Source organism: Peromyscus maniculatus, chromosome 22 (genome assembly GCF_049852395.1).
Source record: "Peromyscus maniculatus bairdii isolate BWxNUB_F1_BW_parent chromosome 22, HU_Pman_BW_mat_3.1, whole genome shotgun sequence".
Taxonomy (NCBI): Eukaryota; Metazoa; Chordata; class Mammalia; order Rodentia; family Cricetidae; genus Peromyscus; species Peromyscus maniculatus.
This window is the reverse complement of record NC_134873.1, coordinates 29,974,663-30,118,841: the sequence shown is the minus strand read 5'-3', so window position 1 is coordinate 30,118,841 and position 144,179 is coordinate 29,974,663. Positions and strand designations below refer to the sequence as shown.

At 44.1% G+C, this 144,179-nt stretch overlaps 2 long non-coding RNA genes across 3 annotated transcripts; both read left to right on the top strand.

The window, feature by feature from the left end:
* The first annotated feature begins 55,235 nt into the window (after positions 1–55,235).
* Positions 55,236–87,624, top strand: LOC143270123 (uncharacterized). The gene is made up of 3 exons (XR_013047080.1): positions 55,236–55,298; positions 63,039–63,242; positions 86,210–87,624. It is a non-coding gene; the product is annotated as an uncharacterized LOC143270123 (long non-coding RNA).
* A 6,631-nt stretch (positions 87,625–94,255) lies between these two features.
* Positions 94,256–106,743, top strand: LOC121825084 (uncharacterized). 2 transcript variants are annotated; one of them, XR_013047056.1, is made up of 3 exons: positions 94,256–94,798; positions 104,565–104,687; positions 106,146–106,743. It is a non-coding gene; the product is annotated as an uncharacterized LOC121825084 (long non-coding RNA). The 2 variants fall into 2 exon arrangements; XR_013047057.1 differs by lacking the exons at positions 104,565–104,687; positions 106,146–106,743 and adding an exon at positions 100,609–100,943.
* Positions 106,744–144,179: the final 37,436 nt, after the last annotated feature.

The window sequence follows — 144,179 nt, the reverse complement described above, 5'->3', positions numbered from 1 at the left end:
CAGAGAGGAACAATTTGAGAATGGGTCTCTTTTTTTTCTGTTAATTCTTTTTCTGGATCCATGACTACATAGACCGGAGCAATTGAAACAGGAGAAGGTCCATTCGTGGGAAGGAAGTCGGGAGATGGAGTCCAGTTTTGGAAATTCTGAGTTTGAGATGCTGTGGACAGCCAAAATGGGTATGTTCACTGTGTGCAATTTGATGTGTGGGTTTGGACCTTTAGTGAAAGTCCAGATCCAAGCCTCCCAGCACATACGTGGCAGTCCCTAGAATATTATTCCTGTGGGCTGCGTCAGGCTGGTGGGGCCCGGTGGAGAGGTCAGTGGAGGGTAGCCTGGAAACCTGTGTGATTAAGCTGGAGCTTGAGGGAAACAGAGGCTGTGTGGTGAACCCAGCTCAGCAATCTAGGCTTGATTGCATCTGAGATAATAGGTGTCTGAATCCAGAGGGCATAAGTGTGGCTGCAGCAACTATGAGAACCTTCTGGAGTATGAAAGCCATCACCAAGTGCTGGGACTTTGCATGTCATCTTGGCTCATATCACTCTGATCATGAATGAAAACACATGCAATCAGCAAAGCATGGTTTCCCACTGGTATTGCTCCCACCTTGCACTGTAGCTCGGGTTCTGATGCCACAGAATTGGTGGCAGGGAAGAGCCGGTTCCCCAGTGTTTTAATGTAGATCAAAGTCAGGTAGAATCAGGATTAAAGCAATGGAGGGATCAGGGCTTTGGAAGCAAAGACAGGGAAACATCATAAAGCTCCAGCGATCTGTTCAGCCCTGGCAAATCTTAAATTATTTCCTCTTCTTGTTACTCTCTAGCTCTTCCTTCTGGCATTCCACTTGGCTGCTTCTCTCCTCCAGATCCACCAGGGACAGCCTAGCTTCCATCATCTGCAGCATTTAAAATACTCCTTTGGACCTTGGACTTATCGGTTATTTACAGAGCAATGGCAGAGCCCACATGCCGAGTCTTCAGATGCAGAAGTGTGCCCTGTTTCCTGTGTGCTCTGTTATTCATGCCGTAACAGCCTTGCTTCCCCCGAAGTTCCTCCTGGAGTCTTCCAGTTCCTGACCTCTAGCAGATACCCATGGCGGATGCTCATTTGAAGGGAACCATAGCTCCTAGCCCTCACTCTGGCTGAGCTCACATCAGATCCAGATCCCGAGCCTTTCTGCTAACATGGTGAGAAAGAGAGAGAGAAGTCATCCCCCACGAGTCTTCCTCACAGGTGCTCAGAAGCCAGAGGAGATGCTAGTGTGAGGGTGATTTTAGTGGTGTACTGGGCAGCTGGCAAAAGCAGAAGATGTGGGAAATAAGGCGGGAGTTGCTGCACAGAGTAAGCATGTTAAGTTCCAAGTATCTCAGACAACGATTCAGGTTTCGTCAGAAGTGATGCTTATAGAATATTAGGGAGGCATATTAAGCCAACCTAACACTTATCAAAATGAACTAATGATTAAAGTGAATGTGCATTTAGAATAAGAAAGTTGTTTGACCGAAGATAACCGTGTCTTGGAGATTCTGGTCCTCTCCTGAGATTCCCGTGAGTGACTTGCGTTCGTAGCCAGGCATCCCGAGAGTTCCCTGGAATCCCTTCTCCACCAGAGTATCCTGAACCACCCATCCACAAGCAGCACTGCTCAGAGGAACCTCACACAGGCCAGAGCCCTGAAAGAGAGCTTGCTAGGCTCTCGTGAAAGCTAGGAGTTGTTTGTGGTGTGTATATGTGTGGGTATGTGTGGGCAAGATTAATATAGCAATATAGTGTGGCTTTGTAATTGGATATTTAAACCCTTTCCATTTAATTATTATTGGAATAGTTGGATGTGTACCACCTGCTACATGTTTCCTCTCTCTTATTCCTTTATCCCTCTTTTTCTGCCTGCCTTTGAATTTGATTGGTTTTTATTCTATTTTATCCCCATACTTGTCTTGGCAACTATAACTCAGTCTTAGTTTATAAGTGGTTATCATGTTGTTTAATATATTAAATTTCTTACTATATGATTTTACATAGCATAGTACCACTCCAGGTATGACATACTAATTTTATTTTTATTTTACTGATTTTAAAATCAACTTTAAACTACGTGTCTGTATGTATGTGTTAGCAATGGGTGGCTTTATACACATGACTTTATTCCCTATGGATTCCAGAAGAGGATGACTGATATTCAAGCCCCTGGAGGTGTAGTGACAGACAATTGTGACCCACCTGATGTAGGTGCTGAGAACCGAAGTTGGATCCGCTGCAAGAGCAGTACATGCTCTTAACTGCTGGGCCATCTCTCCATCCCCTGCTGTGAGAATATGAGTGCCCTGTGTTTAATTTATCTGCCCTGTCATTTACAGCCTTGCTATGTAAATTTACCTCTGCTTGTGTATAACAGATCACTGCAATTTTTATTCTAGACAGGAAGTTATTTTTAAATAATATAAGTTAAGGAAAAATGTTTCCTTAGTTTGCTTTATTGCTGCAATTTATAGCGGTTTTCATTTCCTCCTGTATATTATACAATTTTGACAGAATAGACTTCCTCATATTTTTCTTGTATCCTGGCGATGTAAGGATTTATGAGCCAAGAAAGAAGGAAGGGGTTTGGGGGAGGGAAGAAGGTCGGCTGGCTCTACATAATGCTTTGCATATATGAAATGAGCGATACTTTGCATTGCTAACCAAGTTGTATCGACGTCTTAGGTGAGGGTCTTTATGACCCTAGGTCCTGCCTCTCTTAATATGCATACACATTCTCGTCCAATTACTGGATTAATCTCATGGCATGCAGTTTTTGTTACATTTGCACAGCTGTGGCCAGAATGCCGGTGGAACCTGAAATGGGAGAACTTGGCCCACAGTTTCAGAGGATTTGACCCATATTCCTGCTCTTGAGATTGTATAGCAGGAGGGCTACTTGGTTTTCTGGTAGATAGGAAGAGCAGAGAAAGTTAGGAAGGACCCAGCCAGGAACAAGACACCCTGATGGAAGGATCTTTCCCCAGTGACCTTCTTCCAGTTACGTCATAGTCATAAAGGTCCTCAAACCTTCGAAAAGAGTGCCGTCCCATGAGGACTAAGCTCTACAGCACATGAGCCTCTTGGGAACATTCTTAAAATCCAAACTGTGACATGTGTATAATAAGTGTTATTCATTTTGCAGATCTTGAGGCTTGGTCTCCAGATTCTCGTTCTAGAATATTCAGCTAGGCATTCATCAGTGTTCTTAAGTTTGTCCGTAAGATGACGCACTGAGGATGGGCATTGCTTCATTGTGCTGGCGAGGAAGCTTAGGTTTAGGAAACCAGTGCTACAAGGTCACACATGAGGACGCAGACCATGGAAATAGTTGGATGATGAGTGTTTTTTTTGTTTTGTTTTGTTTTTTCGAGACAGGGTTTTTCTCCGTAGCTTTGCGCCTTTCCTGGAGCTCACTTGGTAGCCCAGGCTGGCCTTGAACTCACAGAGATCCGCCTGGCTCTGCCTCCCGAGTGCTGGGATTAAAGGCGTGTGCCACCACTGCCCAGCCAAGATGATGAGTGTTTTTAATGTTGAGTTTCGTGCGGGTTTGTCCGGTGGCTCCAGGTAGAGTCCGTGTGTCACCTTCTCTAGATTCTCCATGGCATTTTATACAACACCTAACTCAGAACGGAGCAAATAAATGCTTAGTGAATAATGATGAAGGATGAGAGGAGAGCATGCCTCATGGAAGGACAGAAGCAAGCGATAGATCGGGGAGTTATACGGACGAGACTGACAGGGAGACGGGAAGTCCGCATTTATATGGTATTTTTGGAAGAAAAATGAGTTTCCTTCTCCATGCTGCCAGGACACGGGTTTTAATTTGTGGGACTCATATGCTGCAGATGTTGCTGTTCCTTCTCTGGTCAGATCACCATGACAAAGGCCCTGCCTGCTCTATAAATAGAGAGTCAGATTGATTTCACATCCTGCTCTGGTTCTCCGACCGCTTGCCTGGTGCAACATCAAGATCGATGAGTGATTCCATCCACCCCTCATACACAGACACCCACCCCCCCTCTCCTGGAAGATGACAATCAAGCTCATTAAATTCAGCACAGAGGAGCTTCAAAGATTTTGTCCTATCAGAGAAATTGAACCAGAGCCCGTTACCTGGGCATCAAAGGGAATGGATTTAACCAGCCCTCAGCCCACACCTATTGTTAGGAAGACAATTTGGGATTTTTGTTAGAAAGACAATTTGGGATTTTTGTTTAGAAGACAACTTGGGATTTTTCTTCGCCCGCCAGGATTCAGCTCTGTGGCACTTTAGCCGGAGCTGTTATTAGGGAAATTCAAGTATGAGAAGGCTTGCTGCCCACTTACAGGTTTCAATATGCATGGTCGAGTTATGTATCTGAAACTCCTGGAACCCTAGCCTGAAGTGCTGAACCTGGGTCCTGCCATTGAATTCTTTAAAACAAGTTTGCTTTTTAGATTAAATTATATCAATTTCCCTGCTTCCTTTTCCTCCCCCTGGACTCTCTATGGCCTGTTTTTCTTTAGTTGATATATATATATATATATATATATATAGTCCTGAAATAGATAAATACAACCTGCTCAACCCATTTAGTGTTCCTTGTATGTTTCTGTTTTCAGGGCTTGATCACCAACTGGTATGCTCTCCTCTGGGGAGGCCTAGTTCTCCTGCTCTTGGCTTTCCTTGGCAGCCTATAATTCTTTGTCTATGAGCAGGGGTGGGGAGTCCCATGAGTCCACCCCCCCTTTCCATGTTAGTATGTCTATTCCACCACTGAATTCTTGACCACGGACAAGTCTCTGGGTGATTCTGAAGCTCAGCTCTCACATTTTCTGGGGGTGTTGGAGACGAGTCAGAGCCCCAGCTCAGTGACCCTGTAACCTTTGTTCACATTCCCCAAGCCTGGGTTTGCTCTCCTCCAAACAGTCGGTAGCACCATGTATCTCTCATGTATCTCTCAGGTTGTTGTGAGCACCTGATCCGTGGATCCATGTAGCAATACATAGATTAATGGAAATGAGTTCATTTAAATGCAAGAGTTAGCTAGTAACAAGCCTGAGCTATCAACCGAGCATTTGTAATTTATATAAGCCTCTGAGTGATTATTTGGGACTGGGCGGTTGGGACAGGAAATGTCTGTTTATACTTCTGGCCTGCACAAGTGTCCATATACCATAGTGACACATACACAAACACATACATACAAATAAAGCATTTAAAAATAACATTATATGAACATTCCATAGCTTTCTTTTTTCACCAGTCATCTGTTAATAGACATTTGGGTTGCTAATAAACATTGGGTTTTGGTTCCTTTCTTGTTGCTGTGATAAAATAACCTGACAAAGCAACTTCTAGGACAAAGGTGTTTATTTGGACTTACAGTTCCAGAGGGATACAGTCCACCATAGTGGGGCAGACACAGTAGCAGGGGCAAGAGGCTGGCTGATAAATTATATCAATGCTCAGGAAGCGAGGCAGAGCTAAAAAGCCTCAAGGCTAAGCCTTAGTGACCCACTTCATCCAGCAAGGCTCCACTGTACCCACTAAAGGTCACACAACCTTCCCAAACAGCGCCACCATCTGTGCAGGAGGTGTTCAGACATGTGAGTCTACGGGAGACATTTCATACCTGAACTTTGCCACCAGGTTTTGATGACTATTAGTTAAAGTGTGTTCATGTAGAAATCTTTGCATGAAGATATGATTTCATTTTTTTTTTCTTAGATAAAACCCTACAAGTCGAATTCCTGATTTATGTGATGGGTGGATTTTTAATTTTATAAAAAGCTGTCAAACATTTTCCCTGAGCATGTATGCCAATTTGTACTTCCACCAGCAATGTATGAGAGTTCCAGGTGCACCGTGTCCTCATCAACACTGAAGACTGCCAGTCCTTTCTTTCTGAGCCAATGTGATTGACACATTACTTAACGGTAACAAAACAGCAGCCACTGAGTCACTACTGTTCAGCCTCAGACATATAAATCTAGTGTTACCACAAGCGCGCCTGGCAAACAGTAACTCGTAGTATCAACGTGGAATTGAGAACACTCTGCTTCTTTTAAACTTAGTTTTTCTTCTGGAAAGAGTTAGAGTTCTAGATCTCGGTCTTGCCTCTGTCACTTCCAGCTCCATGTGTGTCCTGGATCGAGTTAGTGAGCTTCTCTCTGGGCCTCAGTGTTCCCACCATCAAAACAGGCCAAGGAGTTTACGACAGCACATCGCTAAGATCAATTTAGATAATAGATGGGAATTGAAGGATGTGTGTTAGGGATTCGACTTATGAGAGAAGTAATAATTATTGTGATCATTTCAATGGCCCAAAGAGATCATTCTTTGTGACTGGGGGCACAGCTCAGTGATGGAGCATGTATCTGGCATACTGAAGGCCAGCATGAAGAGTGAGAAGGAGAGGAAGAGGAGCAGAGGGAGGAGGAGACATGTTTCTTGCAGGCACCTTGGATGCTACATGGAAACGCCGATAAGCAGACTGGCCACTTGGGGGCGCTGTCCATAAGTACACTCTTCCTAAGTCAGTCCTGTCATGGGGCAGGCATGGGTGCTTGATATGCTTCCCAGAAGATCATGGCCAAGCCTGGCGTCTAAGAATGAGTGCCATTCCATTGTTACAGGATTTGGAGGACCAGACTTCAATCCCTGTAGACTCTTTCCAGGGAGTGAGACTCTGAGAAGGAGACTCAGATTCTTGTGGAATTGGTTTTCTTTATTAATGGTGCCTAATGGCCTGTAATTAAGGCCCAACTTGTTAGCTAAACCAACAATTACCATTTGTTTGAAGTGCAGAGGGAGGGTAATGAATGACCCAATTCAGCAGTTTTCCTTTCTTCAGTGGTATGAGCAAGTAGTGGCTAAGTTTCAGTGCCCACCCTCTCGCTCTCTCCTCCCTTCTCTTTCTCCTCTTTGATTTCCGGTTATCCCATCTTTCTTCTCCTCTGTCCATGACACCTCCCCGTGCTTACACACACACACACACACACACACACACACACTAAATCGAATCTTCAATCTGCATGGGATCATCTCATTTTACGAAACATTTAGAGATGTCAGTCCTGCATTTGAACCTGCCTCAGAGCTTTCAACACCACTCACCTTTACCACAGCTTCAGGATCCGCATCAAAATGAATTCATGACTGGAGGTAGATGAAGGCAGGGGAACAGGACTGCAAATCCCAGGGGGCAGGACTTGGCTTGATGACGAAACACTGAAGAAATGAGGCTGTCTGAAGAGTGTCCCTCAGCTTGGTATCAGGTGGATTGTATGTTGGCAAGAGCCACTTTTTTTTTTTTGGTTTTTTGAGATGAAGTTTCTCTGTGTAACAGTCTGGCTGTCGTGGAACTCGCTCCGTAGACCAGGCTGGCCTCGAACTCACAGAGATCCACCTGCCTCTGCCTCCCGAGTGCTGGGGTTAAAGGCGTGCACCACCGCCTGGCTGAGCCACTCATTACATAAAGGGTGAGTAGGCAGACATGAGCAGGAAGGGTCCGGGGGATGACGAGTTCGAGGCAAACAAGGACACAGAGGGGAGACTGCCTCGCAAGGACTTGGCCATCAGTGGCCGAGTTTGATAGGCACACCTGGCTTCATAGCTGTCACCTTCTGCAAAAGTACAGGCAAAGGGACAGGACATCTTGTGTGTGTGTGTGTGTGTGTGTGTGTGTGTGTGTGTGTGTGTGTGTGTTTGTGTGTGTGTGTGTGTGTTGGGGGGGGTGCAGTTCACAGGTTGCCAAACTTCTCTGAGCTCTGTGGTCTCTGCGTTGCTACAGAGGAGGCATTTTTGTCCCAGGCAAGTACTTACAGTAGGTGATGGGCTGCCCCTACACTCTGGGCATGGTGCCGATAGGAAAGAATGACCAAAGGAACAGATATTTTGAGTGTTGAGGGGGGAGAAGGCTAGAATTTCTCTGTATCGTCTTCTACAAGAAGAAAATCATCACTGTTTACACACCATGAGAAGTGGGCAGGCTACTGTTGAACCCAAGAAGTGGATAGAGAGAAAAAAACCATATACCTGGGCAAAGCATGGATGGATGCTTCTCACCCTCACCATGGTGGTCTTTTTTTTTCTTCTTCTGATACTTCTTAACGATCTCATCCATGCTCTGTCACTAATCAGCTGGCCCTTAGTAGGAGAATCAATGATGAACTTGAACGTTTGGAAGGGAGTGTGTGTAACTGCTGATGGAGTCGTAGGCAGCCCCGCCATATGTGCTCAGTGTGAGTTCTTTTTCAGTGTCGCTGAAATTCCAAGTTGAGATAAGTCTTCCTAGAGTGTGTATAGCTTGTGAGAAAAAGAGAGAAAGGAGAAAGGTAGAGAGAGGGAGGTGAATCAAAGGAAGAAAAACCAAGCTTTGATTGGAGTTCAGATCTTGGATCTGTCAGATATTGATTCACAGGGGTAAGTTTTCAGTCCCTCTAATTTTATTTTTTGCTTGCCTATGGAATGAGTGCATAAGCATTCATTTTTGTATACAGAGAGGGCTTTATAGGTATCTAGTGTAATAGGCTTTATAGGTATCCAATGTGATAGTGTAAACTCTATGCATGCTACAATCAGTAGCCCATAATTGCTGCTTGGCTTTTTTGTTTTGTTGTTTTTGGATTGAACTGTTACCCATCACCCTTACTTGGAATATTGAAGCAGTCAGACCATGGCAGATCACATCTTCAAGGTTCATATCAGGCTTCTCTGATGGAGTCTTACGCAGTACAACAGAATGCAACACAATCCCATAACACAGTCATAATATAATTTAATCATAGCGACCACTGCTTCACCTTTGCTGCATTTTACTGACTGCAGTCAGTCACAAGCCCCGCCTACATGCAAAAACAAGACATTTGCAAGGCTGTGGCTCACCAGGGGCCATCCCAGAATTCTGCCTCCCACTGTAGGTAAGGAGAGATTTCTCCCAAAATATCTCCAGAGGAAGACTGAAATTGTACCCCTGTCAGTGTGTATACACTCTCAAGTAATTCTTCATTCCCCTTTGGAAAGGCACAAAGGAAGCCATGACTGAACTAAAGGATGAAGGGTCAAGTTCAGAGGCAGAAGGGTGAGGTTAAAGATAATAGTAATTTTGTAAAACCGTAAAATTCATGTGAGATAAAGTCAGCTCCGCATAGCTCTCGAAACAGACAGATCAGTGGTATATAGAACAGAGGACCCAGAACTAAGCTGACAAAGTTATAGCTACCTAATTTTGACAAAAAAAGAGCAAAAATACACGGTGGAAAAAGAAAGATAACCCACTCAACAAATGGTGTCAGCAAAATTGGGCACCCACCTGCAGGAGGATGGAATTAGACCCATATCCTCCACCTTGCATGAAGTGAACTAAAATGTACCCAAAACCATAATTTAAATCCATAAATGCTGCAACTAGGAAGATATCAAGAACATTCTCCAAGACACTGAGGTAAGTAAGACCTTTCTGAACAGAATGTCAACAGCACAAAAACAGGCCCCACGAATCAACAGGAGGGATGACGTGAGATCAAAATGTTTCTGCACCGTGAAGGAAACTGTCAGCAGAGGAAGGAGTCTGCAGAAAGGGAGGGACTCTTTACCAGCCCGACCTCAGACAGGGGGCCAATATCCAGAATTTGCAAAGAATTGTAGGAGTTAAATACCAAGGAAATAAAGCTGCCACCTTCAAATAGGCTAATGAATTAAATAGCTTTAAAAAAATTAAAGGCAAATGATCAGTAACTACTTTTAAAAGTGGTCAACATCCTTGGTCAGCAGGGAAATGTAAATTAAAACTACTTTCAGATAGCACCTCACCCCAGTCAAATGGCTGTGATCGAGATACAGGACAACAGATGTTGGACGGGACGTAGACAGAGACAGAGCCTTATCTAAGGGGGTGCAAATTAATACAGCCACTGTGGAAATTAGTTTGGAGGTTTCTCAAAAGTTAAAAATAGAACTACCATGTGACCCAGATGTTTTCTCCTAGGTATATACCGAGATATCCACATCCCACATAGGGATATTTGCATCCCTGTGTTTAATGTTGCTCAGTTTATGATCATAAGGAAATGAGACCCACCTAGACATCATCAGATGAGTGGACAGTGAAAATGTGGTATAGATTCAAAGTGGAATATTATCTGCCTGTAATTAAAACAAATCGTAATATTTGTAAGAAGTGGATGGACTTAGAATGTACAGTACTAAGTGAGGTAACATAAACTCAGACTGAAAATAACTACTCACTGTCCTTCATTTGTGGATCCTAGCCAGCAATGTACACGTGCGTGTATATATGCTACAGGTATAAGGGTAGGTGTCGTATGAACTTTAGGAAGGAAACCAAGAGAGGGTGCAATTAGGTGATAGGAGGCTGGCAATAGACTCATCATGATATGTGAATCAAGATATAAAGCTATTTTCCCCTGGTTTCAAGTCCATCATACCTTTTCTTTGTATGGTAAGTAAGTGAATAAAAAGGTCACTGATAGTCAAGTGTGAGCACCGTTGCTTCAGAACGGTCCTTCTCACTACTGAGTTGCACTGTTTGTGGTTGGGCAAAAGTTGGCCGAGGTGGGGGCGGGGCGGGGGTGGGGCCGGCTTCCTTAAAGTAGCTGTGTCACGTTTTCATTTGTGAGTCAATTAGAATGGAGTGATTCTATTCTTTTTTTTTAAAGACACATTCAAAAATAGCAGTGGTGTTAGAATGGGCATATTTAGAGGAGAATCCAAAAGCTTTGAGTATGGCTGGAAGGCGTATGTGCCCTAAAAGCTGACCTTACACATTCAGGCAATCCATTGGAAGGTTCTAGTGGTTGTAGCTGGAGTTTTCTCCAGTCCTGCCCAGCCCCACGGACCCCACAACCACTTATAAAATAATCACTCAGAAGCCCATATTTATTAAACTTCTCATCCACTAGCTCAGGCCTACCACTGTCTAGCTCTTACACTTAAACTCAGCCCATTTGTATTAATCTATACCTTGCCACGTGGCTCATGGCTTACATCTTGCTACTCATCGTGGCGGCTGGCAGCGTCTCCTCTCTCAGCCTTCTTCCCTCTACCATTCTCCTCTCTCCTTGTCCCGCCTACACTATCCCTCCTGCCTGGCTACTGGCCAATCAGCGCTTTTATTTATCAATCAATCATAGCAACATATATTCACAGCATACAGGACATCCCACAGCAAGTGGTTGTTTTCTTTTCTTTCTTTTTACCCGACTCTCCCAATTAGCACAAAGAGACTTATGAAGATGCATCTCCATGGGGAAGGTTTAACTGGACAGAGCAATCATTTCACATCAAGGGTTTATCAACAACAGCCAAGTTGTTATCAGCGCTTTGTAGCCCAGGACCCGTGACTTCAAAGCCGGTTCCTGGTCTTCACTCTAGCATCCTTTTTCCTAACCATTCGGCGCCGCCCCTGTTTCTTAGATCTGTATCCAGTGGTCCAGGGTATCCATCCTTCTTTTTCATTTCTCCTCATCAGCGCTCTCAGTAGGAACGCTCTCGGCATTTCAGTAGGGGACCACATGTCAGAAAATAACCGTGAAGCCACACAAACCAACCTGCCTTGGGCTGGTGGAATGGGAAGGGACTGGCTGGAGGGCAGAGATGGAACAAGACTAGACTCTTCAGAACGAGGCACTCACACTGAGTGCAAAAATCTAAGGAGGCATTGAAAGAAGTCAGCTATCTCTGTTAATGCTGCCTTTATTCCAAAGCAGCGAACGAAAAGTATAAGAATAAAACAGTCACAACTTGACGACAGAGTGTGACCCTACCTCACCTTGCTTGCCTCACCCTGCTTGCCTATTATCCAAAGAAAGAAAAAGAGAGCTGATGTAGCAGACAGGGAGGGCCATGGGGCTTTCCCTTCTCCCTTCCCCCTAGGCTTCTGAGAACAGCCACGAGAAGTAAGGGCCTCCCGATCCACAGATGGGATCTGGGGGCCTGACTGGGAGCTCTGGCAAATGTTTTCTCCATCAACTCTTAACCCTGTTTTACCCGGAAAGCAAAGGACTCAGTAGATCTGTGCTGTCTCCTGGGCTGTAGCTGGGACTTGATAGGTGGTCAAGGGCCAGCCCCTCGCTTTGGGGCTCAGTGTTCTTATTTGCAAAGAGAAGTTGTGGAAGATATGCTTTTGGGGGGATGTTTTTTGAGGTTTTCCCACTTCAGCCATTCTTCAAGACTGCACCAGCAGTTCCTGGGAAGTATACTTCATCCTTTATTTCACAAGGAATGTTGAATTCCAAATAAAACTTGTGCATGCATCAAATGTGGGTATGTGCTTGTCCATTAGACTCCCTGGTCCTCTTTCCATTCTCCCAGTGACCAGTGGCCCCAAGGAAAGGGACTTAGTTGTCCCCACTGGTCCCAGATGTCAGGACCCATAGAGGATTGGCAGAAATTTTTTCATGGGAGCATCACATTGCCACCTACCTCTTGCAGTAAAGACAGTATCTGATCAAGGATCTGTGGTTATGTGATATTCCTGAAAGGCAGTGTATGGGTAGTGTTTTAGGGTTTCTATTGTTGTGAAGAAACTCCATGACCACAGCAACTCTTGTAAGGGAAAACTTTTAATTGTAGATGGCATACAGTTCAGAGGTTTAGTCCATTATCCTTATGGTGGGAAACATGGTGGCATGCAGGCAAAACATGATCTTAGAGAGGTAGCCGAGAGTCCTTATGTCCTGATCGGCAGGCAGCAGGAAAAGACTGCCACATTGGGCCTGGCTTGAGAATCTGAGACCTCAGAGCTCACCCCTCAGTGACACACTTCCTCCAGCAAGGCCATATCTCCTAATAGGGCCGCTCCCTATGGTCCTACGGTGCCATTTTCATTTCAACCACCACCGGTCATAGACTTCTCCTCAGAGATGATCACGTTGGAGTTTGCACCATCCCGAAGACAGCACCACACTGTCATCCCTGAAGCTGCCATTAAAGAACGCAACCTCGCTAACACAGTAACCAAATAGGTAAGAAATCTCCAAGGTCCCACAGAGGAAGCAGGTGTAGAGGGCATCACCAGTCCACCACAGTGAGGGGATAAAGCGAAACATTTACAGTGACGAAGTCTTCACACTCTCGGAGAGCATCCTTTGGAGCTCAAAGACCTCTGAGAACAGGGCTGGTTGATGCTGTGCTTCAGTGGGGGTGGAGGAGATGGGGTACAGGGGAGTCTGCAGTGCATGTGGTAGGAAACCTTCACAACAGACTCAGCTCTTGCATTGGAGGAGGTGTGGCTTCTGTCTGGGAGGACATGTGACACAGAGAAAAGCAAGTGGCTGGAAGCAGAGCAGGAGACAAAGAGGAGGGGATAGAACCCCCAGCTTGGCGGAACGAGGAGAAATGGAGTTTAGACAGCCATTCCTAACCCAGCCTCAAAAGGCAGACTATGGACAAAGGGTGTGGAGCCGAGAGTCTATAACTCAGTAACAGGCACATTAGCTATTTGACCTTGAAACAATCCCTTGACCTTCCCAGGTTCCCTCGGCCCCAGCTGTAGGCCATGGAACTCTCTGCACAGGGCTGCTATAGAGATGTAATTAGTGAAGACAACAGCAATGAAGCCCCTAAAGCGGTGCTTGGAATGGCATGATTGCTCAGTCAAGCTTACGTGCATGCTGCTGATTTCACATGCTCCTTGAATGTGCTAAGAGAGGCACAAAAAGTTGGTACAACAATATTTCTAAGTGGGTCTCGTCGCTAGGGAGACTCAGCAGAGAAGATTGTCCTCAGGAATATGTGTGTGTGTGTGTGTGTGTGTGTGTGTGTGTGTGTGTTGTTTTCGGCAATGTGGCATGTATATGGGTGTATGTACATGAGTGTGTGTGCCTGTGTATGTATGCATGAGTATGCATGTACATGAGTGTGTGTATGTGTGTGTGTGTGTGTGTGTGTGTTTCTGTTTCTCTGGAGACCATCAATTATACAATCTATTGTTATTTATATACAAATGGAGAAAACAAATTCATACTTGTGCCTGTCTCACCGGAAGCACTGGGTTGACACTCTCCTTCCATCGTGTGGCTTACTTTCCACGGTGGTTGAATAGTGGATGCCCTCTTCCTAATGATCTTCTACAGATGAGTGAGGTTTGGAGAGTTGAGTTATTTGTGGGTGGCACTAGGGTAGAAGGACCCCGCCCAGCAGAATTTCAAGCCTTGATGTGTTCTATTATAAAGAGCCGCCCTGCTACAGCACCACGCTGCTTTCCATGGGTCAAAAACACCAGTAACAAATCATTCTTATTAGCAACTCATGAAAGGGTGGTATGTTTTTCTCTCCTTAAGTCTGAGTAAGGCCTGTGTACTTAGAGAAAAACTCTTGCTTGTATTATCTGATGAAACTATTGTTAAAAAAAATAGAACTCAACCACATGGGCAAAGTCATGCAAAAGAAAACAGAGACTATCACAAAGTCTCCCATGGTAAGCATGTTGCTTGCGACATACATGTTTCTATAAAGTACTGGAAATGTGCCATAGCAACCATGAGTATTTCAGAAGTAAAGGGGCTACAGCATTCAAAAGCTTTACCAACCAGTAACCCATGTTAAAATAACAAAAACAATAATAGAATTATACAAATGTGAGTAAGATACCCACGTGCACCGGAATAAGTAAAGTGCTTTATCCCACAAAGACTTGGAGTTTGTCTGGGGTGTAGGTGCCAGAAGTGTACAACTTGTGAGTTGCTGTTATTGGAGGAAGGAGATTTAAAAAAAAAATCAGATGTCCATGAGTGTGGCCTATAATACACAGAACAGGGGTAGCTGATGGATGTAAGGTGTCACGTGCAAGTGATTTGCATGTTCCTGGTGAGCTGTATGCATGCAAATGTATATTTATCAATGCTGCTATAAGAAATCCCCATTTTCAAAACAAATATAGTAAAATTAATTATAACTAGGCACAAAACTTAGCCCAAAGATACAAAATGGAAAAAGCCTGTACTAACAGCAGCAGCATGGATTAGGGGATTGCCTGTATCCCCTGGGCTGAAACAGTGTGATAGCAGAGTCCAGGGTTTATGTACGGGCCAGTTTGCACTAAGAAAAAGCACCGTTAGATAAAGCAGGAAAGAAAACACAGCATGTCTCCTTGGAGGTTTCAGGTGAGGGAGAATGTTAGCTGATTCATCACACAGGGAACATCTTTCCTGGGCTGACCAAAGTCAGCGATGTCCCTGGAGGAAATCCCAGTCTGAGGAGAACATTGGCCACAGAAAGCATGTATGGTGTCTTAAGGTGACAAATCCATTGCTTCCAGGATTTACCTGGAAAATATCTGGGGTGGCTTTTAACGTGTCTGCTGAGAGATGGATCGTGGGGGCTGCCCTGAGGCTACCAGGAAAGGACATTGACTCCTGGTCCCCAGGACTTTTCCTAGACAAGGCTGCTTCCACTTCAGATGGAATAAAACACGTCTGTACTGACCTGGTCACTGGTTTCCAAAACTAAACCCTGCTTTAAGTAATAACAGAGCAGAATCAATGGGCAGGGGAACATTCCATTGGTCAGAGCACTGTCCTGTCCCTGTGTAGGTACTTCCAGCTAGAATCACAATATCTGTCAGAAACTGTCACTCAAACGAGGCATGTTTTCTAAGTCTTCAAGTCCCCACTACCTTGGTACTGCTGTGCAGATGTGTTCCCACCTTGGACTGTGCAGAGTTTCATTCGACACATCTGCCCTTGTCGTGGGAGCACCTAGCTCTCTCCCACTGTGGCCGAGTGTTGCTGTGGTGCAGATGTTGGGCGAGATTCATCTAAACATCACAAAGACCTAGCATAGGGTATTTTACCCTTGGGCAGAGAGATACACAAGACATCAACTCACGGAAAACAAGAGTCCAAGGCCTTGTGCTCGCCCTGGGGTCTAGGCCATGTCCTAGAAATGGGAGTTCAGATTGTTGACTGAAAGCATGGTCATTCAGTAAAAGCTATTTTCCTTGTGTCAGTTAATTAGAGAAAAGCATGCCCCAAATTATATGGTCAATGAAAAATAGAAATTATAAGGGCTCTTTAATGGCAGAGAGAAATAAATAAGAGTATAATGTCAAAACCAAAAAACAGAGCGTAGGCTATGAACACAGCGATTCAGTATGAACCCATTGTGTCAAAGAAATGGCCTCGGGTTTACAACAGTTGTTTCTGGGTTCTGAGATTGGGGTGACTTTTGTTCTCATGATTACACCTTTAGGTCATTTTCCAAATTATCTGAAATAACCCCATGGTCCTGTAAACACAGGGAAGGACTCACTTGGAGGACAAGTCATTTCATCTGGTGTCTTTGCTGGTGTGTTTATTCAGTTGGGGACAGGATAACTCTGGATAAAGGGAATCTAACTGTTGTTTTCTTTCCCTCGCCTGAAGAGGGCCAAGCTTGCCTTTGCTGTGGGACTCTGGGAATTCTCACAGCGAGAACCTGGTGCCTGAGGGGGAACATCTTTATTCCTGGGTTCCTATTACAGACCAGAGGAGTCCCAGAACACCTCTCCACCCCTCCCTCTAGCCTGAATTTATTTTACTTTATTTTCCTTAATTGTAGGGTTTAGTCCTAAATGGTGCCTAGAGGGGGCACAAAATTAATGCACTCCAGTAGTAAGTAAGTCAAGAGTTACTTCCAGTGGGTTCTGCAGGCCTCTGCAGCCTGTGAAATAGATTTTATTTTTTAAAACCACCTTTATAAATATCTTTTTTACATAGATATAATCAGCATAAAATTCTGGAAGTCAGACTCTGGCTCATGGCCTGTGAGATGACTATAATTCACATTTTCAGTTGATTAAAAACAGAGAGAAGAATTTTGCTTCAAAATACAAGAGATTTACCTGAAATACAAAGTCTAGTGTTTCAATAAAGTTTTATTGGGACATAACTAGGCTTATTCGTTTGTATATTGTCTATGGCAGCCTTTGCTTTGCATCGTATGGTCTCTATCTGCTTTAGAGACCAAACTGCCAGCAAACCTGAACTGTTCTCTGCCCTAGCCCTGTGTGATCTGATATGGCACAGTTGGTGCTTATAAAATACCTCGTGTATTTCTTACTCTTTAGCTGGGAATGGAGTTATTATCTCACAGTTCACTGCCAATGATCTGTAAGTACCCATGACTATGACTCCTGCCACTCCTGAGATAGCTCAGGATAGCTAGGAATCACATTACTTCTCCATCTGTATTTTAATGTCTAAACCTGTTGGACACTGGTTTAGAATGTCCTAGCTAGGGGATGGCAGCAGTTCACGGTCTTTCAATGGCCATGGGGAATGTCAATCTTCACCTTGCCATAGTTCAGATGTGTACATGAGACTGAAAGAGAAAGCATGTGTAGTGGAAATATGAAATGTTAGGGTTTATTAGTCATAGAGAGTGGCGTTGTCTGTCTGGAAAATGTATCTGACCTTCATTCATCTGGAGTGTATTATTTGGTTGATGAAAGAGTTGGGTGTGTGCTTGGAGGATTGGTTCACTCAACAGCAGCAACTGTATCTTGGCTAGTTTGTAGTATGCCAGGTAGCAGGATACATACACCAGCCCTGGCTCCCAACCTTGAGGCATTCAGCTGGGTCACCTCCCCCCATAGTTTTTCCTTTACACATCCGAGTCCATGAGACCAACATGTCAGTCATCCTGAACTATGTGTATGACCCTGGACTCACTGGAAACTACCTTCCCTTTGACTGCTCTGTTTCTCTTGTGTAAGATGGAGAAATCACAGAAGCTGGACAACGGACAGCCTCATGCAAACACACTGTGATATTTCCCATTGTTCTGAAGCTGTAAATTTATTTTGGAAGAAAGGGAGTACATGACCTTGCAGGGTCAGCCTTGTCCTAACTGTCATCGAGGATGACTGTGGGAAGAGAAAATGTCCCGTAAGTCATGGGGCCTCTGTTTATTCACTCGGTTAAACACCCAGGAGTTAAGAAAGACAGGCCGGAGAATTCCTGTCCACATTGACGGTGTTGTTCAGCACCCCCCTGTCGGCTCGGACAGTCACTGGCCACATGTGACCAGTGAACAATTAAAGCAGGGCTAATGGAGTAGCAGAGGAGTTAATTCAGAGCTTTCGTCACTTTCAATTAGCTTCCCCTTGAACAGCCACATGTGACGGGTGGCCCCATCATTCCCAGTGTGGCTCTAGGGGATGTTTAGATCTACTTGTTTAAATGTTTTTGTCACCATAACCAAGATATAATGTGTTTAAGAAGATGACCGTTAAGCACATTTACAGATAACACAAAACACTGTCACTAGGATTATACTAGGGTTTAACTTTCTCCAGTTTTACTTCCCTTCTGTAAGCTTTTTCTTATGGGAGGCCTTTCATTCTTATACAGTGTTAAGCCCTAACTTAGGCTGGGTGTCCAAAATCTAAGGTCATGGTACCTCTGCTATGATACGGCCTCTCAAAACAACAGATTAACGAATTCTATTGGAAATACTCAAACAAATATATTAAAAAAACACTCCATATTCTTTAAAAAAAAAGATATCAAAATCTTGATATATGGCAGGCATAATTAGTCTAGGTACTGGGAATACATTGGTGAGAAAATTGGAGCCGAGGGAATCCGAGGCACATTGAGGGCTTCCCCATCCACAGAGCATGTTAGAGTGTCGATGCACTAATGAACTGAGCAGGAAGTGATCTTGGAAGTGTGGATTGTCCTAAAATGATGGTGGTACTTTATACTGAATAACTCCAATCCCCCCCCACCCCCCCCCACCCCCCGCCACCACCCAGCCCATTCATGTCTTAGCAAAGAGTGTCGGTTATGTAAGGAAACAAAATCGTGCTGGTTGTCTGGAGTCCTAACCCACTCCTCCTGTGAGTACAAGCTTCCAGCTAAGTTTTCATGTGCCTTCTGTCTCAGTCTCTCCTTCATCTTCAAACGGGTTCCCCCTGTGTACGTGTCCCCAAGTTCCATTTTACACAAGGACCTAAGTCTTATTGGAGTAGATGACCACTTGACTCTACTATGACCTCATCATCATTTAGCGAGTTACCTCTACAATGAGAAGAATAGAAAGCTCACATTCTGAGGTTCGGGGATTGGGGGGCTTTTGTCTGTGCCTGGAGGGTGTAAAAGCAAGCATGAAAAACCAGTTCCCGAGTAGTCATGGCTCCTCTTTGCACAGACATGAGCAACATCAGGGCTAGCATTTCCCCATAAGTACCTCCCTCTGAGGGGTGCCCAAACATTTGACATTGAAACAGGGCACTGCCATCAGCAAAGTTCACACTTGGCTGGAAACAGTCGGCTGCGTTAACTAATCAGAGGTTGATGGGTGGGGAGGTGACTCCGTTGGTTAAGAAGTCGCTGGGCAAGCATCAGAGTGTTTGGGTCTGCAGAACTGACGTCAAAAGCCGTGTGTGGCGGTGCACACCTGTAACCCCACTGATGGAGACATTGGAGACAGAGAAAGGTGGATTTGGGGGGAGCTTGAGAGCCATCTAGCCTTGTCCGCATGGTGAAGAGAATAGTAGGAGACTTTGTCCCTAAACAGGATGGAAGGGACTGAGGACTGGCACCCGAGGGTGTCCTCTGGCCTCCACATGACCCTGTGCACGGAGTATGTGTATATGAATGGCACATAAACACACCACACAAAGATACACACACACACACACACACAATTCTTATAATGATCCAAGTAGTTTACAGTGTTTCGTTGGGCAGCGTTGAGAGCTCTCTCAGGCGGCATGGAGCCCGTATTTGAGGGCCTCTGTCATTAGGTGGTCATTACAAACTGTCGCCTTAACCAACAGCTGCAGGAATCACCCTGACACCAACGACAGATATTATCACGATTTTTAATGTAAAAGCTAAAAAAAAAAAAAAAAAAAAAAAGAGTCGTATTTGGATGTCTCTTCTCCTCAAAATGGATATCTATTTTCAAAATATTGCGCTGGCAGCTTCAGCAGAAGCCATCTCTTGCCTGGAAAGGAAGAGCCGGGCCAACATATGCGCGCGCGGATATCAATACAAGCCTGGAGTTATACATAAGCAGAGGGAGCTCTGACGGGAAGCCGGGCAGCATGCCACGCAAGGAGCTCCCTTCGTCGGGCGCTTCCCTTCGGAATGTCTCCCTGGCTGTGCTCTGTGTACACAGCAAGGGGAGCAAAAGCCTTCTCTGGTCGATTCTGAGAGCAGCTTGCCATGGCAGAGTCAGCTACGCCCCTGGTTTCAGAATCGATCCACATGGCGCGGTCTTCCTCTGAAATAGGAACGCAGCGTTCTAGATTCTCTTTTATTGATCAGTCGATAGACGGAGGACCAACATGACGAAGTCCACAGAACAGCTTTGGAGAGGAGAGAGCGAGGATTGTGTGTCAACACCCCAGTGGAACTACACGGTCTGTGTTTCCATGCTCTGTGCTGCTTCTAACCCTGGAAAGTGTTTGAAATCTAAAAGTCAGGAAGAAAAGTAAAAAAAAAAAGATTTTATATATATATATATATATATATATATATATTTAAGAAAGGCAAAACAAAACAACTGGAACACCCTCTTCCAAAAAACAAAAACAAAAACAAAAACAAACTTGAAGCAAAAGTGAGAAAGCTCCCTTTGAAGAGGTGATTGACAGCTGGATTAAGGAGACCAGAGGGGTTGGCATCTGGCTAAGACTCTGCCAATCTCTCTTATCTTCTCCACTTCTTGGGATGGTTACTTGTTGCACTGAGCCGGGGTGGTTGAGGATGTGATTAGGAAGCCCCCATGCCTGCTGGGATGTGGCTAAGCAGAACCAACCCCCAGCACAGGTGTGTGCAGACGGATCTCAGCAGCCCTTATTCCCGACCATTGCCGGCTCTGGTGCTGTTTGGTTTTGTTTTTTCTTCTTCATGGATCTTCAAAGAAAGCTGGTAGCAGCCACCCATCAGGACCCTTGTCAAGCCCTTGGCCCTCCCTTCCGGGCCTGCCTTCCTCACCCTTACTAGAGGCTGGGCTCCTGCTGTTCTTTGTGATTCTGGCATGTGGGTGGGCGGGAAAATCTTCTCTAAGCTTCACTGCCTTGCTGTATACGTCTCATATTTTATTTGCATGTGCATCCATGTGTTTGTAGGCAATGTCTGTGTTCCCCTGTGTGTGGACGAGCTTCCATGTGTCCTTCTCTGGGAGGCATTCACCTTTTTTTTTTTTTTTTTTGTGAGAGGGTCTCTCAGTGGGACCTGAGGGTCTGCCTAGGCTGCTGCTAATGAATCTCATGGGTCTGCCTCTCTCTGCTCCCCCACTCTTGGAACTGCAAGTGTGAACCACAGTATCCAGCTTTTTATGTGGGTGCACCAGATCAGATTCGGGTACTCATGCTTGCTTGGCATGCCAAGCATTATACTAATGGTGCCACCCCCATCTCCTGCTGTAGATACAGTTCTTTAATTACTCAGCGACAATCAAGAGATGGTCTCTTTCTATGTCCCACCTCTGAGCAACCAGCATCAGTTGACCTAGCTGTGCTGGGCATCTCTCCATCTCCACATTCTTAACGGGTAGGTAGATGGCCTGATGGGGCAGCGGAGATACCAGGTGGTAGGGACCTGTAACTCTTTCATCTCCCTGGCAGGCTCTGGGTGTACAGTGTCTCCTCTTGGAGTTAGAATCCACAGTCCCCAAAGCTGACAGACATGATTAAGGAAGGACTTGGATGAATGCTTTTTATGGTTTGGTGCTGTCCGTGGTCTATACCCATTTAAAGCATGGAGCCAGGGATAAGTTACCCCCTTTAAACCTCCGCCCAAGTGATCGTGATCCACTTCCTCCAGTGAGGTCCCACCTCCCCCACCAGTCTGATCTCATCAATAGGTCAGCCCATTGATAGCGCCGGCATGATCCAACCATCTCCTGCAAATATTGTCAACTGGGGGCCAAGCTTCCACACCAGAGCCTGTGAGGGACTCAAGCGTAATAACACTGACCTTCGGGACAGAGCCATAGTTGAGTTAGTCTGGAAATAGCTCGTGTCCATGACGGCATTCCTCCTTAACTCTGCGTGTGGTCTGAGACATATCACAGTCCTCTGTGCTTGCTTCCTTACGCTTGGAGTGTCCACTTCAATATTTGCTTTAGGAAACTTTTAGGATTTTGCAGGAACATCAAAATAGATTTCTAAAGTGGATAAAAGAATCAAAACATTAGATATCAGGTCCATTTTTCTATTGACTTATTCTGGGGTTATTGATCATATCACATGGGGGTAGGAGTGTGCTGAATGCTCACCTCCTCAAGGACTTGTAGTTTCAGGACATGAACAAGAAGCTGTACAAAGTCCTGTGCTTTATAATACCTCAAAGTAAGAGCTGCATCATTCCATAGCCTCTCTGGGATCATTTGCAAAACAGGAGTGTTAGGTGTATAGTATTCCCTTTCTACGTCCAATAGAAGAGACGCAGTCCTAGCAAAAAGAAATCGTTTTCTGAGTCTGTAAGGGGCAGAGTCTAGATTTGAGCCTAAGCTTTGCTTTGCTGTTGCTTTTACTGTGTTATGTGTGCACAGGTGCATTTGCATGTAGGTATGTGTGCACATGGATGTGTGTGTGTGTGTGTGTGTGTGTGTGTGTGTGTGTGTGTGTGTGGAGTCCTGGGGACCTCAGCTGCAGTTCCTCACATGCTGGCCACCTTGTTTTCTGAGACAGACTCTCCTAATGTCCTAAACTCTAGTTCGTGAGGCTTGTAAACCCTGGGGATCTACCCGTTTCTGCCTCCCCAGGCCTGATATTCCAAGGGTAGGCCACCGTTCCTAGCTTTTTAAAACAAAGGTTCTGGGAATGAAATTCAGGCCCGTAAGCTGACGCAGCCAGCATTCCCTAACTGAGCAATCTCCCCATCCTACTTTAAAATACTGTCTTTTTATTGTTGCTGTCGCTCCTATTTCTTTTGCTTACCTCGTGTCTCAGACCATCTGGCTGTATTTCCTCCCACGCCACTAAAAACAATGGCAATGCCACATTTCCAAGAAGACCCTGGGATGGTCTGCGACATTTTCTCTTTCTATACTTTTGACTTCATGTTCCGGCATTTTGGAGCTGATGGTAATTTCTTCTAAAAGACACTTGGTGCCTTTTTGAGCACACGCGCGACTTGCTGGTTTATTACCACGTCTTCATGTGTTTGGAGGCCTTTTAAAGGTGGTGAAACCCAACGTGGGTAGTGCGGTTGGAGTTTGCTCCAGCCAGGCTCGCACAGCAGGGTAGAGCTAAGAAAGATGCCTAATTATCCGAAGCAGTGCCGCGTGCCCAGCTCCACGCCGCAGGTACAACCTCAGCTGCGCTGTAACTGCTTAGCCCCCGGCGGGCAGCTTTGGAAGGCACATTCTGCTGTGCCAAACGCTCTATTCTGTAAAATGTGTGATCGTCAATGTAGGAGCCTGTTCTAGCCTTGTTCCCGTTAGATGAGAACACCCTAACAAAAAAAAAAAAAAAAAAAAAAAAGGAACACAGGGGAGAAGAGGGTTTTTTTCAGCTTCCAATTTCTGGCCACCTCCCATCACTGAGAAAAGTCAAGGCAGGAACCTCAAGGCAAGCTGGCTTGCCATTTTACACAGAATTATCTCTGACCAAGGAACTTCATCATGGCCAAAGAAATATGGAGGAAACCACAGAGGAATCTGCTTGCTAGTGGGCGGGCAGGATTATGAGCAGCTAGCTTTCTTAGTCAGTCAGGACCACTTGTCCAGGGAATGGCACCACCCACAGTGGGCTGGGCCCTCCCACATCCATCAGTAATCAAGATAGTTGTTCTATTGTGCCCATAGGCCAATATGATCTAGGCCAGCGTTTCTCAACCTGTGGGTTGCAATCATTGGAAAACACGTATTTCTGATGGCCTTAGAAACTGAAACACTATTCAGTAGCGAAATTACAGTTATGAAGTAGCAGTGAAAACAAATTTATGCTTGGGGGTTCCGAAGACCACTGGAAATATGTATTTCCTGATGGTCACAACTCACAGGTTGAGAAACGTGAACCTGAGCAGTTCTTTAATTGAGAATCTCTTCCCAAATAATTCTAGATTGCTTCAACCTGACAGTTCACATTGACCAGGGGGGAGGTATTGACGTTTTATATGAGAATCTTGCTGGTTCTGCCTAGCCCTAATATCCCTCAAAAGCTGATTCTCACATTGTACTCTTGGCACCTCGGATACTAAGACAAAAGAACGGGATGCTAATGGTATTAGGATCCTACAGGATGGCAGGCATAGGTTATTAGCATGAGAAAGTAACTGACAGGTTTTAGGAAAGGGAAGATTTGTTTCTTTTGCTCATAGTTTCAGAGGTAAGAGGGCAGAGAACAAGAGCTCTTTTATGGTGGACAGGAAGGCAGAGAGAAAGGGAATACAGGAAGTGATCAGGGAAAGAGAGAACCCCCAACTGCCTACTTGACCCAACTGTGCCCCTCCACTCGTCTTTTCCCAGAACCCAACAATGCCTTCATATAGATGCAGCAAGGGATTAATCCACTCATTATAGTGCTGCCCTCAGGATCTAATTGTCTCTGGAAAATACCATATAGACACACCCAGAGGTGTGCCATGGAATCTGTACAGCACTCCAATATACAATCCAATCAAGTTGGAAATTAAGAGCAGCCTTTGTACTTATTGCTACAGAGGCTGTGTGGTGATCACTACAATAGGTCACGGGCAGCCAGCACTTTCCTCACTCACAAAGTATTTTAAAAACCATAGCGTCTACACTTAACTAACCTAAGACTCATAAAGAAATAAAAGCACATGGGTACTCCTGGGGTGTTTAAAGGTGCAATGATTCAATAATTTTGTAAGGTCAAGGATTTCGTTGATATCAAACAGAAAGTGAAATATGTAGCTTGGTCAAGTCAGCTCACGCTTTGGACCACTGCTAGTGTCATACTTAGTGGACACTAAGTCAGTAGTATTTGCTAAGTTATTTGGAGAAAGGGAAGAAAGGAAGGGAGAGCGGGAGGCGAGGAAGCAGGGAAGGGTTGCAGAGAAGGAGAAAACAGAAGGAAGCGTAGAAGAAAGCATGCTGTCAGCGCTGACCGTGTGAGGTAGTTGGGTTAGAACCGGGATGTGGTTATGAAGCCAGTGTGTGCTCATGACTCTGATGTGTTTGGAGAGTGACAGGGCTTGTAGGGAACCTATTGCTCCTGAAGACAGAATCAACTAGGTTAGAATTCCCACCCCAGAAACTACTCCAGATGACACTTACCTGCAGAGGCTCATGGGAAAACAAGAGATTCTGCATGTGATATATTTATCAAAAAGTGCCACAAGTCTAGGTATGCAGTACATAAAACTTCTAATTATTTGTGAAGAAGGAACACCACAGCACATACGGATCTTCGCAGGGTTTTTATGCCAGTATAGAACCATTGTTGGCAGTGAAGTGAGTTGTGTTTCCTATAAAGTAGACAAACCCCAGAGGAACCTTCATGCAGGACAGAGTGGGAACTCGGGGGCCGAGCCCTTCATGACATGAACTGCTAATGCAGAGTGAGAACTTCCCAGTCTAAACCAGCAGCTCCAGTCCCAGGCTTGGGGGCTAGGGGCCTGAGGGGTCACCAGTCACGGCATCTATGATGAGGACAGGGAAATGCCATGTCAGCCATCCCCTCGCAGAGATACTGGGTTCCGTAGGGCATCCACATGGAGTCTAGAAATTGACTTTCGGGCACAGAGAGCAATGTGTCCTGATGCTGAACACGGCTTGTTAGAGCTGAAGAGACCTTGGGGACAACCTGGTCATCAGCTTGCTTATGGATGGATGCGGACAGTAAATAGGACTCTGGAACACAGCCTAAGCGCCTACCCTGAGCCGGGTGGTACCATAACCAATTTCCATCTCCAACCTCCACTCCTTCAGCTGCCCATCAACAGGGGCTTCCTCTGCTACACCCCCCTCTAGAAAACTGCCATTCAGAGAAGTGGAGTTGACCTCATTCTCCACTCTGGCATCCTCCTCCTGCCTGACCGTGGTGCCACTGGCCGGTGCCCGACACACAGTGTGATGAGGAGCGAGTGTCTCCGTGAGCCGGAAGGGAGAGGGGCAGGCTGAGGAGGTCCCTGATCTGGACCTGCCGCTTGAGGACTGGGACTTGGGTGAGCACTTCTGAGTTTTCAAAGAAACAGGGCCCACTCTGTCCCTGGTACAGGAAGGAAAGGTCATGTGGGACTTGAAAGGGAGGCATGGAGTCCTTGTTGCTCCGGGGTGCTGCAATTTCATTCATCACCAAGTTTTACAGTCACTGCATAGACCCTTACCGTGGCTTCTGCTCTTTAGGGCATTTGCAGGTATGTACCGTTTTATCCTTCTAGATCATTTCCTCTCAAAATAGCACATACAGAAGTTATTATTTGGCTGTGATAGAAATGACAGGGTATTACTAGAAGCTTTCTCTTATAGGAGCCTCCAAGCTCTTCAGTCAGCACCCCTGACTCTCCATGTTCTTCTGCATTCATCTGACCAGGAGCCGGACTTGACTTGCTCTCTGTAGATGTTCTTTGTAACCTTGAATTCCTAGATGGTTGCTGCAGGCCGCAGGAATATATCACAAGAACTCAGCTGGTTGTGGCAAAGTCACTACCTGGAGGGATCAGGGAATTCCTCCAGAGGAAGCCAAATCCCAAGGAGTTTTTGGTGTTACTTGGCTTGTTATATATCAGCTGTATTCTGTTATGAAAATCATGTGTGCCTTCATAGTTTTCCCAATTGACTTTTCCCTAAGAAGGGCTAACAGTATGGACTCATCACTCTCTGGACATACACATTCCAGGTATTTGGAGAACAGCCTCAGGAAAGGCTTTCTCTGGAATCAGATTATCTCCCTTAGCCACTTTGAAGGACTACAGGAAACACCACCCAGGTGGGCGCCCAACTTCCGAGGATAACAATGATAACAGCCCACCTGCAAGTCTCCCGACTTAAATTCCACAAGGAGACACCGCCCAGGGGGGCGCCCAACTTCTGAGGACTAACTGATAGCAGCCCACAGGCAAGTCTTTTGACTTAAGGTAAATTCCACAAGGAGACACTGTCTAGGAGAGGTGGACGTTAAGTGATAGCTTTACACAATTTAGCTCGGACCCTCCCTTTATATACCGGGACTTCTAGGGCACAAAGGACAGAGAAGAGAAAAGAGTATGGAAGAACTAGATGGGTAAGAACTTGCGAGGAACAAACTTGAGATGGGGAAGAACTAGATTGAAGGGCTAGAAGAGAGTACTAGAGGATTGAGATGGAAGATGAGGAAGAGCCAGATGGGGAAGTACTAGCTGGGTAGGAACAAGCTGAAAAGGACCTAGATGAGGCAGAACTAAGGCGAGAGAATTAAGATAGAACTTAGAGGGAGCAATAGATGAGTATAGAGAGAAATCAGGCAAGAAAGGAGCTAGACATGAGAACAGAACTGAAGCTGTGTATATAGGATGTTATGCCAGAGGAATTAGAGCAAGTGGACTACAGAGCTTGGTGTGCTAAGGATTCTATTTCCTGAAAATAGTCCTCGCCGTTAGTAGTTCAGTCTCCTGAGCCCCTGGGATATATAATATTAGGGCTGGTCTCTCTAATATTATACAAGAGATGGTCTTAATAAAATACCCAGAGCCAGATATTAGGGTAAATGCTGAAAGACCAGAGAGACAAAGGAACAAGCTACCTCTTACCTCTAGGACTCCTCAGCCTGAAAAGCCCCAGACAAAAGGACTTCAGCTGAAAAGGCTTCAGTTCCTGTCTCCTCACACCTTATGTACCTTTCTCTGCCCAGCCATTAAAGATGTGTGCTTCTCAAGTACTGGGATTAAAGGTGTGTGCCACCACTGCCTGGCTCTGTTTCTCTCCTAGACTGAATCAATGTCATGTAGTCCAGGGTGGCTTTGAACTCACAGAGATCCAGATGGATCTCTGCCTCCCAAGTGCTAGGATTAAAGGTGTGTGTGCCACCACTGCCTGGCCTCTATGTTTAACCCTGCGGCTTCTGTACTCTGATCTTCAGGTAAATTTTATTGGGGTACACACTATATCACCACAGGTGTTCATTCTCCCTCATTGACTTCCCTAAAAGTGATGCTTTGGTAGACATCAGCAGCAAGGTCCATGCTGTGAGCGGCCTGGCGAAACCACCCACAGATGGGTAGCCTGATTTAGGACTGTCCTTGTGCTAGGCCACACTGGCCAGGGCTTCCTGGAGGGAGGCCTCCAGCTGCTGGATGTGCCTGGCTATCAGAAACACTTTTGCTTCATGATGTTCTCTCTGTTGGCTCTTGGGGGGATTCTGAGCACAGTTTTTTAACAGTGTTCGAAATGTGGAAGTCACCTTCCTTGATCCTTTTCTCTCTGTGCAAACTCCTTCTGCATTGTGCCTTATTAGTCCTATGAAACGATGACAGAAGACCCTCTAAATATTGCACAGCGCATCAACCAAATGATAGGGGAAAATGTAAGGAGGCTGAACTGAGGCTCGAGTGTAAGATGGAGGGCGTATGTCAATGATGTGACTTTTTTTTTTTCCAACAAGAAACAATCAACTGTCACAGACGGGCACGTGGCATGTTGGTTTTGGAACTCAGAGTTCTAATTTCTGTATACCTGTTTTCTTTGCTACCTCCCTGCCTGTCCCCTACAGAGTCCAAGGGTTCCTCCACCTAACCTCACTTCAAGAGGCCTGTCTCAGCCCGGGGGGCCCTCAGGGAAGAGGAGACTAGTCTGTCTCAGCTAGGCCTCTGAAAGCCAAACAGCTAGCTCCTGTCTCCCGGTTTAACAAGGAAGCCCCAAGTCAGGACGGCTGGTGCCAAGGTTTTATGGAGGCTGTGGGCCAAGGGGCCTCACCAGGAATTCAACCAGCCCTGCCTCTCTCCCCTGAGATCTGCAAAAGGCAAACGACTCTGGTAAAACCAGAGAACAATTTCCCAAGCAGGAGACTGGGAGCTTTTAACGAGCCAAGTGAGCCGGCCTGGTCCTCTCCAGGTCCTGCAGCCCAGCTAATTAGATCGCTGGTGTAAGGAGACTTGATGGGCACAAGACCGAGCAAAGTACGGTGGCTCAGAGGGCCAGCCCTGCCAGATTGAACAGGAGTGAAAAGACTGATGCCCACTGGGGTTGGAGGTATTCTGGAAAGTTCTTCTTCCTTTTCACCCTCCTCCTCTTCTTCCCTACATGGAGTCATGCCCCTGATCATGCTCAGTGCACAGCTTTTAATTATTTAGAGACAGGCCAGGCATACAAAGCCTGCAAGTGTTACTGAGGAAGGATAGAACATAATCTCCATTATGTCACGCATCATTTAGTCTTGCCTCTTTTTTTTTTTTTTTTTATGGTAGTGTTTTCCTTGACTATGTCAGGCTAGACTTCAAAATACAAAATGATCTTGTTGGATACTTATGAGAGCTAATCCAGGAATTATCAAATAAGCTGGAAGTAATGAGTGCATCTTTGAAGATCCACTGTTCTAGCTAAGGAGGAAAAGGCTGGGGGTGGGGGGTGGGGGGAGAATGGAGAGGAGAATCATGCTGGCCTGGCTTTTATGAAAACAAATTACATTTTATTACAAATCAAAATACAGGAAGGTGAGAATTACTAAAGGACGGTGGGTTATTTTGCTGAGTCGGAAGGCTCTGCGCCGCCAGTGCCAGTGCTTGAAAGATCTGCCCACATCTACCCATGTTTCAGAGCTGTGGATACAGGAATTCTGACCTAAAGGTCCTCTTCAAGCCAGGGAGAGAGACTTTATTAGAAGCCCACTTTGATCTCAGAATCTAACCTTCCAGAATTGTGAGAGGGAGTATTTGTTGTTTGAACCAATAAATCTATGTCTATTTATTTTATTTCATGATTTTTGTTATAGCAACCTTCACAGACTAATACAGGGTCCCAGAGAATGCTGACATGATTTTACTGTGACGTTTGCTCCCAGGGAAATCCTTCACTTTCTGTCTACGAGGTTCTGAAACTCATGCCATGGATGCTCAACATCTCAGGGCTTTCCTTCAAGTCGACTACATCTCCACCCCAGTCGTAGATTCCTGCTGGCAGAGAATTCTTTCCTCCTGATATTAGGCATGGTTGGGTGACACGAGATGACTAATCCATTAGGAGGAGGTTAAGTACTGCTGGCTTTGTATGGGATCAAAGGCTTTCAGAGCCATTGCCTGCCCCTAACTCGTCTCTTCTACTTCTACTGTGACCGTAATGTGTTCCAGATGTGGGCTCTGCTGTGGTCCAAATCCCAGAACGAGGAAGACACGTGGAACCAAGTGAGACTGCCATGGCCAGCACACACTGAAAACAGTTGCTCTCAACTGTGACAGACGCATGAACCTGTGCCGTTGATGAGGTGTTGGTTATGACCGTCAGGGCAAACCAGGGCTCCAGCGACACACATCCACACAGCTGCCTTTTCTACTCTTGGTCCTCAGTGTTCATTCTGTCAGCCTTCCCCCATCTCACCGCCATTTTTACTTTTTCATCGGGATGTGATTTTCTCCTTCTCTCAACTTTCGATGCTTAACTCAGATAGAGGTTTTGCAGGGTGTCTTCCACCAGGCCCTTAGGTTTGGTCCACCGCTGACATCTCCGATCTCTGGTACATACCTTCATCACTGTATTCACCAGCAGGAACAGCATCTGTACATGTCTCTCCAGACAGATGTTGGAGAGCAAAGCATCATGTATCACTCACTGTTCTCCAATGCTGGCCTCAAAGCAGCATTGTGTATGGACAGGGCAAATCATCTGGCCCCGACTCCAGCACAGGAGACCTCACATCAGACACATCAGTGGGGAGGACGAACATTCCATGGGAGGCTCCTCAATAGGCACAAAGGATGCTACCAGCAACTGCCTGGTCCTTCTCTGTCTCCAGTGCTCCCCCATCATCTCCAGTGCAGAAACACATGGCCCCAACAGAAGGTCAGGCACTCCCCTCCTGGCAAAGAAGGACCAGGGACTGGCTGGCTGGCAGGTTGTGTCTGGAATCCATGAGCCGCCTCTGTCCCAGGTCACATACATCCACAGCCACTCATCACAATGAAAAGACCGAGTGGAGGGAAATGCCACACTCTCAACTGCCACCACCATCAGAGGTGGTTAAAAGATGCTCCGGCAGTGCAAAGCGTATGCTCGGCAGGTACTGTCTTATGATTGAGGTTGGATTTCTATTTGGCAATAATAATGCAGCTAGCTAGATGATGACATTTTTGGAAGACGTGAGAACTGGATGGGAATTCACATGAAAACAATTCATGGGCTTCCACTTTGCTTGTGACCAGGCAAGATGGTGAGAAAAGAGACACCAGGGGTTCCTTCCAGCTTTGAGTGCCTCAGAGTGATCGGGATTCAACCGTTTGTTACCATGGGAGTGCAGAGAGGGGATGATCAATTCCCACTTCTCCATCCAAGAGAGAGTGGAAAGAGCCCACGGGCGGTGCAATTGTGGAGAGGGGAATAGAGCTCAGTGGAGAACACCCCCCAACATACATGTAAATACCCTTCTATACACAATACATGCATACATATCCACACATATGCATACACACTTATATACACAGGTATATACACGTAATACACACATGTACAAACATACATATAAGCATATACATATATTATACATGTACACACACACACATGCACAGACACACCCACACAGATTTAGCTGAGTTGTGGGAATGCACAGAACTGTATTTTTCACAGAAGAGCATCTATGAACAAATGAATTTCTCTGAGCATGTGGACAGATTACGCCAGAGAAAATATTTGGTAGGGAATATTTGATTTGATGTCGCTGGTTCATTAGAGAGAATCCAGTGACCTCTTCCAAGTTCACAGTCTTTGTTCGTTTAAAATCTCTCTGGGACTTGAAGATCAGTGGGCAAAGATGGCGTCTGTGTATCAAGATGGGGCAGTAACTTCCCAGGTGTTTCCGGGTCAGTGACTGGACTAAGATCTGCTTTCTGAGCAGGGTCCACAGGTTCTCAATGGAGTGAAAGACCGAGCCTGTGAATGTGGGTGTGTGGGTAGGGAGTATTTCGTTTTCTGCCAATGGTGTGTTATTGTACAAATATCTGAGGCCCAGTCTCCCAGCTGTGAGGGGGAGGGGGGGATACAATGTCAGCCAGGGGACGGACAGATCACAGGATGCGCTGGGCACCCCCATCCCCACGTTAGTAAGCCTGGGAGACATCAAATCTAAAACTTAGGTGAAAATTGGCTATTGACAGGCTCACATTAGCTTAAGCTCTGGCAGCGAATTCAAACTAAATGGTTTTCACGTCAAAACAGCCCCTCCCAGGATGTCCTCTTGATTTCATCTTTGTCGCGTCTCTACTGCAGATCGAAAGGGGACAAGTTTTGAGGAGCTTAGAAGTGAGAACTCTCCTTTCTTCTCTGTGCTCTGAAATAATGTGTTTTGTAGACAAAGCCAAAAAAAAGAAAAAAAAAAAGAAAAACATATGAAATGTTTCCTAGGTTGGTGAGAACCTTAAGTTTCAGAATCCACACGTGGCATCCTTGCTCTCCATTTTCCCAGGTGGAAAATGACAGGACAAGGTCAAAGCATTCAGTCACTAGGCTTCCACAGCCCAGTACCAGATTTGTTCTTGTCTGCACTCTGAGATCATGTCACGCTGTGCTCTCTTCTTTTCAAGTCTGCCACGCTCCCCCATGCTTCTCTCTATCTGTCCATCATGGTTGGTCCTTCCTGTCTGACGGTTCCGAGCAGGGTCCGCAGGTTCTCAATGGCGTGATAGACAGAACCTGGGAAGGTGGGTGGGGAGTGTTTCTTTTTGTTCTCGTGTACCAACTGAAATGTGTCATTTCCGGCTGTTCTGGGTTCAGTGAGCCTCCCAGATCAGCAGTGTTAGCGGTCACTAGGAACCTGTCAGTAAGGGAGATCAGAGATTAGCCTTGGTGTTACACTACGATTCCACACATCTTGAAATGCTGTCTCTGCCAAGCAAGGCTCACAAGGCATGGGCTTGTAGAAAGCTATCAGGATAACACTTGTAATAAGGTATATGGGGCTGCGAATGTGGCTCACTGGTAGAGTACTTACCCATGTGTATGAGGTCTTGGGTCCTAGCCCCTGTGAGCACGTAGTACACACACACACACACACACACACACAGACACACACACACACACACACACACACACACACAGAGAGAGAGACAGAGACAGAGACAGAGACAGAGATGGAGAGATATTATCTTAAAAGGAAGGAAGATCTATGGAGGAGAGAGGGTCCATCAGGGAAGGAAGGATGATAGGTTGATGGACCTTCAACCTCAGTTTAAAAAGGAAAAAAGGCAGCAAGAGGGCTGGAGAGATGGCTCAGCATTTAAGAATGCTGCTCTCCGCCCTTGCAGAAGGCCCAGATTCAGTTCCCAACATCTATAGTGGGTGGTTCACAACCTCCTTCAACTCCAGCTTCAGGGAACCTGATACGGTCTTCCAGCCTCCTCTGACACCTCCACTCATGTGCACATACCCACGCACAGACATATACTCCTACACATAACTAAAAATAAAATGTGTGTTTTTTAAAAAGGAATTAGCTTATTCTAATTTTAATATGTTATATTAATGTATATTACAACACATCATATACCTTAATGTACATATAATGAATTATAATGTATATGCAGTGTTTAAATAGTGTATGTATTGTGTATATACATTACACTAATATGTAATGATATTAATATAACATTTCAAAACTGTATGGGTTTACTTTGTGTGTTTGGTCTTACACATTTATAAATGCTGCATCATGGGGCTGGAGAGATGGCTCAGAGGTTAAGAGTACCGACTGCTCTTCCAGAGGTCCTGAGTTCAATTTCCAGCATCCACATGGTGGCTCACAACCATCTGTAATGAGATCTGGCACCCTCTTCTGTATAGATAATAAATAAATAAAAATAAATAAATGCTGCATCATGTTTTCATGCCTACAAAATCACTCCTCTGAGAAGGAGTTTAGAGATTTTGCTAGAGTGTTGGGGAGCTTTAGCTATCACCTGGCACCGGGTAATTAATAAATATTTATAGAAGCACTCAGAAGGAGAGTACTTCTGTTTAGAATGTAAGATGTCATTCCATGAAGTATCTCCTGTTGTGAGTTCTAGGAAAATGCCTGTCATCTTTCATGCCCTCTGGGCACTCCTCTGTAGACCATCCCTACTGCCCGCAAAGCCTGGCACATCCTGAGCACCAGCCTTTGCTTCTGGAGGTTGCTCTGGTGGCCTTCCTGCCTCCCTGACTGTGTGTGAAGAATCTTTCCATTGGCTGAATACGCCTGAATTTTCTGAGCTCAACCTCCACGCTCGCTTCCTATGATTGCATGGTAGTTGTGCTGTACTGGGAACATGTTCCACTTGCCTTCTCCTGTGAGTCGGAATCACCCATCTTGAACCTGTCTGCTTTGTTCAGTGTGATTTACTTATAGGCCATAAATCTTCTGCCCCATACCAAATACGCCATTAATTTTTAGAAGAAAACAGCTGCGTGTTTTACATCTTTACATCATATACCAGGCTCATGTTAGAAATGCTGAATAACCTGATTTTTGGTTAAAAAAAAAAAAAGAACTGAGCTGTTTAAACCTTCATCTCACTGAGGTAGGTAAGTGGAAACCAGAGATCTCTTGCATCGCCATAGGCAAACAAAGCTACTACTAGAAGTAGTAGTGGACATGCGGGACGATGGGTGGATGTTGGCATTGACCTCATTGTGGTCCATGAGGAAGAAAGCTAGAAATATGATGGAGTTTGGGAAGCCTTGTTGCCTGCAGAAATTAAGATAAATGTCTACAGAGCAATGAATATACTTTGTGTTTGATGGAGCATGGCCAGCATTACCAGAATAAGATTGTTGCTGAAGCAGGAAAGATAGGAAGGGGAATCACTGAGGAAGCCGTGATTAATAAATAGGACACGAGTTCACACACATATACATGTTGATGAGCCAGGGACTGAGCAGTATGGTGAGCTTGTACTTCTGTCTTCGTTTTACCTGCATAAGAAGAGATGGCCCATGTCCAAAAAGCCAAACAGAAACCAGCCTGGGAGGCATGGAGTGTTTGCGCCCCGCCCCTACCCTTCCAGCTGGGGCCAATGCTGCCTCCTCTCTGAGCATGACGTGGTTCTCTGTTTTCATATTATGGGGGGGGGTGTCTGTTTTGTGAACTTAAAATCTTCTTTGTACCTCTTTCACTACCTTTCTTCCTCATGGGCCACATTTGAGGAACAATGCCCATGTCAGTATACTCCCTGTTTCCTCCATGACACTGGATCAGCAGGAAATAGACTGTAAATATTTATTTGTTGACGGGTTAAAAAGTAAGCAATTTGCAATAGACTTGGTAATAGAACTCATCCATCTTCACCAAGGTGGTCCTGATGAGGAGTCTCCCCTTTGTCTTCTCTGTCTGTCTGTCTGTCTCTGTCTGTCTGTCTGTCTGTCTGTCTCTCTCTCTCTCTCTCTCTCTCTCTCTCTCTCTCTCTCTCTCTCACACACACACACACACACACACACACACCCAGAATCACAAGAATCAGAGTGAGGTGTTGGTGGGCATTTCACACAAGGCACACTCCAGGCACACACAGAAAGTCCCCGTCTCTATTTTCCTCTCTCACTTGACCACTTCCCAAGCAGGACTCCTTGAAGATATTTCTGTCTGAAGGCCATCTCTTTAGATGTCAAGGTGGCCTAGCAGCTTCAGCTCTGCCCTGCTTGTGGAAGATAAGTTATCAAGGAATTCAAAGGCAGTTGGGTTGCCCAGCGCAAAGCTTTGTCTGTGGTAAATGTATTTGCCTTCACTCTTTAATCTGAGTATACTTATCAGGATAACAGAAACAGCAGCCTTAGGGTTGGAGCCTTGGCTGATTAACAATGGTTTTACAAAAGGGTGTGTTAAGTTTATGTCCTTTTAGTAACCGAAATCTCCTTAACTGCTACAAACCATCTCCCAACCTTGAGACCATTTAATCCTGCCTTCTTAAAGCTACAGGACTTGAGATGAGTTAAACAGCTCATCAGTATTTAATGCATCCGTTAGGCCTGGGGACATTATATTTTAAAAAAAATAAAAAAGGAACCCTGCTACATCTGCACATGGCATTTATTTCAAATGTGTAGTTATGCTTTTCCCGTCTATTTAAAGAAAGATGTCTAGCAATTATAATAACTTGACTCAAGAATCAAATATTTAGGGCAGCAAACAGTGTCTATTTCAGGCATTGCAGCTGACGTACATTCTTGGGACCTACAGGATAAACACAGTATTTCATTTCATGTTCCTAAAAAGGGAAATAGCCATGAGCAAAATGAAAAGGCTTTGTTTCCACACATGTGTGCTGCTAGCTGGAGTCTGGGAAGCAGAGCCAGGCTGTTAATACAGGTCTGACACAGCCTATGATTGAAGACATTTAAGAGGTTAACGTATTTCAGTTTCACACAGTGACTGAAAGAAGTATATGTCTATATAGTCATCGTACATTAGCAGAGCCTGTAATTATTATCCTAATGGATCTTATCAAAACCAGCAAGAGCAAGGCAAGAAATGGATAATTACAGGGTGATCACAGGGAGATGTGTTTTCTCTCCCCAAAAGCTTTCCATCAGCATAATGACCGAAGTATCTGGGACCCATTTGGAGGTGCATTAACCAGATGATGTGACTGCTAAGTCACTTATTTAATTAGCTCTGTCCACCAAAGATGAGTGTGATCCAGATTCCCGCTCCCCCACCTCTCCTGCCCCTCATGGAAACTGTTCTCCCTTCTGCTGACAGCCACTCCTCCTTTTAGATTAACCTTTGAAAAGTCATCATTTCAAAGACAGTTTGTATAACTTTCTCAAATGAGTATATAATATTTCATCCATCCATCCATCCATCCATCCATCCATCCATCCATCCATCCATTCACCCACTCTTCATCCATTCATCCAACTATATCCATCCATTCATGCATCCATCCATCTGTCCATCCACTCATCCATCCAGTCTTCATCCATCCATCCAACCACAGTCATCCATCTGTCTAACAATCCATTCATCTCTAGACCTAATTTCCTATGTATTTTCAAAATGTATCTAAGATATCTGTCAAATAAACAGTTAAATACAATTAGGAATTTTTAAAAAATCAAATGAAGAAAAACATAAAGCAAGAGAGAGGAACAATGTTTATGAGAGAAAGACAGACAGACACAGTAGAGTACACATGAAAGAAAGTACCCGGGCCTGTAGGGTTATTTGAGGGGGTCCTTGACTTAGTTTCTTTTCTGGATATACATCCAAAAAAAAGAAAAAAAATATACATTTAATATGTGTATTATATATATTTTTCTACATACAAACATATATAATCACTTTCAAATTACTCTATCATTAAGGCAAAAAGTAAACCACTGACTAAGCAAAAATACAACTTTTATTTTCTGAATCAAATATTATTCACTCGAGGTCTTCATAAAGGGGCCACTGGCATGATGTAGATGTCACTGTCCATTGCCATCTCACCCTGACACAAGGGCACATATCCTGTGGCTGCTTCTTCTAATTCTCCTTGGTGAAGCCTGCAGCCGAACACCCAGGTGAAAGTGAACCGAGGCAATCAGATTGAACACCTACATGAACATCTCTCAACACTTTGGGCTATTATTACAGCTTAAGCGGAAATCGTGAGTTTTATATAACTAGCTTGTTTTCTACCGTGATATTAAAGTCAGTTATCGGAGACAGTAAAAGCAGTTGAGTCACCTTGTGAATCCATGGAGATGAACGCCTGACAGTTTAATGTTTCTCAAACAAATTAATCCATGTGTTGCAAAAGCAGTCCTTCTCTCCGGCTCCCCTCTTGGTTGTTTAGACATTGCGTGTTCTCAGAGTAACCAGCGGTCTAGACACTGGGTGAAAATACTCCATGGAGAGGCACTGGAGAGGTAGCTGGGCCCCGGCACTTGCTTACAGGCCTGCCGCTTGCTTACAGGGCCTACTTGCGCAAGAGTACTGTGATGGTTGATTTTATGTCAGCTTGTCATGGCATCCAGATACGTCACTGACAGTTACTCTGAATTATTCTGAAACATGTGCGACTTGGTTCAGGGTGGGATTTGTCTTGGAATCAACGGACTCCAACTAGAGCTGATGGTTCTCCAGATATAAGTGGGCTTCATACCGTTAAGTAGAAAGAAAGTCTTGAGCTCCCTTTTCCCAGCAAAAGGAGTCATCAGCAGACTGCTTCAGACTTTGACCACAGCTGCCCTCAGCTTTTCACATGCTGGCCTCCCCACCTGCTTTGAACTCATTAGGTCTCTACAACCACCACAACCAATTCCTTGAAATAAACTCACATCACAGATACTGGTTCTGTCCCACCCCAGAATACCACGATGAACACAAATGTGTCTCTACTCATTGGTCACCTGGATCACGGCTATACTTCTCAGAGTCACTCAGGTGGTCATCCTAGCCCTGACCCATTTAGAATTGCACCCCAGTCACCACAGTAGCTGCCACTACCTACATGGTCTGTGGTTTCCTGAAAGCCTCCCTTGGGAACGTGGCAGGTCTGCTGGAAGCGTGGACCCCCCTGAGGAGGGAGCTTGGTCCTGGAAAGCCCAGCTGTGGAGACCCTGTGAGCCAGTTCATCTGGTCCTGTTCCGGTTTTCTTGCTCTGAAGAGAGCTATGGTGGCTAAAGCAAGGCAGACCTGAGCAGGCTTTTTATAAGGATCCAGAGGAACCTCTCAGAAGAAATTAAGTAGGGCATGGAAGGGTAGGGGGGCAATCCAGGGGATGTTTAACAGATGGAGAGTAAACACTGGAGGGCCATATGGCTCTTCCCCCGCCCCACCACCACCACCAAGATAATGGGTACTAGTTAAGAATGTGAAACACAAACAACCCTCTGGAATTTTCCAGGGCACACGGATATCAAGTCCTCTTTGATTGGAATTAGATTTTATATCTAGCAAAATGTAGACCGTCTCTCTGTCTGCTTACAGAAAACAGCCACAGCCTTGAATCTATTTTTTTTTTTTGGTAGGCTGAAATTTATATTTGCTGCCAAGTTTAGTGTCTCAGAGTACATGGCGACATGGCTACTGTGGGTAGATTACTTCTATAAAATATTAATTGAAAAGAGCACAATGCAGTAAGATGCTTGGGTGTGGTGGCAAATGCAGAACATAGCTGGCGGACAATAGGAAAGCCACGAGGATTTAGTGTCATACAGACTGGAGTTCAGCTCCAGGTGTGGGACCTGTGCAGGGGAACTCTAGACAGGTTGGAAAACTGCCTTCTTTGTAAAGTGGGAGGAGTCTACTGACTGATCCAGGAGGCTTTCTAGAGAAGTCATTTTTTTTAATTTTACTTTTATTTTATGTGGGTATATGTGTGCTCAGGTGCCTGGGAAGGTCAGAAGAAGGCATCAGATTTCTCTGGAACTGGAGTTCAGGATCTGTGAGCAGCCCCACGGGTGCTGGGAACCAAACTTGGGTCAGCTTTAAGAGTAACACATGCTCTTCACGGCTGAGCCTTCTCTCCAGCCCCTTAGAAATCAACTCAGCCATGAACTCAGAGATCTAATTTCTAACCAGAGGGTGCCTCCCTCAGCTTCATTCTGTCTCACAGGTTAAATCACTCACCACTGAGAAGGAGGGCTGGAAGGGAACAGCCAAGGACAAAAACACTCTTGTTGGGCGGTGACACTGGACAACATGAATTCTTCACTCTCCCCCACTTTCTGTGAGGTGGCCTCATTTTATTCAGCAGAAAAAAATCCAGGTTGGAAAGTCATCCACACCCTTTAGCAGGCTCAGCAAAAGTAAAGAGGGGAAGTGCCAGAGGTATTTGGTTCCGGTCTCTGGAGTCCCCGCTGCTAACTCTGCTCAGAGAGAAAGGAGTTCCATGTTGCTACTCTTTCTTCTCTGTTAATCTCAGCCTGCCCAAACCATTTCAACATCACAAAAGCCTCCTGCTTTCCTACACTCTGACTGAGTATCTTTCCGGCAAGAGCATTTCTTTTTTCCTGTAACAGATCTGCAAGGTTGCTAGGCACACAAGGATAAAGAGAGATTCTAATTACCCAATACTTGTTTTGCTTAGTCTGTTTAGAAAAAAGAAAAAAAAATTGCATCATATCCCATTTGATCATTGTGCAATGCAGGGTGGATACCTACGTTGGAAGTTAAGTAAGTCTGAGCTCTAGGCACCTTTACAACTGAGACATCTATTTATACTCGAGTGGGAAATACTCAGTTGTTCTTGATTAAGAAAGAAAAAAAGGTAGAAAGCCAGGAGAAACAGACACGGCTATTCTTTGCATATAGAGAATGCACACTGGAAAATTTCCATTCTCCTCTGCTCAGGTGAGGAAAATGAAGGGTGGGTCTTTGAGAATCTAGAGTCCCAAGAGCATTGTTAATCACCCAGGCTCCTCTACTGGTACAAAAATCACCAGTAATGAAATTGCTTAGCGTGGGTTCAAATCTCCATTCTGATATGCGCTGGTTATATGAATTGGAGGAAATGACTTAATGTGATTTCCTTCATCTTTATGATGGGATCTAGGCTCCTGGTGTTGGGAACTCTGAGAGAAGAGCTGTATGGGGCAGAGGCCTGAGCTGCACATGTGATAGGTGATCTGTATACACTGGTTCCTTTCCTCTTCTCCCTCTGAAATGGATTTCTTACCTCATGCTTGTGTACTGAACCCTGTTCCAGCCCAGCACCCTCAGCAGACCTGGGATGGAAGCTGCATGCATCCTGCAGAATGCTCAAAGCATACAGGCAGGGAAGGAGCTGACGACAGTGAAGGAACAGATTCTGGTGGACATGGGTTGGGGGATGTTCATGGTGTCCTCAAGAGTGGGGAGCATGGAGAAGAGATGGAAGGTGGAGCTCTTCAAAACGTGGAGATCCCAGCAGTCACACTTCAACCAGGCTTCCAATGTAATGACACATGGTGGTCCCTGTCCCTGACAATGAAGCTACCAGCACAGTCGGTTCATACACATGTTTATCCACTTAGTACTCGTCTCAGTTAGGGTTTCTAGTGCTGTGAAGAGACACCAGGACCACAGCAACTCTTATAAAGGAAAACATTTCACTGAGGCTGGCTTCTAGTTCAGAGGTTTAATCCATTATCACCATGGCGGGATATGTATGGTGGCGTGCAGGCAGACATGGTGCTGGAGAAGGAGCGGAGAGTTCTACATCTTGACCCGCAGGTAGCAGGAGCACTGAGACACACTGGCCAGACTTGAGCTTGTAAGACCTCAAAGCCCGCCCCCACAGTGACATACTTCCTCCAGAAATGCCACACCTACTCCAACAAGGCCACACTTCCTAGTAGTGCCACTCCTTACTGGCCAAGCATTCAAACACACGGGTCTATGGGGGCCAATCCTGTTCACACCACCACAAGGTGGAGCATCATTGGCTCCTTGTAAGCCTTCATTTTCTCAGCCTACAAAATGTGACTGACATTCCACGATCCTTGATCTTGTGTTCCTGTTCTGAGGGACAGATGGGCAGTGTCAGGAACAGTGTGGGGCCATGGAAGCCGATTCAAGTACAGTTTGTCATGCATGAAATCCTATGTAGATGTGAGGCTGTTCAGCTGCATCATCACGTGCTCAGCCTAGGAGAAATAGGTTTGAATCAAAGGATTCCATGTGCCGTGCAGACTCCATATGGGCTCTGTGAATAAAACGGAAGCCGATTTTTGTTTTGCATGTGGAAAAGACAAATAGATGAAAAACTGATGTCCATTCTGGGTGTCCCTGTGGGTATCCAGAGCACATGGCTCAGCTGAAAACGCCCCCCTCACACGGAACTGGGCCTGTCACACTCTCAGCTGTCTTTGGCACAGGAAGTACACTCACATTTCTCAAAGGGCTAGAGTACAAACATCGCACTTTCTACAATCAAGGAGGTAAGGATGAAGTTGAATTTACCATGTAAATCCAAGTTAAGAGCATTGCTACAAGCTGGTCCTCTTTTCTTTTTCCTTTTTGTTTTCTTATTCATTCTCTCTCTCTCTCTCTCTCCCTCCCTCCCTCCCTCCCTCCCTCCCTCCCTTCCTTCCTTCCTTCCTTTTCTTTCTTTCTTTCATGCTAGCTCAGAGACAGATGCAAATTTTAACATTGCTGTCACAGACCAAAAGAGACCTGGGAGGAAGCCTTCATCAAAATAATCCCGATGTCTAGAAATGTGATTCTCTGGCAGCCCTCCAGCACTGGGTGGCATGGAAACACAGCGTGAATCCAGTAACTGTGTTTCCAGGAACAAGTGTGGACTAGTGAGCTCACCAGGATCCACTGGATAGGCCCATGCCCATGGTCAGACAGACATCCCTGGTGAAACTCAATGGGCCATAAAACAAAACCAAAAGGTGTGACTACAGGAAGGAGACCCTAAGGAAGAAGGAGGCAGACCAGGCTGGGAGAGATGGGGGGAGGGGTGGAGTAATCAGAAGGCATCGTACCTGTATATAAAATTGTCAAATAGCAAATCTTATAGAGTGAGAACAGAACAAATGTCTGGCATTGAAAAACGCAACCTGCATATTTATGGCATGATTTTTAGATCAAAGAAGGTTCTGATCAGAGTACTGATCACCTTTATTCTTCCGGTAAAGACTATTAAGTTCTACTGTTCATGACTCTGCCATTCACAAATACTAAAAAGATACTTGCCCCTTTCTCCTTACTATTAATTTATTTAGTCAATCTTTTAAATCTTTTAGTGTGCCTTCCTTAATATTTATTATGACTTTGGCCCTCATTGCCCTGCTCTGTCCCTTAGGGTCCCTTCCTGTGGCTTTTTATGTTCCTTTGATACTAGATCCTGTGTGTGTGTGTGTGTGTGTGTGTGTGTGTGTGTGTGTGTGTGTTAAGGATTTATCTACCTTTTATTCCCATGGAATGCCCTGAGCTCATTTTGCATTTTCCTTCCTCCAACTCCACAGTCAATCATCCTTGGAAGAAGCCCTCATTTATTGAAATTTAGCCCTACTGGGGACTAAAGTCTGTATTAATTCAATGAGGATGCCAGTATTTCTGTCCCTTCTCTTCTGTCAGAGCAAAGAAGTAAACATAAATATGTAAGCATGTGTTTACATAAGCATATCTCTAAATATTTCAACATCAAACAACTGTGTTGATATTAAACTAAGAATGAATTTGTCCCAGTGCCTACAAGCTGCATCAATTGCTGTATGCTTTATTTGAGCCTTTCATTTAGTTGCACAATCCTCCTGCATCTTGCTCTGAACCTTAGTCTGTTGTCTCCATTCATCTCCCAGCCCATTAGGGTAGCCCCTTCTTCATAGCCATCAAATCCTCTGTGACTTATTTTATACACTTGAACGATACCTGGTTATTTTGTCACTGCGTACGTCTCATGGTAGACCTCAGAATGCTGAACGAACCTCCTACATGACTTTAAAAATTGCATAGATCATTTCATTCTTTGTGCTATAACTGTTGATGGGTTTTGACAAGGTTACTGTCATATACCTACCAGTATCTTGTCATATAGAATAATTTCAACAACCTGGAATATACATGTGCTTTATTTCTTCCCTGTCCTGAGCCCCCAAAAACTGATCTCCCACAATCCCTGTGCATTCAGCCCACCTATTCTGTATCCAAGTCACTGCCCTTCCAACAACATTTTATAGAGCTGTTTATTCATTCAAGCTGAAGTTTTAAATTGGTTCTACTGAGACAAGCAAAGATATTATTCCCAGTGTTAAAAGGTATATATAACCCTTTACATATTAAGGAAAAAAAACCCATTTTGAACATACTAATGATTACAAATATGTACTCATTAGTACAGATCTTAGGACCAACATTTAATTAAAAATTGAGTCATAATTATGGATGTTGGGTTATGTACCTTGATGCAACTGAGATTTGTTCCTAAACATTTATAGGTCTAACAAAATTTGTAACAGTTAACATAGTCAACAGATTGTCAGTATTTTCGTGTAGCCTATTTAACTGTTTAAAGCAGACCCTTGAAGTCTTCCATAGGTAAAGCCTTGAATTTTGAACCTTCATGAAGAGTAATTTAAAAATTGCAAACCCTGTTCATCTATCAGATTAGTATAAGATTGTTTACTATTAAAGGAGCACATTGACTGAGGCCAAATATTAACTGGTAAAAGACTTTAAATCTTTTTTAAAATTGCATGGACTGACTGACTGACTGATTGATTGTGTCCATTCCTGCATATGCGTCATGACATGTCAACAGAAGCAGAGGACAACCTGTGGGAGTCAGTTCTCTCCTTCCATCAGTGGTCCTGAGAATTGAACTCAGGTTGTCAGTCATGGCGGCACATGCCTTTACCCCAATGAGCCGTGAGCCATCCTCTCTCCAGTTCTAGTAAGAGAATTTTGAGAGATCTTTGATAACAAATATCAACATGCTTGAGTGCATTGACTTACAAGTTTCCTTCTGGTGTTCTGAAAGTTTTGGAGCTGTGGAAGGGTCATAAACAGGATAGTGCCTGCAACAACAATATTATAGTCATTTCCCATGAAGCAGCTGTAACAGTTGGGGCAGATTTTATCTGTTATAAATACACTGTTATAACACTTAGGTATGAACTCACTTTATACTTGCAACATTGGTGAAGAGGGCAATTTCTGACACACTTGTCAACTAGTGTTTCCCAGTGTGAGTATCTAACAGGGCCAGAGTACCATGAACCAGACTGGAGAATGCACATTGCTGCAGCATGGGGGCCTGAATGTCAGGGTGCAGATGATCCACCCAAGCCTCCGTGATCTCAGGTTCCCACAGAGCCTTCTTCACAGTCTCACCTGTAAACCAAAGTGCCCCAGTTTCTGCTTAACTCTTACGATGACAGGGAATAGCCATGGTTTGCTCTGGAGGGGCAAACCAACTCTGAATTGTCCACAAGCAGACGCATACACCCAGGGCTGTCAAGTATACAGAGTCAGAAAACACCAGGGAAAATACTTGAAAGGTGTTCAGTATTTCACCTTTCCTTTGGGTGAGGGGTAATAGGCCACGCTTTCCCTGCTAGCCTTTCTGCCTCTCTTTTAAGATGACTTTGCAAAATTAGTTATCAAATTTTCAAAACGAGAGGGAGAAAGAAATAATCAATTCTCTAAGCTGGGGGCTTATTAAGCCTGAGATTGCTCTTTCATTTGATCTGACTAAATGCTGTTTCTTGGTGCCGTTGGTGTGTGCATATGTGCATAATTCGCTCTTATGTTTAATCTGATACAGAGAGGATTCTTCTTGCTCTCTCCCTGTTTCTCTCCTTTTTCCTCTTTTTTTCCTTCCTTCTTTTTCCTTCCCTCCCTCCCTCCCCCTTCCCTCCCTCCCTCCCTCCCTCCCTCCCCCTCCCTCCCTCCTCCCTCCCTCTCTCCTTCCCTCCCTCCTTCCTTCCTTATTATTTATCCTTCTTTCCACTAACATCTAGCCTAATAAACATGGAGAATTGCCTAAATATGAGTGGACAGAGGCATCGCCCAATAAGTGTCTTCTTATCTAAAGGGTGTCACCAACCTGAATGCTCACTTCAGAAAAGGGCAGAGCAGGAAACTACCAGAACTGCACTTCCTTGAAGGCCAGGCCACATAGGGGTGTGACACTCACTTTCCTTGTACCAAACCTACCTAGGAAAGTTGAATGAGTCTCTTCTGTGCCCTTCAGAACACATCCTGGAAAAAAAAATAACCCAGCTGTAGTTAGCTTCTATCTGGAAGGATCTAGAAATGCGAGTCCAACATTCCTGACCACTGATATGAGGGTATTTGGGGATACTTCACGCTTGGCTGATTCATCATGCTGGCTATTTCTGTCACCTCTGTCTGGTCATCAAAATGCGTGACAGAAAAAACCCTAAGAAAGAAAAATCTCTTATCTTTCCAGGGCTGTAAGTGACTCCAGTGGAAGGTGCTCCCTGGCAGAGCTAGAGGAGGGAGCTATGCCCAGGGAGGACCCTTGAACAGAAGGCATCCGAGGGGCCTGCCTGGTGACATGGAAGGGACCTGGCATATTGAGCTTGTGAAGCTTGGGTTGGCTCTTGATACACCCACGTCAAGAGCATTTGGGATGTATTCCACACCCACTGTGTTGGTTTTCCTTGGTGCTAAATCTATAACAGCCTGCCAGACACAGAACACTTTACACATGAGAACTTTGTATCCTCACCGGGTATGGGACTCCAGATTTTATCTCCTCCTTATGGTAATAATAGCAATCCCTGCCCATGAAAGTTGCTGGGACCAGGCAAACCACACAGGAAGCACTGGGTACAACCTGCATGGCCCAGCAAGCACCAGGGGGGAGGAGAGGGGTGTCGTGCCCAGATCCCTGGCAGTGCCACTTGTGTCTCTTCAACTCAGGTGAGATCTGGTTTAGATTCCTTTTTTTTCCGTTTTTTTTTTTTTTCTTTCCAATTTAAGTCTAGAAGCCCAAGGATCTGCCAGGACAGACACTCTGCTTAGAATCTTCCTGAAATGCAAACAGCTTAAAGGTCTCTGTGAGCATCATCCCGGTGTATTTACACACGTCTCGTAAACTCCAGTGGAGCATTTCCAGGAGATGGTGCTGTCTCCAGAGACATCTTGCCGAGGCTCCTGTAATCCATTTTCTGTTGGTTTTGGCTTCTGCCTCCTAAAAGGAAAAGGGAACTTGGCGAAAAATATTAAACAAGGCCCGAGATATAAATATAGATTTTTTTAAAAGTACTAAATACAGGGTTAGAAACCATTGCTCTGGGCAGCTTCTCAGTGGCCAGTGATAAGTGGCTCACCAGCTTCGCCAATCTTCCAGTGCTCTTTTCCAGGCTTTGGGAGAGGGAGCTCCAGTCTGTCTACACGAGGATACTCTGTCCTTGCTCCTAAGTGTTTAGCCATGAGAGAGAGGTGGGTAAATCGCAGGGTATCTTTGTAGAGTGCCCCAATAGGAGAGTGCACGGTGTTGGCCCCCAGATTTCTTGTACTAATACCTAGTCCTGTAGTTACGTAAAAACCACACCATGGAGGGTTGGAAGATTAAAAAGGGTTATTTTTTGTGTATGAAGTATTATCTCTTTATATTTCTTTCTATCTCTGAAACATAGAGCAAAGTCAACTTTGAAAGTTGATTTTCTTTTGTAGTCGAGTTCTATGAGGTGTAACTTGGATATCAATTCACATAACTCACCGAGCACATTGAGAAGCTAGGACATGCCCATGCCCTTCATCAACCGCTCAATGTTGCTTCAGCACAGCCCCTTACCCACAGCACCCACAGACCCTGTCTCTAGTAGGAGGGATATTTTTTCCAGAAAGCTATGGACACAGACACACAGAGGACATGACTTTGGATATTGGATTCTTGGGCAGTGAGCATAATGCCTTCAAGGTTCATCTATATTATCACCCTGTCCAAGTGTTCTCCATTATGGTGGTCAGTAGAATTCTACTCACATTGTAGAAAGGCTATTGGTCTCAATGATGTATTCATCGTAGTCCTCAATGCTTATGACATCTTACATAGCAACAGGACTTTGAAGGACCCATGTGGGTCTGATGCCACCAAGTCCTTATGAGAAGGAGGGTCAGAGTCAGAAGGGATCTGTGACAACAGAAACAGAAACCATAGTGGTATGTTCTGAAGATTGAGGGGGATAGGGACCCAAGAATGCAAAGGACCTCTAGGAAATGCAAATTTAGAGAAATGGGTTTTATTCTGCCATTTCCAAGAAGAATGCTGTCCTGAGAACATTTGGGTTTGGAGGGCTCCTGAACTCCAGAACTGTACAGTCTGAAGTGTGTGTGGTTTTAAGCAACTTTAAGCTTGAGGTCATTGGTAGTAACTGTAGTAACAAACCAACACAAGGAGGACAGTAGTTTGTGTATGCCCTTATCCACTGAAGGACATTTGGACTCTTTAAACTTTTGGCTAATTCTGAATAGAACTGCCACCAAAATTTGGTGTGTACCTTATCTGGGGTCAATGCCTAGAGGCATGGTTGCTGCATCTGCTGTTAAGTTTAACTTCGTAGGAGTTGCCAAAATGTTTCCTAGAAGGGCCACATGGTTGTGCATACTCAACAGTGACAAATGAGCATCCCCAGTCCTCTTCCAATTCCCTAGCATACGGTCCTCTACACATGGACTTACAGACTGTATGGTGCCTCATGCATAGCCTGGTGCTGTGTGACTGAGCTGTGACACCAGACCTCTTTTTACTGTGTATTTAAAGACAAAGCCTTAGCAATTTGTTCAAGCTGGCCATGAGCTAACTTTTTCACATGGGTTAGTTTTGAACTTGTGATCCTCCTGCCTCAGCCACTCCACTAGCTATGATGACAGGCCTGACTGCCAATTGGCTCTTCATAATTTTAATATGCACATCAGTCAAACCTAAACACAGTTTGATCTTTCTTCTAATGACTGACATTCTGGAACATGTTGTATCATCATGTATTTGTTTGCTTATTTATATGTTTGCTGACATGTCTATGCACATTTTTAATCTATCTTTAAATTTAGATGGTGTTGTCATTGTTGAGTTTTTGACAATTGTTAAAATGGTAAATCATATACACATAATCATTGTTGGATATCTGTAACCTTCAAATGTTCTTAGTCTGTCCTTGTCTTTTTGTTCTCTTAGCAAAGAAAACTCAAATTTTGATGTGATCCAATTAATCATATTTTTCTTTAATGGGCTGTATTTTGGGTTTGTTTGAGCCCATTTGGAATTTTCTTTCATTCTATTCTAAAGATTTTTATAGCTTGTGTCTTACACTTGGAGCTATGAGCCATTTTGAGTCATTTTCCTAAAATAATACAGGCTATTTATGACAAAGTTCATGATTTTACCTGAAGATGTCCACATCTTCTAATACTACTGAAAACACTTTCACTTTCTCCATTGGATCACTTTGTATCTTTGTCAAAAATAGCTTAGCTGTACTTACAGTCTATTCTGGGTTCTGGGTTCTGGGTTCTACTCCATTGATCTGTATCTCCCTATGCCAATATTATTATAGCACCATGACTACTGTGGCATTAGAATAAATCTCAAAAACAAGTGCTATGACCACGCCAACTTTTTATTCTTTTCCCAAATTGGTTGTTAGCTCCTTTGCATTTCCTTATAAATTCAGGTGAGAAAAAAAAATGTGTGTACACTAGAACACCACCTAAAAAACACCTTCTGGGATCTCAACATTTAGTGGTATTGTATTAAATTTACAGATCAGTGGGGGGCATGGTTTGAATGACAATGCCCCCCCAATAGGCTTAGCTAATTAAATGCTTGGTTATCAGTTGTTGGTGCTGTGTGTGTTGGGGCTTAGGAGGTACAGCTTGGCTGGGGGAAGTGCATCATTGGTGGAGGGGGGAGCATGGGGGAGCACTTTGAGAGGTTAAGGCTTTGCCACACTTCCTGTTCACTATCGCTGCTTCCTGGCTGTCACTTGAAGACAGGTGCTGTCATCTCCCTGTTCCTGCTGCCGTGTCTGTCACTTGCTACCATGCTTACCTGCCTACTCTTATCCCTCTGGCATGGTAAGCCCCCCAATAAACTCCTCCTTCCATAAGTTACTTTTGGTCATGTGTGTGGTTGGACACTCTTTGGACCACCAGCTCCAAAATAATGACATGGAGACTTATTATTAAGTATGAAAGCTTGGCTTTAGCTTAGGGTTGTTCCCGACTAGCTCTTAAAATTTCAATTAACCCATTTATATTAATCTACATTCTGCCACATGGTTCAGTCACCTCTCCTCAGTACTGTACATCTGGCTTCCTTTGCATCTCGCTGGAAATCCCTACCTCTCAGATTCTTCCCCTGAGTTCTTCTCTCTTGTAGGAAGTCCCACCAAACCTCTCCTGAATAGCTATTAGCCATTTAGCTCTTTATTAAACCAATCAGAAGGTGCCTCAGGCAGATAAGGAAGGATAGAGACACATATTCACACAGTGTGATCAGATATCCCACATGTGTTTTATCAGTGTCCAGTATATTGTGTTTTGGTTTCTTTTCTGTTACTGCAATAAAATACCCCGACAGAAGCAATGCAAAGGGAAAAAAGGTTTATTTAAGCTCATAGTTCCAGGTTACTGTCCATCACAGTGGAGAAGTCCCAGCTTCAGGAGTTTGAGGAGGTGGGTCACGTGACATCGTAACCACAGACAGCAATGATGAATGCATGAACAGTGATCAACACATTTTCTCCACTACACAGCATGAGTCCCCACTTGGGAGATAGTGCCACCCATAGTGGGAGGGTCTTCCCACTTCAATTAATTTAATCAAGATAATCTCCCACAGACATCTTTAGGCACCTATCTTCCAGGGTATTCTTTATTTTTTTTGAGTTGATAATTAACACTAACCATCATTTGGGTTGTAATCAGTGATTTGTATTTGTAACTTCTTCTGTTGTGACAAAGTCCTTGACAAAGGCCAACTAAGAAAGGTCTTATCTAGGTTGACAGTTTGTAGAGACAGTCCATCACGGCAGATAAGGTGTGGCTGCTGAAGCGTGAGGCAGCTGGTTACACTGTGTCTATAGTTAGGCAGCCGAGAAAGGTGAATGCTGGTACTCAGTCCTCTTTCTCTTTATTCTGTCTGGGCCACCAAACCATGGAATGGTCTTACCCATACTCAGGATGGGTTTTTTTCCTCTTTAGTTCAACCTTCTGGAAACATTTTCACCTACAAGGCTGGAGGTATTTCCACGGTGATTCCAAAACCCATCAAGTTAACAATGAATATTAACCATCCATGGGGGGTTGACATTTTTCCTGCATTGAGAACTCCTGCCCATGTCTCTTTAATTGCATAGAATTTTGTGTTATTTGTATCAGCATTTTTTTTAGCATATGGAACACACATCCTGTACAAGATTTGCTACATTTCTTTTCATAAAATGTGTGTGTGTGTGTGTGTGTGTGTGTGTGTGTGTGTGTGTGTGTAACATGCTTGCTATTGCCCAAAGAGGTTAGAAGATGGCATGAGATTGCTTGGTGCCAAAGACAAAGTCATGGGTGCTGTATTTGGGTCCTCGGGAAGAAAAGTACACTCCCTAACCACTGAGCCCTCTCTCTAGCCCCATCCCACATTTATTCCTAGTTCATTTGTTGAAGCTGAGCAAAATGACTTCACAGAGTAACCAGGTTTTGATTTCAAGGATAAACATTTTTTTCAATGTGTGCTGCATATTACTGGATGTGTTTTTTAAAAAATATTTTTTTTTTGCATTTGTACTATTAGAGCTATTTGTCTGAATGGCTTTGTGACTTGTATCTTTTTATATTATTTCTGGCCTTGCCATCAAGGTAATGTTCAACGTATAAAAATAGCTGGAAAATGTTCTTTTCTTTCTGCTCTCTAACGAGATTTCATAGAACAGGTATGAGTAAGACTGAGTATTGGGGGTGGGTGGAGCACTGTTGTTTCTCTTTAATTGCTGATCATCTCACTTAATACTTTTTAGATTATTCTGATTATCAGTTAAATCCTGGCCTTGTTTCAATTGTTTTAGTCCTTTCTGAGAGTTGAACTCCCATCTAAATTGCCAAGTCCATTTAGACAAAATTATGTAGAGATGTGCATCATTATGTGCTGTGCACACAACTCTATTTGCACATGACACATGTAACAGTAACAGAGTTAACACAGTTATGTATGTAAATGGATAGGTGTATATAAGTAACGGTTGTGTAATGTGAGTTTATGTAAGCAGAGGTCTATTATCCATTTGATGTATGTGAATGCTTTGATGATACTGGAACATCTATCTATCATCTATCTATCTATCTATCTATCTATCTATCTATCTATCTATCTATCTATCTATCTATCTATCCATCCATCCATCCATCCATCTATCCGTCTATCCACCCACCACCTACCTCTGTGTGTGTGTGTGTGTGTGTGTGTGTGTGCCTTGTTACAGTTATAGCTGATTTGTTCTTCTATCCACAGAACCAGCTTTTGGCTCCATCCTTTCTCTCCACTGTTTTTCTGTGTCTGATTCTGCTGTTTGCTGCTCTTGACTCCCTCTTGGCTTGCCTTGGCATTTTCTTCTCCTTTTTTTCTGTTTCATTAAGGTAAAATCTTAGCTGGCTGATGCAGAGCTTTATGATTTCCTTCTGTAGCTGTTTGATGTCACTAGCCGTCCAGAAAGCACCATTTTTTCCTTTCTGCATCCCACAACAGTGTGGGATGTTTTAGTTTTGCTTTTATTGAACCAGAGAGGTTTTATTTACCATGTGACTGCCTCTTGAACCTGTGTGTCTTGTGTGATTTCCCAGGCTTACAGGTTTTATTCTCTTTTTGGTACTGTTTTCCAGTTCAGTTCCATCTGATCTTTAACTACATTGTGTATCCCAAATGTTCTAGTTTTCAAGCTCTCCCCTAGTACCTCAAAATGTGACTGCATTTGGAGACAGGGCTTTTAAAGTGGTAATTATGTTATGGGGTCATTATAGCGGGGCCCAATCCAATATTGCTGGAGTCTTTGTAATGATAGGAGATTAGGAGACACTTAACCCAGACAAAGGAAGGACCAGGGAGACAAGCAGGGATGAGGCAGCTGTCTGTGAACCAGAGAGAGATGTTTTGCAAGAAACTCACCAAGGCCCTGATTCTGAATGTCCAGCCCCGAGAATCAGAATAACAAGCATTTGTCACTTAAGGTCCCCAGTGCTCAATATTTTGTTATGGCAGCCCTAACAAAAAGCAACACACAATTCAGAAATGTACCTTATGGTATTTGATTATTTCATATTTGTTGAAGTTTAATTTATAACCAAGGAAATGGTCTATCTCATTTAACTGTTTACACACCTTGAACACAAATGCATGTCTACCCTGTGGTAGGTGGAATGACTTATAAGCATCAATTTAATCCAGCTGTCTGATGGTGTCATTTAACTCTTCTGTATCCTGTCACATTTTTCTTTATATGTGTATTGATTGCTGAGAAATGATTGTTATAAACACAAGTTATTACTTGGATTTGCATATTCCTTCTTTTTGTTCTGTTATTAGATACAAACCCATTTAGGGCTGTCATGACTCTTTGTTATTTTAGAGGGCCCCACTTTACCTTTGATCTCTATTGTTGTTCTGAAGCTTGCTTTATTGATATTGATGTCACCAACCCAGTTTTCTACTTTTTGCTGCTCATAGGTTCTATCCTTTGAACGTTTTGACCTGGCAACCACCAGTAACTTTCTCCTTGCCATAACAGAACTGAAAAGGAAGGAAGATTTTACTTGCACACAATTGCCTAGATCTCAGTCCACCATAGCAGAGAGGGGTGGTGGAGAACGTGTCCCATATTATGGTCAACAGAAAGCTGAGAAAGGAATACAGACAAGGGCTATGGCAAGATGAAGCTCCCATGACATGTTTCTGTAATATCCTTCCTCCAACCAGGTGCTACCTAAAACTTCCCATTTCCCAATAAGGGTAGGGCATCATGAGTCCATCAGTCCATCAAATCATAGATAAGGCTAAAGCCCATCAACTGGCAACTAGGTCCCCAGTACATGAGGTTATAAGGGGCAGGTCACATTAAAACTACTTAGTATGCTGGAGATTGGTTTCTCATTGTCTCACGTAGTGGAATTGTCTCTTAGGGCTGAAGATTTATAGTTAGTTCCACTTCCAATAAGTCCTATCCTTATGAAGTCTTCAAGCAGTCATTCTGCTGCTCCATCTCTCTAGTCTTGGGCCTATCAGACTTTATTCTGCTATGGGAATTTCATTTTTTAAAGATTTAACTTTATTGTATGTGTTTATGTGATTTTATATGTCGATAGGAAAGCATACATGTGGATGCCCAGAGGTCATCGGGTTTCTTCCTTAATTACTCTTCATTTTAGTTTTTGAGAACGGGTAACTTAGTGACTCTGGAACTCACTGGTTGTGTTAAACTTGCTGGACATTAATTCCCAGGCATCTTCCAGCCTCTGCCTCCCCAGAGTAGGGATCACATGCAAACACCACTGTACTGACATTTTTATATAGGCACTGATGATTTGAACTCAGATATGTAGGCTTGTGTGGCAAACGCTTCATCAACTGACCTATCTCCACAGCTCTTGCTGTGAGATTTTCTCATAGCCTTCTCAAAATTGTGAAATTTCATTATCCTTATACTTACTTTAGCCTTTGAATAAGATATCTGCCCATTTAATAATAAATAGTTTAACTATATCATCTTGTGTTGGTGACTAGGACACAGAATAACAAAAGACTTGACTGTTAGCCTAAGGTGCCCTTTGAGGTTAAGTAAGAATGGTTCATGTCATGTCATACAGGTTCAATGATTAGGCGCTCTAGATACGGAAAATATGTGACTAAATGACATCTTCTGTAGAGATAGTCACAGGTCAGACAGGCAAGTGAGGAAAAGAGGGTGTGTGTGTGTGCGCCAGGGGTGAGTGGGGAGAGCGTTTCAATGCAGACAGACCCAGACCATTATGAGTCTCAGAAAATGAATTGAGAAGCACTGTGGGACTTCTCTATTTTATTTACAGTGCTGAGCATAGAACCTAGGACCTCACCCATAATAAATACATTCTACAACTGTGCTGTATTTGGGGTCACTGTGGGCACCCAGCGCCAAGAAGGGCCCATGACGTTGTTTCCTACCATCCCTCTATGATTCCTTTTTGCTAATCCACCAAGGCAAGGATTGGCTTCGGGGTGCTATTATGCCAGGTCCTATTTTCTTATTCTGATGCATGTGTGAGGCTGGCTGGCCATACTCAGGCACTAGCCCACCAAAGACTGAAAAACACTGCTGGGCTAAACACCAATCTGGTCCTTGTGATTCTTCTCATCTCTGGATCACAAACATCTTCTTTATTTCTTTAATAGCTGTCTATTTAAAAAAAAAACTAAAAATAAATTTATTTTATACCCTTTGAACCACAAGCTATTTTCTGAAGAGGTAGACTAGCCTTCGCTATACAAACCAAACATCAGAATGAATTTGCCAGGATATATGGTTTTTCTCTTTTGTTGTTGCCCAACAAATTAGAAACAGCAGAGTATTTAGTATCTGCTAAGGTTTATATTTGAAAACAGGCAAGAAAAAAAAATAAAAAGAGACAATATATAGGAGAAAGATCATGAAGGTTGAGATTAAAAGTTGTTAAGTGTACAATTGTCCAGTGTGTAAGTATGTATGAGTCTGATGACATAACACGCGCATTTATCTGCTAGGGAACTGCTGATCTGAAGCTATGGACAATCATCCCTGTGTTCATGATGTTAGGGCAAGCAAGGTAAGGGCACGTGCCTGCAAGCCCACGATCCAAATTCCATCCCTGGAACCCACATGATGGCGTTGTCCTCAGACTTCCATACATGTACCATGCCCGTGTCCCCTCTCCCCCAAATAAAATTTCAGTTTAAAGACATCTGTGTTAAGGATACAGTATTGAAGGCTATAATGGCCTGTGCGTGCAGCCCCCACACTGTGCACATTGGTTTCCTCTGTTGACAATTCAACCTTTCTCCGTGAAACATGAAATGTATAGTGAAACCACTGAATGCATAATGTGCCCAGTGATTGAGAAGTGGTCGAAGCCACATGCATGGCTGCCGAGGAGCAGGAAGTCCTGGGCTCCTCATCGTAAAAATAGTTATGTGCAGGGACCACTATTTTAAATCCGAGGAAACAAAATCTTGCAGAGGTTTAACATCTTGCTCAATGGAAACTGTTAGTACATCGATGGGTGTGCTGTGGAGGGATTGGACACCGAGGCCTGAGCTTCAGGACCGGGAACCAGGGCTCTTTTATGACCCAAGTGAATGTTCCCATGGATACTGGGATACTGGGCTTCCAGGTTCTATTTCAGGAGTACAGATTCATCATGATTTATTGGGAAACACTGCTTTCACAGCAACCGGAAACACAATTATCTTCTCTCTAGAACTTCTTGGCTCCCCAGGCTTCTCTGCTTCTAGACACTCCTCAGCTCCCAGATGGGAGACAGAAATAGATGAATACATTTTTCAGGCCTACAAGACTATAATGAAATTTCCTAACTTAACCTAAGAAATGTTTGTGGCTAGCCACGGCGAAGGGAAGCTGCACATAGGCAGATAACCAGGGTTAAAAATTCAGCCACTGTGGTTATTGTGGGGTCTCGGTTTAATAACATCACCTTTCTGCACGAAATGCAGGCTGACTTTAAAGAGTACAGAGGACAAGAAGCTGAAGCCTGGTGCATAGTAGTGGGTCTTCTACATTGCTTAGTATTTTTATTACTAATTCATAACTTTGCTACTCAACAAACTGATAGGGGGGAAATGGGCTGGTCTTCATGTTTAACGTTAATAAAAGGGGAAAGTGGGCCAGGGATATATCTCAGTGGGTAGAGTACCTGTGTAGCATGTAAGAAATCATGAGTTTGATTGCCAGCACCACATAAAACCAGGGTTGGTGGTGCGCGCTTGTAATGCCAACACTCTGGAGGTAAAGGCATGAAGGGGCAGAAATTTAGGGTCATCATTCTCAGTCACATCATGAGTTTAAGGCAACAAATCGTAAGGTAAAGGAGATTACTGTTCAGCATTCAAGAGTCACCAGGAACTAACTATACACAAGTATAGAGTTAGACTTAGAGCCCACCCTGACTTTTGAGCCAAGAAAGCATGAGAACAAAGAGCTGGACTCTGATCACGTATTCTGGAAAGGGAGGAGGCAAGCTCAATCCTCTCTTCTCTGCAGAGGTCCAATGGCCTCATAGGCTGATACAGTTTGGATATCTAAGGAACATGAAGTCAGACTCCATGGGCATCTCTGAGGCAGGCCATTAGAAAGTAGGCATGTCTCCTACAGTGAGACGCTGTGGAGAAGCATCTACTTCTCTGGGAGAAGCAGCTCATTTGTAAGTTAGACATGACAGAACCCAGGCAGGCCCCAACAAATTCTGTCCCTTCTTAAATTGCCATGCAAAAGTAAAGTGAGATTGAATGAATCGATATAAGCCTTTCATGTCATCCTAGAGAGAAATCAGAATAGGCAGATTAGTCATTTAATCTAAATGTTCGCCACAGGAAGACTGTGAACATTGTAACATCTCACACCCCTAGAATTAAGGCCTAGAAGACGAAGTCACTGGAGTCACTGCAATATTCATGGCTGCTTAAGGTGCTGAGGTGAATGGATGGCTGAGCCCTAAACATTTATATCACCTACTCTAAGACTCAGAGAACACTGTGGAAGAGGGAGGGAAAAGAATGTAAGAGCCGGGAGATAATGAGAAGGGCTGTGCAAGGCTATCTTCAGGGCATGACACAGCCATTGCAAGTATAATCTCCCAGCAGCTGCAGTTCCCTGCACAAGACTGGGCCTGTCAACAGCCAGTCACAGAGCAGACCTAGGAAGAGCTCCTGGAGCCCTACCCATCCCCTGTGAACTGTTGGCAATTGGCAGATTCTGGGGGACGTTCAGTCACTGCCTTTCGTTGTTATTTTTAACAGTGAACCAACCAGCTTCCCATGGATATTTCCAAACATGCAGATACACAGATAGCCCCGGATAAAAATCAGTGGGTCACGAAACAGTAAATGTGAAAAAAGAACATGAAGGGAGGGGAGCTATCACAGAATGAGGGAGATAACAGAGGGTAGGTGGTGAGAGCAATTAGAATGTATTATATACACGTAAGAGTTCGTCAAAGAATACATTTAATCAGTTTCCAAAAAGGAACAATATCTATAGACAAGGACAATGTTGCTTTTGGAAAATTGATTAATATATGTACTCCTAAGTACATTATGTTCAATCAAAATGCACTAAGGATTTAACTAAATCCTTACAATAAAATTAATGAGCAGCTGGTTGAATCTCACATCATCTGACATGGGAATCATAATTCCTCTGAAGATGGGCAGGTGATGTCCTTGTGTGGAGGGCAACTCCCATATCAAAGGACAAAGAAACAAAAATTAGAAATTTAGCCTTCCACACTGACTGGTTGTGTGTGCCTAGTAAAGTGCTCCCCCTTGCTCTACTCCAACTGTCCCTTGTAGCTAGAGGTTTTCTGTTGCTGCCTGGCCCACGGTCAGGACAAATCTCTCTCACCCACCAGTCCCGCAGCTGCTCAGACCCAACCAAGTAAACACACAGAGACTTATATTGCTTCAAACTGTATGGCCATGGCAGGCTTCTTGTTAACTGTTCTTATATCTTAAATTAACCCATATCTATAAATCTGTAAGTTGCCACGTGGCTCATGGCTTACCAGTACCTTACATCTCACTTGTCATGGCAGCAGCTGGCAGCATCTCTCTGCCTCAGCCTTCCACTTCCCAAAATTCTCTTCTCTCCTTGTCCCGACTATACTTCCTGCCTGGCTACTGGCCAGTGTTTTATTTATTAACCAATCAGAGCAACACATTTAACATACAGAACATCCCACAGCAGTCCCTAACACTAAAATGTAGACAAACACACTTACCTTGTAAGATTCTTTTGAGAATGAATTAAAATATGTCTGGTGTACTTCCTAGCACTGGTCTCTATAAGCAATAGTATTTTTGTTTCTATATATGTAATTATGTCCTCATCCATAACCTATTTATGTTATTTGGAGAACATACATAAACCCTATTTCTACCTCATTTAATAAGATTCCTATTGTATATTAATAGTTCCTGACAGGGAAGGCTCCATACATATTTGCTAAGTGAATAGGCAATGGCAGAGAAAATAAGGTAGAAATTGAGAATCAGTCAAGAAACAGCTCATAGCTTGAGCAGGGGTTATAACTCACTGCTAGAGTATCTGCCAAGCATATGTGAGTTCTAGGCAAGTGAGAAACCCTGTGTCAAGATATACAATGCCTGAGAAATGGCACCTGACATTTTTCTTTGGTACACACACACACACACACACACACACACACACACACAATATTTGAGCTGAATTTTATACTTTTTGTGACCAATTCTATTCTAGATGACAAGCTCATTTAAAATGGGAAGAAAGACACCACCCAAGTTACTTGCTAATAAGTGCCTGTCTGCTACTGCCACAAAGGTACAATTAAAAACCATTCCCCAAGTGCCTGCTCCTCTTCTAGAGCATCTGCAGGTCAATGTCTTTATAAGTGGTCTAGGATAAGCACAGGCTTTCCCTGGAGTATACGGACAACAGACACATATTTTCTGTGGTTCTTCATATATGGAGGCAATTTCAGTCACTTCCAAGCAACAGTATTCTGGAAAATCAATCTTACTTGACACCACAAAAGCAATTGGGAATCAGATTGCTCCCCTGGATGTGGGGGTTGTACTGAATAAGAGCTCTGCTTCAGAGTGGGGCCATCTGGGTTTGTCTCCATCATGCTAAAGCCCAAACTGTAGGATCATTAGCTACCTAGGGGATTGACTCTTAACTTCATTACCACACAAGAGTCAAACCAAACAATATGGATATATACAAGGTCCCTGAAATATAACCAAGCAACCCAAATCCAAGGACTGTTTTACTCTATCAAAATAGGACTGAATAAAAATTGAGTGATCCAAACCATAATGGAAGCCATTGACATACCTATTTATTGGTTTTTCTATTGAGTTATTATGTCCAAGGTACTACTGTGCTAGAGGCTGGAAATATAATAGTGAGCCAGGCAAGGTCCTTGTCTATGTCAACTTCACATTCTAGGAGGAAGACAGGCATGTGAGCATACAGCCGCAAGAAAAGAGGTCAGGTTATGATAATGATACTGGGTATGTATCATAGGTCAGAATTTATCCAAGCCTCTGTGTGTACCTTAACCTCATTCAGTCAGCAATACTCTGAGACCTAGACAGGTTAGACAATTTACCAAAGCCACACAGTATGTTAATGACACATGGTTACACTAGTCAACCTGTCTCTAGGCTGTTCAACCACAATTGTCATAATTGTGTATAGAGAAAATAGCATCAAGTAGGAATTTGGATGAGGAAACAATTCCATAATACTATATAGAAGCCAAATTATTAGTTCATTATTTTTCAAATAGTCCTCCAAGAGATCCATAGAATATTATTAGAGTTGGAAAATGTCTTAAAGAGACTACTCTGATTATCAAATATCTGCCTTCAGTAGATGAGGACATTGAGATGAAGAGAGGAGAGGCTGCCCTGATTGTATCACTGGCTACTGGTGACTCTGAGCAGGGAACCCGTACTTTACCTCTAAGTCTGGGACTGGTTACCTTTCAAAAGATATTACATCACGTGTAGTCAAAGAAAGGCTTGAAACAAATGAAAACCAATGTGGTCCAACCATCCAATGATGTTGCCTGCATTACTGGGCACTTTATCCAGCCTTCACACATTTTAGACCTATGTTGCAGGTTAGTGCTGAGGGCTTTTGGATGCTGTCTCCTGCCTACTGTACCTATCATTCTTACCTGTCACTATGGAAGTGCAGCTAAAAGGGATTAGGCAAGAAAGCAGACCTCTGAATCATTCCTCGTTAAATGTCATTTTGCAATGTGGTTTTCAAACTTTTGATGTTTTTACTCTCTACAAAATTGATAGCTTCCAAGAACTTTTGTTTGAGTAAAATCTATTAACATTTCCTGTTAGGACCAGGAGAAGGGGGGAGGAGAGTTGTTCAAAAAAAAAAAAAATTGATCAAAATGAACTGTTAAGACTCTTTCTCATGCTACTATACAGAGTTTAAAATAATTAAAATGCACTTTCTGACTTTTATTGTGTTCTTTTTTATGGATCATCAAACAAAGGAGAACAGTGATTGCTGATAAACAGCAGAAGGAAAGGTCTAGGAAAAAGTTTGAAAGATACTCTGAAATATCAAAGGCTAGCATCTCCAAGTTCTTATTTGCACATACACACACACTTCCTGTCATAAATACACTTTCTAAGGAATCTCTGAGACTATGTTTGATTCAAACTTGGCATTTCCTCATGAACATCCTAAGGACAAACTTCAAGGAATTATAGAGGAAACTTGCAAAACGATCTCAGGACTTGAGGCCAAAAAGTCCCACACTACAAAAAGTACAAATTGAAAAGAAACAAGAATGCCTCCCTAAATCACTTTATCACACATCATTACCTGATGTGAAACAGCTTAGTGATGTCCATCAGATTCTTTAAGGGACTGAGACATTCAGGGAACCTTAAGGTCTGTCAATGCCATAGCTTCGAAGGAATTCCTACAGGGCCTTCACCCTATATCCTTCTGTTTAGAGGACATTTACTCAGCCATGACCATCATCCTGACTCTGAGTTGCTATAAGGATTCCGTCATCATTCATATCTAGAGGGGCCTGTGCAGAGTGGTAGTGAGAGCTACAGGAGAACAAGGTGTCCCAGGATATAGTGAGAAGTCTCATTATTATCATCTTGTCCCAGTTATCAGGAGAACAAACCAAAACTGTGCCACTTGCAAGGTCTTCTATCTGTTCTCTGGACAGTTAGACAAAACACAGAACATGGCAGAGGCAAAAATATCAACTATCAGTGGAATAAAGCTTTAGCAACCCAGAGCCATTTTTGACAGTTTGCAATGTGCCTTCCGAGTCTGTTCTGTTCCAGTGCAGAGTGGAAGGTTGACCAGTAGTCCCTTCTGGAGCAACAGCATGTGTAGGAAAGGGAGGAGAGTGGTTGTGAAGGAAAGGCATAGGCCTATCACTAAGCTTCGTATAGAAGAGGAGGCAATGCTTTACATTTACAAAAATGCTTTTTATCATTTGAATCTCATGGGTTTCAAAAACTCATCTAGAATACAGCATGTTATGAAAAACTACTTTACAGATATGGGGTACTTAGAAGAAAGGTCAGATTTTTCACTACACTAAAAAAACAACAAAAAAAAACCATCTCCCCCAGGACTGTAATCAATATATATTATATAATAAATCCAAATAATTGAGATGCTTTAGTTGAGATGTAGAAGATTCAGAAGCAAATAAACCTTCATCTATAGAAACAATTTCTCTAGTTGGAAGGGAATGTAAATAAGAAAGAGAGAGAAATCTGAAAAAGTCAGTGGAGAGCTAACATCCTGGTTATGAGTTGATTCTTATTAACAGTGTGACTTCAATTAATTTAACCACTTCATTTCTTCTGTTGTAATAATGCTATGTCAATTTCATGGAGGGATGGGTAATGTTTAAAATAAAATAATAACAATCCTAAATCATAGCTAATTATTTTACTATTATTATTTTTTACTATTTATTTTACTATTATCCATTTACTATTATTACTGATATGCTTGGGGTTGCCAAGGGGACAGAGACTTTCTGACTTGAGCTCTTTGGCGACAGTATTTAGAAAAAAAATATGAATGCTAGCAGCGTCTGGCTGGAGGCCTGTGTCCTGAGTGAGCTGGCAATGTTGTTCTTGGCTGTCCCTGGCTGCTGACTGTCTTTACCTTGAACTGCACTAAGATTAGTTTCTTGTAAATGGTGACTTAATTATTCATCATAGTCTTTTTTACCATGCCAGGCTGCTTCTCCTCTGCACAGGGCGTGGCCCGAGCTGCTGTTTAGGACAGGAAGCATAACATGCCATTGTTCCCACTCAAGGCTCAACTCCCTATCTCTGAAGGAGAGTGCAGGCTGGCTCCTAAGTTTTAGGTGACCCTACTCTTGCACCTGCTCCCCAGTGGCCTTGTGGGAAGCCCTGTGTTGGGCTGGAAATAGGCCAGGTGAGGTTCAGTGACTTAAGTGGAGAGACATCAGGAAAAGAGGCTTTGATGGCCATCAGGGAAATCTGTACCCAGCAAACCAACAAAGGGGCTACAGTGAATGGGAAGACATTCTGACCTACTGCAGGCTCCAGGGAGGTACTTCTCCTGTGAGTTTGTTCTCTGCACTCCCAGCAAGTGCTACCTTCTTTGCAAAGCCTTGTGGGAGTCCTAGACAAGGGGGTGCAGGGGCGGGGAGTAGAAGGGGGAGAGATACTTCCTGTGCTACAGATCAGAAGGTACCAGGCCCGCCCTCCTTTCCTGACACCTAATCATGCATTCCTCTTCTGCTTGGCAGGGATCCTGGCTATGTCAACATACCTCATCTTTAAGATCTACTGTTTGTCCTGGCTCCTAAGAAGCCACCTGTAAAGAGAGAGAAGGGAGAAGGGACAGGAGAAGGAGGAAAGAGGAGGACATCAGGAGTGAGCACAGGAAACACATCCTGGCTTCAAATTTAAAAAGACAGAAGTTCTGTTTTTAACTCCAGAATTGACGAAATGTAAGATCTTTTTTTGTTGTTGTTTTTATCAGGGTCTCATGTAGCCAGGCTGGCTTCAAACTCCTTTTTTTGGCAGGGTTGGGGGTGGGGGGATAAGTTTTGAGACAGGGTTGCTCTTTGTAGCTCTGGCTGTCCTGGAATTCACTCTGTAGCCCAGGCTGGTCTCTAACTCACAGAGATCCGCCTGCCTCTGCCTCCCAAGTGCTGGGATCAAAGGCATGCGCCGACAGACAGACAGACAGACAGACAGACACACACACACACACACACACACACACACACACACACACACACACACACACACACACACCCAACTTCAGATTCTTTGTAGTGTGGATATCTTGAATTCCTGATTCTCCTTCCTCCAACTCCCAAGTGCTGGGGTTACCATCAGGGTTACCACAGGGGTATGTGAGATTTTTGAACAAACTTAAACTGCACAGTGTGTTTGGTTTTCTTTCTATTTTTAAGTAGTTGTGAGGTGTGGTGGCTCATGGTGTACATGCCTGGTGCCTAGTTCCCTCAGAGGTTAGAAAAGGGACAGGAGTTACAGACAGCTGTGAGGTTGTATGTAGGTACTGGGAATTGAACTGGGGTCCCCTGGAAGAGCAACCAGTGCTCTTAACCACTGAGCCATCTCTCCAGCCCCTTTTCAGCTTTCTTGTCTTTACATTTGATCTTAACCCAGAAGGCTGGAAGCAGCGCTTTCTTGTCTGCTGGTAGTGGCTTTGCAGAACTGTCTTGGGGATTAATTGAGGTAACTGTAGCACGACACAACAGATAAGGTAGGGTCCTTATGAGTCAGTTCCTGATTAAGAAGTAAATAATGGATCCTCCAATCCCATCATGCCCTAGGTGTTTGCACCGAAGCGTGGATTGTGGCAGAATGTGTCTGAACCAAAAGCTTAGCATCTGTTACACTGACCTCCCCTGACCTTCCACAGAGCCCCTGGGACAGCCTCCTTTAGGAGAATGCTCCCTCTGCCTTGCTCAGCCCTCGACATCCCTCTCACATGACTCGTGACTCTGGCATCCTCTGGGACCCCAGACTGTAGTCTCTGTCCCTTGGCTGGCTTTCTCTAATAAGTCCTCTTTCTCATGTGGTTTCCTAATGACCCTCCTGCTGAAGTCTTCCCTGAGGTCTCCAGGACAGTCAGGGTTCAATCCACGCTCCCTGCCCTCTCCCTCTCCCTCCCCTCAACCTGAATCACACTCCAAGTCTCTCTCCTGTCCCTCCCTACAGCAATCCAGACAGACCGGACATCACAGTCTCTGGCTTCCTTGCGGGTACTTCTTCCCGTTTGTCCACCAGGAAACCCTCTAGCCTTCCTAAGAATTGCTGCAGAGGACTCTGTTTATTGGAAACCGGCATTTCGCCTGCAGAGAACCCCCCTGGTGCTGCTGTAGCTCAGATCCCAGAGCCTCCTCCTATAGAGCTGAGCCTCTGGTGTATAGCCCTGCCTCCTTATTTATCTTGACTTCCTGATTACATCTCCTCTAGTAGCCTATTTGATCCTCACTGGGCAGGTGGGACTTATCCTTGGTGGGATTGTCAGCTCTACTTGGAGTAGGAGCATGAATGAATGAATGAGTGAATGAATGAATGAAGGCAGCACTGGAGGAGTCTATCCCCTCCGTAGTCTGTGGAGGTGATGTCTCCCCTGAGAGGACCATTGACCAGCATGAGTCAGAACCCTGGTAACCTATTGATTTCCTCGGCTGGCTCCTCACCCATTGATTGCCGCGGGATTGCTGTAGGAGCCCTGTAGTTTAGTTTTTTTTTTTTTTATCCCTGCCACTGTAGCTGCCAGTTCCTCACTATTATGACACTCTGAGATTCTCGAAGGCACTGGGCACACCCTACTCATTCAGCCCCGCCGTATCCTGTAGGGTGCTGGAGCCAGACTGTTGGTCCCCCTCAAACCAACTGCTCTGCTTCCTGAATGTCTCAAGGGGCCCCGCAAAGCAGGTGAGTAGGAACAACATGGTGTCTTAGAGAATGGGGTGGGTGTTGTCCCCTCTCCTTCGCCATCCTTTATCGTCAGGCAAGATTCCAGCCAGTCTGGGCTTCTTTCACACAAACACTCCCAGCAGGTGAGTCCCTGCTGTGTGTGGGTGGCACCAGCCCGCCCCCCCCCCCTTCTCCTGCAAGTCCGGTTCTTTTTCCTTTTTAAAATGCAGTCACCACAATAAATTAAACTTTCATGGCTCCATTTCCGTTTTTCCTATTGCGGAACCCTGACATGTTTCCTGAAGGAAATACTTTGGGGATCATAATTGAAATACAATCATTCATAATGGAAGCAGGGAGGCCGAGGGTAATAGAGTTAGCTCTCCTTTCTCAGGGCAGACATGTTAATTACATTTTCTATTTCCGCTCATTACCTCGGAGCAGGTCTCTGTGGGCTGCCCTGCTTCTCCTTCTCCTCCTTAGCTGAAGGCATCTGGAGAGGGCACAAGTAGCCATGGGCTCCTTGGTAAAGATCCACCTCCATCCTGCCATCGTTCTGTTTCTTTGTGGGGAATCAAAGGGCCCAACACTGAGCGCTCTGAGTCATCTTCAGGGCTGGCCTGAGCTCACAGCTTCCTGATCTCACTCAGCCTCCTGACTCCAGACTCTGCATATTCGTTGACCTCTTAGCCAAGGACAACCTTCCCTCAGAACATGCAGGGACCATGCTCATTCACCTTCCCATCCTCTTGTGTGGGCTGAGGGGGCCTGCAACGCTCCTCAGCCCCCAGTGATCCTCCCAATAGCCCTGCTTGCCTCCCAGATTGGGGATGCTAAAACAGAACTCCTCTGAAGGCTTTTGGGACATCTTCAGAGCACCAAGGGAAGAAAACCAGAGCTTTGCACTGTTGAAGAGGTAGCTCCTAGGCCTTCATAGGTACCCATAGGGGTCTCTGTGTACTCAGGGAAGTCTCTGTAACATAGAAACACCACCCAAGAGTAGAGCATCCTTCCTGGGTTTGTTCCTGTGTATGAGGTCGACACTGGGTGTGTCTTTCTCAATGGCTCTCCACGTTTTGTTTTTGTTTTTTTTTTTAAGTTTATTTTTTATGTGCATGAATGTTTTGCCTGCTTGTATGCATATGTACCTCGTTCATGTGTGCCTGCTGGCCCCAGAGGTCGGAAGAGGGCATCATATTCCTTGGCACTGGAATCAGAGGTGGTTGTTAGCAACCATGTTGGGGGCGGGGAAATTGAACCCATGGTTCTTTTCAAGAGTAACAAAAGCTTTTAACTGCAAAGCAATCATGTTACTCTTTGAAGCAGGGTCTCTCCCTAAAACCTGAAGCTCATCAATTTAGTGAGGCTTGCTGGTCAGTGGGTTTCAGGGGCCTGCCTCCTCAGCCTTCCCAGCACAGAGATTACAGATGGATGTTCTGAGCCTGCCTTTTTTAATGTTGGTGCTGGGGTCCAACTTCAGTTCCTCATACTAGCAGGACAAGCATCTCCCTAGACCCTCTTCTTCTGTACTTTCTACATGGTCCTTCCTTTCTGCCTTTCAGTTTCTCTTCTGGTCCTGTAGGTAGGTGGGAGCCTCCGGAACTTGGTGCCCTGGGGCTAAGGAACCTGGTTTCAACCCCTTGTGATTTCTGGCTTCACCTAACTTGTCCATAGACTTGAGCTCCCATCTGCTCACTCTGAGCTTTACTTCCTAAAGTAGCAACTCTGGTAACAATTAACACTAAAGTGCCTTCCTCACGGTGGAAAAAAAAAAATCTCTCTTCCTTTCTCACTTTGCTGTTTAGGGTGAGGCATGAGTCATCTTTATTTTCACAGTGAGCTTGCCTTAGGCGATTCTGGCTGGAGAGGAGAGTCTCCATTCAGTGAAATTGGAGCCTGCTGGGCGGGAAGGAGCTTGACCTGGGGATGTAATGCAAGTGACTTTGCTACTCCATCCCTCTGGGGGGAGGGGGGACGGACAGACTTGGATTCTAAAGCCAGGGGAAGGAAGGAGGCCTGTGTGCACTCCTGTGGAAATACCAGGGCGGAGGCTCCCCTTCATCGGCAGCCTCTTGAGAAATGTAGAAACGCTGGTCCACAGCTCTAGGGACTTCTCCCTCCTGGAGAGGCTTCTTTGCTGTGTTCAGGTGAGAACACAGGTCCTGAGGAGAAACTGAGTCGTCCAAGCTCAAGAGAGAGAGAGAGAGTCCAACAGTCCTCTAAGAGAGAGTTCCTTAGTTCCTTTCCGCCTGTCCAGTGGGGTCTTCCCCAAAGGTCGCTCTAATGTCTGCAGCCTGTGCCGTCCATGTTTCCGCAGCTGGCAACTTGCTGTATTTTTGGTCTGGAACCCCTTGAAATATGATAAACAGGGTGGTTTAAAAAAAAATAACAATAATACAGAGTCCAAATAAAAGGCTCACAGACTGCCCCAACCAGAGTGCTTCTCTTCTCTCCAGATGGAGGAAGGTACTTCACATGACAGATAATAAGTTAAATTAGTGGAAATGGTTCCTTTTTAGCAGGCATTGTCTAGAGCTGAATAAGATGTGGGTATTAATTGATGCGGCTTTCTTCTGTGTACTATTTTTGTATTATTGATACACTCTTGCAAATAATGAGGCAATTTTGCCCGTGTGGAAAGTAAAAAAAAAAAAAAAAAATTAAGCCTAAATTAAGGATTTCAAAGATGATTTCAAGTGAGGAATCGGGCAAAAGAACAGCACAAGGCACATGAAGACACTGTTCTTTTTGTTGGCTGTTTGGGTAGCTGGTACACGTTGGAGGCCCACGTTGTTATGCAGGAAAGGGTGGGAACTCTCCTCCACCCTTCCCCTTCCTGCCCTCAACACTGGCTGAACAGGCAAGTGAAGGTCAGGGCTACTCATTCCAAAAGCTGGGGTGAGGGGTGGGGGGTGAGGGGGGGCAGGGTTTGCAAAGCAGTATTACCCAGCAGGCCTAGCGGGACAGCAGGCTGGTAGCCAGCCACGCAGTCAAAATGATTAAAAAACAAACAAAAAAAGAGGCAGAGGGAGAGGATTTAGAGTCATGTGCGTTGGCAGAAGGATGCATCTCAGTCATTGAAAGCACAATTCAGAGGCTGGGCACAAAGCTCTGTGGTAGAGCATTTGCCCGGCACGCACCCGAGCTGCGGAGTTGAAGTGTAACACTCAAAATTGCATAGGAATTGTATGGTTATGCGAATTACATCTCAGGAAATCTGGCATAGTGTGAGTAGCCACCACAACCCCCGTCCCCCACCTCCCCCACGCCCCCTGCACCCCACCCCAGCCCCCACCCAGCACTTCTCTCAGAAGTGACTACGGACTACCGCAGGGGACTGAATGTCAGAGACAGGTGTGGGGTAGAGGTCTAAGAAGCTCACGTGTCTTTGTACTCACTTCAGACTGTGCTCACTGAGGGTGGGGGATGGGCCCTAACGTCTCAGGCTCTCTGGGGCAACTGCAGATAGGAAAGGAGTAGGAGGTGGCGCTGATTATCTCTGAGAGGGACAGTCTGCCTAGACGGGCTTTTCGGGAGCTCCGGAAAGGCCCTGCACGGTTGAGCACCTTGTGGCTTGTTTGTGAAGTCCATGGCGCTTTCAGTGAATTGGTCTGTTAAATGACTGATCTTCTGAGAACCTTGCCCAAAGTCTGACAACTGGTGACCTCCAATCCCTCAAAGGATGCACATTCAAAATTAGAATATGACCCTTAAAACTATCCTGGGTCTCTTCCCCCAAGGAATTGAATCTTAAATCCATGTAGGATAGGAAACCGAGTGAAGGCCGTCCCTGCTGGGGGGACAGTAGACACCACCCATGAATGCAAACTCTCCAGAGCTGTGTTAGTAGAGGTACCAGGATGAAGGAGCGCCCCCATGGAGTTGCAAAGGAGATCCAAAATTGAAATCAGAAGCCTGAGAATCGCGAAGGGAACCCGAGGAATGGGTGCCTGGTGGAAAACTGCAGAATGGAAGATCCAGATGTGGAAAAGAGGAAGGAACTAGCCAGCTCCAAGCCGCAGGGGAGAATGAAACCACCAGAACAGGTGCTAGACCCGGGTTTTCTGTTTGAGGGACAGGTGTCCTGCTCTCTGTCCGGGCTTTATGTCTCAACATGAGAACCCAGATCAGAAACCTTTGCCTTGGCATGTTGATGCCGCCCACCGCTCCCCCAGGGGTGGCCTCCGTGGGAGGTATCTGGTTTGAGGTTCACCAATGACAGTTGCCAAGCCACCGCTGGAAGTCAGTGGGGCCAGGAGTGGTCCAAAGAACTCCGGATAGTCCAAGGAAAAGGAAACAGATGATGTGGGTTTAAACTATTTTCATGATGCTTTCTAGATGGCAGTTTCCAATACAGAGGCAACAAAGATAGTGCGGTAGCCATGGTTTGCTTTGTGTTGTTCTTGAGGGGCTTGGGATCCTCCTCTTCAAACGTGTGCTTCCCTGGAAACTGCACAGCTATCCCCCCCTGTTGGCAGTAATTTGCTCCCCCCACCCCCGGCCCCTCACTCCTGCTTGTTAAATACTTTATTAAGGTGAAGGAATTGAATGTCCAGTCTCTATCGCCAGCTCTTTGCTTGAGTTCAGGGCAAGCTCAATCTAGACAGGCAGTGCATCTCCACCACAACTGAAAGAATATGCCTCAAGACAGTTCCCTTCACTCACGATACTCTCCTCAACACAGGAGTCCTGCATGGCTATCTATGCAGTAAAGAAGAGTAAGGGTCAAGGCTCATGCCCTGGGGACTGCCCAGACGCTGTAGCTGGAGACCCTGCATGGAATCCCGCTTCTAACTGTGGGCAACCCAGACGATTGCCTTGACTATCTAAACAACACATTTCTCATCTTCAAAACTGAAGCAATGGGACCTTCTTGGGATATTGTTTTGGAGACTATATTGAATCGTTAGCCAAGAGCCTGGACCACAGTAGAATTCAATTAATACTAGTTAGTGCTTTTTTTTTTTTTTTATAGACAGAGCTCATGTGGCATACAGTAATCACACAGCACCTAGCCAATCCCTAAGAGAAGAGATGCACTTGAACCCTGTTCAAATTCAACAAGTTTGCCTACAATTGATTTAACATTTCCCAAACAACGAAGCAGCTATTATTTGTACTGTAGACGTGAGGGGCTAGAGGGTAGGCTGGTATATTTTTTTCATGAATAATACATTGGGTAGCTTTGAACACTAAGGTGAATATATGACTACATTCTTACAGTATTAATAGAAGTAGACACACTGAAGTTAGAACAGATACAGTATCCTGCACCTGGAGCATCTGTGAAGCTTCAGGACTGTGGCACTTCCCGATGGTATGTTCCAGAATGTGTGTTCTGCAGTGTCCATGCATCACAGAGTGTCCTGTGAGTCTTTTTAATCACTCATTATCCCATTTCACAGGGAAAGGGAGCGAAGCTCAGAGTCAGAGCAACATTTCAGTCCCACACAGCTGGTGAGCTTGAGTCAAGTTCCGAACCCAGGCCAGGGTGACTCCAGTGGCCCCGCTGTTCGCCACAACACCACACTGCCTCCCACGGGTTTCCCAAAATAGAACGAGAAAGCCTGGTGTGACTCAGAGTCTTCCTCGCCACGAAGTCATCTCAACAATCTCTGGCTTGGAAACAACGTTGAAGGGTAACACATCAAGCAAGGCCCCTCCCTTCTCTACCATGATAGAATTTCTCTTATGACAGCCACGAGGACACGGAGGGCACCGGAACAGATGCAGGCCGCACACAGCACTGAATAGATCTAGGGACACTCAACAGGGTGGGAATGTCCTGGAGCTCTCCACCGCCTCACTCATCAGACAGCCGATGGTGTCGAAGCGCAGAGGTATTTATTTGTTAGATGTTCTAGAAGTATGCACTGAGCAGCGCAGGCCCAGGTAGTAGAGAAGAATGTTCTCTCTAGGCCGCCCCAAGGCCACAGCTGGAGGACTGGAAAAAAAAAATCACACTATCAAACCACAGGATATTCAACTCAAAGACCCATTGCTGTGGAGAAGGGTGGCTCCAACTCCCTGTGGTAAGATCCACCCTTTCCAAACCGGTTTCTTAGGATGGAAGGACACACTCTGAAGTCATTGCTTTTCTCCTGCCCAATTCCCCTAAGAAAATGGAACAACCAATTCCAAAGCCTGTACCCACCCATGAGACAGGGAGCCAAAGCATTAACCTCACCCTCACATCCTACCCTGTCAAAGACGTGTTCGACTTTGACTTCTGTCACGTGATAGCATTTCCTGACAAAAAGCAGCTTTGGGAAGGAAGGGGTTTGTTTCAGTTTAGAGCTCCAGGTTACAGTTTGTCATTTCAGAGAAGTCGTGGAGGGTGGTGTGCGAGCTGGCTGGTCACACCACACGCGCAGTCGAGAGCAGGGAGAAAAGACTGTGCCTCCATGCTTGCTTGTTCTTTAGGCTCAGTTCTGACTTTTCTTCACGCTCACACTGCAGAGGCCAGCCCTTGAAATGGCGCCACCCAACTTTGGAGTGAGTCTTCCTACGTCCATTAACAATTAAGACAATGTCCCACAAATGTGCCAGAGGCCAATAGGATCTAGATAATTCCTCGTTAAGACTCTCTTCCCCGGTAATTCTAAACTGTGCCAAGTTGGTAGTTAAAATTAGCTAACATACGAGGCATCGCAAGAATTTATCTTCATGAGCCAGAGGAGGGGTTGGGGGTGACTCATGTCTGCATTTGTATCAAGGGCAAATTGCCACAATAAAGAAAGAAAACTTTTTTTTTTTTTGTTTTTGTTTTTGTATGTGAAGCTACTGAGAGGTGAGATTTCTTTACTTGCTTTTGAAACAGACTCTTTCTGTACAACCTAAGCTAGCCTTGAACTCCCAAACTTTCCTCCTTGACTTTCCATGTCCTGAGGTTCTGGGAGAGAATCACAGTGTGCAGCTGAGATACAGGGTCTTCATGGCTCATATAACATGTGTTGGGGTTTGTAGAAACTGAGTCAGAGAAATCTGCAGGACATGTTTCCGAGACCGAGTGTACTTTCTGATGCATTTACTAGTCAATTGTCTCCCAGTGTTCTTGACCATATCTCCTTCTGTTTGAGTAAAGAAAATTGGCTCCATTAAGCAAGCCGATTGCATGAGTGTATTCTCCCCGCCCCCCCAATCTTGACTGTGATGTGGCCAACTGTTTGAGTTCCTGCCTTGACTTGCCAGAAATAAATGGCTATCACCTGGAACTGTATACATCAAATAGACCCTTTGCGCCTCCATGTTGTTTTGGTTGGGGTGTTTTAGCCACAGGTGAATGAAGAAGCACGCAAGATGGCATGTCAGATCTGAATGGTCCAGGCTTGGAAGCAGAGTGGATCCCTTCCACTCAGAGTCCACTAGCTAGAACTCAGGCACAGAGTGACATATACCAGAGACTTGGGGCAGGTGATTCACATGTGTCCAGGAAGGGAGAGTCAACTAATGTGGTGGTTTAAATAACCACTTGATAATTTGTGTGGTAATCATTTTGATTTCTCAATGAATGCATGATAGTTTTCTGTTTGACTTTTATATTTTGTGCATATTTATGAGGCATAATGTGATATTTTGATTAATGCATACCTTTGGGGCTGAGGCTAATTAGCATATGTCACCTTAAGCTTTTTTCATTTATTTGAAATGAATATATTCAAAATCCTTTTTCCTTACTATATACAATGCATTTTTAGTAATTATATCTGCCTTGTGCCACAGAATATGAGAAGTTATTTCCTGTTTAACTGTAACATTGTACCTGTGCTGGTTAGTTTTAACTATCAACTTGACACAGTTTAGAATCACCTGGGAAGAGTTTCAATTAAGGAATTATCTAGATCAGGTTAGCCAGTGGGACTATCCTTGGGAATTGTCTTGATTGTTCATGGGCCCACTCCACTGTGGACAGCACCATTCCCTAGGCTGGGCCCTGAACTGTATGAGTAAAGAAGACTGCCTCTATTAAGCAAGCAGGCAGCATGGGTGCATTCTTTTTTTCTCTACTCTTGGCTGTGGCTGTGATGTGGTCAATCGCTTGAGTCCCTGCCTTGACTTCCCAGAAATGATGGACAATGCTCTGGAACTGTAAAGCAAGTAAACCCTTTTTCTCCTCTGTATTTTTTTGGTCAGGGTGTTTTAGCCATAGCAACAGAAGTCAAACTATAACAGTACCTCTTAGCCAATGTCTGTCCATGTCCCTTCTCTCCCCACTGTAAGGTAACTATTTGTCAGCCCCTTTTAAATTGTATATATGAGTGAGATCAGATGATGTTTGTCTTTCTGCATCTGGCTGACTTCACTGAACAAAGTGTCTTTAAGTTCCATTTAAGTTGATAGCAATTCATTTGCATATACATTTTATTTATCTCTTCAGCCATTAAGGGACATTTACATTGATTGCCTATTTTGGCTATTGTGAATAGTGCTACAGTATGGAAACCTTTAACATCCTAGCATTGTCTTCTTCAGCTCTGTATCCAAGGGGGTGATTATTGGATTGCATGGTATTTTTTTCCTTTTAGGTTTTTGAGGACCTGCCATACTCCTTTCCCTTAATGATTAGCACATATTCTCATGGATAGTGTATAAATCCTCATTTCCTAACAGAATGACCACACATTTATTCAAATGGTGAGGTACCGTCTCTTTTACAGGACTGCAGCTCAAAGCTATGTCAACCTTGAGTATCCCTTTGAAGTAACAAATCAGGGTCCTGAGATCTTTTTCTGGTTATGATCATGATGATGACTACCATCATGGGTGATTTTGGGGGGGGGTAGGGTGGATGTTGGTAGGCATTTCTTAATACAAAAGGGGATTGTGTCAATCTTGGTGCCGTTTGAGTTCCCAATATTCTGGTTATCCAGTGTGCTGGGAAGTTTTTGTGCACCATGACACAACTTGAATTCCCTGGGAAGAGAGTTTCAACTGAGAAATTGCCTACATCAGATTTGCCTTTGGGCATGTCTGTGGGTCATTTTCTCAGTTGCCAATGTCTGTAGAAGAACGCATCCCAATGTGGGCACTGTCATCCCTAGTCTGTTCCTCTATGGTCTCTGCTTTGGTTTCTACCTCTAGGTTCCTGTCTTGAGTTACCCTAGCTTCCCTCAGTGATGTATTATAAAATGTGAGCTGAAATTAGCCCCTTTCTTCTTAAGTTGTTTTTGGTTAGTGTTTTTACCACAGCAACAGAATCCTAACTAGGACACTCAGTGTTCTGATTCATGTCTCCCTTACCTCTCTCCCTCTAGGTTGGTGTTCTCAACCTGTGGGTCACAACCCCTTTGAGTGGGGAGTCAAGTACCCTTCCACAGGAGTCGCTTAAGGCCATTGGAACACAGATACTTACATTATGATTCGTAGCAGTAGCAAAATTACAGTTATGAAATTGCAATGAAAATAACTTTATGATTGGGGTCAGCACAACATGAGGAACTATATTAAGGGGTCTCAGCATTAAGAAGGTTGAGAACACTGCTCTGGGTTCTTGGTGGGAGTCTAACCCATATCATCTTATCCGGCACTTATTTAGTCTGTGTTAGATGTTAGGGGCCATAGAAATTCCAGAGATTTAGAATAAAGAAGACACAGGGGTTGCGTTAGAGAATCTTTGTTTTTTCACAGCCCATGCATTCATTGCCTAGTGAAGAAACTAAAGACAAGTGATTAAAAATGAGGCTGACAAGTTTTAAAATAAATGTGGGCACACAGAGTGACGAGAACAGAGAGAGAAGGAAAGCCATTGTGCCAGGGGATGATTTCTAAGCAGAAGCAATTTTAAGGTGAATTTTCAGAGCTAACTAATGATTTCCAATGAAAACACATTATGTACGAAAGCCGGTGCTCTGTGCTGCACAAGGACAAGACAGATGATAATGAGGATCTGAGCTTGGCTGCTGCTATAGGGGTGGGAGGGCAGGGAGTGAGGAGAGAGAAAACTGAATTTAGAGTTTACACCCCGTGGTAACATTTGAACGCTACAGAGGGTTTTGTGCTCTTCCCTTATAGCCTCAGAGGAACGACTAATAATTTGAACCTTGGCTTTTCAAACTTGATTGCTGGTCACCATAGCCATCTCTTTGTAGCTAGAGTTTTCCTGCCTGGCCCACAGTCAGGATAAATCTCTATCACCTGCCAGTCCCACAGCTGCTCAGACCCAACCAAGTAAACACAGAGACTTATATTGCTTACAAACTGTATGGCTGTGGCAGGATTCTTGCTAACTGTTCTTATAGCTTAAATTAATCCATTTCCATAAATCTATACCTTGCCACGTGGCTCTTCACATGCTGCTTGTCATGGTGGTGGCTGGCAGTGTCTCTGACTCAGCCTTCTACTTCCCAGAATTCTTCTCCTCCTTGTCCTGCCTATACTTCCTCCTGCCCGACTACTGGCCAATCAGTGTTTTATTTACTAACGAATCAGAGCAACACATTTGCCATACAGAACATCTCACAGCATCTCTTCTTTCTTTTCTTCCCTCCTCTACTTAGAAAATAAGTAAAAATGCTATTTTGGGAAGTTAACAGAGGACACTTTGTTCAAACTGTCCCTTTCCTCTCTTTTTCTTTTTATCCCCTGACAAGTACATCTACAGCGCCAGGTTCTGGGTCCACATGGCAGGGTTTTGAATGAGATCTCTGCTCTCAAAGAATCCACTCCCTCATATGGGAGGTGCAGTTTTCCTGCCAACTCTATGCTCGACACCATCTAGAATCGCCAGGGAGATAGACCCTTTGGCCTACCTGTGGGGGATCATCTTGCCTATGGAGTAGGTGTAGGAAGATGCATCCTCCTGAGGGGGGAGATCCTGGCCCTCAGTGGGAAATCCTGGACTGAGCACTAGCATGCATCTGTTCACTGCTATCTTCTGACTGGGGACATCATATGTCAAGATGCTTCGGGATCCCGATGCCTTGACTCCGCACTACATGACAAGATGCTTCACGATCCTGATGCCTTGACTCCTTGCCATGATGGGCTATACCTTAAACTGTGATCTAAAATAAACCCTTTATATCTGAAGTTGCTTTTGTCAGAGTGTTTCATCAGAGCAACAAGCAAAGAAACCAAGACAAGAAGCAGACACACAGGCACAGGCAACTGGGGTACCAGTTATTGGGAGGGTGAAGGACCTTGTTCAGCGTCTGGCAGGCTAGAAGTCATAGGAGACAGTGCTGATGTGGTTCGGTTCCTTCACGAAATGCCCTGCCAGTGAGAGTTCCCTGTGAAGAGATCCTAACTGCCCTGTCCTCAGAGAAAGCAAGTTTGCTGGCTCCATTTATAGACGACCATTTGATCATTTGAAATAAGTGGTGAGTGGAAGGATTCGTAGCGTTATAGTGTGGACAGGGTTGGGGGTGGGGGGATGTCTCCTTTTGGGGCAGGGACCTGTCTGATATCGTTTATGTCTTTGGCCACTACATATTACTTTCCAACATGTCTGACCCTGAGAAGAACCATCTAGTGGGAGGATGGAAGGCGTTCACAGGAGGAACACTCCTTAACGGAGTCTCACAGTTGGCCATTCAACATTCTGCCCCTCCTACATCCCCTGTGCTCCTGGGTCACCTCTGGAAAGCAGGAACACAGAGATTACACTGTCTCCAGCCTGCACTGACCATACCCTTGTGGTTTGCCAATGCATGAGTTTTGCAGCGAAAGGCTGGATGGACTCTCAGGGCAACAGCAAGTCTGACCTCGGAGGACGTCACGTCTTCAACCCCACCGAGTCATCCGGGGATTTCTGAGCCAGGTGAGAGATTTCCAGATGTGATGCAGTGATGCCCCCAAACGTGACTTTTGGGAAAAAGGGAGAAAGCAGTGAGTAAGCCATCTTACTGTGGAACATTCTCAGACCTCCAGCCTCCGTCATGATTTTCATCTGGTGAACATTGCACTAACTCTGTATTTTTTTCCCTATTTGTCCATAAAGAACACAGATTATATTTGATCTTTTTTACTTTGTCTGAAACAAAACTCCCGGTCCTCGGTGAATGGTTCTATCATTCTGGACCACTGGACTGAGAAGTCCTGGGCTCCTTGGAGCATCATGGGGGAGGGCAGCTAACTTCTGTGCTGGTTGTGGTGATCCATGTAGACGCCTTTCTGTACGAATCCTTGCTCTCTATGTAGAAGGTGGAACTCCCCAATCTCAATTCCTTCCTAGAGTCACTATTTATCCACTAATGTTGGGAAGTTGTTCCTCGGTTTCATCCTCTTGTTCGTGGCGCGTTCTTTGGCCCCTCTTTCAGAGGGCAGCCTGGAGTATGCCCTGTGCATTATTGTGTAGCAGTTACATTTTACTCTGGTGTCTTCCACACTCCTGCTCCATCCATGAAGTCCTCTTATGTCCTCGTCCCTTTTCCGAATTGAATCTGAGCCAGACTGCTAGACTTTTCCATCCAAATTCCCAGGGTACTTAATTTCTGTATTTTCTCTGTCAGTGTTGACACACCCAGCTTCATACCCCCCACCTACCAGTGCTCTCCAGTCTCTCATCCATTTTGACATCTCCAGCAAGAGCTGTCTTCTTCCTCACAGATGATCATAATTTTCTCACCCTTTATTTACAAGGAATGTCCTTATTTCATTTTCTTGTTCCAGGGATATTTTTTATTGCATAGGAAACTCCAGGCAGCTGTGCATTGATTTCCTTTGTATTTATGTAGGTGAAGTTGACTGAATATGTGGATGGATGTCTTTCATCAGTTTGGGGAAATCCTTGGTTATTGTGTCTTCAGATATTGTTTGTCGTAGTGTGTTTATCTTTCTAAGATTTCCTGTCCACATATACACACTTATGTTTTTAATGCATGGTGGGTTTTTGTTCGTTTGTTGTAGGTTTTGCTTATTGTGGCTGTTTCTTTGTTTTTTTGAGCCAGGTCTCACTATGTAGGGCTGGCTGGCTTAGAGTTCTTTATGTAGAAGAAGTTGAAGCTGACCTCGAACTCATAGAGATCTCTTCGTCTGAGTACTGGCACTAAAGGCATACACCTTCACCCCTACTTCTTCAGAGACTTGTTTTGCTTGGCCATTTAATCTATTTTCTCTCCACTCTCGCTTCCATGTTTACTGACATGCCATATTCTATACTGTGTTTCCTTTGTGCCTAATCTGCCATTCACTACATACATATATCGGAGTCTTAATTTGTTCTGCTTCCCCTTTTATCGTTCTCAAATGGCCATTTTATCAGCTTGCTGTCGATTCTGCTTCCCTGATGAAATCCCTCTTCAAATCCTTTTCCTGTGCTTTTGACTGTTGTCTTAAAAACATTAGCCATAGGCGTTTTGAAATGTTAGACTACCAACTCTACCATCTATGGTTAGCTGGAGGTTCGATCCCTCTTTGAGGGCCTAGGTCTACTCTCCTCAGTCACTCAGAACCTTTCTATCTATCCCAGGATGGGCAGGGGGGCTGTTGGTCATGAGCTGCTGTTCCACTGACTCTCGCTGTCTGGAAAGTTAGAACATTTATTCTTGTTCCACAGCTCTCCGAAGCTTTGCAAACTTCCTTAGCTTCCTGTGGTCATTTAGGAGGACATTTTAGCCTGCTGTGACCTATTCCCTGTGTCCTCGGGGTGTTCAATGGCCGCCGTCTGGCTAGCTTTGATTATTTTTTCTTCTCTCTCTGGAAAAGGGAAAGGAGATTTTCATACTTAGCAAAATCCAGTGTGGCTGAGGCTTGGGGGTCTTTAGGAAGGACCAGAGGGCCCACTCGGTAATGCGTGCCTTGCTTTCCTTACATCCTCCATATTTAAAACACTCGAGTAAGCTGTTGCTACAGCAGATCCAAGATCCAGAAGTTATCCTTCTGCAGCACTCTCTCGAAGGTCCCTATTTCTGGCTTAGTTGAATATGTTCTGTCTGTTCTCCCATAGTTCTTTGGGAACCTTGAACAGAACCCGTCTCATGATCTACTGGGATGCTCTGATTCTGTTCCAGACGTATTCTAAGGTACAAATTTTACTCAAGTTTAGCCCCTCAAGAAGGTCTTGCCAGAAAATATGGTCTCATTAACTTAATGAAGTAATTAACTTACTTAAGTGTTATCTAAGGGACTTACAGATTCAATACTTACTTGCTGAGCATCTACTGTGTTCCTGATTTCTTGCTTCGTGCAAGAGACCCAGAAGAGAGGAGGGTGTGCCTGCCTTGTCTTCATATGCTACATGGGGGGTAAGCGGGAGGAATGAACGACTCTAATTGCTTATGATTCAGAAAAATACAATCTAAAAGCATTAAATACTGGTAAGGCGGTTCAGTGGGTAAAGGCGCTTGCCACACAGACTGTTGGCCTGAGTTCAAAACCTAGAACCCACATGTAAACGTGGAAGGAAAGAACCAATTCATACAAGGTGTCGCTTCTGTCTGTCTGTCTCTCCCTCCTTCCCAATTCCTGCTCCCCTCCCTCTTTTCCTCTCCCTCCCCATCACAGGTACCCCCTCTGCTCCCCCACCCCCATCTTCCCTCCCAACAGCAAATCAAAGTAAGAACAAAATTAAAGAATTACACATCTCCACATTTCCTGGCCGGTAAGCGGTGGAAGGAGACTTTCCGAGTGCAAACTGAGAGTTCTCATGGTTGTAACTTGCAGATGAGTCAAAAGGAATTGACTTCAAAGGGAAAGTGTCTCTTACAGAAATCGTGTCCTTTCTTTATAAAATTCTTCTTTCCATCACTTTTTAATCACTTCCTGTTGAAATAGAGTAGTATTCTGAGAAAGAATTCTATGATAATAGAGTGATCTGTCTGCGTTGTACATTATGCAAATGCTAGTTTCTTGATTTTTTTCTATGTATCCATTTTTTCCCTCTTTTTAAATTTGAACTTTCATTTTTTTCCTTTTTGTTTTCCTCATAAACTATATCATGTTTACAGTTTTCAGTTCCTCTGCTTCATCATGTTCCTTCCACCGCTTATCCGGATCTACTCCCTTCCTCTTTCTCATTAGAAAACAGAGAGGTTTCTAAGGGATAATAATCAAATAAGATATGATAAAACAAAAACTCACACATCGGAGTCAGACAAGGCAAACAGAAGGAAAAGATCCCAAGAGAAGGCACAAGGGTCAGAGACTCACTCATTCACAATGCCCCTCGGCTTGTCCACCTTCCTGCTTGTGAGAGTGACATGCAGTGATGGTGTTCTCTGTGTCTGTGGACTGTGCATGATTGCCTCTTTCATGCAGCCACCTTGTACCTGTCTCTCTCAATGGAGGCCTATCATGGTTATGAGTGTTTATAAATTTCTGTCATTTCTCCCATTTTTTATGGCGAGGCAAGTTGTAATTTAGAGAGAAAATTGCTTGCCTAGTCATACATCTATTATTTGTTTTTCCATATTCCATGCTGACTTATCAACAATTTTTTCTTACCATCTCTTCTCCAGGCTCTGGACTCTGATAATTTCTACTTTCCAGATTAGATGTGGTATACTATGCCGGAGAGCCACAGGAATCCTGGGACATATTCCTGCCCTCTAATAGGTAGTAGAGAAGAAAGGCTAGAGAAAGTTGCCATCTTCACCCTTCACATAAGACACACCTAAGCCTGAGTTCCACAGGTCACTTCATTGCTCTGACAGTCTTCCACTCTTTACTTTTAGTTTCCTGAAATAATCCCACTGTAGGCAAGCAGGACTGCGTACTCATCCTCCCCCATCATCTCAACCACCCTGTATCTTTCTCTTCCTAGCAATGAGATGATAAGGATGCACCGTGACAACTGTCTGCAGCTTTAGATTACTGTGGTCCTCTGAAAGGACAGTAGTGCCTGCAATCTGTGCGTTCTTTCCCAGGGCTTCCTCATGTGAGGTCAACCATTGTCTGGATATAGGACATAGCAATTTCAGAAATAACTCGAGTCTTAAGTAAATCTTATTGCAAGACTTAACTACAGGATTTCTACTCATTATTAGTTACTGTTCATCGCCAACCATGCCTCATTTATAAGCTGAACTGTCATCCAAGTACAGCATAGGCATGACCCTGCCTAGCTTCCAAGATCAGATGAAGTCAGCACAGACAGGGAGGTATGGCCGTGGAGGCATAGTTAAACTGTATCATCTGTACTTCTGTCAACTCTATCATCCTCCATTGTTCAGGGCAAAAACACTTCAGCGACCATGGACCAGATCTCAGGGACAACCACAGCAGCACAGATGCCTTCCTGGGCATAGTCACACTCCTACAGAGACTCATCCTCACCTGGTCACGTCCCCTGGCTCTTTCTCAGAATGAAAATTTTCCTTTGCATAGCAAGGGGAATGTAATTAGTTCTAGGGGCACAGGGCGTTTAGTAGATGGTGTGATGATGTTGGAAGACCTGTGTAGTCAGAATTTCCTTTGAGCCGCCAGCTCACAAATAACGACATGGAGATGAGTTATTAATTGTGAAAGCTTGGCCCTAGCTGAGGCTTTTTTCTAACCAGTGCTTACAACTTAATTAACCTATTTCTATTAATCTATGGTCTATCACATGGCTTGGTTACCTTTTCTCTGTCCTGTGTGTCCAAGTTTTTCAATTGGTGTCTCCCATGCACCTCAATTATCTCTTCTTCTCTCTGCCTGGGAGTCTCATCTATTTCTCCTGTCTAGCTATTGGCCATTAGGCTTTTTATTACACCAATCACAGTGTGCAGATGTTCCACAGCAGACCAGGATCCTGCTTCCATTCAGCTTATGTTGTCGCCATATGTTGGCAGTTGGGTTCATGGTATCCTCGAACCTTCTTACGTCCTCTTTCTCTGTTTATGATGCACCACAGAATTTCATCGTCTCTACTTAGTGATTACTCTTTAGATCGCTGTATTCCCATGTCCTGAAGTCCTACCCCCAACTGTTGCCTGAGCTAAGTACTGGTGACAACCATTTCAACCTTGCCTAACCTCTCACCATTGATGCAATAGCCAGACTAACCTCTTTAGAGTGTAGTGCTAAGAACTTACTGACGTCTTCATAGGTTTCTTAGTGTTGATAAGAACTCTCCTGATCTGCCCTCTCCCCGTGCTCCATCCACTATGTTTTTATGATTTTCTTCCTGCTTTCAAGGCAGCCTTATCCATCCTTTCAGTTCCATCATCATTTCGACACCTTATTCCTTTGCATATACTCTTCCCTGTCTTTGAAACTCATTTGACCACCAACTTATGCTTGTTCAATGCTTATTTATTCTTAACAGCTTAGCTTAAATGCTACCTCGCTCAGTCTACACTCCATGGGCTCCTTATAACACACATTTGATTTTACTGTAAAGCCCTCAAGCACACCCCCTAGCTTTAGACTGTTGGTGTTTATTCAGCTCTGTCCCCTTTCAGTTGTGTGCTGGATAGTTTTATGTCAACTTGACACAAGCTAAAGTCATCTGAGAGGATGGGACCTCAATTAAGAAAGTGTCTCCTTAAAGATGAGGCGGTAGGCAAGTCTGTGGGTGCATTTTTTTAGTGATTGATGGAGGAGGTCCCAGCCCATTGTAGGTGGGGCCATCCCTGGGCTGGTGGTCCTGGATTCTATAAGAAAGCAGGCTGAGCAAGCCATGGAGAACAAGCCATTAAGCAGTACCTTTCCATGTCCTCTGCATCAGCTCCTGCCTTCAGGTTCCTTCCCTGTTGGAATTCATGTTTTGACTTCTTTTGATGATGAACAGTGATGTGGATGTACAAGCCAAATAAACCCTTTTCTTCCCAAGTTGCTTTGGTCATGGTGTTTCATCACAGCAATGATGACTCTGACTAAGGCAGACTGTGAGTGTTGATGAAGGTCAGGCTCTTACTGCATCATCAGCACCAATCATGGTCACACAGCATAAACTCCTCCAAGGCAAGAAAAATACAGGAGTTGCATTTCAGGATGCATAATATTGGGTGTCAGTTGAGCCTTCCTGGGGGCCTCCAGATAACTGTTTATTTTGGGGTGCATCTATGAAGCATGTTTCTAGGTGAAATCCATGTTTGAATCCATGAACTTGATAAAGCACATTGCCCTACATTGTGTGGGCAGGCACTATCTGATCTGCTGTGGGCAGGGATGGACCAAGGGGACTGTAATGAGTCTTAGAACCCTTTTTTTCTGCATGAAGGAGTGAGGCATAGGTCTCCCCCCTCCTCCTCCTCTTCTTCCTCTTCAGTCTTGGACTTGGACTTCTCTTCTTCCTTGGACTTGGCTTTTATATCACTGAATGAATGCCTTGGATTCAGCATTCAATCCACAATGGAATTTTATCATCAGCAGTGGGACTTGAGTTTGTGGACACAGAGTTTCCCATATTCTAATCCCATGAACCAAATCTTCACCCTCTCTCTTCATATGTGCATATATATGAATACATTTTATATAACAATGTATTTTCCATACTTTATATACAGTCTTATATATCATAATCCTATATATCATGTGTTATATTTAACTACACTTAATATCATATAACCATATGTATTCACATATATATTATATATCCCCTATACCAGTGCTGAATCTTAGCTCATGCATCATTTCACTTGATTTTCTCATGTGTTTAATGAATGGAATTCTTTGTGGTTACTGGAATATGGCTTCTAAATGGCAGGAGGGCAACATGTGTGTATAGGGTCCAAGTCCATGGAAATAAGTCCCCACATGAAACATCTAAGTACATTGTCCTTAACAAGAAAAGCCTCTACCAAAAAGGAGGATGGACTGCTCACTTCCTGAGCTGCTAGGAGATGCAACCTGGGGAAACATAACTCAGGAAAACTGAAATCAAGACTGAGGAGCCCGTCCCAGGTAGAATCACGCAGGTGGGCAGGCTCAAAGTGCTGTTTTCCTCACTGTGTGTGTGTGGTGGTGGGCTGCTCACAATGGCTAAGTAATACAGGAATGTCCATGTGAGCCCAGGTTAAGGAATCCCATCTGAGCATCAATGGAGTCCATCGGTTTTACTAGAATGTGTCAAAGCACCGTGGTATCAAACCTATGCCAGAGCACCTACATGCCTTTAATGACAGGCAGAGAGAACTTGCAGCTTGTTTGTTAGAAGATGTAGCTGACAAGCCAGGAATGCAGTGTGAGTGTGTGTGTGTGTGTGTGTGTGTGTGTGTGTGTGTGTGTGTGTGTGTGTGAATGAGAAGGGCTGGGGTGACTTCCCCACCTCACTTCTTTCTGCTCCTCTCATTTCCAGCCATAGATAAATCATCAACAAGAGTCCCCGGTTTGAGAGACACACCGGGTCTCCCCTCGGGTGTGCCTGGCAGGGTGGTATCGCTTTGGTTTGTGCTTGCTTTTAAGTGAGCTGCAGGGTTCTGAGGGATAACTGCTCAAAGGAAACTGACAGTTGGAGATGAAGGCCAGTTCCCAGCAGCTCTCTGTCGAATGTGATAACATCAGCCCATACCAGCAGAGCTGGGGGAGGATGCTGAGAGCCAACTGATGGGGAGGCTGATGCAGAAACCTCCCAGTAAAGACAGATGTGATATATGGGCAAAGAGAGACGAGACCTGAGACTTGCTGAGTGCAGATACCACAGATTCATTTCATCCTGGCAACAGTCCAGTTGAAATGCTCCTGCCTCAGGTCTGAGGGCCATATACTGCCATGCCTGCGCTCCTCCATCGGCCCAGTCCTTTCCTCATACAACCTGCTGCTTCCTCAGCCCCAATGCAACCTTACATGCTCCATGCTTATCTTCCTTACACATCACTAAATCACAAGATCACATCTACTTACGATACAAAACCTAGGCAATGGTTCCCAATTCCTTCTACAACGAAGCCCAGGCACCGAGGCTGATTACCCTCTGAGACCTTCTCTGAGAGGGCTAACCTGTTCTGACCTTATGGTGTATACCACTGCTTGACCTAACAGCACATGATGGAGCCTGGTGAAGCTATTCACTGTTTAACTAACAGACTTGTGCTGGAGACCTCTTCTCCACGGTGTCTTTTCCAGCATCTTGACCTGGTTGATATTGCCCTACATTCAAATGACTGTCTTTGAGGTTTTCCTCCATCTAGAGCAGGAGGCACCATTCCAGTCTTGGTGGATATTCTTCACACTGCATGGGAAGATGGCTGCAGGCAAAGCCTTTACAGCTTATAGGCCACCAGACAAGCGTATGTTCCTCCTTATTTACTTCTGCTCTATCATGAGGTTCTCATTTGAACCACGATTTGCCCTCCCTTTCACAGGGGCTAGTGTGGTGGCGTATACACTGTAAGGAGTTAAAAAAAAATGCTTTAAAACACCCTTTTAACTCTCTCAAATGATTCTACTTTCTACTTCCAGCCTAATACCAAATTCAAGCAATCTAATGTACCAATTTGAAGGTACACTTAGGGAAGAAAATGTCACTCCTTATTTTATGGCATGATAACACTGCTATTTTTTTTCACACAACATTTATATTTTATATGTATTGAAAGAGTCCTTTCAGACCTTTGAGTCATTATTTGCTATGTCATATTAATTATGAAACCTCAAAAGACAAAGTAGTAAGGGTGTCCTAAAACCATCTCATACGCAGAATTATTTGTCGACAACAGTTTCATGTGACTTGTTGATATTTATTTTCCCCATAAATCATCGTCCTCTGAGCCATCAAGAACTCCATGCAGTGGCTTTTTAACACGTTTGCTCAATCATGCAGCATTTTATACTGGCAGATTATTTTTCATATTTATTTGTTTGTGTTTTTATTATCACATAATTAGTTGCTTTATTGTGAAATTTTTATTGATGTGTTTTCATCATTCTCATCCCCATTACTCTGTCTTGTCCCCTGACTCCTGCTGATCTCTTTCCTCTTCCCCTGGAGTTCTCCATCTGCTTCCCTGCCCTAATATTCTTTCTCTCTCTCTCTCTCTCTCTCTCTCTCTCTCTCTCTCTCTCTCTCTCTCTCTCTCTCCTTCTTCTTCTTCTTTCTTTTTGGTGATCCAATGGGTTTAATTGGGATCATTTATTGGAGCACAGGGTTATTTACATATATACAGGCAACTTATTCATTACTACATCACTGAAGAAATGTTTTTCCTCCCCCAAGGATTCTTGAACTTGCCAAAGGAATGAACCAAAAGCCTTCAGGGACTGGAGGGATGGCTCAGCAGTGAAGAAGCCTTGTTGCCCTGTCCAGCATCCACACCAGGTGGTTTCCAAACTGCCTGTAACTCAAACGTTTTTGGATCTGACACTCTCTTCTGGCCTCCAGGGCAACTATATACACATGGCGAGTGCATGCACACAGATATAGACACACAGACACATACATGTGCATGTGCACATACACATCCATGTGAACTTACTATCTTTACAAAACTCAAAAAATTTAAAAAAAAAAAGCCTTCAGACAAGTAAGGTCTGTGTTTATTCCAAAATAGTTCCTATATTGTTTTAAATTGAAATGTGAGCATTCCACTGTCATGCAAAACTACCACAGTACTTGTACTAACTCTGTGACAAACTGCCCAAGGACCACATTCTAGCATAATAAACATAAAAACTTAATTAGAAAGCAGCAGGGAAAAGATTAGATTGGCATATGCACAAACCACTTGTCTCTTTGTCTTCGAATCCCTAGGATAGACAGAAAAAGAAAAATCTCCAAAACAAACAAACAAAAATGAAAAAAAAATACTATAATCCAAGGCAGAGTACTATCATCTAAACAGAAATTCTTGAAATACATATTTCTGTCATCAGACAGACCCTCTCAAACATGAGGGCCAGAGACTTCAATTAAACTCACATTTCAAGAAAAAAAGGAGAATGAGCCAGATGTGGTAGAACACACACTTCTTCAAGTGTGTGCACTGGGGAAGCTGAGGCAGGGGGATTGGAAGTTCTAAGCCAGTCTGGGCTATATACTGGGACCCATCCAATAAATAAACAAATACATAATTTAAATGAAAGATACAACTCATACAAAGGCATGTTTAGGAAATATAATTAAGGTACATAAAGAAAGAATTAGAACAGTAACTTTAAATAGGCAAGGGGTCAAAGCCAGTCTCTCCTGAACAGCCACTGTGGATCCTAAACATGAACAGTAAGGAAGAATTGTCAGGGTGGAAAGGCAAGTAGATGACTCCTCAAGAGAAAATTCACAGAGTAGGAGACTGAGTCATGGAATTCCTAGAGTACAGTACAAAAGGGGTAAGAAAGTATGAGTCAATGAAGAAATGTAGAGACACAAAGGAAACATCTAGAAGATTCTGTATCCGTCAAGAAGGCATCCTAAGTGTGTGGCACATAGCAGAAGAACATGGAAGCAGGTTCTATCTTCATGGAGGCATCAAAAGGGATGGAATAATGTCAACAAGCGTTCCAATCGCTCCACAATGGTGAGGTGTGTGTGTGTGTGTGTGTGTGTGTGTGTGTGTGTGTGTGTGTGTGAGAGAGAGAGAGAGAGAGAGAGAGAGAGAGAGAGAGAGAGAGAGAGAGAGAGAGAGAGAGAGAGAATGTGCTCAGATTGCCACATCATTGGTTAGAGCTTCTGCTGTAGTGAGATTGTCACTGGTGGCCCAGGTTGCTGACAGAGAATGAGAATATAGGTTTAGGTACAAAGTTCTAGGAAATATAAAGAAGAACCTGAGGATTTATTTTCAGGCAAGTAGTGAAGTTACTGCTATTTGCAGTAACTTATAAAGACTCTAAAGATCCACCAGAAAACTCCAGAACTGATGAACACCTTCATAACAATAGGAAGACTAATTGTTATGCTTCCTATATTCATATAATGAACACACTGAGATAGAAACTGGGAAGACAATGTCATTGACCTTAGTTTCCAAAATAAAATAACTAGGAAAAAAAGCTACTCAAGGCTGTGAAAGATCTCTACAATAAAACTTTTAAAGATGTAAAAGAATCTGAAAAGGATGCAAAAAGCTCCCATGCTCTTGGATGGGAAGAATGAATATAGTAAAGTTACTGCATTATCAAAATCAAATCTACAGATTCAATACAATTCCCATCAAAATTCTAATGACATTCTCAAAGAAGTAGAAAAGGTAATCCTAATATTCCTACCGAAGTACAAAAGATGCCAGTTAGCTAATGTGATCCTCAGCAAAATGGACGTTGCTGAAGGTATAACGTCACACATGATTTCAAGTTACAGCACAGAGTAACAACCATGAGAGAAAAGGAGACATGTAGATCAAAGAAAGGAAGAAAATGCAGGATCCAGAAACAAATGTACACAACCATAGCACTATATATACACAGGAGAAAAGAGAGTCCCTTCAACAAACGGGATTGGGAAAACTGGGTATCCACATGTAGAGTAATGGAACCAGATTTCCATGTCTCACTGCACAAAATCCAATCCAATAAACAACAAAAACATTAATGTTAGACCTGGAACTCTTAAACGGCTAGAGGAAAATGGGATACTCTTTGAGATATAGGAATTGGCAAGGGCTTTCCAAAAAGGCCTCCATTAGCTCAGGGAATAAAACTGAGAATTGGCAAATGGGGTTGCATGAAACTAAAAGGGTCCTGCAAGGCAAAAGAAACAGTCAAGTGAAAGACAGCCCTCAGAAGAGGAGAAAAGTTTTGCTAGCTATACAACTGACATGGGATTAATACCTAGAATATATAAAGAATGCCCCCCCCCACCAATCTAAATATCAGAAAAAAAAACAACCCTATCAATACCATACATGGCCTAATGATTCTCAAAAGATGAAATACAGAAGGCTGTGTGAAAATAACCATGCTCAAAAAATAGCCCAAATCTTTAAATTCAAATTACATACATTGATATTCCACCTTATTCTAGGCAGAATAACTACCATTAAGATAAAAAATAAGAAAAAAAAATCTGGTGAGGGTGAGGGAAAAGGGAACCCTTAGCTAAAGGAATGTAAATTGTTTCACTCAGTCCAATGAGTATGGAGATCCATTTAAAAACAAAAACAAGAAGACCAACCAAAAACTAGGAGAGAGGAGGGAGAGGGAGATGGAGAGGCAGAGGGACAGGCAGAGGGAGAGGGAGAGAAGGAGGGAAGGAGAGGGAGGGGGAGAGGGAGGGAAGGAGAGGAGAGAAGGAGAGAGAGAGAGAGAGAGAGAGAGAGAGAGAGAGAGAGAGAGAGAGAGAGAGAGAGAACACTGCTCCTTGCTAAATAGCTAGAAAATAACAGAGATTTTATATAAAGACAGTAGAAGAAACACACTAACTATTAGAATGGAAATGGATGAACAGTGATAGAAAGATACGGAGGACAGTATCTACAAGACTTGATTTTCTGGAAGGAGTCATTGGAAAGACCTGTGGGGTCCAGGATTGAAAACAGACCAGGTACAAGTAGACTATTCAGCATTAAAGGGATGCAGAGCTACAGAAGCACAGGAAATCCTAGGAAATAAGGGGTGAAATACTGAGAATAGTCTGGCAAATGACATTAGCAGCACAGACACTCAACAAATAGGAAGCTAACCAAAAATCACACTAAAAGGAAATTTTAGTAATTAGTTGAAATAATTTTATGGGAAAAAGTGTATTAAAATAGATATCTATTTATTATTATCTATTTAATTCTAGTTATTATATATTTAAAACAGATATCTGTTTAAATGGCCTCCCAATATATAATAAACAGAGTATCTTATTTTATTCACAATTATTCATATTTATAATAATAAATAGGTATCTATAATAGAGATCTGTAATAATAAATCAAATAGATATCAATTATTATTATCTATTTAATTATAATATTACATATTTAAACAGCCTCTGAGTATGTAGCAAACATGGACTATTTTATTTGATTTTATTCAAATTTTCCTGTAGTAAAACAGAACTTAAATGTAAGATATAATTGAAATAACTGTTGGAATCAATTTCCATGGCATTCAGACTGATTTCAAAGATAAGTTTTATAGAATACCATTTCTATTGTTTTTTTTTTTTTTGAAGTTGTTTTATATAACGTATAAAGACTTGTGACCCAATTGTTTCATAGGTCTCATTGCGATCTTGACTGGAAAAAGAGAACAGGAATTCCTCCTAACAAGTCCTTTTCTCCCCGGGGTGCTGACTCAGCCTTCCTTCAGCAATCTATGCTCACTGTGAAAGAAATAGAGTTGCCTGACAAAGGAAAACAAAGACAAACATCATTCTAAAATAAAATCAGAACCTTACAAATAATGTATTAGTAAACAAAAAATGCAGTTCTGTGTGAACAAGCAATTCACGGTCAGGTGCCATGTAGTTTAAGAGAACCCGTGACCTATTATATTATCTAGTATATTGTACTGTATTATATTATATATGCTTATAAACATTTAATTTTTAAATTCACTAATGGACTCAATAATATTAATAAATTAGTGGTGAGAGTTACAATAATCTCAACAGTTGTACATGTCTGTGATGGTACTGTGTTCCCCAAAATATTGTGTACCTTAATAAACTTATCTGAGGTCAGAGAACAGAAAAGCCACTAGATACTTAAGATAGGCAGTGATAGCACATGCCTTCAGTCCTAGCATTCCAGAGGCAGAAATCCATGTGTTCAAGGATACAGCCAACCATGGTGACTCATGCCTTTAATCTCAGAAAGCAAGCCTTTAATCCCAGGGAGTGGTGGTAGAAAGCAGAAAGGTATATAGGGCATGAGGACCAGAAACTAGAAACATTTGGCTGGTTAAGCATTCAGGCCTTTGAGCAGCAATTCAGCTGAGACCCATTCTGAATGAGGACTCAGAGGCCTCCAGTCTGAGGAGACAAGACCAGCTGAGGATCCGGCGAGTTGAGGTAGCTGTGGCTTGTTCTGTCTCTCTGATGTACCAGCATTGACTCCAATAACTGGCCTCAGGTTTGACTTTATTAATAAGAACTTTTAAGATTCATGCTACATCTCCACAAATTCAAAATTTATTTGTGATTTAAAAAATTTTGAAACTGAGAATAGAAGAATGTTCTTTAAATGATGAAATTTTGAGCCAAAGAAATCCTGACTTTAAGATGGTATTCAAGCCATTCCCTTTTGATTAGGAAAACAAAGATTTTTTTAATATTACCACTGTTAACTCACATGATTCTGGACATCCAACATTGACTCCACACAGAGGACACAAACCTCTGTGAGCACCCACACTTAAAATGGGGCTGGTCCCCAGAGAGATGCTCTAAGAGGAAAATGTACACTAATTTCAAAGACTTCATAGCAGAAAATAATATAAAATATCTCAATTATTATTTTGTTTGCATGCTGAAATAATGGTGAAGAACCTATTGTGTAAGCAATAAATACTTCCAAATTCAATTATCTTGATGTTCTTTAAGTGTTTTAATTTTTTATATTTATTTGTTTGTTTACTTATTTATTTATTTATTTATTTATTTATTTATTTATTTATTTATTTATTTATTGTGTGTGTGTGTGTGTGTGTGTGTGTGTGTGTGTGTGTGCATACCAGCACTTGTCACAGCCCTTCTGTTGAGGTCAGAAGATAAGCTGGGGGACCAGTTCTCTCCGTCCACTACTTGTGCTCTGGTGATCAAACTTGGGTCATTAGACTTGGTGGCAGACGCTGTACCTAATGAGCCATCTTTTACTTATGTATGTATGTGCTGATTAGAAAACATGTATTCAAATATGTGTATCTGAGTGGATGCAGAGCTGGTAGAACACATGCTTGGCATGATAAGGCACTGGGTTCAATCGCCAGTACCCAAATAATAACAATGCCAATAACAGATAACAAGTAAATGATGAGTGTACGTCTCCATTGAACAGGGCACATGTGTAGGCAGTGAAATCAACCCAAGAGATTCAATGGAACACACTTCGAAAGTGAGGAATCATAAAACATAATTTTGATAAGTATTTGTTATATATAATTTTACTATATTAAAGCTAAAACCTTCCTTTTTGATTAGATAGAGAAGCAGAAGTGCTGGGGGATGTCTTTCTGTACTCTGTGAATGAATGTTGTTCCCATTGGTTAATAAATAAGCTGTTTTGGCCGATGGCAAGGCAGCTTGGAGGTAGGTGGGAAATCCAAGGAGAGAGACAGGAAAGAGAAAGGTGGAGTGGGGGAGATGCCAGACTGCCATCCTAGGAGCAACATGTAATGGGATGCAGGGAGAGCCACGGAACATGTGGTGATAAATAGATTAATAGTTATGGGTTGAGTTAAACTATAAGAGCTAGCTAACAAGAGGCCTGGCATAGGCCATACAGTTGATAATTAATATTAAGCCTCTGAATGATTATTTTATAAGTGGCTGAGGGACCACAGGGCCGGACGGGACCGGAGGAACCTTCCGGCTACATTCAGTTGATGTGATTATATCTACCTAAAGAAATCTAAGAGAATTCTAAGATAAATTAGTAAACTTATTAGAAAGTTCTCTGATTTTGATAACTTACAGGTCAAAACTAGTGTTCCTACAGGGCACTGAAATGTAATTTGAAATGTTAACTTTATACTGGTTCATTTACAATATACCAAATGAGAAAAGTAACCTAGGAAGTCCTCTAACCAAATGTGGTTATTGAACCATACACATTAAAAGCTTATTTCCAAGATCTTTTTTTTTTAAATGTTTAATACTTTTATTATTTCTACTAGAATATTATACTTTATAACAATTGCAATTTACAGTTGCTTATTAAATTGTATTATTATTTAATTCCAGATAACATTTATGTCAGTAGTACACTCTAACTGGAGATTTTTCATATGCATAATGCCATGTGTGGGTCTACGGTATGCATATGTGTGTCTGTGTATTTTTCTTTTTCTTTTTAAAATCTTTGAGATTATTATATAGTTACATTTCTCTCCTCCTTTCCTTCCTCCACACCTTCCTATCTACCATCCTGCTCTCTGATTTCATGGTCTCTCCTTTTACTGTTATTGCATGAATATATTTGTGTCTGTTTGCATATACATATTCCTAAATATAATCTGCTCAGTCCATATAATATTTCCATGATCTTAAAAAAAATCAGCAGCTCACCTAGAAAGAGAAATGCACTCCAAAATGAAAACTTTCCAGAGAGAAAGAAAGGCCGTTGACAGGAGAGGACATGCAGACGGAAGTATATGAAAAGGGCTGAACCTCCCCTGGGATTAGATAAATGAAAACCCCACTCACAAAGATATGCGTGTTTACCCCCCTTCCCCAACAGACTGAAAAAAAAAAAAAGCCGGGCAGTGGTAGCACAGGTCTTTAATACCAGCTCCTGGGAGGCAGAGGCAGGTAGATCTCTGTGAGTTTGAGGCCAGCCTGGTTTACAGCGTGAGTTCCAGAACAGCCAGGGCTGTTACACAGAGAAACCCTGTCTCAAAAAGAAAGGGGGGAGGGGCAGAGGGAGGAGGGAGGGAGAGGAGGAAGAAACAAAAAATGGGCAGTGCCTTGCCTGAGTGGAAGTTTGGAAGGGACACTCTGGCAAGATGCAGAAATCCCGTAGATCGGATTGGGGAAGGGGTTCTCCTGGTTTATAAAATGTATATCCTGTCTTGAAAAGGCATGCCTTTAGTCTCCACTGACAAGGAAAAAGAGATGCCTACTTTAAGAAGACATTCAAGTATTACAACATATCCGAAAAACAGGGGGCTGAGAGAAATCGCAAGAACACACTATCCCCACAAACATAGAAATTCAAATCCACACAGCCGGCATAAAGCACACACAATAGTAAGTTTTCAGGCTTTCAGAACTCCCAAGTAGCATCTCCTCCTACCTACACTCTGAAACCACGAGACAGAGCCTTGGTTCTAAGAATCCAGAGATGATTAAATCCCAGGAACATCAACTATCTTTAGAAGCATGACAATCATGGCATTCACTAATGCACAGCAACCGCGGTGACCTCACCAGACTGAGCCCGACCTCACCAGACTGAGCCCGCCGGCATTCAGCCATGGGTGAGGGACAGGCCCGTGGGACCACTCCCCACCCGACCCAGGGGAGCTAGTGGCCGTTAAAGGCTGCTGAGAGAGAGAGGAAGTCCTTGTAGCTACTGGTAAGTTCCTCACGCTCCGGTGGATAACCTCCCACCCAAGACCATGTGAGCAGCTCCAGGGATACCCAAGGGGGTCACGAAACAGAAACAAAATAAAACAAAAAGGAGATGAAACTGGGGTGGGCACTGAGTGCGAGGAAGGGCAGCCGGGACCGTTGGAGGGTAGAGAGGGTGAAGGAGGGGTGTGGTCAGAATGTTTTATATGCATGTGTGACGTTGTCACAGAACACTGAGAAAGCAAAGTACGTTATCGGAATCGAGAAATAAAAATCGAGGTTCCATACAGGTAGGTCATGAAAAGGTGCTGGGCGGAACGTAAGAGCTGCGGAAATCTCAGGGTGAATTGCAAACGCAGGAAAAGAGCATGGTGAGGGTTAGGACACGGTAATGGAAAAGCACGCGAGAAACAGAGACGCTCACACTGTTTCGACTCAAATCCCAAGAGTCCGAATAAAAGGCAAAGCCTCTACCGGTGCGAGTGACTGGACTCCTGAGGGGAACGGATTGACGACGATGTTTCAAAGTCCTCGCTGACCGATTTCCTCAGTGCTGGTCTTAGGGATGGGCAAGAGTTTCCCTCAAAAATAGCACCAAACTATCAAATATTGAAGAACGAGATTCAAGAAGCTAGAGAAATGGCTCAGCAGGTAAGAGCACTTGCAAAGCAAGAGGATCCGAGTTCAAATCTCCAATATTGATTTAAAAGCCAGACAAGACTGTAATGCTTATAACCCCAGCACTGGAAGATAGAGATGAGTAGATTCCGGGAAGTCACTGGCCAAGCATCCCAGCAGAATGGTAGCTTCAGGTTCACTGCCTCCAAGAACAGGGTGGAGAGTGATAGCAGACTCTTGACCCCATACCCACCCCCACTCTGGACACACACACACACACACACACACACGTATAACTCCCCACACCAAAGCATTAGTTTCACATGAAATATACATGAGATATGTGAGACAAGAGATATGTGAGGAAAATACGTGGAACAACAGAAGCAAACAACACAATTATCAAATGAGAAGCCTTGAGGTCATATGGATTCTGACTTCAAAAAGCACCATTTCACAGAATTCCAATTCGAAAGTGGCGGTGGAGAGAATTCACAAGGTTCTCTGTAAATTTTTAAGGCTCAGATGGAATAATGAAAAAGATCTAGTTAAACCCTGACAGAAGTAGAGAAGGAAGTCAGTGTGCTTGTGGTATGCTCATGAAATACACATAAAATGTCTCCATCCCTGGGTAGGAATGAATTCAAGGCCAGCTGAAAAGCCAGGCTGAAGGGACAGTTCTGGGTTTAAGGGCATTTGCTGCCCTGTAGAGGACTTGAGTTCTGAGTACCCACATTGAGTGGCACACCACATCTTCAGCTCCAGCTCCAAGGGATCTGAGGTCTCCTGGCCTCTGTGAGCACCTCCATTCACATGCACACACAACAATTAAAATAAAGTTAAATATTCCTACAGAAAAACATATCTGAATATAATAATATACCCTAGGTCTGAGACTGTGTTTTAATTCAGTTGAAATAATAGACAATATGTTATTAGAAACCGAACAACATAACTGTTATTTATTTTGAAATCTTTAAAAATGAAATGTCAGAAGAATTCAAAACAAATATAAAAATTCAATACAGTAAGATCTTGCAGATAAAAGATAAATGTAGTAAGAACTTTGTAATAATACCTTAAGACCTGCATGGAAAGAAAGAGAAGGAGAGGAAAGGATGGGCTGAGGAGGAAAGATTAAGGGTTTCCACATTTAAAATAAATCACGGGTAGCAGTTAAGATAAACCATGTAAATTGATGTATTAAAATTGGCGGACAATGTAATGGTCCTATGGCATACAGGATTAATTTCTGAAAGAGACAAAGGGATATAAGCAGAGAAAAAATTTAGACAACTCTAGGAGAGCAAAATGTAATTGTCAAGGATTATGGTTTTAAAAATTCAATTTTCCAAGCCTTATACATATTTCATCTGACTTATTCGGATTTTATATTTTCATGGTATTTTAAAACCTAAGCATTTTAAAGAATTTTTAAAAAAATGAGATTTTCATCTCAGAAGCCTTTAACTTTGTAAATTTAACACATCAAGGTTATTGTGACAGAAAATTTTACACGGATGATTTCCTATGAATGATTTACCAGGAATACAATCCTAAATGCAGAGATAATATGGGAAAGATTATTCTAGACGAAGATGGATCTCCTCTGTCGGGCCACAAGATGTTCTCAGCTTAGCTTTGCTTTTCCAGCGAGATTTTCTTACAGTCAGGCCATCTGTGGAGTGTTGAGTTCCCTGAGGGACCTACTGTACAAACTCGCGTGGACTTAACATTATTGACATGTCTCCATTAAAAATTATCTGTCTTATGAACGTGTCTGAAGGTGGAAATGTCAGTGACTCAGTTTCTCTGATGTTAACAACCTGGAACAATTTTTTTTTTTATCAAGTTTATGCATGTGTCATGGGTGTGAGTTGCATAGCCCTGTAGATTGTAAGACATGGAAAGTGGCATTTCCCTTTTATAGTGTGTGTGTATGCGCGCGCGCACGCGCGCGTGAGAGCACAGGCATGCATGCATGCGCATGTGTGTGTGGTGTTCCTTTAAGGAGATGCACATGTGCATGTGAACAGAATCCAGAGGCCACCTTCAGGTATCATTCCTTGATGTCTTCTACCTTGTTTTTTGAGATAGCATCCATCCTTGGGACCTGAAGTTAGTGGATTAGCAGGACTGGCTGGCCCATGAACCTCGGAGATCCCCGTCTCCACCTTGCCGGTGGAGATTATGAGATCACACTGCATGTGACTTTTTACATGGATGCTTTTTATGTGGACCAGACTCGGCTCTCCACGCTTGGGTAGGCTTTCTCGAGAAGCTTTCTCCCAAGACTTGCTCAGTAATCGCCAGTGAATTTTCAGTGCAATGGATTCAGAGGAGGACCCAGAAATTTGCATCTGTCCAAGTCCCCGGTCCTGCTGTTGCTGATCGCTGTGAGAAGCACCCATGCTCTGTACATGTTCCGAGGTGCTGAATACAAACTGCCTACCCACCCATTCCCTTCTTCATAGAGGAATTTTATAAACTGCCAGCACACCCAGGTGTCACAGTTCTGCTCACTTCCCAAGTTACTAAATGCTTTAAGAAACTATTTACTGGGGTAGACGGTAGAGAGGCAGTTTCACAATACAGAGGCCTTTGGTCCTCATTAATACTGAAAATTCCCTGAACCCAGAGGAAGGCAAGGCTTAGCAGTGTAACAGAGAAGGAAGCGGAGACAAACAGACCCATTCAGGGAGGCAGAGACACGCTAACACCCATGTTATATGTTAACTCCCTTTGAAAATAAAAATAACAGAGAGCAGTCTTTACCGGGGAAATAGATCACTTCAGATTAGGCGAACTCTGTTGTTTCAGGTGGTTAACCTTGTTCCAAACCTAGGGCTGGAGTTAAAAAACAAAAGCACAAGCCTGGAGGCCAGTCCTCAGCACAGTAGTCTGGATGGGAGCCTATCAAGAGTAACTGAAAACCATGGACGTGGGACATTGGGACTGTCCAGGAGGAGTTCTCCTTTGGCTGCTCAGGAGAACTTACAGACAGCTACAAGGGGAAGATGAGCAGCCAGCTTTGTTTTTCATGGGGAACTCCATGGAAATATCTCCCACGGGGAGACATCTGTTCCACCTGCTGTCTCCTAGAAGTTCATTCCTGGGGTGAAGAGTGAGGTTATACGGGGGTGCAAGGGCGGTATTAGTTGTGGGCAACCCATGGACAGGAACCTGACACATGTCCTTGGACATGTTTGCCCACAGCCCCTTCCTTTTGCTTCCCTGGTAGATAGACCCTCACTTGTGTGAGATGCGAGCTCGGGGCAGGACCTGCCCAGCTGTGCCTCTGAAGGGCCAAGAGTGAACGCCATTACAGTTGACGTACTGCTAAGCTGAGAAAAAGATGATCACCATAGTGACGGATGCAGAGAAGCCAGGTCTGGGAAATGTGATTAAGTCTCAGAGGAGAGAACAGGGGATAGTCCAGTGGAGAGAGGAGAGAAAGGCTCCCGAAGAGTCAATTGAATTTTCTAAATAAGTAAAACACCACCACCACCACCGTCTCTCACTGGCAGAAACAGGCGTCCATGTAGCCACACCCTCGGGGATCAGCACCTGTGTTTTACCTTTTCATGCACAAAGGTTCCATAGAGCTTGGCTGGCTGTAGATTGCAGGCCACAGATCCATCACAATGCATCCCGCAGGAGGCCCCTGGGCAGAGGTTTTCAAAAATAACCCGGACATGTTTGCAGGTCATGTCTTAGATTGTTTGGTATGGAAGGACTTAACGACAAGCTGCCCTTCTGGTGTCTCCCACTATGGCAAGTGGAAGAGTCAGAGGCTAGACCAGGAAACAGGCAGGAGATTGGACTGTGGGGTACCTACAGGCTAAAGGATACAGTTGTCAGGGGCTGGAGAGATGGCCCAGCAGTTAAGAGCTGATGTGGCTCTTACAGAGGATCTGGGTTTGTTCCCAGCACAGTCATGGCGGTTCAAAGCCATCCATAACTCCAGTTCCAGGATCTCTGACCCCCTGTTCTTACCTCTGCAGGTATCAGGCATGCATGCGGGGCACAGTCATACACCCAGGCCAATTACTCATATACATACAATTAAAAATAAATATATCTTAAAGAGTACCATTGTAGCTACACACACATACACACACACACACACACACACACACACACACACACACAAAGTGTAATTTATACAGCAACAACGAAAGAAGACAGAGCATTAAAAATGGCTACTAGACACCAAGAACAAAAGAATAAAGAACATTAAAAATGGATACCAGAAATTTAAAAAAAAAAACTAAGCTGAGTGTAGTGGGACATGGTTGAAGTCTAAACCCTTGGGAAACTGAGGCAGGAAGGCCAAGGGCAGACAGAGCTCCAGAGTCCCCTTTGCTGGGTGGGGCTTTTCCGTAACAACTGTCTAGGAGTCATCAGCACACCGGTGTGTAGCTCCTGTGGTCTCATTGGTCCATCAGCGTAATTAGGTGTGCTTGTTTCTTTGGTTTGCTGTCAGTGTTCAGGGAAATAGACTTTTGTTTACGTCTCCCCGGGGAAAGTCACACCCATGCACGCCTCCACAACGTGAGAACCCGGAAGAAGTTTATTCACACCAAAATTCCACTAAGCAGCCGGGCGGGCGTGTGACATTAGAGCTGTTATTTCAGATGTATTCCATGGTTCAAACCCCAAAACTGGGGAGGATTTGCAAATCCTGATTGTTTTACTGCAAAAACGTGAAGGAGCCTGGCGAGGCAGTCACGGAATCATCCCATCTACCAGAAATTTGAGTGCAGAGAATAACTTCTCCATTATTCATTCATCTCCCCGATTTAATCAGTTGGTCATCTCTGGGGAGAACGCCTTTCAGGTACTGAGCTGGATGGGGAAATCAATAGGCAGAGCCTCTTACAATTCTATCTGGAAGAGCTCTAGGAGAGTTCTGGAGAGCCCAGAAGAAGAGCCACTTGTTCTGAAGGATGAGCTTCCCCCCAGGTGAGGTTTGAGCTGAATGTTATGGCGTGGAAACAAGCTGGCTGAGGGCGTAGAGTGAGAAATGGCATCGCAGGAAGCGGGGGCTGCCAGTACAAAAGAAAACTTTTTTTTTTTAAAGAAAAATCTGAGTTTGAATTGGCAGGCTGTCCTACATTTCAGCAGAAGGGATAGCTGCTCTCTCTAGCATGGAAGACATTTCCTGGGCCATTAAAGATCCTTCCAGGCAAAGATCCTTCTAGGTCTGGATGTGAGCTCTCCCCAAGGACTGACCCTTACCCCCTGCCTGGGGATGTCTGCTTCGGTCTTTTGATCTGTTCTAAAAGCTCTCAAAAAGTCTGTGTGGGTCTCGTTAAATGTTGTGTTGCAGAAACACATGTGCATTAAATGCTTATCCAGGTGTCACAACTAAGCATGTGGAGAGCTAACGTGGAAGGGGGGGTGGAGAGAGACAGAGACAGAGAGATGGAGACAGGGAAGGAAAAAAGGAAGGAAGGAAGGAAGGAAGGAAGGAAGGAAGGAAGGAAGGAAGGAAGGAAGGAAGGAAGGAAGGAAGGAAGGGCAGTCGGACAGATGGACGGAATGAATGTCTGGATGCCTGACTGTCCCCAGGGCCTCTGTGAAGCCTTGATGAGGTGTTGCTTTCTGGAATCCAGACCGAGAAACTCTGACCCTTTGTCCAGGGTACTATGAGAATAGCAGTTTGGTTTGCTGCATCTGTGTTTAGTGGCGCCCTACGGCTCTGAGGACAAAAATGTCCCTTCAGTGCTTCAAGAGCTGGCAAACCCAAAGTGGTTCTACATGACTAGATTTGTGGTCCATTCTAGACTATTCTTCCTCCCCTAGCTTCCCTTGGAAACAGCTCACCCTTTCTATTCCAGTGTGAAGTCAGCAGCTTTGAAAACCATTGTCTGTTAGAGAGAGTGATGGGAAGATGTCATCTGAGGTCACTCAACCCAGCTCCAGCAGCTGCTTAGAATGGCTATCCAGTTCCCGATTCCCTCTGTTAACCAAGATTGTGAGAAGCTCATCAAACAGCTCACCTCTGCCTCATTCACTGCAGCTATTCACACTCACCAAGGACCACAAACACCCAGATGTGTGTTGACACCGAGTCCTGTCTGCCTGTGGCCCTCCAGAATTCTGAACGGACTTGAAAATTATGGTCAGAGTCCACCGGAATTTGAAGAAAAGGAATAAAGCGATTGTGAAAGCTGTTGGCTATTATTCTTGTTAGCTTGCCCATGTAGAATATTTTCATTTAAATAAGCACAAGTGTGTTTCCCCAAAGGAAATGACAGCTAAGTCATTGGAGGAAACAAACATCCAGTCACAGTAACTCTCTGAAAGTTTGCCCTCCACCTCTGAAAGGCTTCTGTTCTGCTAGAATCTCCCGCTTATCATGTAAGAGAAAATTTGTCATGGTGGAAACAGGCCCCTTTGATTCTAAAAGAAATCAAGGACCCTTTCTCAGATTACCCAGACCAAAGGGTAATATCTTTAATAGATCCTGATGACCAATAAGGCTAGTAGTCTCTGCAGACAGCTTGCTCCAGGATCCTGTCTCTGCCTCCCCAAGCTGGAATTACAGGAGGGCTATTATACTCACCTGGAATTTACATGAGTCCTGGGGTTCTGAACACTGGTCCCCTTGCTTTAGGGGCAAGCACTTGAACTTCTGAGCCATCCCTCCAGCCCAAGATTAGTATTTTTGATTGATTAAGGGAATCCTAAAACATGCAACCCAAGTGGTGACCTTGCTTGCTTCTTTCTCTTGGCCCTGGAGTGAGGTAACAGCAGGAAATGCTTGCTCCTCTGGTAACCATTGCTCTCAAAATGTACAGGTATAAAAAAAACTAGCCTTCGAAAAATAAATAGGAGATTGAAAAAATACACTGGCTTCTTTTTCTTGGTTTGTGGACATTAACAATACTGGAAGTGGGGGCTTGGACAAGAGGATGATGGGGAACACAATAGCACATGGTTTTGGTTATATGTGGAATCTGGATTTTTAAGAATCCTTATGCATTCACGTGACATGAAAGCAGCTGTGAGGAGGGAAAAGCCCAGTGAGAGGAGGTGAGGAGGCACTGGAGGAGGACTGTTTAGAAAACACAATGCTGTATTGGTATAAAAGTGAGATAACCAGAATACCATTCTTTTCTATGCTAACTAAAATACAAACGTAGTAAATAAAGACCGTGGAAGGATACAGAGTATTTTACTCTCCAAAATATCAAGCCAAACCGTGGCACTGGTAGAGCAATCCAGCCCAGAGTCACGACTTTAGAATGGCCTTGAAATAGACACCTTGTTCAGTTCTGCGGACTTGACTCCCTGTAGCATGGATGAGGATTTTTGAGTGATTCACAGCTCCTTGAGCTCATGTCTGGAGACCTACATCCTGTAGCCGGGCACGTGAAAGTATTTCCGTCAGCAGCACAGTGAGTGCAACTGTGAACCAGCACATACAGCCTGCTGCTTTAGAATGTGGGTATCACCAGCACATACAGCCTGCTGCTTTAGAATGTGGGTGTCACCAGCACAAACAGCCTGCTGCTTTAGAATGTGGGTATCACCAGCACATACAGCCTGCTGCTTTAGAATGTGGGTATCACCAGCACATACAGCCTGCTGCTTTAGAATGTGGGTATCACTAGCACATACAGCCTGCTGCTTTAGAATGTGAGTATCACACACACTCTTAGAGTTCATCAACTTTGCCATGATCCTGTCCTGATCATCCAGAGAGTAGACACCACCCAAGAACCTTGGGTACCAGAACCATCCTGATAGCGTGGCAGGTGCTTTAATATGAGGACCCGTAGCCCTGGGTTTGATGCCTGTCTCCAGCAACAGCTGCTCTGGCTTCGGCAGGCAGGCCATTGAATTTCGCTGCCCCTTATGTCCTCATCTATAGTTAGGGCAATGGGCTACATGGAAAAAATGGGGCAAGCCACCACAGGGCTATCTAGATAGATGAACATCTCAGAGAACAGCAACCAGCAACAATGGGATCTAGCCAGGAGAATCAGGTCAGCCTCTCTGTGTTGCTTTAGGTGAAGGCACACACATGTTTGCATGTCAGTTTCCTCAGGTAAAGGTAAAACAGAGGCCAACTGGTAGGGACTAGTCACCTCCAAAAGCCCATGATTCTTCAGCCAGCTTGAATATGTCTTTCTCACCCCTCAGGGAATAGATACAGAAGTAGAATATGATTAACAATCACCATAAATTCATTGAAAAGGAAGAGAAGATGGTGTTCTATCTAAGACATCAGACTTACTTGATGTTCCAAATGGGAAGTGAAAAGCCTGTCAAACAGAGGGCTTAAACAGGGCTTCTCGGAAGTAGACACGGAAGACAGCCATGGTCCTTCCTTCCTGAGCTTCGTATTACCCAGGGTAATAAAAATCAGCTTATTTTAAGAAAAGAATTGTCCCCTTCAAAACAAAAAAAAAACTTTGTAGCAGGAATCTTAAAAGTTCTTATTAATAAAATCAAACCCTGGGCCAGTAATTGGGGTGAAAGCTGGAAGGTCAGAGAGACAGAACAAGCCACAGCTATCTCACCTCACCAGTTCCTCAGCTGGTCCTGTTTCCTCAGACTGGAAGCCTCTGACTCCTCATCCAGAATGAATCTCAGCTGAACTGTGTTGCTCCGAAGCCTGAACGCTTAACCAGCCAAATGCTTAAGCAGCCAAATGCTTCTAGTTTCTGGTCCTCACGCCTTATATACCTTTCTGCTTTCTACCACCACTCCCTGGGATTAAAGGCTGGCTTTCTGGGATTAAAGGCGTGAGTCACCATGCCTGGCTGTATCCTTGAACACATGGATTTCTGCCTCTGGAATGCTAGGATTAAAGGCGTGTGCTACCACTGCCTATCCTTTATGTTTAATATTGTGGCTGTTCTGTCTCTGACCCCAGATAAGTTTATTAGGGTACACAATATTTTGGAGAACACAATACCACCACATTTCCCCTCTTTTTGTCTAAAATTAAAAAAGCTTATAACTAATACAAGAAACACTATCCAATAAGTATATACAATATATACAGTCAAAAATTACATTAATGATGTCTAGTCCATTAACATTTGACAGATTCAGATAAAAACTCCATTGTATATATAACAATGTCCAGTCCAGTGACATCTGATAAACTCAGACTAATAGATTCAGTAGTCTGCCTTTCGTCATTTTTATATATAAACTCTAACAGTATTGTAGGTATATATAAAATTCCTTAAAACCTGTCACTGAAGAAATAAAAGGATGCTGCCTAGGGCAGCAAGAGCAATGATGAACTGAAAAACCACGTATTAAATTATTTAAACTTTACTCCTGCCTTGATAAAAATGATGCAAAGAGAACCACCAAGACACTATTAAGATCTTTAGGAACAGTAGCTTCAACAGTCCCCGTATAGACACAGTGCCTATAGCCAAACCTGCAAGTTCATAGACTACATTTCCCAAGCTCCCTTGCAAACAGGAGTCCCTTCAGAATCTGCCAATAGAAGACTGGGGCTGTGAGTGAGGGGAGGAGCTGGAGGGCTGTGATTAGGACAGTGTAGCTACTGTAGATGTCTGCAAAGTGAAGGGTGACCCTAGCTTCTAGTTACCTCAACAAGGGAGGCACTCATTTGGGAGTGCCCACCCTAGGTCCAGGGAGCCCCAGCAGCATGGCTCTGAGAAGGTTCTAGCAGGTCAGAAGCGGCAGCAGCCTGCACACCCAACCCCAAATGTTAGCACATCCTCATTGCTAGATCAGACTGTCTTCCTTCTCCTTCCTCTGCCTTTTCATCTACTCTTTTGGTCTTCCTGCCCCCTCGCAGTTAGCCTGTCTATTGGAAACCACCAAAGCTGTTTCCACAGATAGCTCAAGACAGAAGGAAATCTTCAACGAGTTTGCCTCCTCTCGTCAGACTCAAAACTGCAGAGCCATGGGTTTTAGGAAGGTAAGAAGGGTCCCGTGGTTGTTACTACAAAAGTCTCTCTCTGTATATCGATACGGATTGACACAGAGATGATATACAAGGTAAAGATACAGATAGGAACACAAATATCAACTATCCTTTGGTCCTGCTTCTCTGGAGAATCCTGACTACAGAGGCCAGAGGGGCTGATGGTTGTGATCTGGGATGCTGCTGCTACTGGCCAAGTCCAACACAGAAGACCTGTGGGCATCTTATGAAGGTCATAGGACTCGACTCTGATGGTAATTGGCTCCACTTACGCTTTCTAGAGAGAGGAGTACATGGTCTTTTTTTTTTTTTTTTTTTCCTTCTGGAAAACTGCCCCATTGCAGGAACACGGGATGGATCTCTAAGGAACCTAGACTGAGTAATGTCAAGGACACAGTTCCTATAACTTCATGGGGCCTCTGCTCACACTAAGGTTCTGTCATGTGCCATTTCCCAGCTCATTGGGTGCAGTAGGAGCTCAGTTCATGTTGCTCGCTCTCACCCTGTTTCATAGTGAGCTTGAGCTGGGCCAGAAGCAAGATGTCTTCAGGCTGTGGCATTTCATCAGGGCACTTGAGGAAGGACAGGAGAGGGTGACCCACACTCTGATGGACTGGTTTAGGGTACAGAATGCTCTTCTTGACCCAGAACCATCCCAGTTACCATAGCTCATAAGTCAATCACTTGGGTGCCAAATACTTCATGGAAAAAAAGAGGGGGATTCCACACCTGGTCCTGACAACCTTTGTAGCAACCAAAGATGTGTTTTTTAAAACTTGTGTCCCAGATTATGGTCCGGGGATTAGCATGTGGTGTGGTCTTTGTTATCCCATTTCATGCTTTTCAGAAGATGTGAGGAAATCTCAGTCTACAAGGGCTTCTCTGCTTGGAGGGCTAGTGGGTGATTTCTGAGAATCAAATGAAACTTCAAATTTGTTGCTCTCTCTGCACAGACCATCACAGTCTCTTCCCACACCACCTTCTGTCACATTCCCTCGAGCTGGGCAGTGTTGTATCTATTGGCACTTGGTGTGTCTAATTGGGCAGGATGTCTGGCAGTGGCAGTTTGGGCTCACGGACATGAATTTATACATTCTCCATCTCTCCAGAGCAACAGAGCTATTGTTAACCACCCTTGTGTAGGAGTAGCTTCTAGAAATAGTCCTACCTCCCACTGTGTGGATGCACCCAGTGCCCTGACACCAAGCAGGGCGGGCAGAGGTTTATTCACAACATAAAATTGACCCCAGCCCTAGGACTGTGTGGGCTGCAGAGAATAAACCAGGACTTGAATGCCCAGACTCAGGAGCTAATCAGTGGAAAATCCCTCCAATCATCAAACATGTAAAACACTAAGCGGATAATTTGAAACAGAAGTTCTATCCTTCTAAGAATGTACTTGATAATGCAGCATCTACAATTAGAATGTCCCACATTTTTTTTTCTTTTCAGAAAGGAATCAGATGTGGCAGAAGCAAGAACATAACTTTTCAAATTTCCTGCTAAGTTGTTGGGAAATACCAATACTGAAAAACCAGCAAACTTTTATTACACCAGTGCACCAAAGGCCGCCAGGGGCTGTTAGCAAATGCTGACCTGTCAAAATTTTCAAGACTGACTTCTATGCAAGAAAACGCAGAATGTCTTCAAATCTTGCACCTTATAATAAAGCTAGTGTGGTGGTAGATTTTTCCCAAATCTGACATGACATTGCTAATGAATTACCACAGCAGTTTTATGAACTATTAATAAAAAAGCCAAGCAATTAAGGGAAAGATCAAATTGTCTGTATTGTTTCTCTATGGAAAATATGACAGAATTATTGTCATGTTGTCTTAGTTAATGATTGCTATTGCTGTGATGAAACACCATGACCAAAAGCAAATCAAGGAGGAAAGATTTATACTTTCATATCATAGTTCATCTTCAAAGGAAGTCAGGACAGGAACTCAAACAGGGCAGGTACCTGGAGGCAGGAGCTGATGTAGAGGCCATGGAGGGGTGCTGCTTACTGGCTTGCTTTTCATGGCTTGCTTCAGGACAACCAGCCCAGGGATGGCTCCACTGATGATGGACTAGGCCCTCCACCCATCAACCACTAACTAATAAAATGCTCTACATGCTTGTCTACAGGCTGATCTTACAGAAGCCATTCTCAATTGAGGTTCCCTCTTCTCAGATGACTCTAGGATCCCTGCCAAGGTAAACAGAGGTCCCTCCACTTTAATTAGACAAAAAAGGGGAAATGCTGTGGAATAATGCTCTTGTACACTGTAAAGATCTGTAACTTGAATTGGTTTAATAAAATGGTGGATGGCCAGTAGCCAGGCAGGACGTATAGGCAGGGTGACCAGACTAGGAGAATCTGGGAAGAGGAAGGGCAGAGTCAAGGAGTCATGAGCCAGACACAGAGGAAACAAGGCGAGAATGCCAGATTGACAAAAGGTACCAAGCCACATGTCTAAACATAGATAAGAATTATGGGTTAATTTAAGTGTAAGAGCTAGTTACTAACAAGCCTGAGCTACGAGCTGAGCATTTAAAATTAATATAAGCCTCTGAGTGATTATTTGGAAGCCTGCTACAGGATGGCATGGGACACAGAAAAGCTGCTCACTTCAAGCACACATATGGAGAAGTAATAAAAGAGCACACGTAACATTTCTGATTTACTTTTACTAAGGCATGATTCCTTCACATCTGTTTTCCTTAAAGATATGTGTGTGTGTGTGTGTGTGTGTGTGTGTGTGTGTGTGTGTGTGTGTGTAGAGGTTGTAAAATGGCATCAGATTTTTTAAAGTTAGAACTACAGATCATTAAGAGCCACCTGACATAGGTACTAGGAATCAAAGTTAGGCTCTCTGCAAGAGCAGCAAGTGATTCTCACCACGGAGCCACCATCCTTCCAACCCCTTACATCTCCTTTTAAACACAAAAGTGCAAACTTTCATTCTAAAGACCTAGAGCACTGGTTTTCAACCTGTGGGTCGTGCCCCCTTTGTAGTTGCATATCAGATATTTACATTAAGATTCGCAACAGTAGTAAAATTACAGTTATGAAGTGGCCACAAAAACAGTTTTATGTTTGGGGGGTCACCACAACATGAGAAAGTATATTAAAGTATCACAGCATTAGGAAGGTTGAGAACCACTGGTCTAGAGGATATTGGTGCGTGGGGACTATGGGCTGCTTAAAGGAGTGCATGAATTAATGAACACTGCTTTGCTTTATATTACCTATACACACACATATGTACACACATTTATATGCAATTAAAATGGCATTATTGGTGGACTTCTTGGCCCTAAGTAGGATGTCTGCATCACCTCCTTCAAGGTTCAGGGACCATAGCGGAAGAGGAGGCTACAAAAATAAACTGTAAGAGCCGGAGGATGACCTCATAAAGATGTCTTCTGGACATGGCGTTCATGATCTCAGCCATGGTCACCTTGTGCAGGTGATCATGACTTACATAGGCTTAGCCCATCAACCTTGCATCATGGATCATGGGTGGGAAAGAGGAGCCCATGATGTCTCAGCCGTCCATGAAGGGCTATGGGTAGTCAATGTCACTGAAGGATTGGTTTCATTTTCTTTAATGGTATAGCCACTAATATGCTGTCTATGCCCTAATAAATACCATCCCACTCTCACTTATGCAAGTAACCCTAGTCAAGCTCCTTGGATCACTTATACAGAGAAAAAGACATTCAAGTAGGAAGGGGACTGTTGGGATGGAAAAAGGGTTCAGTGGAAGTAGGAGAGAGACAGAGGGAACATCAGGAAGTGAGGATGACTGAAATTCATTATCTCCATCTATGAACCTCTCAACAAATAAAAACAATACATTTAAATGGATTTAAAAGTACTATTTGCTCATATAAAAGTTAGCCAACATTAACTGAGTAATTGCTCTACCTACAGGCACACATGTTTTTCTTATTAATGTAATCTACTTAACTCACTCAGAAAGGCAAACATTGGTGTTTCTAAAGTAGAATTGTTTTTGCCTGAGGTCATACAGACAATTGTTGGACATTTTCCCAAGGTCAGCAAATGAGTTATCAAAATACATTGAGTTGCTTCTACTTCCCTATAAAATGTCTACTGAGCATTGGAGTTGGGAACACAGATTCAGAGGCTCAGTCCAAGCTCTGAAATTCACCAGCCAAGATGCCGGGAAAGGTGAAAACCCAGTTCACTGTTTCCTTCTTGGACAGTGAGAACACAGTGAGTGTGTATGGGTCTTGGACAGTGAGAACACAGTGAGTGTGTATGGGTCTTGGACAGTGAGAACACAGTGAGTGTGTATGGGTCTTGGACAGTGAGAACACAGTGAGTGTGTATGGGTCTTGGACAGTGAGAACACAGTGAGTGTGTATGGGTCTTGGACAGTGAGAACACAGTGAGTGTGTATGGGTAAGAGACAAATTTTGTTTTTAAAAAATCCTTGGTAGGACTAGAGTGATAGTATACAAGAATAAAGGCCTGACTTCAATCCCCTAGGATCCATATGAAAAGCATAATATGGTGGCATGCTCTTGGACTCCATTGCCAAGGAGGCAGAGACAGGCAGAAACCCGGGGTCACTGGCCCGCCAGCCAGGCTGATTTGGTGAGTTTCAAGCTGAGAGACACAATGAACAAGGTGAGTGGCACCTGAGGAATGAAAACTGAGGTTGACTTTTGGCATGCGTGTATATAACGTTTGTATTTGCACACTTGTGAATTACACACACACACACACACACACACACACACACACACACAAATAACCCTTGATGTCATTTCCCCAAAGCCCCTCTGCAGAGAGGGGGCAGGGAGAGGGGCTGTGTCTAATCCAAAACTCCCCAACCCTGAGTAAATTTCTTGCTGAAATATCACAGCATCCATTTGTACCATCTATCATGGACTTCCTCAGAAACAAATAATTTGGGCTACAATTGCATAAGACACACAACTCTGGGCTCCACACACACATGCACATGGGTATATGTGCGCCTTCACACACCCTAAGGAATCCACAGAAACATGTACACATACCACACACACAGCATCCTACCAGCCCACCCACAAATCCCCATCCCCTAAACCAGTAATAGTTCTTAGCTCCTCCACACTGTAATCCCATGAACTATGTTTATTTTTGAGTGTGACTTGGCTCTGTTTTCAGTGTTAGGTAAAGCAGATGACAATGTACAAGGTCCCTTCAGGAGGAACATTGTAAATCAAGGTTTTTCCTTCTTGGCTATTTGCCATTTTGATTCCCGTATGTAGGACCCATCCAACACACGCCGGACACATTGTTCTTCTTTGCAGTGTCTGCAACATTTACACCCTCTCACTGCTCAGGAGTTGCCCCTGTTGGGCTGGGATGTAGCGGCTGTTTCAGGTTTCCAGCTGTAGCTCTTTCTAAGAGACACACTGGTGTTCACATCGTTCCCCCCTGAGAGGTAAAGCAGACAGAGCGGGCCCAAGCATAATAAGACAGCCCATTGGAAACCGTTTCCATGCTTACATCTAACCGACTTTTATCATAAATTAGAGATTTTGAAGAGAATGAGTCATAGAAAAAGAAGAAAGTAATAACCTGCTTCAGCAATCAGCATATTATATCCCCCTGGTGACTCATAACATCAGACTCGAGTCAGGACAAACAGGGCTCCTGCCAGAAAGTGCAGTTAAAAATAAAAGCATAAATAGGGACGGGGGTGGCTGGGGAACTGTACCTGGAGCTTTCCTCGTCTTGGGTTCCCTAATGAAGAGCTTGGGGACAAACGAGCTGAAAATCTGGAGTCCTTCAGAGGAGGAAACAGACTTTAGGAGCCAAGACAAGGGGATTTCTGAGTGAAATCCTAGAGCAGAGAAGGGTATCAAAGCCTGGGATGTGGCTAACCCCTTGAGTGAACGGTGGGTGTTCCACAAGAAAGGCTTTCCCAGAGGAACCTTAGGGACACAGAAGAGCAGAGAGGTCCATGGATCAAGAGTATGGTCCCCAGTCCATGGTGCCCTGGGGAGGCAGTAAGACCTTCAGAAGTTGGAGTCTTAGAGAAGGAGTTTAGGCCATTGGGAGCTTGCTAGGAGCAGAACTGGGGACCTCAGCCCTTCGTGCCTTTCTCTTTCCTTCTCGGCTGCCATGAAATAAATGTGTCACATGCTCTTGTGATGGTGTGTTGTGCCGCCACGGGCCCAAAGCAGCCATGGACGGACCTCTCTGAAATGACGAGCCAAAGTTAACCCTTTAGTTCTCTACTGTATGTTGCCACATTGACGTGTTCAGACACTGTGAAGATGAGCTGGTGTACACATGCCTAAAAATAAGACTCATGTTAAATAGCTCTTTGCTTCAAAAACCAGAGAAAAACAAACCTAGGTCGGGATTTCCAAATCCTCGATAAACTGGGAGGGTTGTCTGTAGGGAAGGTCACCTCATGAGAGTTCCACAAGCACAGATTAAGCCATGCTCACTGCAGCCAGGTGCCCTTAAGTGTCCTATCACAACCAAGGGCTTTAAGGGGCTGGTCCAAAAGTTTCCCTAAACCACAAGAGGCTCTTTCCTTAACCCCTTCCTATCCAATGTGGATGGTACTTCCTGTGTACCCTGGGAAGTTCCCCCAAATACCTCTCTACCCAGGTAACTTGGGGTTAAATACTGAGTCTTCCACTTCCTGCTTACGTGACATCAGCAGAATGCTTACTTTTTCAGACCCTTATTAAGTAGGAGTGTTCCTACCTTAAACAAAGTCCTGTGACACTGAAAATATACAACTTAAGCACCTAAAATAGCTTGTGTGTACAAAACAGTTGATGGGCCTTTTCTTTTTCACTACCCTAATTAATAGCTACAGTCTGATAACTGAAAGTAAACTAATTAACGCTGACGCTCCCCTCCCCTCTTAGGAGTACAGGAGGATGTCTGCAAAGGAGCTGAACTCTGCAGTGTTAGTGGGGAGGGAAGAGCAAGACCCCGTGGGTCAGCTCCTCTGGGTCTTCCTTGGTCATTTCCTCCCTTGTTCCCGGGAGAGCGGGCGGACATCCCTTAGGGAGTGAGGAAACTCCCGTCTTCACAGTCCCATGGTCCCGGGCACTACTGTGAAACTACAGACTTGGGTGACAGGCTTGTATGGATTTGTGACTTAAGTGTTCTTTGTACTTCTCTGACGTTGATTACCCAGGAGCCCTCCACAGGCCGAGGGACAGAAGCAAGGCCAGACGGTCGGGGCTGGAGAGGTGGCGCAGAGCCGAACCGGCTAAGAGCATGGTTCCCAGCACCCACGCGGTGCCTCACAGCCTCCTGGGGATTGTAGCTCCAAGGCAGCCGATGCCCTTTCTGGCCTCTGTGGGCTCCTGTACATGGGACATTCACTCGCAGACACACATATATACACATAAATAATGAAAATAAATCTTTAAGTGAAACCCAAAAGATCAAGCCATAGGAATGAGGAAAACTGAGCCGGCAATCTCCATACACCGCTGCCACACAGCTGTTTCAGGCCTATCTCACGCTAACGACAGGACCCCGCGCTGAGCCCTGCACTTTCTTTCCCAGTCAATGCGCCCTCATGATCTTTGGGAATCGGCTCCTGTGAGTAGCTCCAATACGGAGCTAACTTGCAGCGAACACTCTTCCCTGTCACTTCAGAAGTTTAGGTCCAAGGGTCATCAGCAATGGTGAAGGGACCCAGGCTTAGAGCTGTGCAGTCATTACATCGGGGGTCCCTGACCTCAGGTTGCCAACAGGTTAATACAGAATCCTGATGCTCACCTCATCTCACCACATCTCCCCTCCCCCATTCTCACACAGGACCGTTCACTCTCAGAAAAGCCCAAGACCTGAGATGATGGATGGAGCCCAGCGGGATAGATTATGGTCCCCAGAAATGATCATTCATAACCGCGGCCCTGTTTGAGCTTCAACAATCTTGATATCAAAGAGCAAAGTATATTAACCTTTTCTGAAGCCCTGGAAGGCCTTGATGTGCCTACCATCAAGGAGAAGGTAGAAGAGGTACCTGTAACTTAAGCATCCAGACTGGAATCTCTGCTGTGTGTTTTAACACACTCTATGGTTCATGTCTGTCTTCACTTCCTCCAGAAACTCCCTTTGGAGCTCTGACCCACCATGGAAGAATCCCAGATCTCATGAAGCTATACCTGGTGGAGAGACCCCACACGGCCTGCAGAACTTCCCAACTGAGTCTACTCAAGGCCCAGAAATGTGAGAAATTATAGTAGGGGGACGATAGCAGTGGAATGCTGCTGCTTAAAACTAATAACGTGTCATACAGTGGACTACTGGAGTTGCTTTGCTACCTCTCTGTGAGGTATCACTTAACACCCCATCAGATACTACGGCAGGGGATTGGGGATAAGTTAACTAGGGGACTAGAGGACAAAGGGATAAGTCAAAATGTAGGGAGGAAAAATCTTGGAGAGACTTGGACTTCAAGGAGATAGTCAGAGGAAAATGAACAGGCATGGAAAACCCACTACGAGAAGCTAGAATAGGAGGCATGTCCTACATAAAGGTGGGCATCTCGGCACCCGTAGCAGGGCTGTGTGCCCAGGATGACCCAGACACGATTTCAAGGCCGAAGACCAGCAGGGATGAGTGGCTGCTTCTGATTAGGTGTAGGGAAATGGGAAAGAGATAAACAATCTAAGAAATTAGGGGGTAAAGGACCTAGGCAGTTACTAGGTTTGGAAGCCAGTCTGTTCCTGGCCCCCAGCCTCCCTGCCCTCACAGTGGAGAAACAATGTGGAAATTCAAAACTAACTTCTGAACAGAAAGAAATTCAGTGCAGTTTCAAGGGGAAAACGTAAAGCAGAAGTAATGGCTCGAGATGAAACTCCTCTGTGAGGGCCATGAGCAACATCGATGTTTCCTGATGCACCCTTTCAAATGGTCAACATCCTTGAGAAGCCCTCAAGGGCACAACTTAAAGTCTTTGCCTTTTGCAATTTATCTTCTGGTAAAGTCCACTGTCCAACAGAATTCCTCTGAGAGTCACCATTCCAGAAGGGACCATAGTAAAGAAGTTTCTGAGCATGGATGCTTGGAATAAGTAATAAATTGACTTATTGAAAACTCAGAACATTGGTACAGGGTTGTATTAGCTGATACTGAAAATGACAAAGATGCTTCCAGACTGCAATAGGTGAAGAAAACTATCAACTTTCGAACAAGGACCCATGTGATGGCTGAGCAGACACAGGTGCTCATCGCCAAACCTGATGACCTATGTTCTACCACTGAGACCCATGTGGTAGAAGTAAGAAGCAAACTGAATTCCATAAATTGTCCTCTGACTTGCACATGCCCATCATACAACATGGACCTACAGACATGTGCTCTCACATGCATGTGTTCATGCAAGCACACACACAATAAATAGTGGAAGTGAACACATTTTATTAAAAATCGGCAAATGTATGCTATATTTTAAAAGGAAAGGAAGAAAAGTTCAGGTCCCAGTGTTATCTGGGAAATCCTTCCTAAGCATTAAAGATGATGAATATTGGCTATTTTTGTCTTTGGGAAAATATCTAGACAAATCCTTAGCTGGTATTTTTCTTGCCTCTTGAGTTCCTAATTTTTCTTTTTTTGCTATTGAATTTTAGAAGTTACAAACATGCTATGGAAACCAAACCCCTTTTTGGTCATTTTCTTCCATTCTGTAAACCGGTTTTCTTTCTGTTGGTCAGCTCCTGTTTTATGGTGTCTTTTTTCATTTGATTTAATAAACCTTGCTTATTCTGGCTTTTAGTGTCATATCTAAGAAGTCATTGCTAGAATCAAGGTCAAAAGTCCTTTGTGAAGTCCTTTCTTTTTCTAGGAGTGTTACAATTTTGGTTAAAGTGCATTTAAGTTCTATTTTGAGCTCATTTTGGCGTAACTTGTAAAACACGAGGTTCAATCACATCTTCTACATGTCGACATCCCTTTTCCTCAGCATTATTTGTTGAACTGATTGTCCTTCCCACATTTTATGTTCTTAGCATTTCTCCCCAAATCACTCAGTCATGTGAGTTAGTTAGCTTCCTGCTACTGTGACAAAACACTGAAGAGGATTCACGTAGAGGAAGGCAGGCTTGATGGTGGCTGATGGTCTCAGAAGGTGGTTGTGTGCATGACTGGTTGGCTCTGTTGCACTGAGCTGTGGTGGCATGGTCAATCACTTCAGGAGTCTACAGTGGAGGAAGACTGTCTGTTCACCTCATGGCAACTGGCAAATAAAGTGGAGACAGAAAGGGCCAGGATCCCAGAATATTCTTCAGGGGTGTTATCTAATCTCCCAACTTTCTTCCTTTTGCTTCTGTCCCCTAATGGTTTCCTTATCTCCCAGTAGGGCACCAAGCTGATAATCAAGCCTTTGACTTACATACCTTCAAGGAACATTCAAGCTCCATGCTTCAGAACTGTGTATGTATGTGTGAATTAACATCCAGACTTTCTAATCTGCTGCATTTCTGTGTGTGTGTGTGTACCACTGTAGAAGTACTTTAATTATTATAATTTTGTGCTATTTTTAGAAACAGGGGATTATTCAGGAAATGTGAATCAGACTGTGATGCACTATTATTACCTCAAATCTGCTAGGCTCAATATTACTACATTTTTAAAAGAAACTTTATAATAGTAAGCATTTTAAGTATTGGTGAGGATGCAGATAAAATCAGGGACTATGCACTATTGAAAATGCAAAATGATGCGGCAAATGAAAAACTATATATATATATATATATATATATATATATATATGTGTGTGTGTGTGTGTGTATATATATATTCATCAAAAGCTAAGACTATAACTATCATATAATCGAAATATCAATTCTACATATTCAAAAAAATTTTAAACTACATCTCAAGAGATATCTGCACTTCCACTTTAAGTTCAGCATTATTCATAATGGCCAAAATAGGAAATAGACAAATTATGTATCAGTGGATAAATGGACAAATGAATATAGTATGGCATTCTATTGCACAAACTCAATATGCACAGGTCTCTGTATCAGCAGAGTTGTTTAAAGCAATGAACTGACAATGTATTCCAGGCTTGATTACAGGAACACCATGGGCCTTACTTCTACGGACAGCCCTATGTTAGTCTTCTGAATGGGAATGCCTATCACTCTTACTCTGTTTGCTGCATTTTCTGTGGTGTGTGGGTACAAAAGCAAGAACTCACATTTCTTATACACCAAGCTCTACTGATCTTGGAGAATCCCCCTAATGGGGCCGTGGTTCTGAACTCATTTGGGATCTATCTTATCGTACCTGGAACCAGTTTAAAAAAGAAGACTGTTGATGGAAAGCTGGACCCTGGTGATGTTGTGAATCAAGGCTTTGGGCAATCTTTTGAGGGAGGCAGCAAGGGAAACCAGTAGATGTCAAATTTGGGAATAAAGTGAATTACTCTTCCCAGATGGTAGATCCTGGGAAGTCATTAATTTTTTTCCTTAAAGTGCCCATGTGATGATATTTTATTTGTGCACCCTAATAAAGCTTATCTGAAGATCAGAGGAAAAAGTCAGTCACTATATTAAACATACAAGTCAGACAGTGGTAGCACACGCCTTTAATCCTAGCATTCGGGAGGCAGGGATCCATTCAAACCTCTGTGAGTTCAAGGCCACATTGAGAACAGAGCCAGGCATGGTGGTACACACTTTAAATTCCAACACTAGTTAACCATAAAGGTCTGGAGGGCTGTACAGACAGACAGGAAGTGATGTAGCTGGGTGGAGAGAGGAAGTGAAATGCAGAACAACAAAAAGTAGATCTCTTGGGAGACTGAGGTGTCAGTGAGGTGAAGTTGGCTATGGCTTGTCCTATTCCTCTGATCTCTCAGTTTTTCACCCCAATATCTGGCTCTGGATTTCTTATTAATAAGACCGTTTAGCAATTCATCTTACATGCCCAAACTAGTATGTATAGACTAACATACCCTTTTAGGATGTTCCTTTTTCCAGAATGAGAGATGGAGTCTATTTAGTTTCCCTTGGAACTTGGGTAGGAGTTTGTAGCCTTGGTCTCATGGTCATCATGGTGGAGCTATTGCATGGCAAGATGATTATGATGGAAAGAGATGCCCAAGTTCCTCCAGCTGCTATCGCTCTAGATATTTGAATCTTTCTAGCCCAGTTGGAAATATGACTGGGTATAGCCCAAGTACTCCATCCTTATCACTGTCTGACAATAGACAAATAAGAGAAACTCAATGAAAAGTTATTAATTTGAGGCCAGTTATCCTCCAGAGGTTGAGAAAAGACCAACGGTTATTATTTTAAAGCCACTTAATCTGGATTAATTTGTACATTATAATAAGTAGGCAGGATAATGAGGCAGACTTAAAATAAAGAGGGAATGTTAGGCTAGCCAGCCACATCACCACAGCATCACATGCTTAGCAAATGAAGGAGGGAGACGGTGATCCAGGCAGAGAGGGCTGTTGTAAGTCAGCATAAACTAAAAGAACGGACTCTGCCACAAAGCACAAGAGACAGACAACCATTATCCAACAGCTACATTTGGATATATTTTATACAAAAACAAAAGTCAAGGGCAAGTGAGGTGACTCTGGCGGCAGGATGAAAGACAACGGGGAGTCGTGGGGAAGAGCATGAAACATGAAGGAATCAAAACCGTCCTATGTGAAATCCAACACACGAGGAGAAGACACAATACTGGGAAGCTCAGTGCTCTGGAAATACTTCACTTAGCAAGTACGGGCCATACAAGCATGAGGACCACAGTTTGGGTCCCCAGCACCCACACAAGCAAGCCAGCATGATGGTGGGGAGAGCCTGGAACCCCGCCCAGGAACAATGGGAACCAGAGGCAAGGAGATTCCTGGGGTTTCCCGGCCGCAAGTCTCTAAAAAGGCTCCAGGTTTGACAGAGACCCTTTCTCTAACAATAAGGTGCTGAGCCAGTCACCACCAATACCACTCATGCATACGAATATGCACGCGCACACACACACACACATGTGCACACACACCATACACATGCACAGACATGAATATGTACATGTACATGACACAGATACACACTTGTGTACACAAACACAAACATATACATGCATGCACACACACATGCCCATAAACATGCATACTCTTACTCACACACATGCAGACATAAGCACACCCATGGACATGAACACATATCCATGCATGCACATGTCATAGACACAAATTCTTTTTTTTTTTTTTTTTTTTTTTTTTTTTGGTTTTTCAAGACAGGGTTTCTCTGTGTAGCTTTGCACCTTTTCTGGATCTTGCTCTGTATACCAGACTGGCCTCGAACTCACAAAGATCCACCTACCAATGCCTCCTAAGTGCTGGGACTAAAGGCCTGTGCCACCACCACCACCACCACCACCACCACCACCACCCGGCTATTTTTTCTTTTCTTTTCTTTTTTTTTTGGACACAAACTCAATACACAGACATGCACATGCACACAGTTGAATGTACACACTTGCACGTATGCACACGCACAGACATTCACACACATCTACACATATGTGCGCACACATACGCAATATTTTAAAACTCAGATCTCCTAGAACATACAAACATATGGAGCACAGTCTATTATTTTGAAGGAGATAATCGGAATGGAATGACAGAGGAATTTGGAAACGGCGGACACAGCCTCTGCATTCCATAGCAGGTACACGGGGGATTAGGAACAGCACTGAGCAGAGCTTCAGTCTCTTTACGGCCTCTGTGTGGAAATGCATCCTGGGTAATGCCAGGAAAGGTCTCAGCCTGAGTCGGAAACTCTTCCCATCATACAGGGACATTTTCAACGTCGAGTGTACCTGTTCATGTTCTGTCACTTTTTCCCAGCTGTAGAGGGAGCAGAAATAGAGACAGAGATTGATCATAGCGAATGTTTACCTCTAGTAATAAAGAACAACACACGGAGACATAAATCTTGATGGAGTTTGGTTGTCCCTTGAGAAAAGCAAGTACGGGAGGCTCAGAAAAAAGCAGCCCCACGTGGCCTTTCCCCCGGAGCTCCTTGTTTAGACAATAAATTTTCCTCATTTTACCCAGCGCCATCTGGGGAAGATGGGCACCAGCTCAGCAGAGCCTAGGGGACTGGTAGTATGCAGCTGTCAGGCCATGTCTATATTGCTAGAACAATCCGATAGAAACACAATTACCCCAGCCACATAAGAAAGACACACTCTGGAATACCCAGAATAAACCCAATTATGATAATAAAATTATACAGAATTGAACAGGAAACATCAACAAATCAAAGCAGTCAATTACCTCTGAGGCTTCTGAAGAAAATGCAGACAGGAGCAAAGAAAGCAGTTCTGAAATGGAACCTCGGGGGTGAGAGACTAAGAAGCTTTGTCACCAAGAAAGGCCAGGGACAAAGGAAGACGCTCCATGAGCTGTCAGTATCTGAGAGGCAGGAGAGAAATCTGGGGCTACGGTGAGCAATCTTGAAAGCAGGAAGCAGAAGAAAAGGAAAAATAGAAAAGGAAACCTGTGAACGAGCCTTGGAGGAGTTTTGCCAGCAGGAAGTCTTCACCAAGTGACAGGCTGCACTCTGATCCAACCAGACAGTTTCTCAGAGTGGCTGTATTAAGAAGACACCATCGAGTGACACAGGCTTGTCATCCCAGCTGCTACAGAGGCCGAGGCAGGAGGATGACCTGCCTGGACTGCAGAGTAAGCTCCAAACCAGATGTGAGAGTTTGTGAGATCCCATCTCACGACAAATAAAAAGTAAAATAGAAAACAGGAAGCCAAGGACTCAGCTCCGTGGTGAGACACTGGCCCAGCATGTTCAAGACCCCGTGTTCTCCCTCCAGTAACAGGAAAAAAAAAGATCAATAACAGACAGGCATAAATGAAAGCAGAGAAAAATGAGTGTCAAATGTGAGTCATCTAGATAAACTAAATCATGCCCGAGCGCTGTCCTTACTGCCCAGGTTACTGCAGGAGTAACCGCCATCTCGCAGCTAGGGAGCCAGCGTGAGGCAATGTGAGTGACTGCGTGTAAGGAAAATGTGACGCATATACACATGCATACCGATGACATGGCTCAAACATGAAAAGTGAACCCCTGGCATTTGTAGCATCATACATGGAAATAGAGGCCTTCATATCAAGGGGAGCAAGCCAGGCACAGAACGACACATCTATGGTTTCACTCCCATGTAGGAGCTGCAAAAGTTAACCTCATAGGAATAGATTGAAGGTAATGCTCTAGTAGCAGGTAGCAAAAGAAGCAGGGTAGAGAAAAGATGGTTAGCAGGACCGAGTTCAGACAGGTAGACTGCCGTCTGGAGTTTTCCAGCACAGGAAGGCAGAAATACTTTAGTATGAGTTTCCAAAGGTCAAGAAGATAATTGTTTTGAATGCCCCCGACACAAAGAATTCTTAAATGTTGGGGAGAATGAATGGGAAATTGACCCTTATTCAATCATCATATATTATATGCATGTGTTCAAATATCACGCTGTGGCCAATCATGTACAAAGTTATTATGTGTCAATTAAAATGAACTGCCACATAAAAAGCGTTGTGCTGGGTGAGGGGAAGAGGAGGATGTGGATGGAATCAAGATGGTTATGGAAGAGGAGACTGAGGTCATCGGGGAGCTCACTGAGATGCACAGCAGATGACAGAGTTTACAGTGAAGAGGACAGAGAGAGGAAACCATCCATCACAGAAGCAGCTGTATGGACATCCACATCCTTGGAATGGAGAAGTGGAAATGATGGATACATCCGTCAAATACCGAAGAATAATTTCTGAACCTTCCAACTCGGGAGTCTTTCACAACACACAGGAGAAGGTGGCCCGAGAAACTGGTTGGCTTGGATCCCAGCTCATCTGACTTTGGACAGCCTTCTTGGGTTGATGCAAACAGTAAAAGAGGAATACAGAAAATACTAGTTTTGGAGCTGGGACGATGCCTTGGTGGATAAAGTGCCTCCTGTGTAAACAGAAGAACTAGAATGTGGATGAGCAGTGGCCACATAAAGAGATGAGTGGAGGCGGCAGGGGGGGAGGGGGGAGAAGGGGCGGGGTAGGGACCCACCTGTAATCTCAATGTTTGGGGGGCAGAGACAAGAGCTCCTGGAGCAAGCTGACTAGCTGGAATAGTTGAAACAAACCCTTATGACAGACAGCAAGACACCCCACCTCAGCAAAAGAAGGTATGGGCAGTAATACCTGATGTTAATCTCTAGTCTCCATACAGATGTACACATACAGACACACACAAACTGGATCATGTATAACACACACACACACACACAACCAGTTTCATGTCTTGTGACTGAGAACACAGTACACACACACACACACACACACACAACCAGTTTCATGTCTTGTGACTGAGAACACAGTACACACACACACACACACACACACACACACACACACACACAACCAGTTTCATGTCTTGTGACTGAGAACACAGTGTGTAAACTATGTGATAGACTGAAGGGCATCACTGTGAGAGCCTATACTTTACAGGTCTTAGCTGGTGTTTGTGTCTCTGTCAAACTCCTGAGCATTCGTTGGGGGTGGGGAGGCGAGAATCTTGTAACAGAAGTTAAAACTAAAGCAAACCCACGGCACTCCGACTTTTACAGAACATTAGGTAATGGCAGACAACAATGCAGAAATGTTTCCCGAGGCTTACGAGGTGAGAAACAGCATGGTCCAGGCATGTTATAGACAGGCTGGTAGTCTTTAGGGTATAAAGGAGCTTGATGGACATTCTAAGAAATGCTAGGATCCTGAGACTGAGACTTTGAAAAACTGTCTAAAAGAAACTAAGCAGTTTATAGACTTAAAAGCAGAACTGAACCAGTCAAATAGAGGACTGTGGGTAAGAGGGTGATGGTGAGGACTTTGGCCATTTAGAAATATAATCCAGTGAGAACCGAGGCAGTTATGGTCATCTGAAGTACACGTGCTTGCTTATAATTGCACATGAGCAAATATTTTAAAACCTAGAGAAAAGAAATCATTTTCCTTTTGACAAAATATGACCATGTAACAATGATAGACTATGGAAAAATGTTTTATAACAATTTTCAGGAGTGTGTGTGTGTGTGTGTGTGTGTGTGTGTGTGTGTGTGTGTGTTTGGGGAGGAGATTCCTACTTCCTGTGTTCACAATGGAAAGTGGAGAGATAGAAAGTTCATTGGAAAAGGTTGTGTTTGCATGAAAGTAAATCCTCCAAGAACTGCTAAGATGAAATCTTTCTAAATATACAGATGATTGAAAACAAAAAGGAATATTTTATGAATAAGTCTGAATGAGTTGAAATATACAATGTGGAGAGTAAGGTCTGGTGGGTAAATGAGGGACAGGGAGATTCCCAGGAAGTGGAAATGTGTGGGGGTGGATGTCCCGGTGGACTTGGCCCCCCCCCCTCTCTGAGTGTGGTCTATATGCCTGTGTCTGTATGGTTGCATATACAGGAGAATGACTATGTCCAGCTCCGTCTCTCTGCACCTTATTCCCTTGACTTAGGGTTACTCATTGAACTCGGGCTGGGCTGGTGGCCAGCAAGCCCCATCCATCTTCCTGCTCCATCCTCACAGTGCTGGAATCACAAGCACATAGAACCCATTATCCTTTTCACCTAGGCTCTGAGGACTTGAACTCAGGTCCTCCTGCGGCATGCTCTCTTACTAATTGAGCCACCTCCCAGCCGTCTTTTCTTTCTTGTCCGTCCCCCCCACCCTCGGTTCCCAACCAGGTTTATTTTTGTTAATAAAAAGTTAGGAATACAAACTACCATGAAAGCCTTAGCTATCTGTGTCTCCAAACAACAGATTTTTCCAATGGTGTCCTTGTTATTTCAAGATGTTTTCGGAGACCAATGAACTATCACAGATGAAAAAAATGAAAGCTGCTTCAATAATTTCTTCTTCCTTGTTTTATCCTCTTCTTTACCATAAGGAAAGTAAAATGTGTCATTTTAGCTGAATTATGAAATCACAATTGTGTTCATGAACCATGTATATTTATATTATTTGTTATCTCAGAAATAGAATCCTGCTGTATTTATTCTGAAAACTACATTTGTAGTTAAACTTCCTTCTTTGCTTATGTTTACTTTTTCTTATTTTTCATTCAGATATGTTTATGGATTATCTTAAGTGAAATGAACTTCCCCTGTTACCAAGAAAACATTGGTCCTAAGAAGCTGCTGGCATCATCTGAAATCACAACAAATGATCTACCTGCTCATTGCCAGGGACCTCAGATGTCCCAGCCATCCCTGCAGGCTGCAGGGCAGCATGAACGAGTCTGTGTTCAAAGAGTTAAGTCTAAGCTGACCTGAGAGGTGGTATAGTTCAAAGCCCTTGCCAATAACCCTATATTATGTGCCGTATTCTCCAAGTGAAATTACCATGTGTTAGAGAAGGAAGCAAATTACTGGTGATGTCATCAAAGTGATCATTGCTAATGAATATTTTACTCTTGGGATTGCCCGGTGCCGCACAGACCAGGAATGAAGGAGCTGATTTCTGCAAATCTCTTTGGATTGTTTACAAGGCATTTTGCAAGTTGTAAATGCCAAATGTCAGGAGATGATAGACCAGGGCTTGAGTGGGACACAGGGACTTGGGGGAAGGAATGTGAGTTTTCTGCCCTTTGGCAGTGTTTAGAAGGGCTTTGCTCCTGGTGACATGTATTTAAATGATCATACTTTCTCTAAAATAGAAGACTAAATTAATATTACAATGTGCAGTTTATTTCCAGAAGGAAGTTAAGAATGAGAATGATGATGAACTAGAAGACCTCATTTTAGTGTGATATACTTTCGTCTAGATTCAGGGCCATTGTCAATACTGCTTCTTGATTAGGTGACTTGTTAACTTAGAATTAGTGATTACCAAGGGCTCAGGCATGTGCTTGTCCCCACTATACGGCCCATCTCTTTGCTTTCTGCTTCCTATTAGCATCTCCCCTCGGGGATGGGAAGCTCAAGAACTGGACTGGTGAGAAAAATAGAGAAGAGTCACATTATTAGATGGGGAGGGAAAGGAACAAGCCAGTGTGAGCAAAAAATACTCAGAGCCATGGCCTGTCATGAGCTGATTTTGTTTGCCCTGAGGTGTTCCGTCCCCTTAGACTGCCTGTTAGACATGAAGAACTTGCCTGGGCCTTAGCCACCATCACACTGACCTCCAAAAGAAGCTGAGTAAAAGGTATCAGCATGTCACTGCTAACACGATGCCTAGCTTCAGATCTGAAGTACCAGGACAGAGCCATTCACGGAATGATGATCAGCCATGAAGGGGAAGGGCAAAGCCAGCTTCAGAAACTCGTAGTGACAGAGGACTGATTATACTTTGCTTCTACCGTCTTGCATTTACTAACAATTTTTTAAAGATTAAAAAAAATGTATTTGTATGTCCCTGTTTATAAGCCGTGTGTGTGTGTGTGTGTGTGTGTGTGTGTGTGTGTGTGTGTGTGTGTGTGTGTAGTGGTGTTTTGTGAGTCAAGTCAAATGCTCCCTCAGCATTTTTTAAGCCATGGGAACCCAGCGGGTCTGAAAGCAAGTTCAAGGCAAACATGGGCTACACATTGCTGCTTTCCACTCCTGCTGGCATGTCGCCCTTCAAATGCTTCAGACATTGAGGCTGGAGAGAGAGCTCAGTCAGTGAGGTGCTGGATGGCTCAGTGTCTGTGTGAAAGGCAGCACATGGTGGTGTGTACTTGTAATCCTTGTCCTAGGGAGGCAGAGACAAAAGAACAGTTGCATCTCCCTCCCTCCGTAGCCTGCCAGCCTAGACTACCTGGGAATTCCAGGTATGAGAGAGAGCAGGTAGACAGATGCTATGAGGACTCCTAGCCTCCACACACGTGTACACGCACATGCACGTGATATGTTTTTAAAGTCTTAGATTTGGGGTCTTTTAGACTTTGAATTCCTGAATTAAGCGTATTGAACCTGTTTGAAAAAGATGAAAATGATGGAGAGAGAGTTAGAGCAAGGGAGAGAGGCACACATGGAAACAGAGACAGAGAGAGAAAGAGAGAGAGAGAGGGAGGGAGAGGGAGGGGGAGACAGAGAGGGAGGGGGAGACAGAGAGGGAGAAGGAGAGAAAGAGGAGGAGAGTGAGATACATGGAGGAGAGAGAGGTTGAAGGAAGAGCGAGAGAGCGAGAGAGCGAGAGAGAGCGAGAGAGAGCGAGAGAGAGAGAGAGAGAGACGGGGGGGAGGGGAAGGGGGAGGAGAGAAAGAAATACACATTCTCTTTCCGGCTTCTCCCGTCCTTTGGTGTAAGGGAGTGCTGATGAGACATGCATGAATTAGTGTGTGAAATCACAAATACGGAAACAAAAGACAGTGCAGTTAACACTGTTTGATGTTCCCACAGTCTTGGTTAAGAATGTTACACTCAGGGCTACACAGAAGAAGCAACTCGTTTACTGATTCTGGGAGCAAGAACTGAGTGCTTTGACACTGGCACAGCATAAGGTCAAGTTTTCTGTTTAGGATGATATCAAATATCAAATCAAAAACACTGGCACACATGTGCAGATACCATGGGGAGGATAAGGCTTTATATTTATATTTTACCCCCCCCCCCCACACACACACAGAGTCATAGATAGGTCTCCTTATATATCCCAGATTGCCCTCAAACTCATGATCCCCCTGCTTCGGCCTTTGGTGCGTTGGGATCACAGATGAGTGCCCCTACACCCAGCCTTATATTTGAACTGTTAATTGCACATTACTTCTACTTTTTGAAGTAGGGGTATCATATTTTCCTTTCTCACTGAGCTCAGAAAATCATGTCACTGCTCCCAGTGAGGAGCTGAGGGGTCCCTAGGTGGCCGAGATGGCCAATCAGAGGAGAGCCAGAGAGGTGAAGAACTGTGTCTACATGCCTGAAAACACTCGCCCCTGTAAGGCAAGACGGTGTTTTCTCCAAGCTCATACATCCTGAGTTCCAACAAGCCAGTTTTCGTTCTTAAATTTTTTTTGTATAAAATTAATTAAAAATTTATTAAAACATCAAATAAGATAGCCAAAATAGGGGAGGTTAGTATTGTAACCATTCCAACATAGCAGCCATTTTTACTGCCCAGGGCTCACTCTGTAGTTTTTTTCTTACTCGGGCTCCTGCTTCCTGTGGAGGAGTACCTCAGATGCCAGCACTCTAACAACACATTCCTCAGCTCACACCTGCGTGGGGGTGGCCATGCCTCCATTGCTCTCCCTCTCCCATTCCACGAGGCACAGCTGCCTGTCCCTTCTTTGCTCCTCTGGACCTGGAGACGCCTTTCCTGGAGTCCCTACCCCTGCTCCAGGAAAGAGAGCCGCCGTCTTGCTGAGGGGAGCGAGGCCACACCTGCCTGTTGATTCAATGCCTGTTTCCCCAAATTTCTTTGCACAGAAGCCCCCCACGGGTGGCTGTCTTTGACAAACTGGTAGTAGACATGTAGACTGAGTGGAAGGAGAATTTACGAATTACCTAATGGTGGGTTGGTTTTAGTGCAATAAATGACCTCGGGGTTGGCTTCTCAGCAAACGTGACAGTGAAGTCCTGAGTAAGTAACCCTGAAAGGTGCAGGGTACAGAAGCTCTTATTGGGTGGCAAACTGGATCAGGGTGTTCATTTCTCATCTCTCCAGACAGCGAGCAAGCAAGCATGTGTAATATAGTAATCCAGAATGGATCAATACCCCCAAAGTTTGCTGTATCAGACGTTCTTTTTAAATATTTATTTAATTAAAAAAATCACATGTATGTATGTGTTTCTACGTGTGAAAATGTGCACATAAGTGTACCTGTTGATTGTGGAAGACAGAAGAGGGCTGGTATGAGCCCCCTGATGTGGGTGCTAGGAACAGAGCTCAGGTCCTCTGTCCCCAAAGTTGTACGTTGCCCTTAATGGCTAAGCCATTTTAACAGCCCACTGTTTGACGTTCTTAAAAGAGGAAAATCTCTGCTTGGTAACCTACCGGGATTTGAGAGATGGATTGAAAATGGGAGAATTAGGAACACTTACCAGTTATGAGCCTCTGACCAATTTCATGCCACTGAATGCTCCCTACCTGTTCAATTGGGGCTATAAATATAGATCATAGTTTCATTACCAAGATTTTAAAATACCAAAGAGACAGAGAGGTGATTATAACAGCACCTGGAAAATTCCAGAATCTTTAGAGTGAGTACAAGGAAGACCTCTCTTGTCAAGAGTGTCTCATCTGTCAGGTGCCATGATTGACATGTTAAACACAAGGTTTCTCTTCATTTTCTCATGACTTTGAGCAGACTAGACCATCATCACTTGCTTTGAATGAGAAAAATGGATTCTGAGGGAAAGTAGATCAGCCAGCTACACAGCTGACTCATTCTGGGCCCCGTTACCTGGGAATTCAGGAGGGGATTCTACCACAAGGACCTACCCTGGCTTTTCATGCCTAGCTGGGAAATGAGGAGGAAACTCCAGCACAAGCACCTGCCCTGGCTTTTCAGGCCTAGCTGGCCAACCTGCTGTGGCCCTACCTCCGTGGCCTGCAATCATGCACTCCTCCACTCAAGTCTCTCCAGTCCACTGAAATCAGTCAAGTGATTCAGGTTGACAAATGTCGTGTTCCAGCTCATGAGGGATGTCTGTGCACAGTTAGACTCTGTCCCCAAGCATGAGAAGGCAGAAAAGGAATGTGCTGACCTGGAAAGTGGCAGCATTGTGACTCACATGCTGCTAGTCACCTGACCCCCCCCCCCCAAAAAAAAAAAAAACAACCCAAAAAACAACTAGATGCCATCTTTTTTTTTTTTTTTTTTTGGTTTTCAAGACAGGGTTTCTCTGTGTAGCTTTGCGCCTCTCCTGGAACTCACTTGGTAGCCCAGGCTGGCCTCGAACTCACAGAGATCCACCTGGCTCTGCCTCCCAAGTGCTGGGATTAAAGGCATGCGCCACCACCACCCGGCATAGATGCCATCTTATTCTCAGATATGACATGAGCAGACCCATCCTGTGGCCTTGCGTAGAGCAATGATAGAAAGTACAGTTGCTGGTGCCCAGTTGCTAAAATGAAACAAGAGTTCACTAGTTCCTGCTCACAGGCATAAAACTGCTACAAGAAGCTGGGTTTGAAGAAAGTCAAGACTGGCTGGTTTCAAAAATCTTATCTTTACAGTTTACCCAAGGTCTGCCACCTCAGGGCGGTGTGGTAAGAAAGGAAACACGTGACAAGCACGAACCACTGGATCCAAAGTGGGCTTCGGTGTTGACTGCTGAGCTGAGATCCAGCCCCTTATCCTTCCTCATCCCCTGGCCATTGTTAGAGCCCTGAGTCTGTCTTTCTTCCTTAACTCTTGCCTTAACTAATCAATTCCTTCCATCTTATAAACCACAAATGTCGCTGGGCAGCGGTAGTGCACGCCTTTAATCCCAGCACTCGGGAGGCAGAGCCAGGTGGATCTCTGTGAGTTTGAGGCCAGCCTGGTCTAAAGAGTGAGATCCAGGACAGGCACCAAAACTACACAGAGAAACCCTGTCTCGAAAAACCAAAAATCAAAAACAAAAATCCCACAAATGTCAGTCATTCACCAGTTCAAAATCCTCCCCCTTCCTCCCCTCCCCATCCTCTGCCCCATCCAGACAAGAGTGTAGGAGTACTCTGCTAAGGATTCAAGACACAGTGACATCATCAGGCATTTCTAGTATCACTGATTAATATCCCTGCCAACTACCTACTGTTGTCTGTACAGGAAAGCATCTAAAGGCCTCTGGGGTCTGCCTGGAGTCCTCCCTTCCACCTCAATTTCTTTGTCTATTAATATTCCACTCATAATCTATTCGGCACGATCCACTGGATGATCCTGTGGCAGCTCTCTTGGATGAGGGATCCGTTCCTCCCTAAAGCTTCCTGTGGAGGCTGCCTTTTCCGAACTCTGGCTGTGCCGTGGTTGGGACGTTATTGAACTGTAGCACCCCTGCGTGAGTTGACAACTCTACTGTCAAGTGTGTTTTTGTGTCTTTACTGGAATTAGAGCACACATCTTGGAACCACTGCCAATTGGCATAGTCTCTCACTCAGTACAGACCCTCGATCAATGTTTGCTGGCTAGATCCATCTGAAATCATTCAGTGTTGGAAGGAGTGGATGGTTTCTTTCCCATATTCCCCTGCTTAAACACTGATCATGGTTTTGTTTCCTTTTATTTTATTTGTGCAGGGATGGGACTTTGAACTCAAGGTCTCACAGAGGCTAGACAAGTACTCTACCGCTAAGCCATATTCCCAGGCTGGAAGAGAGGTGTGTGTGTGTGTGTGTGTGTGTGTGTGTGTGTGTGTGTGTGATGTACTGGTAATTTATTTGGGGATCTTTGTGGAGCATTAGCCAATAATCAGATCTGTGGTTTAATAATAATTAGATGGTTTTATGTTTCTATGGCAGAGATAAAGCTTATCCTGCAGGAGATGGACGCTATCCTAATTTCCTGCCCATCTCTCCCTTAGGTGTGACATCAATAGAGATGTGACAGTCATATGAAGAAGGACTATTCTCTCCAAGCTGTTGGTAGAGAAGTCAGGAGACAGGCTCCAGGTGTCCCCTCTTTTAGAGGTTGTCTTGGCTGCAGAAAGCTACCTTGTGGGTCAGTCTGAGAATGACCCACACCCAATGTCTGCTCAGGAGCATTGACTTATTGTCTCATTATATTCTGTGAAAAAATCCCAGAAGAAACAAGAGATGTTCTGAGGACGGTGGTACCAACACCACCACCATAAATTTCATCAGTGGTACTCTGCTATGAGTGGGGTTGATGATAGGGGAGGGCATAGCAGAGCCATGAGTACAGTTAAATCTTTATTAATGTCAGATGGCAGTATTTACTTATCAAAATCCAGTAGCAATAAGTAGCAATATTAGAATGGCAGGCAAGATGGCCTTAGTTACAGAGTAAGAAAGATGATCAATATGAGATGGTGTCCCATGCTTAAAATACATGGAAAGCCAGTAAGGGCAGCCCATTAGATGAAATTGAGGATGCATGATGTGGTAGCTGAAAATAACGGCCTCATTGAAGGAAATTTCCACTCTCTTGTAGAGTTCTGGATCCCATCCAGTGTTTGTATTGAGAGCCCATTAAATAAATAAGGCAAGCACAGATGAAGAACCCACAACAGAATAGGAAGATGCAGGGGAACTGCCCTGATGATGTACACAGTGCTTTCTGAAAAGGGCCATAGACATTTACCCTAGGAAATTTACATGGAGTGAGTAAGGACACTCAAACTGATATCAGTGCCAGAGGCCCGAAGTCATCATGGCCCCATTTTGGAGTATGGCCAAGTGAAGAGATGGGATCTGATTGACGTCCAACTAACCGTGTGCCTACCACTTTGTTTCTTTTTCCCAAACCTGTATGAAGCTGATCTTCCCAAAAGCCAAAAACGATGAAGCAAAAGTAATACTGGATTCCATAGGTGTGTGAAAAATGGCTTACCCATGTGGTCTAGTCTTACAAAGATCCGCTGATACTCAGAGAGGGATGGACTGCCACAAACCTTACCAAACACATCCCCAACTAGAGCTGCCCCTCCTTGCTGCTTTGGTATCTGAAATACAGTGGATTTACCTGGTTTCCATACATGGTTTGTAAGCCACACTGTGGTCATTCCCTTCTACCCCGTCAACAAAGAAGATCAAAATTAGTTCATCTTTAGATTTATTAGACAAAACTAAAGGCCGGAAACTATGTCCAAGGGTGATATTTATTCTCTGCTTCCTCTACCTTGCCAAAAAAATAGTCCAAAGAGACCCAGGGTTGTCTAAGAGCTCAGAGAGCATCATGTTGATCACTTTGATTAACTAACATCAGACAGAGCAGACTGAAGGATTGTAAAGTTGCCACTTCATTAGAAACCTTAGCAAGGCCAATGCATAGTGAGAGATGGATCCTGTAGAGATTCTGCACTTACCGCATTAGTCAGACATTTAAGGGTCCAGAATTCAAGATAATCCAGGATTCCACTTATGCTATATTTCTCTAGCTGCTCTTAAAAAAACACCAGCAAATGTTCTCATTCTTGGGCCATCAATATAAAATCAAGGCATTGACAGGATCATGCATGCTCTAGAGACTCTCATACACTCTCATCTCTTGCCTTTTCCTGTTTCTGATGATCCCAGATGTCCTTTCACTTGTGACCACATCACTAAATCTTTGTCTGCATTAGGACTTTGCTTTGCTCTGTTATAAATTTCCCCTTTTGTCTCTTGAACTTTATTTGTATGTGTATAGGTATTTTGCCTGCATGTAGGTACATGTACCACATGTATTCCTGGTGTCCAAGGAGGCCCAAAAAAGGTTTTGGATTCTCTAGAACTGGTGGTATTTTATTTGTGCTGAAATGTGATTTTATTTGTATGTTAATAAATAAAGTTGCCCAGGGATCAGAGCTAAAAGTGAGCCATTTAGCAGAAGTTTGGCAATGGTGGCACACTCCCTTAATCCAATCACATGGCAGGCAGAGTCTCTGTGTGGTCAAGGACACAGCCAAGCAGTGACACAAACTTTTAATCCCAGTACCAAACATAAAGACCTGGAGGTCTGTATAGACAGGCAGTGATGAGGAAGTCATGTGGTTGGGTTTAGAGCCAATGAGAAGGCAGAACAGAAAGGCAATAAAAAGACAAGTCAGACATTAGAAGCTCGCTCTTAGGGGAAGGATGGCAGTGAGGGGTAAGCTAAAGGTAGTCTTGGGCTTCACTAGTGCTCTGATCTCTTAGGCTTTTAACTCTGTATTTGGCTCTGTGTTTCTTATTTAATAAGACCGTTTAGAATTTCGTCTACAGTTACAGACCAATGTGAGCTTTCATGTGGGTGCTGGGAACTGAACCCAAGTCCTCTGCAAGAGTAGCAGGTGCTCTCTCTTAACCTCTGAGTCATCACTCCAGCCCCTTCCACTAGTCATTAGTCTCAGTCAACTGGGATAACCCAAGCTATTTTTTTTTAATCTCAAAATCCTTAACTTAATTATGCCTGCAATGACCTTTTTTTTTTTCTCAAGAGAGTGACATTTCTAATTTTGAGTATATTTTCAGGATTTCACCATTCATTATACAAAGCAATCTCAATAGCAAGCCAAACTGCTCCATCTGTCTTAGGATGCGTCGATTCGTGGGCAGTGGACTGGCTAATCAGAAAGGGCAAATATTATAGGAGGACCGAAAAGGCTTGTGGGGTGGGGGCCTATGGGTGGGTAAGTGTGTGTTTAGGGGTGTTGTGATGGATGGCAATGTTGATTTCTCATTTTAACACCACATAAACCATCCTTCACAGAAGTGGCATCGAACTATCAAATAGAGAAAACGTCATCCAGCCGTTGTGTGATGGTTAATTTTGGTGGCCGGCTTGGTAGGACTTGGAGTTAGCTGGGGAAGGAGTTTCAATGAGGGAGTGTCTAGATTAAGTTGACCTGTGAGGGATTGTCTTAAGTGGGTTCATTGGGATGGGAAGCCCACTCTGAATGTGGGTGGCACCATTTCATGTGCTGGCCATGGACTGGATGAACAGCTTAGAGGGAGCCGAGTGCATATATATATATGCATATATATGTGTGTGTATGTATGTATATGTGTGTATGTATGTATGTATATGTATATATGTATGTGCCCATATATATAGTGCCTCTCTGTTTCCTGACTTTAGGTTGGATGCTGAGCCCTCATGCAAACTGCTACCTATGTAACTTTACTGTCATGATGCTCTGTGACCTCAGCTGTGACCCTTTCTCCCTGAAGTTGCTTCGGTCAGGCATTTTTGTTGTGGCAACATGTAAAATAACTAAGACAACTTGTCATAGCCCAGAGCTGACAGAGGCACATAAGGTGAGCATGGGGACAGAGGGAGATCATCCAGAGACTGACCGAACAAGAGGATCACTCTTGGACCAAATCTGGACCGGCTTGTGCTGCCTCTGAGCATGCCAGAAGCAGAGAGATGCGGCACCGTCCTTCTGCAGGAGATCAGCTGATGCAGTCAGTCCTGCCAATGCCAGCAACTCTTTCTCAGCAAGATTGACAGACACTTCAAAGCACAGAACAAAGGTCTCAGCACCATTCTTGGAAGGCTTATTCTTGGAAGAGGTTGGGATCTGCTGTCAACCGTCAAGGCCCAAGTGAGCCCACTGAACAGCTGGGCTGGGTGTTGGGAAGTGGGTCGATTACAGGCAGAAGTGATGCTGGCGGATACCACACCACCCAGTGCATCTGTCCCGGAAAAGCCCCTAAACAGTAGATACAGAGGCTCAGCTAGAGCAAGAGAGGCACACCCGTTAAAGATCCGAGGGAGATTTCCAGTTAGCCCTCTAGGCTCATAGCTTCTAAATCTGCAGATAAAACCCACCCAGGATACAAACTGTTCACAAATACGCTTGTGTTAAAGCTGTGCATGCTTTGTTTTTCTTATTGTTTCCCAAGCAGTGTATCAATTTATAGTGTTATTTATTAAGTATAATCTGGAGATGATTTAATGCACAGTTGAGCATGTGCACAGGTTTATGTGCAAATAGTAGTCTTTTGTTAGGACTTGGTTTTGGTATCCTATCCTCAAGGACCCTGTGAGTATGTCAAAGGAGAATCGTATTTCCAACCATTATTATATACTGTGCATGCCATAAGTTGCACAAGACTATTATAGTCATTTTATATGTTTGCAAACTTGAAAAAAGTCTCCCATATGCCTTTTAAAAAATAGTTTTTAAAAAAGGGAGGGGGTGAGTCATCAAAAATATATTTGATATTCATTAAAATTATAGTTAAAATACAAGGAAGTCAGAAGTCATCATATGATGCCAAGGAGAGACCTGGTCTAACACCATGTCTCGTGCTCAGGATACTGTCTGACTAGAAGCTGCCATGGGGGAAGGGGAGTTGGGGAGGCAGACAAGGGAGGATACGTTTTAGATGCACCCGCCCTTTTTTTTCTGGGGAAGAATCTGGGCTTGGAGTAGTAACCGTATCAAATAAAAGGGATGACCAAGACAACATCAGGAAAACCAGGTTGTGTGTGAAAACACCCCACCACAGCGTGTTCCTGAGCTGTGAGAGCTCAGCAGAGTCTCAAGGAAGTGGACACTGCCTATTTAAAAAAAAAATCCATGTACGATTGAACATAGCGTGAGTTGTAAGGACTGTGGTACAGACAGTGTCTACAAGGAAGGTAGAGAAGGGGAGAGGAAAGGGAGAAAACTCTCCTCCAATGCCCAAGCATTATCAGTGACGGAGTGTGTCAGCTTTGACGTTGGGATGGCACCAAGGATGCTGCTCGCTCTGCCTAAGGGGATTTGCTCAGTATTCGTTTCCTTTTCCGCTGATGTCGCCTTCCTGACAGTAGGATACCTTTCTCTGTTCTCACTTGACCAGGCAATGCTCTGCTCCCCTTGAGAAACGCTTGTTTGTGGCAGCTTCAGTTCTCGTGAACGCCTTGAATCTCATACAGTCGGTTATCCCTTCTGCCCTAGACGCCAATGAATGCAAACTTGGTTGCATTCTGGTTTTGTTGTTGTTGTTGTTTAAAACACAGGGACAGAATGCTTGGATGTCTGTCTTGCAGACTAGCTTCATCCCCGTTCATTAGCTTTCCTGACCTTCACTTTCTCTCTGCATAATTTCTTCATTTAAAATTCTAACAATGCCTATATGTCTTAAATTCCCTTCAGTGATTTTGGTGTTGAAAGAACCAAGCTAACGTATAAATAGATGGGGCGTTGAACCCATTCATAAATGTCTGTATTCGTCTTCTCTAATTGCTTCCCCTGTTTATCCTGGCTTGTCACCAGGCCTTCCCACTGGGGCATAAATTTACAAACATCATGCAAATGTATTATTTGTAATAAAACTGACTAATGAGCATTAAAAGCCAATTATTTCTATACATCTGCTGGCTATGGCTGGCAATCACCATGCATCTTTCAGATCCGTGGCTTAGTAAGATTTTAATCACTCATTCATTTATGGATTGCAGTATGCAGCATGGGTGCCCACGGTCCCCAAACTGCCTCAGATGTATAAATCAGAGAGCCAGGGAACCTCAACGTGAGACGACACAGCTTTCCTTTCCGAACTGTTTCTTCATGCCACCGTCAACTGGAGCATCAGGGATGGGATCAGGCAAAAACCTCCATAAAGCACATTGTATTCTGTGGATGAAGTACTTTACCATTTCTGACAGGAACACACTGTGGTGGTTTGTATGGATTGACAGCTTGAAGGGAAATCTAGAATCTCCTAGAAAACATGCCTGGGGTGTGGGGCCTGTCTGTGAGGCTTATCCAGGTTAAGTTAATGGAAGTGGGAGGATGCACCTTAACTGTGGGAAGATCCACCTTAACTGTGGGAGGATGCACCTTAACTGTGGGAAGATCCACCTTAACTGTGGGAGGATCCACCTTAACTGTGGGAGGATGCACCTTAACTGTGGGAAGATCCACCTTAACTGTGGGAGGATGCACCTTAACTGTGGGAGGCACCATTGCACTCCACACAATGGAGGTTGGAGTTCTAGAGTGACTCAAAGGGAGACCAGCAAGCAGAGAACCCACATTCATCTCTCTCTGCTTCCTGACTGTGGAGGCAAAGCAAGCAGCTGCCTCGGGCTCCCATCACCACCCCCGCCCCACACCCCCGCCCCAGTGTGATAGGTGTATGCTCGAAATGTGAGCCACGGCAAACTTTCCCCCTGAAGTTGCTTTTGCTGGAGCATTTCATCACAGTGACCAGACAAGCAGCTAGGGCACCCTCTGTACCGATTTATGTCACTCTCTGATTCCTCCGTTGACTTTTGAATAGCCTTAATATTTCTGGAGGCAAGGTGCACATGGAAGACACATGCTCTTGCATTCAGGTGGGAGTGAGTGAGGCCCTCCTGCCCTCCAGTTCTTCCATGTTACCGAATCATGCATGTGCCATAGTGTCTCTCCACCCACACCTGCCAGCGAACACATCTCAAATGACAGAAGTATGCTGTTATGAGAAGAGAGGAATGATAGTCTCTGAAGGAGTTGTCCTTGGCACAGCAACAGTAGCGTTGAGATATGGTCGGTGGCAGACTTCCCAAGGGCACTTCTGAGAACCCCCACCCTAACCAAGAAAGGCAGCGTATCTTTGACACTCAGAGAACACATCTGTGTGACTAAACATAAGGTCCCTGGGTAATGGGTGGAGGCCACATCACCTCTACTCCCAGGTGGCTTCTGGTTATTTCCTTTCCCCTTTAGACAGTGCCTACTTCATGCCCATCTGTCTTTGAGCACTGTGAGTCCAGCAGGGGCAGCAGCAACACCACTAGATATAATGAATATGGCTAGTAGCAAATCCATCAGGGGTCAGCAGAAAATGGGAGGCAGAGAACACCTTCTGGGGAAGGTATTTTTACTTGCTCCACACTTTTATGAGCAAGGAAAATGCAGGTTGTTTCAAATAAACAGAAGGTAGGGTGCAAAAATACAAAAGAAATCCGAGAGCAAGAGGTCAACATAAAGATGAGGAAAATGATTGTTTCTGCAAATCATCATAGAATGCATGTCTGCCATTCACTAGGCATTTAGCTCATGGCACAGTTGAAGGGTGACAATGAACACCCAGGTGAATGATAAAGAGATCAAAGTGGGCTCATGCCAGATTCATCCAGATGTTGGCCTGTGTACAGAGACACAGCACGGAGCAACAGCCAGCATCCTGGGTTGCATGAGAGCATTCTGACCCCTACAAAGCTGGGATTTAGCAATAATGATCCCAGGGAAAGCCTGCTTTGGAAAACGAGGCATGTGGTAGAATAAACAAACAGAATCCATGTGCCTTGTGTCCTCGTTTCATGAGAAAATATCATTACGTGACGTGAAATGGAGTTCGCATTGGTTTAGAGGTAGGTAAGGTTCCAAAGGAGCTGGCAGAGTTGGGGAAAATGCACTGGACCCTTAATATAAAAGCTAGAGTTAAAATACACGCTGATGGTAATAGGCAAGCTAACATGAACTGAATAAATGATATAGTACAAAGGTCAGTAAACAGTGTTCCAAGGTCCAAATCTGGACCATTCCTGTTTTTAAATTGGTCATGAGATAAGAACTACTTTTACATTTTTAAATGGCTAGGGAGGAAAAAAATAGAATAAAATGTTATGACATAGGAAAGTGGTATGAAAATCAGATTTCAATGTCATTCACAGTGTTTGCTAGAATACAGGCTCCTCTTTCCTTGTTTACAGATTAGCTGAAGCTAATTTCAGAATAGCAGAGCAGACACAAACCTTAACATCTTTACATCTGTTTACAGAGGAGATGGGAGGCGTGCCAACTTCAGTTGTAGGGAACTCATCACCCAACCAGTGTTAGACACAACACGCTTTTACTTTCTTGTGTGTGTGTGTGTGTGTGTGTGTGTGTGTGTGTGTGTGTGTGTGTGTGTGTGTGTTGCCATTCCTCTGTATGTAGCTAGGCTTATGATTTATTAGTGTTTGTATTCCATTTTCTGTTTTTCCTTTCAATCTTACTGGTTTTATGTTTTAAGCTATGCAAAGTATTAATATAGTTGTAAAAGTCAGGATTATACCAAAACATATCCTCAAACAGTGTTTATTCTGGGCTGGAGAGATGGCTCAGGGGTTAAGAGCACTGGTTGTTCTTCCAGGGGACCCACGTTCAATTTCCAGGACCCATATGGCAGCTCACAACTGCCTGTAATTCCAGTTCCAGGGGACCCAACACCCTCATACAGATATACATGGAGCCGAAACACCAATGCATATAAATAAAAATTAAAAAAAGAAGAGTGTCTGTTCTTCATCACCCTTTTCACCCAGTTCCCAATCCACTGCCTTTCCAGCCTTATCCTTTCTCGCTGCATGAGGCAACTAATGACAATAATTTCTTGTTTATCCTGTGTTTTTGTATGTGAACAATGAGCATATATATGCAATTTCTTTATTTCCTCTCCATTTTTTTGCATAACGAATAGCAACTATACATACTATTTGTTTCCTTTTCCCAATTCCTGTCCAAGAAATACTTCATATCAATTCATATAGACTTTTCCCATTCATTTTTCTGGCTTCCCAGGATTTCATTGTAAGAATGCATAATGGTTTATCTAACCAGACCTCCCTGTTCTCTGAATGGTTGATTCCAAGGATTCCACTTTTGCAAACAATGCTACCATGTATGTATTATATTTCTGTACTGTTTTTATTTTGAACATAAAGCTATTAGCTCAGGGGAGTTAAATTCTTGACCAGTGAATGAACACAGCTCTGAAATGCATTCCACTGCAAAGAAGATCTTTCTTGAGAATGGAAAGATGGCTGCCTTGGTAGATAGAGATGACGTCACCCCAAATAGTAGACAGCAGCCTGCTTACTGTCAGGTAACAGAAGATAATGTCTCCATCCCGGGGAACATGGATGTTGATTTTCATAAAGCCCATTATAAAATTTTCAAGTTCCTTGGGCTTTAATTTCCTTATTTGTGATGCAGACCTACTCTGTGTATTGTGTCCACCCAGACAATTCTGTATTGCACCTGTGAGAAGTGGGATCCAGGATACTAGAACAGGCATGAAATTCATTTATGTCTGACCCAGGAGTCTTATATCTTCTGGCTGCAGCAGGGGAGTTACGGCAACAAAATTATTAGCGTGCTGTGGGGCAAAGTCTCAACTCCTTCTCACATCTCCACATTTCCAGAGTTGGGCTCCCCCAGCCTTTGTTCTATAGCGTGATGGATGGCCTTCAGCACGCAATCCCTCCTCACCCCTAAGAAGCCAGACACCATTTGCTTCCTATTACCTTTCGACGTGTACATATCGCAAGCAACAGCCTGAAAGGCAAAATTTCTTTTAAGAAATCATATCCTCTTGAAAGTGAGGGGAGTGAGTTGTATTTCTTTATACACAAAATCCATTGCAGGGGCATCTGCCCCAAAACCTTAGTTTTTAAATCAGAATAATATTTGGAGAAGGGACATAAGCATGTGGTAACCTCAGTCAACATTGATGTTGGACCCACATAGAGGTCACCTAATGGAATTATTACAAAGCAGGCAAAGAAATTAAGTTGAGGTGTAATTAATCCTCTGGGGAGTGGGAGGGTTGGTTTTGGCCTCCCAAGGCCATTGCTTGCATGTCGTCATGAGAAAGGTCTTTAAAATCACTTGAAGAAGCCATGAAGTGAGAGATGTATGTGGTAAAGTAGTGAATGGAAACTTGTGGCTTGGAAACACATCTCTGGTGACAAATCTTCTAAAGAGCGAAGTAGAGATGCCTCTCAGCTCAGATGGAGCCAGATTGAGGCAGCTAGAGAAAGGAAAGGGCCGCTATGCGGAAAGGAAGATGTGACAGTGAGATGTGAGGAGGTCCAGGAGACTCGGCATCACAGTGAAGATGTGAGGAGGTCCAGGAGACTCACATCACAGTGAAGATGTGAGGAGGTCCAGGAGACTCACATCACAATGAAGATGTGAGGAGGTCCAGGAGACTCACATCACAGTGAGATGTGAGGAGATTCAGGAGACTCGCATCACAGTGAGATATGAGGAGATCCAGGAGACTCGCATCACAGTGAAGATGTGAGGAGGTCCAGGAGACTCACATCACAGTGAAGATGTGAGGAGGTCCAGGAGACTCACATCACAATGAAGATGTGAGGAGGTCCAGGAGACTCGCATCCCAGTGAGATGTGAGGAGATTCAGGAGACTCACATCACAGTGAGATGTGAGGAGATTCAGGAGACTCGCATCACAGTGAGATATGAGGAGATCCAGGAGACTCGCATCCCAGTGAGATGTGAGGAGATTCAGGAGACTCACATCACAGTGAAGATGTGAGGAGGTCCAAGAGACTCGCATCCCAGTGAGATGTGAGGAGGTCCAGGAGACTCACATCACAGTGAAGATGTGAGGAGGTCCAGGAGACTCACATCACAGTGAGATATGAGGAGGTCCAGGAGACTCACATCACAGTGAAGAAGATGTGAGGAGGTTCAGGAGATACGCATCACAAAATAAGAACAGAAAGTAACCAGCTCCATAAGTGATGCCATTTTACCTAGTTACCTAATTTAAAATTTAAACATGATGGATTTCTTCACATTAGCCAGTTATGGTCTCTCTTCCTCCCTTTCTATGTGTCCCCCCTTCTCCCCCACCATTCCACTCTCTGTGTATGCATGCATGCTCCTGCAACTCTGCTTTGGACTTGGCAATTATGAACGGAGTCCTAAATTATCCATAGCTCTCTTATTTGAACATAGATGGTCTATCCAACACATGATGGATGGATAGCCTGTCCTTCTGCATGAACTGGAGCTAGCAACCATTGCCTTATCAACATCTTAATAGTATAGCCACCAGTACACAGAGAAACCCATGTCACACAAAATCCGATTACCTACCTTCCTACCATATAAAAGGGTGGCTTGGAAAATCTGCTCTGTTGTCCTCTGGGGACTTCAGAGCTGCTCACCCAGGATCTGCCAGGATGACTGCAGGAACCATCAACACATTCCTGGGGAGACTTATTTGAAGCCTCCCCTCAGAGGCTTTTCAGGACTGAATGGCCCCTTTGTGACAGTCCCCTGCCTCCCCCGCCACAGGAGGATTTATTTCTGTGGGCCGAAAGGAGTTCATGCTTTATAGCATGTTTGGCTAATGTGGGAATCAAAGGCCTCCCAAGTGTTAACAGTGGCAGTGGCGTGGAAAAGCCCAGAGCGACAGAGCCTGGTTCTGGCTGGCGCTGGCTTGATTGCCCTTTTTGGCATTAGCTAACCCTCAATTTCCTTTCACCTTTCGAAGGAATGAACTGGGGGAGCTGAGGCAAAGTTTCCGAGGGATTAGAGTGTAAACCTGATCTTCCTGTAGCCTGGATCCCTGGCTTAGAAACCAGCTGCCTGAGCAAGGGGAGAGAAGGAGGTGGAGAAACCTCCACTCCCAGGAAACCGCAGCGCTCTCCATGCTTGGGAGATGCTGAAGACGAAATCATGCTCCACAGAGTTTGCTAATTAAAAACAAGGGTTTGTCTCTCCTCATCCATGGTGATGGAGGCTTCTGCCCTGAGCCACCTGCACCGTGCAGTGTCCGAACGGCCTACTCTGCCGTGATGCTGACAGTCACAAGTGAAAGGCTCTACTGAGTATCTTGGGGGCCACCCTTCCCAATTCTCACCTCCAGACTAAACCTGTTTACTTCTCTTAAAACAACAAAACAAAACAAAACAAAACCAAATGAAATCACCAAAATAATCATTTCACTTTGCCTTTTGAGACAGGGTCTCCCACTGAATCTGAGCTGTTTCAAAATTCAGATTGCATGGATAGCCAGCAAGTCTGGGCTCCACCTAGCTCTGCCCCACAGCTCTGAGATTATGGTCATAAGCATCTGTGCTTGGATTTGAAGTGGATTCGGAGGATCAAATGCAGATCTTCATGTTCCCATACTTTATTCACTGCTCGACCTCTCCAGATAGACCACCTTAATGTTTCCACTGTTAAACTCCCAAGCATCAGTGGTGTAGACTATGGCAAGGACACCTGCACAGTGACATGAAGAGGCCACCAGCAGTGGTGTTCCAAGAATGGGGATCCAGGAAGAGGCGGGCTGCTTGTTCCTACTGACTCTCCCTCTGCCCCACCCACAGAAGGCAGACAAAGGCCACCATGTTTCTCTACCAGTTGCATCTCAAGACGGAAATGGTCACTGATTTTTTTTTCACACTTAATAGTATTTCATATAGAAGAAGTTCAAAGAGGTCTGGGTTCTAGCTCCCAAACTATATTAGAGACAAATTCTATGCCAGAGAGCCAGGTTTCCAAGTGTCTCTGACTTGCACGCAGGGACTCAGTCGCTGTAGCATGCTGCTCCCATCTGGGGAGGTCAGTTCATGCAGAGACTGATGCTCAGAGGAACCAGCTGTCCTTTCTGAACAGGCACTTGACATTAGCATCAGAGGCTCCAGCCGGGCTTTGTTTCCCCTGCTCCAGACTAGGGCCTCCCCATTTCTATCTGCCAAATACAAACAAGCCTTCTGCAATGTATGTCAAGTGTTATTGAAAGCCAGAGGGTGGGGGTGAACTTCAAAACCCTTCAAGCAGGGGAAATGAATGGAACTTCACTACTCTTCAGCCAATGGACACTCACATTTGATGAAAAAAACAAAACAAAACAAAAGTGTGAAAAAGCAGAATCGTACAAGCATTAGACTCTGTTCTTTGCCAAGTCTAGAGCAATTGTTCTATTTTAGTTATTTGATTATGAAAAAACATGGGTACAGAAATAAACAAAATAAGAGACAAGGGAGCCTGTGACTCTCTTGGGGTGCTCTTAGTCAAATCTGCTGGGGGTATTAGGAGGTTTAACTGAGGAATCATGTATTAAACTAGAGACACTCTGCTTTACTGGAGAAATGTCTTCCATGGGCTCATGTATATGCACATTTCGACCCTGGATGATGGTGCTGTTTTAGGAGGCTGTGAGACCTTTACAAAGAGGTGCCTCCCCGGAGAACTGTGTCACATGAGAGCAGGCCTTGATACTTAAAAAACAGACCCGCCTCTGGCTCTCTCCGCTTCCTGTTCCACAAAGATGGAGGAGGAGAATTTCTCAGCCTCACTCTTACACTGCTTGCTGCCATGCTTTCACCCAGGATGGACTAGAGTTCCTCAAAGGGTGAGCCAAAATCAATTCCTCATCCCATGAATCAATCTGTCAGGGATTTTCGTCACAGTGGCAAAAATAACCGATATAAAAGGGTAAGAAAGAGTCACTAGAATGAAACCAGGGATAAGGCTGGTAACGGCTGGCAGGCAGGGGCAGGGAAGAGCACAGATATAGTATATAAAGGAGCCAAAAGTTAAACCATGGTGGCTGTGGCTGGAAGAATCAAGGAATTGGGGGGGGGGCGTAGAATGTGGTGGGTTTTCCCACATACTTTAACTTCCGTTAACAATTTTTATATCTGGGGCAGATCATAAAAGAAAAACTTTGAAAGTGTGAGGACACAAGGATCTGATAGGCAATCCTTCCTCTAGGGTTATAAACTGGGATGCTTTCTCTCTTCAAGGAGAGAAGATCTGAGCCAGCTTTCTAAGGAGCATCATGGTCACTGTTCCCATCCATCCACCCCAGTGTCGTCAGAAAGGTTTAAATCTGCTGCTCAACACAGAAATGATGATCGAATGTTCACTGATTGATCTGCATGTATCTCCAGCTCTACCAGGATCTTCCCCATTTTTTCTGTCAGATCTCAAGCCCAAGAAGTTTTGTATCTGCTCATGATGTGGACCTTTACAGTTTTCAACCTCCAATCCACCTGTAGGCCCTTATTCTAAAGGTTTAATCACTGGTCCCAGCAATGTTGGGAAATGGGGCCCCCTTTGAGATATGAAGGAAGTTAGATCTTTGGATGCATTCCTTTGAAAAGAATATTGAAATCCTGTCTTTGCCTCTCAGTTACCATAGAATAAAGATTTCTTCTGATGTGCACTTTCACCATAAAGGGACATGTTGTGGATATCCCTCTGTATGCTGTGAATGTGTTGCTCTGATTTGGTTGATAAATAAAATGCTGATTGGCCAGTAGCCAGGCAGGAAGTATAGTATAGGCGGGATAAGCAGAGAGGGGAATTCTGGGAACAGAAAAGTGGAGTCAGGGGTGGCTAGCCAGACACAGAGGAAACAAGATGTAAAAGTACCGGTAAGCCACAAGCCACAAGCCACGTGGCAACTTATAGATGAATGGAAATGGGTTAATTTAAGATATAAGATCTAGCTAGCAAGAAGCCTAAGCCATTAGGCCATATAGTTTTAATTAATATAAGCCTCTGTGTGTTTACTTGGATCCAAGTAGCTGCAGGACTGGTGGGTGAGAGAGATTTATCCTGACCATGGGCCAGGTGAGACACAAGAAAAATTCAGCTACAGAAGATACCTCATCACAACCCCAAAACAATGGGGCCAGGTGACCATAGTCTTAAACCATGTGACAAATTAAATTATCTTGTTAGTTGGCTTTCTTGGATATATTTTTTTTTTTTGGTTTTTTTGCTTGTTTGTTTGTTTTTCCCAAGGTAAAGACCAGCTAAAGGATATGGAGTTTGTCTCTGTTGATCTTTCAGATCCAGAGCTGGCCTGAAAGGAAGACACAGCTCATGACTTTCCATCTCAGTCAATTTTCAGGCTCTCCATGGGAGGCCAGGCCTGCTGATGGAATTGAGGACACAGAGTATGAGTGCTGTCCCTGTCACTTGGTGAATAACAGGGGGGTTGGCATGTGGGGTGTCCCTTAGCCTCTCACGGCCTCAATTTCCTTCTTGCTACAAGACTAAATGGGTACTGTGCAGACTGACCTGCAATGGACAGGGAACAGACTTGGTGGCTGAGGTGCTGGCCGATAGAGGGTGTCATTCTTACTAACTTCACAGACTTGCTGTCTGCAGGGAAGGGTAGAGAACGGA